We start from the raw sequence: 121,967 nt of genomic DNA on the forward strand, positions 1-121,967 counted from the left end.
GAGGCTGTAGGTCCCATCCTACCAAGTCGGTTACTGCAGAAAGACCAGAAAAAAATGGTGGTCAGAAAAGACAAGGTAGATGTGTTTGGACATACAGAACAAACTGTATCCTAGTAAAAAGAGACATGGGCATAAATTTGGAAAAACATCTTCAAGTTACTAAACTTGAAGGAGAAAGAAGCAATATGAAAATGTCTAACACATAAGCAAAACAGATACACAGGTCACTTACAAAGGGCAAAAAATCAAGCTGGTCTAATTAACCATCACAGTGGTCCATACTAGAAGACAGTGGAGAAATGTCTACTAAACCCACAGGAACAGAAGTAAGACCAAAGATTTTTACTGCTAGAGAAAGCATTGTCCAGGTACAAATGTGAAAGACACATGTTTCCAAGCTTTCAAGGACCCAGAGAAGACAGCTCCCATTAGAGCATCTTAAAATATACTCCTGGACAACATGTAGCCAACCAAGACCTCAGGAATGGAGAAGCCAAGATACTGGGACTGGTAGAAATTAGTGACTCGATTTAGATACAGAATTAGCACTAAGCCACTGTGAAACAAACTAAAAAACAGGATTCAAACAGCTTAAATTTTGACATGGTAAAAATAATAATTAGCAAAACCCTTGAGTGAATTATTTTTCCATATCATAGTAGACAATCGTTTCACACTGTCTAGCATTAAGTAATACAGTTTTCTAATGTAGTATTCCAACTTGGTGCTTTTCAGAATCCTGTGTGTCAACATTAGGAATATGCCGAAGTATTAATAATAACTCTATGGAAAGATAATTATCTGAAGCTCATACTTCTTATCATTTTACTTTGCTTTTAAAATTTTCTGTTATATTCATATAAAAGTCAACTTAATTCCATTGTCTGTGTGATGCACAATAAAAAAGACCAACGTTGTAAGTTTGTGAGACTAATGACCTGGCTAGTTTGACACAGTTTAACTCTCTGGGGAAAACGGGTTGTTAACTTACCTCCCACCACTCCCCACGTGGTCTTCTCTGCTAAGGATTCTACTTTCTTGCTGACTTGTACTATCTGTAATCAAGTGGGATTTGAGGAGGATTTGCTGTTCACTAAATAGTTTATGATTTGCTTTGAACCACTTGTTCTGGTTATTCTTGGCAATTTTTCAGCTGTCGTTTGGAGGGAAAAAAAACGTGAATAACCATTTGTAAAGGAGACAGCCCTCATTTTGATTTTTGATCCTATGCTTAAGTGTTTCTCAGAATCTGTGGACACAAATGCGGGGAGGACACTATCCTAGAGGTACACAAGCTTGAAACCTTAATGACAGAAGAAGGAGAAAAGTTGCCCTGTGTAAAGTTGTTGCCAAGGCCAAAAAAAGGGGGAGGGCATTCAACACAGCCAAAAGCTCCCCGATGACAGAAAATCAGCAAGGGGGACAGACCATGCAGCTAGTCACTGTTGTCCTCCTGTGTATGTCCTCATTTCCATGGACACGTCTCGTGATTGAGAGCACTTTGGGGACCACTTCTCTCAACACTCCTTAGTGGTCTCTTCTCTTCCTGGGACCAACTAATATTCCTAAGGACTCTGTCTCAGCCAGGAATGCTGTGGAAGTCTTGTTCTTGAGTGTAGATTGTTGAGCAAAACCACTTTGAAATAAGTGATTTCTATTCATATATAAACATGTGCATGTATAAATCCTTGGGTTTATAGTTCTTTATAGATCTATTTTTAATTCTGTCCATACCTGAAGGTCTCTTCTACAAAATACCCGATATGATGACAGGGGAGGACAAATGTTAAGTGGTCATTTGGGGCTGAAATAATATCTAGAGAGAAACATAAATAACTAATTGATAGACAATATTAATGGTAATGTATTACAGTCTGACTTCTCTGGGCACATCTTGTTGTTTAATTCTGAGTTTCAGAACCATGGCAATACCTTCCAAATAAATAAATAATGAGGTTGACTGGACTGTAGGGGTAAACCCAAAATGTAATACAAAGAATAACAAATGAGCCGCGCTATATAAAAAATGTAGAAAACACTGAAAAAACAATTAGCCTAAGAACTTTGGAAAACAGAATTTGAGTAGATACTATAATAGTTAATGGGGGGAAATGTAGCACATGTTGTATTCTAGATAATAAATTTGTTTTGCACAGGAGTATGGGTTAGAAATTCTGAAAGTACTGTATGTGTTTTCTAGGATTGAGCAAATAGGAAAATATATGGTGGATAATGAGAGCCAGATCTCTCTCTCTGTCAGAGAAAGGAGTTATAAATGAGGAAAGAGCCAGTCTAGAAAAAGGACCCTATGGTATTGGATTAGAATGGGGGTATCAGTATGAACTCAAGGCCTTTAACAGGTGACCAATGATTGACAGGTAATAGAGAAATAAAGACAATTTTAAGTGCTGTTTCTGTGCTCTCGGCAGGTCCAACCTGCAGGTGCCCTGCAGAGTCACCTTCCTGCGCGTACGCTTTCTCTGACCTGAAACAGGTACGCACAACCCTCACTATATATTACCTATTTATTTGTGCACAGCCACTGACTTCCAAAGACCAGCATCAAATATACACAATTTACTTCTTATGTGAATGGGATGAGGATACACTGACTTGAAATTTATTTTTAAAATTTAAAATGCTATCTCATGTTCAGTAACAAAAAAATTAATAAGCAGAGCTGTGGTTTACCTATACAATGACATACTCGGCAATAAAAAGGAACAAACTACTACAACAATATGCAAGAACGTGGATGAATCTTTACAACATGAAGAGCAAAGGAAGACAGGCACAGACAAATATAGTAATACAGCATGACTGAAAACAGCAGGGCCAGTGAGGCTGCCCCAGAGCCAGGAGGCCCTGAGGACAAGCCCCTCTTAGCTAGGCAGCTCCACTCTGTGCCAGTCTGCTCTGCTTTACTCTGCTTCAGAGATATGCCCCACTGTGTCAACGCCAGGCAGTCGTCAGTGTTTGGTGCACAGTGTACTCCAGGAGCCAGAGGGGAGCTGGCTTATATAGACAGAAGTCCTGGCCCCTGGTCCCTGATTGGCCAGAATAGAGCTGCTCCAATTGGTCAGAGCTGTGTAGCTCCAATTGGATGGGGAAAGCCTCAGTCCTATTGGTTGAAATAGGACTCCAGGAACTCCTTTATAAAGGCTGGCTCAGGGGACAGAAGCATACAGTGCAGGCAGGCAGTTCAGTGCAGGGGCTTCAAGGGGAAGTGCAGTTTGTGTAAGAGCTCCCTGTGCAGCTATGGCTTCTAGGATATACTTGAAAGCACACTTCAGAACAACATTAACATATTTTTTTTCTTTCTGTGTAATGGTATCCCACAAGTTTATAAATCCTATCATGGGTAACCAAAATATTTTAAGTGTATTCTTGGAAGTAGAGTTGAATTTACCAGATCAAGTGACTTATCTTTGTGTTCTGAGGGGTGAGGAAAATACCTCCTGCTTTTAGACGCCCTTTCTCACCCTCAAAGTTCCACCAGCAGGTAGTCATTCCAAGTTAATGGCCTGATTCTTAAAACTATGGCTACTTGTTGGAGAAAGAATACTTCAAGCCACTATTGCTGTCTACACCTTTATATAATACGTAGAAATGAGCAGCTAGTATGCAGAAGGTCTCAAGGCAGTTGTGCAGTCAAGCTTTGAATTTGAAGGACACAAGGAAGAAGGCTAAGCTGAGTGCTGGTGATTCAGAGTGAGTATTGGGCAGTGAGATTAAACCTGGCATCTGGGGTTAGGGCGACAGGGCATCAGAGTACATACAATTGCTGGGGACACTGGAGCATGGAGCTGGCCCTATGTTCTGAAAGAGCCATTTTCAAGGTTGAAAGCAAGACTTCTAAACTTGTAGCAAAGGGTTTGAGATTGTCAAACAAAGCTTTTGTTTCCTCTGTAATTACTAAAAATTCTGGGCTCCCCCCAAAATGCTAAATTATCGTTTGTGTTAGGAATTTGGGGGTGCCCAGAGGTTGCAGCCCATCTGACTGAGTATTTCCTGGACTATATGTGTGTCATTTTGATTTTCTATAGAAGGGCTGTGGGGACCCAGAATGGGTGTCCTCGGGCAGTTCAGAGGGACTTTCTGCCAGTCCAATCAACTACAGCTCTGGCTTAGTTAGCTTGTTTTCAAAGTCATAGGCACAGTTGTTCCAAAATTAATATTTTTGAATCTTTAACACATCCCTGAGGGAGAGCCAAAGGCCTCCCCACCTTTATTCCTTTGCAAAACAAGTCAAGATGAAGTCTTCGCTGATGAAACTCTTGGCTTCCTCTTGCTCAGCTGTGCTTTATCCCTGTGGCTTTCCCTCTTGAAAATCCCAAAATAGTCACATGGGCTGGCCTCCAAGGCTCCAGTTGACCTAGCCTGTCTGGCTGCCTGCCAACAAGGATTTTTCTGAAAATATTGCTTTGTTTTTTCTCACCAGAGACTTCGTTTTTAGTATTAGAACCCATGCAATGCTGTGTCCTTCCCCCCCTTATGATAAAATAACTTATCTCACTGGCTTATATCCCACAGCCCTACATGGAAAAGATAAGACTTGATTGAATACAGAATAAATCCAAATCCCTAGTTTTTAACCATAAGAAAAACCACCCAACACCATGACAGATATGGAGGGAAGGTATGGAGAGTAACAGCCTTTTGTTACAAAGGGAGAAAAGTACAAACATTGTTTACATGCTATCAGTATAGCCGCAGTGAAATTATGTACACCTAGGGGGAAAGACCAGAAGAAAATACAAAAATCAGTGTTCATAAGAGACTAAGGGGATTTTCAGTTAGGAGTTTATCAAGGGTTTTGCCTGGTGAATTTCCTTTGAGAGGTACAGGCAAAATCCAGGTTGAAGAAGGTTAGCAGTGAAGGAAAAGACAGGGCGGCCTGCTCGTTCAGAGCTTGGAGGTGTACAGGAGAAACGTGCAGGTATTTTGTATGAAGAGAGGCAGGATCAGGGGATTGGACACAAACCAGGGGAAGAAGCAGGAGAGGGAAGGAAAGGTAGACAATAGAAAGGAAATGAGAGGACAGGGAAGAAGAGGATAGGGAAGGAGGAGGGAGGAAATGGCCGGCAGGATGTTGTAGAGATGAAGGAATCAAGGCTATAGTGCCTTGTATGTAATAGTTACTCAAAACAGGTATTCAATTAAGAGTTAAGGCTATTGGTTGGATAGTGAGGTAATCAGGACATGGTTATTATCTTGATGAGCTCATTTCGTTTTGTTTTACTGTGTGTGTGTTTTGTGTAAACTGAAAGTAGCTTTATTTTAGTTTTCTGAGTATATACAAATGTATTTATGTATACTCCAAAAGCACAATAAATAATTGAGGAAAAAATCATCTGTTTTCTTATCTAAACAAAAACTAGAGTTAGAATTTCAGTATGTAACCTTCTTGATAACGTCTGCATATATAATTCATATATCTTTCTAACAAAGGCAGCAACATTTGTAATCTTTTTGTCACTTAACAATATGCCATGAACATTCTCCATGTTAATAAATATCTTTGTCTTTAATTGTAGTCTTTCATGTGGGTAACTATAACTTATTTAATCAATCCCCTATTGGGGTGGACTCCCGGTTATTTTGAATTTTTAGTTACTATTGAAGAGCCTTGCACATACGTCCCTGTAGAAAAGTCCATAACAATGTGAGAATGCCTGCATCCCCTCACCTTGCCACCTTGAGGTGTCAGCCTTCTTTCTACTTTTTCAGAAGGCCGCTATTGAAATGCACACTCGAAATCACCCCTTTGTTATTATGTGTTGTCTCATGAATACATAATTTGTCTTAGAAAGCATCTAGGAATTCCTCGGCTGGATATTCTTAGTATAAGGAAATAAAACTTGACTTGATTTTAGGTTTTTTCACAGATAGCAGAGAAAGCTGACAACCATCAAGGCCATGCTTCATGGCTCAGGCCCTGATAGCCAGCCTTGACTGGAAGAGAGCGACTAAGCCTCTGGAGATGCTTCACAAAGACGCAAAAGTAGGTCTGGAGCAGCCAGGGAGTCATGGATTTTTGACTATGTGAGTCTAAAATTATGTCAAAGGCTTTTCTCCTTTACTTAAAAAAAATGATTATAAAAGCATTGTTGTCGCTCAACCATTTAAAAATAAGCATGGAAATCACAAAAGTTCCACTCTGAACTCCAATCTGAGGTTTGGGCAAACATGTAGGTCTTCATTTAATTTCAGACAAATAAACTACAGAATTCTAGCAATTTGTTATAGGTCTAATTTGCAATAAGGGATAGCAGTGATATTTCTACCAGTATTTTAGTAGAAATTTAAAATGTACATGTTTAACATTTAGTCACTTCCCTTTAAAAGTAATACATTTTCAGACTGCGTGGAAAGTGGCCAGGTGCCTAATTAGTTTACTGAGACTCAGCTGTACTGAGTTAGTAAATATCTGTGGCAAGTATTAGTTGAAATATTAGATTAAGAGATCCCATCCCTCAACTATTAGGAAAAAAATACTTGTAAGTTCAGAAAATGAGCTAAGTGGTTTGATAAATTTCTATATAAGACCATTATATAGAAGATCATTTCATTGTTTGAATCCAAATGAAAACTTATTAAATGACTGACGTCAATTATAATAAAAAAAATGGTGGCAGGGCCCTAAAAAAAAAAAGACCATTAAATTTACATGTTCTTGCTAACCTACACTGTGATAAGAAATCAAACCATGCCCAAATTTATCTCCCCCTCCCCTTTTTTTCTATTTTTCCTCAATCTCTACTCCCTGTTCCCTGGAAATATATCTATTTTTTTGATCTGAAAGAAAAGTTACTGATTATTGAAGTTTATGTGGTTTTTGGTTGTTTCTTGAAGGACTCAAAAATTAGCTAGTTTTGAGAGGGCTATGTAGTAAAAGACTGAATCAAAATGGATAAAATTTCAGTAATTCTAATTAGATATTTGGCCACTCTTCCCATAGCTTAAAAGTAGTTATTTTTAAAGAGAAAACAATAAAGAGTTAAAATATATATTTTGAATTTCTACTAAAATGCTAAATGCTGTACTTTACGGGAAAAGATGCATGCTCTCACTATACTGAGTAAATTACTAGCGTCTGGAGATCTGTCATGTTTGAAGTTAAAGCAATAAAACCATGTTCGCAAAAATCTCTATGCTTATTTTCAAGAAGTCAAGAGGGAAATGCATTTACATTTTGTTAAGAAAGGGAATGAAACTATTATAGGAAATAAAAGCAACATAAAGGAATGGTTAATACTGAATTCAAATCGTTGGCATGAAAATGAACTACACAATGCCTGCAAAGGGCACATACACACTTGGCGCGCTTGGGCACTCAGTGTCAGCTGCTCTTGTACATGGAGTCAGTTGCCTGCCACAACCTGGCTACTTACATCCTCCAGATTTGTTTCCTCATCAATAAAGTGAGGACAATATAGTACCTACTCCCCAGGATTGCTGTGAGGATTAAAAAAATGCTTAAAACAGTGTCTAGCCAGCAGGAAATTCTAGACAAATATTACTTTTTATTTTCAACTGTTAGTACCCAACATAAATCATCTTGCCTGAATTTTTTACTAGTAGGATGTGTGTGTGTGTGTACATATCCTTCTACTAATTAGATTGCCAAAATCTTGGCCAATACAGATAGGGTCTCATTTTCATTTTGTAGCTCCCTTCTTTTCAGCTTTGCACAATAAGCATGCAACCCACAGTCTGTAAGTGCCACTGTTTCCATTCGTGTTTTAGTGAGTTAATACGGAAATTCAAGAGCTATGAGTTCTGGTTAAACTGGACAGTAACAGAAATAGAGAAAACAATTCCTTCTCAGCTCATCCAGAGATGAATAGAAGGAGAAAGTTAGGTATGTCTTGCTTTTACTAACTCTAGTGCTTGAAACTCCTGTCACAGATGTCTCCTCAAACACAAAGGGCTTCCGGAAGGAGGAGTGTGGGTGCTCCTAGGGCTGCATCGTTCTATGAACAATAGGTGCAGTTAAAACAAAAACAAAACCTTCAACGCTGCAGTTCTGAGGCCATTTGTGGAACAATAATGCCCCCTGTGGGATAGAAGCAAGCCTGACACAATTTTCACTGCACAAGTGTTCATTTCCGCCTCCTCTAGGCAGTGCGAGCTGTTGGGATCCAGCAGGAGAAAGGAAGAAAAATGGAAAACGACGAAAGGTTGTTTCCACTCACAGCTCATGGCTGAGTCTCCATTTTAAAACCCGATCTTTTTTCTTCCCAAATACCCCCCAAGGATCACATCCTCAGTCTTGGCATTTGTGCCACGGTTCCACCCAATGTTCACTCCCCTTTGATGCGACCACTGGACTCTGACACCTGTCACTCAACTAAGAGGAGACATTACTTTCCATAACTCAGATCATTGTTTAACGAGACAACAAATATGGTTCTGTTCATGGGGCTTTAGTCACAAGTCTCTGCGGTGTCAAGAAAGAAAAAGTCCAAGTTTGATACTCTGATGGCAAGAGGACATGAGGATCTTAGTCCCTGGCCTGGAAAATCAAAACTGTTTCTTTGTTTGGGACAGTTTTAGAGTGTTCAGAGTTGGAAGTCTATTACTATCCCTCAGGATGGCACCCTGCAACTACTGGGCATCAGCCTAGCACAAACCCCTTGATGCCACTGCTTTTCCGTTATCAGCGAGCACATGACGACGTTAACTCTAGGCTGGGCTACAGGTGGCAGAGAAAATCTGGAATTACTTGCTGTCACTGCCACTTGCTGTCACTTGCTGTGAATGATAATGGCAGGTGGAAAACAACAGTCATATTATCAAAGAATAGAAGGTGTCTAAAAAAATAGGCCCCTTCTGTTTTTTATCTTTGGGTGAGGATACTGTCTGTGACACCTCTTTGGATTGATTTTCTGGCTACAGAGACCAACCCAGTAGGGTGAAGAAAAAGGTGTGTATTTAGAATAGCAGCTACCAATTGTGTGTATGCACAAGAATGGCAGATATAAGGCAGCATGCAATGTCTTCTGAGTGGCATGAGTGATCAGGGAGCTGGTAGGTCCTAAATATTCTAATCAAGATAAACAGGGAAGACCTACATGGAAAAGCTCAAATTGGAAAGGTGAAAGCCGGCCAATCTGGGACCCAAGCCAGGCTGTGGGAGTCATGAGGACTAGCCATGTTTTCCACTTCTTATTCTCCCAGGTACATAGCACAGTTGCATTGTCCCGCCTCACTGGTCAGGCACGGTATGTAACTTACATGGAAGAGTGATGGAAAATTGTGTGTGTCACTTCTGGGCTTTAAAAGCCAGCAGAGAATTTTCCAAGCATCCTTTTCCTGTCTCAGCAACTGTGTGGACTAAATGTTGAAAGCATCTCCCAGGCTGGTGTCTGGGTAGCCTGCTGATCCCCAATGAATAGATATATACACACACTTTTATGGTATTAAATCATCAAGATTTCAAGGTTGGTTTGTTACTGCAAAATTATCTAGTCCCTTCTGACAAATACACAGGGTTCCCATGGAATACATAAAATAATTAGCTAATGAAAGTAAAACTAAGGAGGAGAATCTCAAAGGACCTCAAATTAGAAAGCATTAGTATTGAGGGAACTAGTGGACGTTTTTGTTTAGTAAGCTGCTGAGAATGTGTAATGTACAAAGTACATTCATGTGTAATGTACAAAGTAAGTAAATACATGTTTTATATAATCTATACTAAATACAACATATATAATCTACAGTGTATACAGATTATAGATACGTATCTATATAAATTGGCAGATAATTTGGAAAACACTGGGTTAGAAAAGTGTTTCCAAATCTGAGCCATCCTCTCAATGAATGGCATGTTGTTTCTCTTGTTTCTCCAATTTCAAAAACACCCCCAATAACAACAGCAACAACAACAACAACAACAAAAAACAATGTAATTTCTCTATTATCACCTTCGTCTGTCATAAACATTCTTTTTCAATCCCATACTGAAAATTATAGCATCAACTGATCTCTGCTTCTACCTTTTCCGACTGTCTCCTCATAGAGTAAGCAGAGCGATATTTAAATATTCTAGGATTAGCTATTTTACAAGGTAGGGATGGAAGCCAAGAGAGATGCCCTGCCTCCTGCAGGTTCACAGACCCAGGTCTGCATTCTCTACACAAACTCCTCCCTCTGAGACCTCCAAGGATAAGGCCCTCCCTGACCTGGAGTGTCCTGATATTTGCTCTTTTGATTATTAAGCACCTTGGGGCTTTAGTAGAAAATCAAGGCCCCTCTTTCTCATTTTTCTTTCTTTGTTCCTTCCTGAGGGGAAAAAGTTTATGATCAATATTGAATACTTTCATTTCTTGCCAAGAAATAAGGACTACTGCCATGAGTCAGAATAAAAGAATGGGTACTTTTTTCTTGATAACTGCACAGGGAGTAGAGATTTTATTTTCTCCTTTTTAAAATTTTAGTAATTTACCTAAATATGACTTTGTTGTTCAAAACAACAGCAACAACATAAAAGTTCATAGAATAAAATAAAAATCCCAACACCCAGAGAAAAACTACAGTTAACAATTTTGTATACTATATTCTTCCAGATATCTTTCTATGCATTTACATAATAAGTTGTATTCTAGGAACAGCATGTGAAAATCTTGTAAATTTGTGTACTACCCACAATATAATCCACTCACCTTCCTAGCTTTCAACCTGACACTCTCTTCCCCCTATTAGAACTGACTTTCTTAAACTCTGAGTTGTGGGAAGTACACTCCTGAATGTCCTATTGTCTGGGCACCTCCTTGGCTGTCTTAGATGTTGTTTTGTATACTTCTCAAGTTCTGTGTGTGTGTGTGTGTGTGTGTGTGCACATGCATGCATGTGCACACGTCTGTGTTTTACAAATATCCAACTAAGCTCTAAACTTTACTGTAGGCCAGACTTGTCTCAATGTATTTATTATTCCCCAGCCAGAGGGTCGGCACAGTGCCCAATGCCAGTTAAGCACCGAATGTCTCCCGTGTTGACTTCTGCTTTTGTTTATTCCCTTTCTCAAAAATCAATGAAGCTAAGATTGCACAAGCTGTTAATACCCATCCTGGGTATTATACGGGCTCACGAGATCCATTATGTTTTTGGTTGTCTTGGCATCTGGTCTATACCCAAACAGAGAATGCCAAGTCTGTCCCAGACCATAGTCACCAAGGATGCTTTCCACAGCTGGCACAGAGAATGCGATGTGCTCCCTTGGTAACAATCATGGCCCTGGAAAGAAGGTTTCAATTTTCATGAGCCAAACAGTTGATTCGAGCACCTTCCCACCACTATTAGGTCCTCATTTCTATATTCACACCATCTGGGCCACCAGCATAGACTATACATTGTGACCACCATCAGTAAACTCAGAAAATCAGTGAGCTCCGTCAGATCAAAGAGACCTTAAAGGTATCTTAACCCAGTATCCATCTTCTTTATAGTCAATATATTGATGACTGCTAGTCATTTATGTAATACATTTATTGTTAGGAAGTTTTCACACATATGAGGAATTAAAATCTCCCTTCCTCAAACTCTGATCCATTGTTTGCTTCTTAATTAAGATTTGAAAATTGAGCTCCTTATCATATGTCAGGTTCTGTGCTATGTGTTGAGGCTAAAACAATGAGTGAGGCTTAGCTCCTGCCTTCAACCGCCTCATGGTTTGGTTGGAAGGTAGTTATATAAATATGTAATTAATAGACAGTAGGTGTGTGAAATGATACAGTTTTATATCAAAACAGGATAGAGGAACACCTACCCCAATCTGGGCTGGCTAGGGAAAATAAGGGAAGATTCTTGGACTATGTAATAAGTCTCTCTCTCTCTTTCTCTAGACTAACCTCTCTATAGTTCGTTAAGCATGCAACTATTTAATCAGCTACTAATCAATCCAACTATATTATCTACCAGTGGTTGTCAACCTTTTTACACTAGGGACTGGTAAAAATAGAAGAATTATTTCTGGGACTGCTAAGGCAGAAATCACCCTAAGCATAAGTGAAATTGACTAAGATCATAGGTCTATAATCTTCATACAACATCAAGGTAGTTCACTCTTTCATGGACCAGCAGGAAATTTCTGGCGGTCCGTCCACAGTGCAGCAGTCGAGAAACACAGATACAGACCAAACTTCTACAACTGTTTCCATTTTCTACGAATATAATAATCTCTGCTGGGGACATGGTACCAGAATCCTTTCCCCACTGCACTCCCACCTCTGTGAAGAAGCAATGTTTGAGGACCCTCTCTCCTGTCGTAATACCACATGCCCTGTCAGAATCCCCAATCAAAGGCAATCTGTGCCTCACATTCCACCAAGGACAGTCTCTATTTAAGGAGTGGAAACATTACAAAGAGAAAATGTCTGCTCAGTGCTTGGGAATGGCATGCTTTCATTTCTTTTCTTCCCAGAAGTGACTGAGGGAAAGTCACATATTTTCTACCACAACATCCGCTCATGACGAAGCCAATACTGTTATCAGAACATAGAGCCAGAAAGAACCTGGATCCTTGATCACTTTACTGAACTACCGGACCAACTAATTCTGATACACACTCCCAGGCATGTAAGTCAACATACTCAACATCCTTACTCTTGAAGTCAGTTTGATTTGGGTTTTTTGTCACTTACATCTAAAAGCATTGTGTTTAACTCACATAAAGCCTTTATTAAAATGAAGAGATATGATGTCTACATCCCCCCTCCTCAAACAACCAGTCTAACAGTAATAAGAAGGGATGGACAGTTTCTTTGGTATTCCTTATTTGGGGAAATTAATTATGGTTCCTTGTGTCTAAAGTCACATTTTCCTGGAGAAATGTTCTTGTTTCATGTACAGTACAGCTAACAGTTGGAAGCAATTCAGATCCCCATGTACTGATTACAGACAGCCCTGTGCCCTGCGCGTGCCAGGCAATAAGGTGTGTGCAGACTGGTCCTGAATAAGATACGGCTTCTTTCTTCAAGGAGCTTAAAATCCTGTGGAAATTAAATGTAATATAAGGAGCCTGAGCTTTGGTGTCATATACTCAGTTTCAAATCTCAGCCTGCCTATTACCCGTCTGGCACTATACATATGCTGTCTCATTTAATCTTCACATCAACCGTTAAGGTCATTATTTATGAATGAGGAAATTAAGTTCAAAGAGGTAACTAACTTTCCTAAAGTGACTTGTCAGACACGATGGCGCTGGGAAATGAATACAGGATGGAGTCCAAAACCAGAGGTATAACCAATGTCTAGGTGGGATCTGAATGTACCATTCATCGGCACGCACCCCAGACAGCAATTTATGTCTATTGTAGTTCTCTGTCTTGAAGATCTGCTCTGAAGTTCAAGGTGGTACTCAGTTGGTTTGTGAGGAAGGGAGAGAAAACCCTCTTAAATCAGGTAAAAGCTCCATCTGATGACGATTAGTGCAGAAGGCAAGAGCACTGAACAAGCTTTTCGGTTATCCATCCCCTCAATGAAGATTTACTATACCTAATATACGACAGGCATTGTGCTGAGCAGAACGAAGAACACCAAGGTTTGTGGGGTTCGGGGTGTGCTCTGAAGGAGCCGTGGCCTTTAAGTGATGAAGCTGCATGTACTAGGTGTCTACTAGCTCTGAGGCACTTTTCATAAACCACCTGTCTTCCTTAAGTGGCACTGTGTACAAATATTTTTGCTCCTGTTCTACAGATGTGGAATCTGAGGCTTAGAAAGGCTACACCCACATCACACACACAAAGTCAAAGTTGGAAAGACAGTCTGAGCCCAAAGCTGGTGCCCTGTGCATGGTGTCCCTCAGTCACACGCATCAGACACCTGGAGTTGATCGAGAGAAGCAGTGTCTAACAGAAGTTCTCTTATTCTCTACTCCAATCACTTAATTCCCGTTCACCTGGGCACCGAGCATCTGCCGCAGTGCTGTGTTCACTTAGGCACTCCGTGCATTTGCATAACATATTATTTTCAGCTCTGTGGAAGAGCTGGTACCATGCTTTCCAAGTAACTGACCTTGAGAAATATGAGCACTGGGCTTCGAGTTCTGTTAGCCATAACGGGGAGGCACTCTTGCCTCTCGTGAAGAACTACTGCAGTTATAGGACACAGATTCAACACAAACGTTTTCAACACTGGCTATACAAGCTAGGCACTTCCACATAGGTTATTTTATGACTGTCCTTCTGCAAATTATGAATTTGAAGTTGTAGTAAATTGGCCAGGGTCACTCCCATTATAAGTGTAGGTCCAAAACTCAAATTCCAGTTCTCTCTGTCCAGCACAGTTTAAATGTATAACCAAATTTTCAGTGTCTTTGCAAGGGTATGCCCAAGTTTGGTATACTTTCTGTTCTCCCAGATGTGAATGCTGTTGGGTGTTGTACGGTGAGAGCTACTTTTATTTAAAGCATACACTCCCTTTCTTCCTCTCCGTCCACTTCCGTAATGGCTTCTGGAATATTTTACGTCCTTGTTGTCCTGTAATCACTGGTCCTGGCTCCAAGCTCTATCACATAACTATCCCCAGAGGCCATCCCTCACCATGCCTGTCTCTCCGTTAAATTTTCATGAGAAGAGTCTCCTTTGTGGCATTTACCAAAGGGGGGGGGGAACTTCCAAGTATCTCTAAATAGCATAAAGTCATGCTTTTCTCATAGGGTTTTTTTTCTTTTTTTTTTTTTAACTTGTATGACTTGACTCATCAGTAGGACCCAGACAGTTTGCCAAATGAAAACTATTTAGCAGACTTTCTTCAAGGCTTTGGTATGACTGAGACTGATTTACTCTCCTTAGCCCCAGGTGATTTCCTGGGGCTACATTATTATTTTCAGAGAAAAGATCCAGTGAGATTTATTTTTAAAGTTAATGTTTCTGATAAAACTCAATAGAGGTAAGGACCTCATTTGGATAAGGCCACAGTAGTTTTAATGCCTGTCACCTTATGAAGTGCTCAACAACAAATTAGAGATTTCTGTATTTCTTGCATACACCTATTCTGCTTGAAGGCTTCAGCGTGGTGACCGTTCATCTGGAAAAGGAGAGTGTCAATAGGAAAGGAACAGGGGTTGCTCATTGCTACACTCAGAGGCTAAGTGGTTCTGGAGTTCTATCATGGGAAAGTTGGAAGAAAGTAAGACCAAGACTACCCTCCACTGTGAAAAAGACAAGTAAACAGAAAAGACGTCTTAGGCTTTTGAGACCAATGCTTTTAACCAACACCTCTCTGCAAAGGAGTGAAAGCAACGAGCAAGGCGTCTGAAAGGCCAGAATTCAAATCCCACATCAGCTACTTAACTGCAAGAAGCTTACCATCTCTGGGGTTAATATTCATTACTACCTCACAGAGTGTGGGGGTTCAAGTGGAATAATGCAAGTAAAACACTCAGTGCAGTGCCTGCTAACCCTGAGTTCAATAAACATTCTCACGCTATTATTATTATTATTACTTTATTTTCTAGACGTAAATCTTCAGTGACGTCTATGTGTTGTGACAGGAGGATAGTTCTACTTGGGGATCCTGTCACCACCTCAGGTTTGAATCCTGTACAGCAGAAGTAGAGTTCTCTGAGGTCAAGATGAGAGGACTGATCAGACAAATAGTATCACCCTAGAAACAGACTGAAACTCCTCATTGACATCAACCAACTGGGCATTCTCAGTGTGTGCACGTCTAGGCAATTAGTCTTTGGTCCCTACAGGTGAAGGAGGATAGATTTCCAAAATGCAGAGAAATTGTATCATTCAGAGTTCCAGCATTCACAATCTCAGCATCTATCTTTAGAAAGAACATGATATAAATCCAGTATTTTGAGAGGAAGACAGTTGGCAAGAAGAATTTGGAAGCCATTGGGTGACACTGGGAGTGGTTTGGAGAAGAGTTGTAAATTGAACATTTGACTAATTATCTAGATTCTGAAACACAGACCTTGCATCCAGAAATCTTTCATTTTAGTCTTTTAGTAAAATTTATTAAAGTCCTGTATTTATCTAGCATGGAATTAGGCAAAAGGATGATTGGAAATATCCTTTACAAAGGAGCTTATATGATATTTTAGAATATGAAAAGCATAGACAATCCTAAATTAATCTATAATCCCAGACTATTTTTAGTTCATTTATCAGGTTTTGAAGATTTTCAAACCAGAAATAATAGCCACCATACCCCCTCAAACTGTGTCAACTTGTTCTTAATTTTGAAAAGTGGAGTTTCTGGTCCAACGAGCAGGAAATAAACTCCAAGCTGAGGAAGGCAGCTGGAAGCTCCTGTGCAGACACCACGGGGACAGGGAGGGGGCTGGGAGCTCCTGTGCTGAGACCACGGGGACAGGGAGGGGGCCGGGAGCTCCTGTGCAGAGATCACAGGGACAGGGAGGGGGCCAGGAGCTCCTGTGCAGAGATCACGGGACAGGGAGGCAGCCGGGAGCTCCTGTGCAGACACCACGGGGACAGAGAGGGGGCCGGGAGCTCCTGTGCAGACACCACGGGGACAGGGAGGGGGCCGGAAGCTCCTGTGCAGACACCACGGGGACAGGGAGGGGGCCGGGAGCTCCTGTGCTGAGACCACGGGGACAGAGAGGGGGCCGGGAGCTCCTGTGCAGACACCACGGGGACAGAGAGGGGGCCGGGAGCTCCTGTGCAGACACCACGGGGACAGGGAGGGGGCCGGGAGCTCCTGTGCTGAGACCACGGGGACAGAGAGGGGGCCGGGAGCTCCTGTGCTGAGACCACGGGGACAGAGAGGCAGCCGGGAAGGCCATCTCCTGCTCCACCCTCTTCTGCCCTCTAGACACCACCACTTCTTTTACAATGTCTTAGCTTTTGTACTATATTTCTAAAGGACAGACAACCCCTAAATGCAGTGGCTTCAAGGCACAGTCACTGATATTCATGGGCCTTTGGTGTGGCAGAGCTGGTACGGATGGAGGGAAAGGTGAAGAACTGGGATCAATCTACCAACCTGAATCACCCTCAATCCCCAAAAAAGTCCTTTCACTTGAAGAATTCAAAGTATCTCTATTAAAAGGATTTTTCTTCAACTTTTTATACCATCATTCAAGGTTCTAAATACCTATACTTCTCCCTTAGCCAGAGTCCAGTATTCTCTCTTCTCTCCACTTCTTGCCTCAAACTGGAAACTTTCTCCCTTCCCTCTTGCCTCTGCTCCTGCCATTGATCACTTTTTGAGCCAAAATTTTTAAGCTTCTTTGGGAATTGATCTGTATAGTGTTTTCTAAACAAATCGCATTAACATTTGTGGTACTGCCTAAGTTCACTCCCCATAAGTAACAAAGGACATCACACACACAGAGAGAGATCGATCTGAAATGAGGAAAATTAAATATTGGGCAAGGTTAATCTGAACATCTACATGGAAAATTTGAATACTGACTATAAACTTAAAGGAAATTATTAAGCTTTCGAAGGTCTTAATTACTCCAAAAACTTCTTAAAAAAAAAAAAAAAACAGTTCAAAAGTTCAACTGCAACATTCCACTCACCACCCGTATGATAAGGAAAGAGGTGTGTGGACTGGTCAGTGTTTTGTGTCTTACTTGTACGGGACCCTTTGTCCAGCCTTCTCAGGAACGCAGACCATTAGTGCGTTCCTAGAGGCAGATGAGTGATTCCGGCACAGCTCACCCTCATCCACCACTGGACAGAACCCAGAGCCCAGGCAACCATGCTGTCAGTCATATAGCCCAGGTGTGTTCTCCATGTCTCTGCCCCTCTGTGTGCACATACGCATGAGTACAGAAAGTCAAAAGTAAATTTCTGCTGTACTTACTCATCATTAATGCCCAATAATGCTCATTAAATTGTACTAGATCAGCCTGATTGCTGCTATTATCATTCAGAACCATGAATCCATCAAGTTTATTTGAGTTGCTATGGTGATACATTGTGCAGCTGCTTTTCTCTTCTGTGTCTAAAACCAAGTTTTAGATAATAGGGGAGAAGCCACTTCTTGGGTCAAGTACCCCCACGCAGTGCTTTTGTGACACTACAGCATTCACCATCCTGTACTGTATTTGTTGACTTGTCTCTACTGGCCACTGGATCATAAGCTCTAGGGGGCTAGCAGGCAGTTTTCTTTGCTCTAATTTTTTTTCTCTTGGTACGGTGTCTCCCATGCATTAGCTGCTCAATAAGTATTTACTGCCCTGGCCAGTTGGCTCAGCGCTAGAGCGTCGGCCCAGCGTGTAGAAGTCTCAGGTTTGATTCCCAGTCAGGGCACACAGGAGAAGCACCCATCTGCTCTCCACCTTTCCCCCTCTCCTTTCTCTCTATCTCTCTCTTCCTCTCCTGCAGCCAAAGCTCCACTGGAGCAAAGTTGGCCCAGGCACTGAGGATGGCTCCATGGCCTTCTCCTCAGGCACTAGAATGGCTCTGGTTGTAACGGAGCAATGCCCCAGATGGGCAGAGCATCACCCCCTGGTGGGCATGCCGGGTGGATCCCAGTCAGGTGCATGCGGGAGTCTGCCTGACTGCCTCCCCCCTTCTAACTTCGGAAAAATACAAAAAAAAAGTAAGTATTTACTGAGAGAAATAAACATCATTCTGATATGTTATATAAGACAACACAAGTGAAGCATTCTGTAACTTGTCAATGTTATACAACTATCATTAATTATTATAATCTCCATTAAAAAGATCTACTGACAAAAAGTACAATAAGCCGACCACCGATTACAAATGAGCCAGCCCAGGCAACCTGCCAACTTTGCACATTATCTAATTTGGGGGGTTTATGTTTATATCTCTGCATGAACGTGTACAACGTGGGCTACAGGGCATACATGCATGGTTCATGGTGGGGGGTGGGCCAGTACTCATGCCTACACACACCCACAATGACAGCCATGTCAGTGACAAACGACCTCTGACTTAACATTGAAATGGTTTCACCGTGAAAGCTCCTCAAGGTTTTGAAATCTAACTAAAATTCAAGTGCAAAATACAGTTTTCCTTCTCTGCATTAAAAATATATATATATATATATACATATATATGTATGTATGTATGTGCAATGTAGGACCATAATGATTCCATTTCTCTTGCGCCAATCAGGATCTGCCTGTAAGATCCAGACCTGGCACATGGAAATTTCAGCCTTAAGTCAAATATTATTTCAAAGTTAATGACAAAATCTATTTTTGCAGTGGTCTTGTTTAAAATATTTCCCCTTAATACTCTTGAAATGCTGTAATTGAAAGCAGTTATTTGAGATGCCAGTGCATACTTCTTTAATTATGTCCTGGCCCATCTGTTTCCAATGAAAGGGCAGTGTCTGTTTGCAGTTACCAGTCTTATGAAAAACAGGCTTGTCCCGAAATAGATTGGAACTAAAACCAGAAAGCATTTCTTTCAGAGGCATCCTTTCAAGCCAATTAACTTTAATCATTATAGAAATGTTTATTTCCCATCTTAGTCTCTCTTCACATGTAAATTCCTTCAGGGGAAAAGATCTCTTTTTGTGACTGCTTGACTAGTTCCAATTTGGATTAATCAGAACCTGCTGGCCTGTTTATGTTCCAATCGTGAATGCTGGCAGCCCCGTGGTACAGGAGGTGCACGGCTCCGAGCAGAGAGGGCCAGACCGAGAAATGTGGCGTGCACCTACTGGTCAGAGCAAGTTACCTCCGCCTCCCAGTCCCACGCTCGCTCCTGTGCTGTCTTCTAGGGTGAGCACTGGCAAAGCCATGTGATGGGTGGGGGAACAGGAATTCTAAGCCACGGTGTCACTTTGTGACCTGTCTGCTCCAAGGAACCAGACTCTCTCTTGGACCACACATTCCCATGTCACTCTCATAAAAGCTGTCAAAAGCTTGGTGACCTTGCAAAACACAGCATCTGTGGTGGTGGCTTACAGTGACATTACACTATCTAGGGAAGAATTAATTCTAAATTTCTTCCGTTGTTCAGGAAAATTTTCAACCCACAGGTTTAAAAATAAATGGTTTATGGCAAATTTTTAGCTAGTGCTATCAAGACACATCATTCCTACCAAATGTAAGTCCCTCAAGGGCAGAGATTTGGGGCTGACTTGTACACTGATACATCCCCAAGGCCTAGAACAAATACCTGGTACAAATAGACTCACACTGAATATTTGCTGAACTTTTCATTCTTCTAGATAATGTTGAGGTTAACATACAGCAAAATCTCTGCTCTTATGGTGTCTTTGAGATGAAAACAAAATGGTCAAAAGACAAAACATGTCAACCGTAAGTGTCATGAGGATAGAAAACAAGATTATCTCTGTGCCTAGACAGTGTTTGATGCAGTGTCTGGGTCTAAGTTAGTGTTTAATAAATATTTGATTAATTCAGCTCAGCAAGCATGCATGTCTTGACTTCCACCTCAGAAAGCTACCATTTACTGAGACTTTAATAAGTTTCAGTCACTGTGATGAATGTTTCACACTTATGAACACCGCTAATTCTCAGAACAAACAAATACCCTGTGAAGTAGATTTTAAATATCTCCAATGTTGGCCCTGGCTGGTTGGCTCAGCGGTAGAGTGTCGGCCTGGAGTGCGGGGGACCCGGGTTCGATTCCCGGCCAGGGCACATAGGAGAAGCGCCCATTTGCTTCTCCACCCCCCCCCTTCCTCTCTGTCTCTCTCTTCCCCTCCCGCAGCCAAGGCTCCATTGGAGCAAAGATGGCCTGGGCGCTGGGGATGGCTTCTTGGCCTCTGCCCCAGGCGCTAGAGTGGCTCTGGTCGCAGCAGAGCAACACCCTGGAGGGGCAGAGCATCGCCCCCTGGTGGGCAGAGCCTCGCCCCTGGTGGGCGTGCCGGGTGGATCCCAGTCGGGCGCATGTGGGAGTCTGTCTGACTGTCTCTCCCCGTTTCCAGCTTCAGAAAAATACAAAAATATATATATATATATATATATCTCCAATGTTTAGATACAAAGCTGAAGCTTATGTATGGAAAATAACTTACTGGGGATAATCACTTAGTAAATGCCAACACAGGATGAGGAATTCAGGCCCGTCTTAGCTGCTAAGTCGATGTTCACGCATGCTCTCTACTGTCCCTTACACACTGTTCACACTCTTCTCTAGGGCATGCCTCTAACACAGCAAAGTGCAGGGATTTCATGGTCACATATTTAAAAATCTGAAACCACATTATCATCATCTGGAAAATAAGTTTTATTCCCATTTCTCCCTGCCTGGTGTTACACTGATCAGACCTCCTAGTACCAATGCTTCAACTCTGGCTTCCCAAGGCTAGAGCGTCTGTAGCTTTTGGATCCCATGGGATCCATCCAAGAAGCAGATATTCTCCTGTTTCCCAGGAATCATGAGGGTGAGTGATTTTTTTTTCCCTTTGTAGTTGAAATGTTATCCTGTCATCCTGTCAGGGTGGATGGACTTGGCAGGCCTGAATTAAAGAAAACCACCCATCCATCCCCCATGTTCTCTTCCTCTGATGATTTAAACAGAAGTGTAACAAAATCCCTTAAACCTTCATAATTGAGTCCCATCCCCAACTTTCCAGAAATCAGACAGCAATTCCTTTGGGAACATCAAGTGAGAGGCAGTATGGGGTGACTCAATAATGGGAAACATGGAAAGGAAAGATGGAAATTTGGGACAGGGAACCGAGACACAGATTATGCAGTGACCAGGCATCTGAACACGCTCATGTTAACAAGTGGCTTCTGAAATTCTGTGGTCAAGGAGGAAGCTGGTCTCTGTGCCCTGGAGCCTGGCATTCAGGGGCTATGACTCATAGGCTGGGTCTGGAGCAGACTAATGAGCTATAAACAAACTACAAGCTCTAATTCTGCATTCATGTGTCTAAGATCTATTTGTCAACTGTCCATTTATCACTTCATAACATCAGCCACCACTTCCCAGTTTTCATGCTACCCTAGCAGCAAGGGAAATGGCTCTCTACCCAAAGAATGTTCCATTTAAATTCACTGAGGCCCTGGCCAGTTGGCTCAGTGGTAGAGCATCAGCCCAATATATGGACATCCTGGGTTCAATTCCCAGTCAGGGCACACAGGAGAAGCAACCATCTGCTTCACTACCCCTCCCTTCCTCCTTCTCCCCCCCCCCACAGCCAGTGGTTCGATGATGGTTCAAGTGTGGCCCCAGGCACTGAGGATAGCTCTGTTGGTCTGAGCACATCAGGCTAAAGCACTAAAAATAGCTCAGTTGATTCAAGCATCAGCCCAAGACAGGGGTTGCCAGGTGGATCCTGGTTGGGGCGCATGCGGAAGTTGATCTATCTCCCCTCCCCTCACTTAAAAAAATAAAATACCTATAAAATAAAATCATTGAACACACACATATACAAATATGGGATAAAGGTAAGAGCTCCCTCAAAGAAAATAGGAGTGTCAGGTTGGGAAAATGTCAGTGAGTTAAAGTGAAAGACACTAATAACAACAAAAATAGTAATACCATTTACTTAGTTTCAACTATCTGCTGGAAACAGTGCTAAGAGCTCCAAGTGACTTTATAAGGACCCTTTGCAATGAATGTTCTTATCTCGATTTTACAGATGAGAAAATCGAGGCTCACAGAGATGAACATTTTAAGTGCACGAGCTGATAAATGAAAGGAGCAAATTTAGACCCAGCTCTTTCTGACTCCCAAACCTCTGCTCTTACGATATTAATGCAGCATATCTAAGGATATTAGGAAAAAATGTGGGACAGAGAACTCTGTTCGTTGAAGGTAGCACTGAGAAAATAAAGAAGTTAAAAACTCAACATAGGATCCTGGAAATATTCCTGAACTAGAAATTAGATTTAAGTTCTATTTTCTGCTACTCCACTAATTACTTTATACCTTGGGTAAGACACTACCCCTCTCTGGGCTTAAATTGTATCATCTCTTCTATCAAATTAAGGAGATGAATTTAATGCTGTTAAGGATTTTAGTGGGACATTCTGGTGTACAAATCCCACCCCAGCCTTACCTCAGGGCTCTCTGTTGAAGGCGAGATTTGAGCAAAATTAATAGCCTGGCACTGGCTGTTTGGCTCAGTGGCAGAGCATCGGTCTAGATGTTCCAGGTCCAATTCCCCATCAGGGCACACAGGAGAAGCATCCACCTGCTTCTCCACCCCTCTCCCTCCCACCTTTCTCTCTCTTCCCCTCCTACCCATGGCTTGGTTGGAGAGAGGTGACCCTGGGCACTGAGGATGGCTCCATGGCCTCCACCTAGGCGCTAAGAAGCTTGGTTGCTGAGCAATGGAGCAACATCCCAGATGGGCAGAGCATTGCCCTCTAGGGGGTTGCGGGCTGGATCCCAGTCACGGGACTCTGTCTCTCTGCCTCTCCTCCTCTCACTGAATAAAAAAATAATAATAATAAAGATAATTAAAGTATGCCATGTATATATGGAATTTTTTAAAAGTTTGAAAAAACTGATGGGTTACAAGAGAAATCATAAAAAAAAACAAATCTATTAACAGCTAAATAATGATGACAATACTGAATTTTGGAATTTGTTGGGCTATAGCAAATGTGCTACTTATGTAGAAGCAAGTATGAGAAAGATTAACCTCCAAATACAACAGAAATGAAGAAAATTTGAGAACAAGACAATGAAAAGTATCAGACAGGAGGATAGAGAAAATTAATTTTTAAAGAACAAGATGATACACTCTTTATGCCATTTTAAATAAAATACCCAACATTTCCTTTTACTTTAAGAAGAAAAAGAAACAGAAATCGCTGTATGGGAGATAAAAAAATTTTTTTTGAGATCTCATTTTTTAAAAAGTCCTCTAACTGTAAAAGAAATATATGAAGAATATTATTGGTGTCATTGTCATTAAAAAAAAACCCATACAATTACAATTTTAGTCCATTGAAGCAACTGGCATTACTACACTTCCTTTGTCCTTGACCTTCCTATTTTTGTTGCTTTTATTATTTTTACTTGATTTAGGGTTATAATACTTACATTGTAATTCCTGCAATTGTTAAATTTTTTTCCATTTTTAAATGGATTCAATACCCACTGGTGCTTGTTTTTGTTTAATTTTACCACAATTATCCGTTCTTCTTAGTTTCTTTAAAAATCACTTAGTTGGCTGGTTTTTTATTATTGAACATTTTAGTCAAGCAATCTTCACTGAGTGGCCCTGGCTGGTTGGCTCAGAGGTAAAGCGTCGGTCTGGCATGTGGAAGTCCTGGGTTCAATTCCCAGCCAGGGCACACAGGAGAAGCACCCATCTGCTTCTCCACCCTTCCCCCTCTCCTTCCTCTCTGTTTCTCTCTTCCCCTCCCGCAGCCAAGGCTCTATGGGAGCAAAATTGGCCCAGGCGCTGAGGACAGCTCCATAGCCTCCACCTCAGGCTCTAGAATGGCTCCAGTTGTAATGGAGCAACGCCCCAGATGGGCAGAGCATCGCCCCCTAGTGAGTATGCCGGGTTGCTCCTGGTTGGGCGCATGCGGCCATCTGTCAGTCTGCCTCCCCCCACTTCTCACTTTGGAAAAATACAAAAAAAAAGAAATCTTCATTGATCCCTTTACTTTTTTTTTTTTCCACATAAGAGGTGCCTGCCTTTTCTCCTCTTTCATCTGAATTGGCAATTTGATGGGTTAAATATTCCAGGGTTGACATGTGTTCCTATAGAACTTTGTAGATATTGCTTCATTACCTTCTGGATTTTTCCCCCTCCTTTGATGACTTGCTTTTTCTGCCAGTATCTAAAGCAATTCCTTAAAAATAATTTTTTTTTAGTTCAGTAATTTAACCAGGATTCTAGACAGCACTGATTTTGTACCATTTTTTCTCATGTATGCCAAGGGCAATGTCAAGCCATAAGTCCAACCCATTCTCCACATCAGGAAGCTTTTTGTTACGTGGTACACCTTCAGTGAAGGTCTTTATCTCAAGGATGGCAAGGGCCTCCAGTGGAGACTCCATGTGTCCTTCCTGACTGTCAGCCTTGCTCTACTTGCTCAAATCTCTTGTCTGTGATTACTGCGATGTCTCCCCCATGGCACTGATCTGGTTTGTAGCCATGCCTATTCCTTTCCTTGGCCTTCCTAATCTATCGATGAATTCTGCCAGGCTGTTATTTTACTTTACAGGTTGTATCATGATCCCTACGATGTCCCTTTTCATCCCCTTCTTTGCCCCCCTCCATGGGCTCCCATGGTCACAGAGTGGCTTTCTCCAGTCAAGCACTCTACAGCACGATACCAGGTTCTGACAGCAGAGAGAAGCCAGGCTGCAGGCTTCCCCTCCCATGACACCTAAAACTGAACGAAAGTTATTTCTGAAAAGCAGAAACTCTACATAAAACATATATTGTGTGTGTGGTTAATAAAGATGAATTGTTACATCAATGAGATGGTGTTAGCCTTGGTCCTAGAGGTGAAGGGGAAACACTCAGAAAATTGTCATGTCTATTCCAAGCAGAAGTACTTAAAAATTAATTTAGATAAAGTATTATATTATCTGAATTTCATAGTTGCACGTGGGTCTAAATAGCAAGTTACCTGTTTCTAAAGAGAAATTATGTAATCCAATAGAATTTCTTTTAACTCAGTTAGATTAGTCCATATCCATCTAGCTCAGGTCAGATCCCCTCAGTTGAATTTCCGTGAATGCTACGCTTGCTCTCCTCTCGGTCCACTCTCACTGAGGAAGTAGAAACCTCGCCCCAGGTCACAGCTCTGCTGCAGTGTGGGCTCCAGCCACCCCCGGCCCCGCCCCACCTACACACTTGACCAGCTGTGTCCAGCCCTCATCTCTTCAGCCTCTGATCCTTTGGCTTTGCAGCCCAGCTCCTATTACCTGCTTTATATCCCTCTTTGTTTTGACAACTTATTTGGACCAGTTTCTGTGTCCCACCAATTTCAGTCTGTTTCACTCAGTTGTTGACTTCTTATAATCCATTCTATTTTGGCAACTGCAACTTAAAATAAAAGACACTTTGGTAAAAGACTAGTCCTGAAAAGTTCACCAGACTGGGAGACTATACCTTGACCTCCTTACCAGTATATAATGCACTGTGTTGCAGGGAGACATAAAATGGCAGAGAAAGACCATGTATACTGTGGACTAAACACGCAGCGAGGCCTCTTAGTCCTTAACTGTTTATGCCCTCGAGCTTCCCCTAACTGGAATGAGCTAGAAAGGCTGCCCGACCCAGAACCCTTCTATAAAGTTCTTACAGAACATACCAGGAGAGGCCAGCACATAACTGAGTACCAGCATCAGTCCACAGTTCTCAGAATGGATTACTTTCCAAACAGTTCAAAGAGATTTTTTTAAACAGGCAGACAGACCTGCACAACTGGTAAAAAGTTGGCATCAAAGGCAGATGATGGATTTGAACAGCAGTTTGCTATATTTCTATGCTTTGAGTGACAGCATAAGTGTCCTCCTGTTATTCTTGGCAAAGCAAAAAACTCACATTTTGCCTTTGGTTGTTTTTTTTTTTCTTTATTATTTTTTTGGTAATGCAGTATTTTCCTAAACTGAGAAAAAGCATTAAATCACCTTCTCAACTGCTCTGGCCAAGGAAGAATTCGCTATGATAAGTACTCTAGGACTTCTATGAATGAAGGTGACAACCTTAAACTACAGTAATGCTCTCACTACTCTCTCTGGGACATGTCTCCCAAATCCAATGATTCTTATTGTTAGGTATTTCTTTCTGGTTCTGATTTTCCTTTCTTAATTTCCAAAATTTCTACCCATATTTTCCTGAATTACATCTGCCTATATCATGCTATAATCCTGATACAAGGTTATGGCCTTCATATTAAGAATGGCACTCAAACATTTCCCTCAGTTAATGTACTGGGTGTGGGGCTAATTGTGTACAAGGGCCTGGGATGTTATAGAGCAGTGATGGGCAATCTTTTGAGCTTGGTGTGTTAAAATTCGCCAAAAAAAAATGAGCATAACTCAGGTGGTGTGTCACTTCGAGAAAAAAACATAACTTTGCAATATTTATAGTTTAAATAACAAAAATGTGTAATTGTAATATATAACTGTATTTAATAAACCAAAAACTAATTATTTAACTTACCTGCTTAATGACTTCTTTGTTCATCTGTCAGGCGGTTTCTTTTGTTGGTCTTGGTATCATTTACCTTGAACTAAGATAAGTGAAGGGGAGGGGGAATTCTTTAACTAACCTATTAGTGACTTTTTTGTTGCTGAATTTCATTGGCTAAATCTTCAATTGAAGGTTGGTATTTTGTACACTTCAAGCCCAAGCAAGCGCTATTAACTTCATCTGTCAATCTGTTCCTTTTGTTGGTTTTGATATTATTTAACACTGAGAATAAGGTCTCACAAAAGTATGTAGAGAGAAAAATTGTGAGTAAAGCCATTGCTGTATTTTTCAGGGTGCTAAAAGTGTCTGGTAATCGGTTCCAGGCACTCCAAATTTCCTGTTCATAGTGGCACTCCTCTTGATTCTCCAAGCAGCACCTTTCCAGATTCTCAAGCTTTGACCTCAAGTCGACAAACACCTGAGCCCAGATGCTGTCTTGAAATTCTGCAAGTTGCATCTTATGTAAATTAAGATGGCTGCCACTATTTCTAATGGCAGGAAACGGCACCCATAGCACAGGCCCTCGCCTCTCCCAGCCTCCTCCTCATTTATCTCAGTAATGATGGTCAATTAGAAATCCACGATACCCCAGAACAGTAAATTGGATGATGGTTGCTGTGGTTATGTGGTTGCTGGTAATGGCAATCACAGGGCCCCCAGAGATGTGTCCCCCGCGGCATTCCACTGCTCCCTGCTCCACAGGCCAGAAGTGAAGTCAAAGATACCCTAACAGCCTAACCGGAAGTCCCAGAACTAGACGCTCTGTGCCGTAGTTCTGTTGTTTTGGCCTACAGACCTCCGGCACAGAGTGTCTACACTACAGCAAATGGTTTGTTCTCGGCTACTAAACCTGGCTGTGCAGGAGCCAAGGATGAAATGTCCTTCTCGGCATGTGGCCCCATACTTCTCTGGTATGCAGCCACATGTGGCCGCGTGTCATCGAAAATGGCTACGTGTGTCAGTGCTGACACGCATGGCATAGGTTCGCCATCACGGTTATAGAGTCTGACTTAGGACTTCCTAACCTCCAAGATGTGACATCTGTTCAAAGTAACATTAGATGACACCTTGAAAGGAAAATAAAACATCAAAAGGCAGCATGGTGGATGTGTGTATGAGAACAGTTCCAACTCTTTATTGTGGTGGGGCAGGTCACCAACTAATTAGCCTAGCATTTATTGGGTCTCTATTGGATTCTCAGGCTGTTCTAGAAGGACTTTCCATACTTTCCATCAAACCTGGCATATTTTCCGCCCCTGTGTGAACTCTGGTAGGTGCTTAGCTCATAGCTTCTCAGTAGCTATTCTTCCTTCAGGAGCTGTCCTTTCTCCAACCTTGTAAAACCCTGCCCTGAGCATGTGTGGCTTAGGATCTGGCCAAAATTTCAATACGGATTTCTGGCGCTGACAAAGAATGATATCCACCTTACCACTCCTATTCAAAATTGTACGGGAGAGCCCAGCTAGTTGAATAAGGCAAGAAATGTAAATAAAACACATATATCTTCAACAGGAAGATATAAAACAGTCTTTTTTCACAGGTGAGATAAACATGTGCATAGAAAATCCTAAGCAATCATCAAACAATCTATTATAACTAGTATGTAAATTTAGCAAGGTCACAGGACATAATTAAAATGCAATTCTAACTCTAGATACTAACAATAAAATTTGGGAAATAAAACTAAGAAAACAATCATACTTACAATAGCTTTCCAATCATATAATAGACTTATAGTCAAATATATATAGACATACATACATATTGCTAACAAAACTATAAATATTTTTATCCAAAAAAAGACAAAACAATAATTTTAAAAGATATATGCACCTCTATGTTCACTGCAGAATTCTTTAGAATAGCTAAGATATGGAAATATGGAAGTACCCTAAGTGCCCATCAATAGACAAGTGGATAAAGAAAAAGTGGTATATATGTACAGTAAAATATTATTCAGCCATAAAAAAGTACAGAATCTTGCCCCCTTGTGACAACATGGATGGAGCTAAAGGATATTAAACTAAGAAATGAAATAAGTCTTACAGAGAAAGACAAATGCCCTATGATTTCACTTATATGTGGAATCTAAAAAGCAAAATAAAAGAAAACTAGAAACAAACTCATAGATACAGAAAAAAACGATGATTGCCAGATGGGAGGGGAGTTTGGAAAAGGAGTAGAAAAGGTGAAGGAATTAAGAAGTAAAAATTGCCAGTAATAAAAAAAGTCACAGGAATATAAAGTACAATATAATGAATATAATCAATAATTTATAATAACTTAACTATTATAACCAAATGTGGGCACAGCAAAACATAACTTGGCTTAGGTCTATAAGGGTAAGGAAAGTGGGTTTGTGTGGTGATACTGGTCACCATTTTCTGTGAAGCCCAAGGACCAATGATAGGACAGTTTTCATAAAATTGCAAAACTTGGGAACTAGTATCACCGGCTTTTATTCCTTTCTTTTACTGGAGAGAAAGCCGGGGCCCAAAGAGGCCAAGTAATTTGCTAAGAACCACATAGCTGGCAATCAATCAGTCCATAGAATCTAGATCTCAAGATTCCAGTAGGACAATTTAGGTGTTTCTTATATCCCAGAGTTGTATTTATGGGGAAAGTTCATTCATCCATGAAGCTAAGTATGAATAGAGCTATAGGTATCTTGAAATTTTCCTAAAAATTGGGAAGCAGAGAAAGGAATCATTGCAGTGGGCTGAAGAGGTCTAGAGCAGACAACCAAGCCTGGTGAGCAGGAAACAGACTCATTCCCACCACCCATCTCTTCGCTTCGCAGGGTCACATTTCCAAAGGATTTTGTAGGCCAAACCCTAAGCAGTAGTACCTATAATCCTCAAGTCTCTGCTTTCCTTCCTTAGTGAACTTTATGGCTAATGAGACACCCCCTCTGAATGGTCACTCTGGGAACTCAATAATGACAGTTGGATTGGGGTCTGGATGGAGGCATCACAAAATATCATCTATTTGCCTTAAAATAAGGAAAACATTTATTTGAGAGTGTCCTAACTGTTCATGAATAACATCCAAAGTAAGCACTATCGTTCCCAAAAACAGTTCTCAAGAAGGGTGTATATTTCTTGTGCTGCCAAGAACAAAGCTTTAATCTGTGACGCACTTGAGAACTAACGTGGATTTCAAATACATATTCAACTTATCTCTTAATGGGTCAGTTACTCTTGGGAAATGTCAGTGGCCAAACTGAAGGAATGTTCACAAGAAAATTAAAAACTGAAGTCATGATTGAAAAATATTGTCTTTGAAATGACCCGATAATCAAAATGAGCCTTTACAAAAGTCAGTCAACCCTTTTTATGTCTCCTCACCATGTAAATTGTTAATAGAAAGAAAACTCTGAAGCAGTTACTCCTCTTAGAGCCCATGTGCATACAGGGAAGCATTTTGTAAACTAAGCAGTAATTTCAACAAAGTAGTTTGGTGTCTTAAAAACATTTTGCAATAGCAAATACGTTTGCCAAAGAACCACTGTTCTAGTAACAACTGAATTCCTATTGTCATCCCCTTGACATCATATTTTGCCTTATGCCTTTTCACATATTTGTGGCTATTCTTTGCTACTATACTAAAATTTGATAAGAGGTGATGAATTAAAGGTTAATTGCAACGTGAAATCTGAAACTGAATCAGCCAACTTTTCACACTGAATTACACTGAAATGCACGCGTCTGTCTTGCACCTTGAGATCTTTTACTCATGCCGGACTTCGGGACATCATACATTGGTAATTTGGAACCTACTGGCTTACTGAGTTATGCAAGTCTTCCAAAAGCTGACACAAAATCACATGTATTAATAGCACCACCAATTTCATCAGAAAAGTCTTTAAGTTTTAAGAAGCTATTTAAACTCATGGTGGTGGATAAAATTTTCCAAGATTCTAATTTTCTCCTGAAAACTTTGGTTTTTTTCATTGGCAACAGGTACCTGTGTTCCCGGAAGTGACAAACTTACTTCATTTGTTCTTGAGAAAATGCCAAACACCCAAGTCTGAATAACCATAGTGTGTAATTCCTTCTTGCAAGAAAATACATTTCACAAATAAAGTGGTGAGTTTCTAACTAATAGAAATACACAATTAAATGAATAGGTAGAGAAGATGCGGTATATTTGCAATATACACACACAATGGAATATTATACAGTAATAAAAAGAACGGAATCTTGCCATCTGTGACAAGATGGATGGGCCAAGTGGTGGGTATTAGATATAGTGAGGTAAGTCAGACAGAGAAAGACAAATACTGTATGTCACATCCTCTTTGTGTGTGTACTATCTGAGTAGGCAGAATTCAGAACTCATTCTCCCAGAAAATGAACTCATGTTTTAAAGGCCCATTGGAAATAGTTCGTGAGAAACACTGTGATGAGTTAAGTGTAAGTGAGTAAGAAGTAGAAGGATTGGGTTTCCCTGGAAATACACGTGAGCTGAAAACTGAAGGGAGGAAAAAATTTCCACCCAAGGTCCATAAGAAAGAATTGGAATGTGTTACCAAGAAATGACAACCTGTTTTTCCAACACTCATTTGAATTCCCTGCCTTTCCTTTTCAGGCACTTGACAAAAAATATTTGATACCCACATGCTTTCTTCCACCCTGAAGTGAGACTTTATTTCAATGAACTAAGGGTCCAGGCTTTCTCCCCATTACACAAATTAAGGGGGCAACTACAGTCATGCAAGTACAGCCCATGGAGCAGGAGGGACAGGCAGCATTTGAGGCTCTAATGAGCCTGTGATCACCAGCTTCTCACGGGCCCAGTGGGTTAGGTTACCATTCAGAGTTCACAGGCAGAAGTTTCCATCTGCAATAAAGTCTGCTTTCCTGCAGGTAAAAATGGGGGTTATGGGGGCATGGTGCATGAGATGAACCATTCGCCTGCTGGTTCTCTTGAACCATTCTTCATTGAAAGTTGGCTCCTTCCTTTCACAAATGTTATGATAATGGAGAGAAGAACAATGGCTCCCTGGGTTTCAGTAACTAAATGATGCATCAGTTAGCTTTTGTGATGTTACAAATTGCAACAAAATTTAGTAGCTTAAAATAACAGTGATTTAGCCTGGACTGTGGTGGCGCAGTGGATACAGCATCAACCTGGAATGCTGGAATGTCACAGGTTTAAAACTGTGGGCTTGTCCGGTCAAGGCACACAGGACAAGTTATCAATGAACAACCCAAGTGAAGCAAGTATGAGTAGATACTTCTCATTCCTCCCTGACCTCTCTCCTCTCGCTATAAAATCAATGAATAAGGTCTTTAAAAAATCCCAATGATGTATTTTTTTTTTTCAGTATCTTTCTTTGGGTGCTTGGGTCTTGGCAGACTCTACTGGGGCTTGGTGGTCCCTGGGCTGTGAGTTATCTCTCCTGTCTTATCCTTTCATTTCTCTATGTTCTAAATTATGTATAATAATCAATTGTTAATTATTTTGTATAAAGGGAGCTATTTTGTCTCATTTTTTTCTTTAATGTTTACGTAATTAAATTCATGATGCATGTAGCTTTGCATTCTGATTTGATATAGTGAAAATTACACTGTTAGAGTTTCTCCATCTTTGAAAATTCTCCCAAACATAATTCTAGTAACTGCATAATATTATTTAATTTGGGGGTATACCTCATAACTGAGGTCATCATTTTTCTTTTATTGATACTGGCATTATTCCTGTTTCACAGTATAAATGTGAAATTTATATACCGTGATGAATGTCTTTGTAAACATTTTGAAGGAATCTCTCTCTGTAGATCTCTTAAAGTGTGACTGTGGTGTTGCAGGCTGTGAACTCTTCCTTCAGACTCTTGAAGTTTCTGAATTACCTGGCAAGAGGGTCTAAATACGTGGTCCCTGCAGCAGCGAGTGCGGCCCCACACAGTGCCCTCCTGTGGTGCCTGTGGCAACTGCATTTTGATAAGCAAAGGACAGAGGAGTGTTCTCAGAGAACAGAGAAGCAGCAGCTCTGAACTGCTGGAGGAGAAATCAGCCCCAGGAAGAAGAAGAAGAACAGGATGACAGTGACCTCTTGCAGCAAGCCCTCCCTAATTTCACCTCTGTACCCCCCTCTTCTTCCAGAACCTCATACAGTGTCACACAGGTACGTGGTGAAAATCAATTTGCATGAGTAAAGACTACTTTTCCAACCTTGACTTTATTAGTAACAGCTTCCTTACAATTAAATTTCACTGAGTTCTGTGTTTCTATCAGTTTGGATTGTGTATGTCTGAAAGCGATAAAAACTTAACAGTCGATCATAAGTTCATTTATCTGTGTTTACAAATAAAGACCAAGGTTGCCAGGTCAGTTCCATGACCATTGAAGCCCTCAGCCCAGGGCTTCCACCTCATTGTCCAGTCCAGTCTGTAGTGATCCTGTCCTGGCTGCAGCCAATAGGGAGGGGAGAAGGGAAGACAAAGCCAGCCTCACCATTCAAGGATCATTCCAAGAATTTGCACATGGACCCTGATGAGGAATACTAGGAAATGTAGTTCTTATTCCAAGTGGCCATGTCCTCTAACAAATGGGAATTCTATTATTATTGAAGGAGAAAATGGCACAGTATTTATTAATTTTTTAAAAGTTATGAAAGAATATTCTAAGAATACATTAAAGAAAATAAAAGGATATGAAAAACTTGAAGAAGAATGGCCAGCCAGAAGAAAATGCATAGCTTGCATCTTGGGATGTGCAGTGAGATATTTCTAGCAAGGACTTCTGAACATGGAGTTGAGTAAGAAAAAGGGAATAAGTATTCTCTACCTCCTCTGGAGGCTGCCAGGTCTCCGACAGCTCCAGCTTGGAAAAGAAGGCTCTGTGATTTGAAGTGAAATATGTTGTGCTACTACATGAAATTGGACAATTTAAGTTACTAAATTGTGATAGCTCTTCTACTTTAAGTATAGACCTTTTTTATTATTGATTTTAGAGAGAAAGGGAGAGGGAGAGAGAAAAAGAAACATCAATTTATTTATGCATTCATTGGTTGGTTCTTGTATGTGCCCTGACCAGAGGTCAAACTCACAACCTAGTTATATCAGGATGACATTCTAACTAACTGAGCTACCCAGTCAGGGCCTAATGTGATTATAGAACTTTTTAGGACCAACAAGAGATCAGAAATGTCATAGATGTGTCTGAGGGTTTTATTCAGGGGCAGGTAAGAGCTTTCCTACTGAGCAAAGTTAACAGGACAATGAGAAATAAAAGTAAAGATCATTTGTGATTATATTCCATGAGTGCTGTTTATATAAAGCAATGGGTCCAATAACTATCTCTCTGGGGTTGTTTTCATGTTTGTCTTTTGTTTGTTTTTATTTTTTTTTTTGTGAAGATTATATTTTAAAAAGGAATGTAAGAAGGCAGACAAAACAGGTATAAAGAGGCATTAAATGAATGTTGGTTTTCTTCCCTTGATTCATACTGGTCATTCAACAAGTATGCATTGAGTTCACACTATTTTCTAGTTACAGCTTTCAGAATAATAAAGACAGAAGGGGTAGGGGTGAGGAGCAAACAGTAGAGATGGATTTGGAAAAAAAAAATCTTAAGTGTCCTTCTTTAATGAGAAGTCAGTTTATCTGACTTACTTTTCACCTGGGGGCAGCTGTTGACATTTCAATCACAATTTTCAGGAGTAACTCCAGCACTCAAGACTTGGAATCGTAAGCACATTTCATTAAGAGAGTCATCTTACACTATATGCCTTGAGTTTTCTGAGCTTATTTAGTTATTTTTCTGTTAAAAGTGATGTCAACCCAAATGGGTCCACACACAGATATGACAGGGTCTGAAACCATTTCCTGGGGGTAATGGGTTGGAACTTCCGTTTTCCCCAGTAATATGGCGGACTTCACTTGCCTTTTCCGTTTTCCTGGTTATACTCTCTAATGCCTACAAATGTTACCTTTAGTGACACCTAGTGGCTCTTTGTTGTAATGAGTACACTGTTGGGCTTAGAAGCTTCTCCTGCCAGGAGGGGCTGTTGAGGTTTGCTTTTCATCTTCACCCTCGTCAAAAAGTCATGTGAGAGAAATGACTTTGTACCACAGCAATTCAGATTCTCCCACTCCTACCTGTCAAAGAGAACTTGATGTCTGTGCTACCACATTATTGAGAGGATGTCAAAATTCTCTGGAAGAGGTACTATGTTCTTACAATTGGTTATAATTATAAAGCAGCTCCCTCCTCCTCCTTTGGAAGCTATGGAGATATTACAAACCAACAGTGTCAGGGGAAAGAAGAGAAACAATGTCAAAAGTTTCCTTTCTTTGGCTGGAGCACAGAAATACTACTAAGAATTTTAGAGAGGAAGAAGCCAATGAATCGTATTTTTTGGTCTGGTTTGAACTTGTGATTATTTAAAAGTAAAATGAAAACCAGAATTTGACATTCCACATTTGAAAGCCATTTCAAGATCATTTTATAACATATCCAGTTGTGGTTCAGCACTTATTTATCTCACCCTTGTCTTTTGTTTTCACTCCACCCATAGATTATTTTAAAAAAATGGACAGAGTCCAGTGAATTCCCAAAGAATAGAAGAATTCAATCCAGTAAGATGTTCTTTCTTGCTAAGAAAAGAAAAAGCATAAAATTTATATAGCCAATACTCATGTGTCCACATTTTTTTAAATAAAATATTATAGAAAACATTACTTTTTTCCCATTCCTATCATTTATCCTCCCAGACCATGTTTTGTAATAATAATTTACGTTTTATATATGCCCATATCAGAAATACTTTCTGTGTGTTTTCATTACATAAATATTATTATACTGTGGGTATCATTCTACTATTTGTTTTTTATTGCTATTCATGTATAGATATATAACCTTAGTCCATTATTTTAACTGCTGAGTTCCACTGTATGAAGAGATTACAATTTTTGTGTTCATTATCCTACTATAAAAATGTTTTCCAATACCTTTTTCCTATTAAAAACAATGTTGTGTAAGTACTTTGGTAATGGTGAAGCAAGAACTCTTAAAAAATTTGTTCCTCCATAAAAGCAATGAGAATACTGGAAAAATTGTCAAAATCAACATTTTCAGAACTCAGGGGAATTAATCAAAAGTTTACAAACATCTAAGAAATGTTTACTTTTAAAAATGGCTGAAAACCAACAGTTGCTATGAAAATCAGCAGCCTACCCCCTGTTAGAGAGGGCAGAATAGATTTATAGCTCCCCCAAATCCTCCAGGGAAGCATCACTATTTGACTTGTTGTCTCCTTGAAAAAGCACCATTCCCAGGACTCGTTTTTATTTCATATTACTCAAAACTCTTCCAGGGAAAATGGGCCTATTCCCAGAACATTTGTCAAAACCAACCAGTGGCAATTGTTTAAAACTGCAGCTGTCTGAGGTAGCAAGACCAGTTTGGGCAAATAAAAAGCTGGCCAAAAAACTTAAAAGGAAAAGTTAGGGAATGTGATGGCAACAGGCTTTGAAAACTCACATATCCCTGGAAATCTAGAAGTTATACACATGTGCAGGGCTCTATTCATGACAAGAAAAGACCTGAGAAGGTTCTAATCTCTTATCTCTGGTTAACTTTGAGGTTCTTTACAATTAGGAAGCAAAGGCTAGGTCAGTGTTATCAGTTGCTGGAAGTGTAAAAAGCATTCTACAACACAAACACAGTGCCCCTTGGCAAAGGCTGGAATACTTAGAGGTTCAAAACCTTCAAGGAAATCTGCCATATTAGTAGCTAACTGAACAGAAAATTCAGTGGACACCTGTGACAAAGGTTATAAACTTTACAAAATTAGTTCAGTTAAGTCACTACATCCACAAAATAAAACCAACAACAACAAAGAAGATCTACAAATGGCTAATTAGGAGATGACGTCAGAGTAATGGCGTGGTAGGAAGTGATACCGATAAATCTCCCCCAAAACTCAACAAGATCTTCAACCAGAAACAGAAAAACCTATCTTTGGAGCCTCCAGATGTTTCCCAATACACCTGAAGGTATGGTAGAACGAAAAATTGGCTAAATATATAATCAAACCCCGAAGGAAATAGGGAGTAAGAAATGCTCCGCCTTCCTCACTAACCTAAATAGGACTGCTTTCACTGGGAACTGAGAATATAGAAACTGAGGCGGGCAAAGGGGGTGAATAGATCCAGGCCGCGGCACAAACGGCCAAACCAGGCTGTGGCACGGAGATCCAAGCCGAGGAAAAACTGTGCCTGTGGTAACCCAGTCAATACAAGCTAACACTCGCACCAAACCCAGACAAAGAAAGACAAGTGGGGCAGCCATTTTCCCCAATCTCCTGGTCGGCGCGCGCAGATAGTGGGCGAGAGATTCCTCTCAGTGCCTCAGCAGTGGGCGCCCGTGTTATCCCACAGAGAGACAGAGTCAGGGGCCTTTGTGTGGGCCGAAGGCAGAATCTCAGGCAACCCCAGCGCCCTGAAAGGGCCGCGCACAGGGAGGGAGCGAGAGCCAATTCCAATGCTGGAACTTTTCCGTGCGGGAGGGGTTTCACTCAGAGGGTGAGGCGGCTGGCCTGATATCCTGGTCAGCGCGCACGGAGAGTGGGCAAGAGATTCCTCCCAGCACCTCAGGAGTGGGAGCCCGTGTTATCCCACAGGGGCAGAGTCAGAGGCCTCTGTGTGGGCCAAAAGTGGAATCTCAGGCCGCCCCAGCACCCTGAAAAAGCCGCGCATGGGGAGGGAGCGAGAGCCAATTCCAATGCTGGAACTTTTCCATGTGGGTGGGGGTTTCACTCAGAGGGTGAGGCAGCTGGACTGATATCCTGGTCTGTGCGCGCAGATAGTGAGCAAGAGATTCCTCCGAGTGCCTCGGCAGTGCGCGCCCGTGTTATCCCACAGAGGGGCAGAGGCAGAGGCCTTTGTGTGGGCCAAAAGCGGAATCTCCAGGCCGCCCCAGCGCCCTGAAAAAGCCGCGCACGGGGAGGGAGCGAGAGCCAATTCCAACGCTAGAACTTTTCCATGCGGGTGGAGGTTTCACTCAGAGTGTGAGACTTCCGGCCTGATATCCTGGTCTGCGCACAGATAGTGAGTGAGAGTTTCCTCCAAGCGCCCCAGGAGTGGGCGCCCGCCCGTGTTACCAGACAGAGTGGCAGAGCCAGAGGTCTTTGAGTGGGCGGAAGCCCCGCCTGATTATGCTAGCAGCTCTGACTGACTGAGCCTTACCCAGAGCCCTGTGCTGAGTGGAAATAGAGTAGGGAGTTGCCAGCTCTTTGAGCCTCTTACTATCCAGGCAGAGGCAGCAGCAACCCCATAGCTGGATTATCAGGCTACTAATTGAGGAAGGAAAGACTAGGAGAGAGGCTCCAGGAACACAGACTCTCTCACTGTTGGAGCCTATAAATGCTAATGAGCCTCGACTGCCAACGAGACTGAAGCCCAATACTTGACATCGCCATAGAGACTTATCAACTGCAAACCTCTACCTGAGCGTGCCAAAGGGGCAGAACCCGGGGTACAGAGTCACCGACCAGGAAGAGGGAGAGAAAAGAAAAAGCACGAAGATAACCTCTCAAAATCAAGAATAATCTGCAGACTTTATAACCTATCCCATTTTATTATATTTGTTCGTTTGTTTCTCTTATCTTCATTCTTGATTTTTTTTTTCCTCCTCCAATTTGGTCGATTAACTCTCTGCCGGTCTTACTCTCTCCTCTCCTTCAACTACACTACCCATAAGTGTTACATCTCCCATTATCTTTTCTTTCCTCTTCCTTTCTCTCTATGAGGGTTGCACTCCAAAACCCTTAACTCTCTCTTTCTCCTTTTTTCTTTTTTCTTCTTTTAGTGGTTCCCTCTTTTTTTTCTCTCTCTCTCTCTTTCTTTTCTCCCTCTATATTAGTTTCTTCCTTTCTCCTTTACGTCTCCTCTCATTCAAACCTCAATAACGAACAAATTATCTTATCTGGGACTCAAACTTATGTTTGTGGCATTTTGGGGGGGTTTTACTTCACCTTTTTAACTCACTAGCAGTGCTCCCATCCCTGGCTCTCCATTTTATCTAGTTCTTGTTCCACTAAATACAATAGTAATTTTTTAATTTGTCCCCCCATTTTCCTGTTTCCCTCTTATTCCTCTCATCATAACTCTTAGTCAACCAACACCTAAAAGCAAATCATTTTATCCTTGACCCAAATTTTTTCCTTATTTGCTTTTTGTGGGTCCACACCCCCTTTTTTTCTGGGTGTTTTTTTTTTGCCCCTTTATTACTTCTCCCCAATTCAGGCCCTCCATTACAGGCATTGTTTGTTCTATTTAGTACAATATAATTCACAGTTCACCACAAGATTTTCTCAAGAAAGAGGGGAGAGGAGAGGAGAGAAAAAAAGAAGGGGGGAGAATAATTTCCTTTTTTTATTTTTATTTTATTTTATTTTTCTTTATTTATTAATTTTTTAAAAAATAAACAACTCTTTGATTTTTTTTTTTTTTTTTTTGTATTTTTCTGAAGCTGGAAACGGGGAGAGAGTCAGACAGACTCCCGCATGCGCCCGACCGGGATCCACCCGGCACGCCCACCAGGGGCGACGCTCTGCCCACCAGGGGGTGATGCTCTGCCCCTCCGGGGCGTCGCTCTGTCGCGACCAGAGCCACTCTAGCGCCTGGGGCAGAGGCCAAGGAGCCATCCCCAGTGCCCGGGCCATCTTTGCTCCAATGGAGCCTTGGCTGCGGGAGGGGAAGAGAGAGACAGAGAGGAAGGAGGGGAGGGGTGGAGAAGCAAATGGGCGCTTCTCCTATGTGCCCTGGCCGAGAATCGAACCCGGGTCCCCTGCACGCCAGGCCGATGCTCTACCGCTGAGCCAACCGGCCAGGGCCGATTTTTTATTTTTTTAACTTTTTATTCTTTATTAAATCTCATTAATACTATCAACAAAACCACCCTCAGATGCCATTAAGGAAGAGAAAATCGAATATCATAGATACAAAAGAAAGAGAGGTAACACAGCTAGATGAGGAAAAAATCTATGGAGAAAAAATTTAATATATTGGAAACCTTGGAGTTAAACAACAGAGAATTTAAAATAGAAATCCTAAAAATACTCAGAGATATACAAGAAAACACAGAAAGGCAATTTAGGGAGCTCAGAAAACAACTCAATGAACACAAAGAATATATTTCCAAGGTAATTGAAACTATAAAAACAAATCAAACAGAGATGAAAAACTCAATTCACGAGCTGAAAAACGAGGTAACAAGCTTAGCTAATAGAACAGGCCAGATAGAAGGTAGGATTAGTGAAATAGAAGACAAGCAACTTGAGGCACAACAGAGAGAAGAAGAAAGAGACTCAAAAATCAAAAAAAATGAGATAGCCCTACAAGAATTATCTGACTCCATCAAAAAGAATAACATAAGAATAATAGGTATATCAGAGGGAAAAGAGAGAGAAAATGGAATGGAGAACATACTCAAACAAATAATAGATGAGAACTTCCCAAGCCTGTGGAAAGAACTAAAGCCTCAAATTCAAGAAGCAAACAGAACTCTTGAGTTTTCTTAACCCCTACAAATGGCTAATTAATAAATAAAAACATGCTCAACATAATTAGTCATTAGGAAAATACAAATCAAAATTACCATGAGATACCACTTCACATCCACTAGGTATGCAGGTAGCTATAATAATAACTTTTTTAAACTATCAAGTGTGGCAAGCGGGGGTGGGGGGGACTGGGATCCTCATACATTGCCAATGAGATTATGAAATGGTGAGGCCACTTTGGAAAGAAGTTTGGTAGCTCCTCATAAATTTAAAAATAAAGTTATTATATGAAGCAACAATTCTACTTCCAGGTATCTACCCAAAGAAACAAAAGCATACATCCACACAAAACCTTGTACATGGATGTTTATAGACGTATTATTCATAACAGCCAAAAGTAGGAAACAGCCAAATCTACATTAACTAATGAATGTACAAACAAAATGTGGCATATTGATACAATGGGATATTATTCAGCCATAGGAAGGAAGTATACTGATCTAAGCCACAACATGGATACATTTTGAAAACATTATATTAAGTGACTGAAGCCAGTCACAAAAGACCATATATCGTGTGATTCCATTTATATGAAATGTCCAGAACAGGAAAACCCTTGGGGACAGAAAGTAGATTAGTGGCAACCGGGTGCTAGGGCAGAGAGAGCCAGAGAGTGATTGCCAATGGGAACAGGATTTCTTTGGGGGCTGATGAAAATATTCTAAAATCAGACAGTGTTGATGATTGTACAGCTCTGTAAATATATTGAAAACTACTCAATTGTACACTTTAAAAGGATGCATTTTATGGGGTGTGAATTGTACCTTGTAAAAAGAATGCTACAATGAATAACCTTACAATATGTCTCGAGCACAAATTGTACAAATTTTTCAAGTCTATGGACCTGCAATTGGAAATTCTGGGGTGTAGATTTTCAATTTTATTAGAATTTGACAAATTGCTCTACAAAGTACCTATATCGATTTATACTTCTTTCAATGGTATGAGAAAGTTTCTTTCTACCTTTCCCCTCATTTAATAGATTTTCAAATTTTTATTTATATTTAGCTATTATTTATTATTTCTACTTATTTGTTGTGAAATGGTATATTTCATTGGTTTGCATTTCCATAATTCCAAAGGCAATTAAGCACCTTTTAATATTTACTGACCATTCAGTTTTCCTCTCCTGTGAATTTTCTATTCACATTCTTTGCCCACCTTTTACCAGGCTACTGGTTTGCAGAGCTACCTGTCAGACCTGGTAACATATGAACCAAAAGCTTTTCTCCTCAGTAGTCTCAGGTCAGCATTAGTAGCCACCTGAGCATGTTAGAACCTTCTAGGCAGGAGCCACATCCATTCGAGAATGGAATCTTTGTAATATGTGGTTGCCATGACAGGAGACAACATATCAAAGGATTCTTGTAGTTGACCGAGGATTTTACCTTTGGCCAAGAGGTAAAGATTCTCGGCACAACACGCCTCGCCAATAGGCACAGAAAAATCACACACAAGTAAGTGATTTTCCTCCTATTACTCCTTCAGTCAGTCAAAAGTCCATCTCGGTTAAAAGAAATAAGTATGGATATACTAGAACTTACCTCACCATGGACACTCTTCTAAAGTTCTTACCAGATTTACTGATTGGAAGAGTTTATCTTTGTTAACCAATCTCCTAACTTCGTGTCTATTTTCTACCATCTGACCACATCCCTCTGTCATGCAGACACTTTTAGTACATGTGTTAACTTATGGAAACCACTCATAAGTTGACACCTACCAATGTTTGGTCTTACCCCAAGCACTCAAGTTCTAAAATTGAACTCCCTCCAGAAAATATTTCATTTTCCTCAATGAAGCTGAATTTCAAGAAGTCTGGAAATAGAAATTTTCATCAGGAGGTAAAGAGCTTGTGAGACTGAACAGGTTGAATCTCAATTAAAAAAAAAAAGTTGGTCATAATTTATTTATTACAATAAATCATACACATGTAAAAAAATAGTATAAAAAAATTGTGTCGTGGGGAAAATTCTAGATCGGTTCTAAAATTTCTTCATGTATATATTTAATTCTGTAAGATTTTTAACTGAATTCTGTCAACAACCTAAATAACCTTAGGAGAGGTTGGTGGGTGTCAAATGAGATAGCAGGCCATGACAGCCACTTGATTCCAGCCATGTGAATTAATACTGCATCCTACTTGTTTAAAATCCTAAACAGAGCCCGACCTTCTGAACCATAGAAACTATCAAATAAAAATAATTTTTAAGCCATTAGAAGTTTGTGACAATTTGTTACACAGCAACAGAAAATTAACATGATCTATGTACCATGCAACATAGTAGCATCAAAATTGATATAGCAAAACAACACTATAGGGAAGTTGCTGATTTATGTGCTAACACAAAATACTCTCTTGCAGAATTAATAGTAGAAGACTAATTTACTTCTATCAGCATGTCATCAAGGACTCATAAAACAAATTCAGGACATGGTAGAGACAAAGGTAAGTGTCCTGTATGGTATATATGTACATGTGTGAAAGAGACCCATATATCAATCTCTAGTCACAAAAACAAAGAATATATCTTGTTTCTAATGTCCACAAAAAGGAATATTTATAAAGGATAATCATATATGTTAGGCTAGAAGTTTCTGTATAAATCCCAAAATGCAGAAAGAGCAGAAATCTTCTCTAATCACAATGCAAAAAAAAAAAAAAAAAAAAAAATCAGAACTTATGAAACAAGCACAAATAAAAAACCTACTACTTGTCGTCTAAACTATTCTATTTTAAGGAATTCTTGGGTCAAAGAGAAAAAGAATGAGCCAGAAGAAATGAAAATAAATGAATCAAATATCCAAAACAAGAAGTGAGAAATAGGAAAACAGAATAAATTCAAGAAAGGCAGAAGGAAAGAAAGCCGACATTAAAAATGAAGCCAAATTCTTAAATTTGCTAAGAAAAAATTGTAGGACTAATGAATTAATTTTCAAATCTGATACTTTCTCATGATGAGGACATATTATGTCTGTGATATTTATTCCAAAACTCTGTATTCCAGTCTAATCATGAGGAAAACAGCAGCTAAATTGAGAGATATTCTACAAAATCCCTGACTAACTGTCAAGGTCATGAACAAGGGAAGATTGTAAAACAGCTACTGATCAGATCAAAGGGAATGAAGAAGACATGAGAACTAGAGGCAAGGAGGGATCCTGACTGGATCCTGGAACAGAAAAAAGACATAAGTGGAAAAAACAAAAGGAATCCAAATAAAGCCTAGGGTTAATAAAACTGTACCAACATTAATTTCTTAGTTTTGACAAATGTGCCATGGTTAACTAAGATGTTAACATTAGGGGAAACTGGCAGTGAGGGGTGTTGAGAACTCTGTTCTATCTGTGTAACTTTTCTGTAAATCTAAAACTATTCCAATTTTTTTTTTTAATTATTAAAAAAATATATTACAGCCTGACCAGGCGGTGGGACAGTGGAGAGAGCATCAGACTGGGATGCAGAGGACCCAGGTTCGAGACCCCGAGGTCGCCAGCTTGAGCACGGGCTCATCTGGTTTGAGCAAAGCTCACCAGCTTGGACCCAAGGTCGCTGGCTCAAGCAAGGGGTTACTCGGTCTGCTGAAGGCCCACGGTCAAGGCACACATGAGAAAGCAATCAATGAACAACTAAGGTGTTGCAATGAAAAACTAATAATTGATGCTTCTCATCTCTCTCCATTCCTGTCTGTCTGTCCCTGTCTATCCCTCTCTCTGACTCTCTCTGTCTCTGAAAAAAAAAAAGATTACAGACTCTGGTCTGTTGGCTCAGTGGTAGAGCGTCAGGCCGGAGTGTGGATGTCCCAGGTTTGATGTTGTACCACTGAGCCAACCAGCCAGGGCCTCTTTCTATTTTCTAATAATACTGGATGGAATGTCCAGAAATAGCAAATGATAATAGTAATAATGATCATCTTTGTCTTTTTCTTTAATAAGAATGTTTATAATTATTTCCTTATTACATCTGGCTCAAGCCCTGGTTGGTTGACTCCGTGGTAGAGCATTGGCCTGGCATGTGAATGCCTCAGGTTCGATTCCTGGTCAGGGCACACAGGAGAAGTGCCCATCTGCTGCTTCTCCACCCCTTCCCCCTCTCACTTCTCTCTCTCTCTCTCTCCCTCTGTCTCTACCTCCCTCTCTCTCTCCCTCTCTCTCTCTCTTCTCCTCCTGCAGCCATGGCTCAATTGAAGCAAGTTGGCCCCAGGAGCAGAGGATGGCTCCATGGCCTCTCCCTCATATGCCAAGAGCTTGTTGCTGAGCAATGGAACAATGCCCCAGATGGGCAGAGCATTGCCCCCTAGTGGGCTTGCCGGGTGCATCCAGGTCGGGGCACACATGGCTGTCTGTCTCTGCCTCCCCTCCTCTCACTGAATTAGAAAAAAAAAAAGAATTACAGTAAAAAAAATAGATTTAAAACTTTACCAGAATTTTTTACCTCAGTAAAAATTATTATGTGAATAATCCCCCCCTTTTTTTTGGAATTAATGTTGAGAACTGTGTTCTAGGTTTTCTTTTATTGAACCATCCTTGTATGTTTGGAATAACTACAACTTGGTGATAGTGCAGTGTTCTTTAATGTGTTTCTATATCCTGTTTGGTAACCCTTTTGTTAAATGCTGTGCCGTCATATTCATAAGGACACTGCCTGAAGTTTAAGTGTATGTGTGGGTGTGCACTGGACTTTGCCATCAAAGTCATACCAGCTTCAGATTTGGGGATATGCCCAACTCAATGATAAGAAATTAAGTGTATTTCCTTTTAACGGGTCTCTTTCTTCTCCCTGACTAGCAGCGAACATTAATTTCCAGCTTCTGCAGTCCACTGTGAAGTGGCAGCAACTGGTAAGCTATATTCTGTAAGGAAATTAATATAACTGGAATCTCTTGGGGGGGGAAGATTACTTGTTCACTCCATCACAAGGCTGTCATAATTAAAGTTTAAAATACGTGTGTGGGGGTGAAAGTGAAAAAAATGGCAGTTTGGTTAAACACTGCTTTTAGCTTTTTTTTCCCCCCTACAAAGGCATGTTCTTGATTACCCTCATGTGCCCCTAGAAATGACCTTCAGCACTAACTCAAAAGGATGAAAGTTTGCCCCATCCCACTGTTTGCCCCACTCTCTCCTGACTTGTCTGCTGCAATGTTTCATACCCTTCCATCACCATGGTGGAAATGCTTCCCACCAAACTGTGTCAGAGTAATGACCAACAGGAAGAGGACAGGAAGTCATGCTGTGGGCAGATAAAATATATGTACTTCCCAATTCACAGCCACAATCCCACAGAAGTAAAGGTGAGTAGAGCTGTGAGAGAGGAAACAGTCCAATAATAGCAAGAACAGCTAACCCTTATATAGCATTTACAGAACATGCTAGACATGCTCTGAGTGCTTTAAACGACTAAACCCACTTAATCCTTACAACAGCCCTAACAGGATAAGAAATTCCATTTACTCCACTTGGCAAGTGAGGAAACTGAGATAGGCAGTGGCCTGCCTGTGGTCACCTAACTGCCAAGTGCCAGAAACAGGGTACAAACTCATGGACTCTGGTTCCACACTCTCCTATGTCAGCCCTGAAACCAAGCCTCTCGCCTGCCCTGGGAATGGAGGGTGACCTGTGAATAAATTTTGAAGTTGAACATTTAATAAACAGAATTCAGTATTAAAAGATAAGGGTGATGCTGTATTACTAATGAAAAGAGATGGAGAATTCATGGAATCAGAGGTTAGTAAGGAAGACAGTTACTTAGGAGGGACTCCAGGGTAGGAGGTTGGCAGAGAAGGGAGAGACAGGGCTTAGAGGCAGCATTATACAAAAAATATAAAATGATTTTTTTCTAGTCTTTTCAGCCAACAGAGTGTCATTATTAACTTTCCTATATAGCACACTCTATCTCTGGAAGGATGCTCAGGAAACCACTTACAATTGTACACTCCAGGATGGAAACTAGGGTATGGGAGCTGGCGAGGTGGAGGGACCTGGAGACTTTGTTCACTGTTTTCCCATTTGTACATGTCTGTGCACTGTTTGTTTTTTGGGGGTTTTTTTCTGAAGTTGGAAATGGGGAGGCAGTAAGACAGACTCCCACATGTGCCCGACCGGGATCCACCTGGCATGCCCACCAGGGGGCGATGCTCTGCCTATCTGGGGCGTTGCTTTGTTGCGCCCAGAGCCATTCTAGCGCCTGAGGCAGAGGCCATAGAGCCATCCTCAGCGCCCGGGCCATCTTTGCTCCAATGGAGCCTTGGCTGCGGGAGGGGAAGAGAGAGACAGAGAGGAAGGAGAGGGGGAGGGGTGGAGAAGCAAATGGGCACTTCTCCTGTGTGCCCTGGCCGGGAATTGAACCTGGGACTCCTGCACGCCAGGCCGATGCTCTACCACTGAGCCAACCGGCCAGGGCCTGTGCACTGTTTTTTTTTTAATGTTTACATAAAGAGGCCATAATGTTTTAAAAGTGTATTGAAAGAGATTCTTCTATAGACAATCTAAGTTTCATCGCTGGGTTAAACTATGAATTGGTGGCCGTGGCTGGTGGCTCAGTGGATAGAGCGTTGCCCCAGCATATGGATGTCCCGGTTCAATTCCTGGTCAGGGCACACAGGAGAAGTGACCCATCTGCTTCTCCCCCCACTTCCCTCTTTCTTCTCTCCTTCTTCCCCTCCCACAGCCAGTGGCTCAACTGGTTCAAGCATGGCCCCTGATGCTAAGGATAGCTTCACTGGCATGCATCAGCCTCAGACACTAAAAATAGCTCGGTACTCAAACACTGGCCCCTAGATGGGGTTGCTGGTTGACTCCTGGTCGGGGCACATGCAGGAGTCTGCCTCACTCTCTCCCCTCCTCTCACCTTAAAATAATCACACATTTGTATCTAAATTTACAATAGAAGAACAAGTAAAAACGTTCAGAACTACAGTACGAGAGTGCACTACCTACTTACACTGGTTCAGGTGGTTTCTGCAGTAGTGGCAAATGGTTTATCTAGCTTTGGGAGTGGCGGGTGAATTTATTCTGAGTGCAGCCTTCAGCTCTCAATATCTAGCCTTGGCATGACACCATCCGCAACAGCATCACTATGTTCAGTAAAACCCCAGTACAGACAGCAAGCCTAGCAGGAAAGGGCGTGGGATATTCACCCCAACTCAGATACCCCACCTCACGGCACTTGTTGATATTTTGCTGTTGTCTAGATTCTAGTGATCTAGAGAGGAAGGGAAAAGGTGCAGGCTTGCATAATATGCTAGAGGGCCAAGCTCGTGGCTCCCTTTGAGCACTTACCAGGATTGTTTGGGAATTATTAGAAGGAAGTCTAAATTCCCCCAAAATAATGATTATGATGATAATCCCATTTTGGCCCAGGCTAAGGTGGCATCAGACACACACATGATATGCATGTGCTTTGAAACATCGGAGATTTTAAGGAATGAGTGAAATTGGTATGACTCCAGTTTTTCTAGCCAAGAATGACAACAGATATTGAATAAAAATATCAATGATATAAGCTATATATAAAAAGCAGATGATCAGCTTAGAAAAGAAAGCCCAAATCATAAATTTAAAAGCTTAAGGCCCACCAGACTGGTCCTAGAACCTAGCATTATTGGACTATATTACCAAGGACAGGTTTCCAGGATTATGGCCATTTTATCATTTATTGTACTATGAGTTTCTCATAAAGACCCATAATGACAAGGGAGTAACTAAAAATAAGATAAAAGAGAAACTCAGCCACAGAATAGAAGTTAAAGCCAGAATGATCAGACCTCCCCAGACACCAAAGAATTCCTGGGAATACTGGAGAGCGTGTTCTATGTCCCAGACAGTAACAAAAAGCGCAATTGGGGAAAGCAGGGGAAATTTCTGGCTAATGCCTACAACTTCATAGAATGACACCCCTGGAGAACCAGTCTATACAAGGTCGCCATCTCTTACTGCTGACCAGTGTACATAGGCTTTTGGCACTAACAAAACGAGAAATAATATGGCATGAGGGAAAGCCTGGGGACAAGGAAGGGACGCTCTGTGAATCAGTGACTCAACAGAAGGTGCGATGGGGAAGTAAAAGGGACAGAATCATAACCCTGTGGTGCAGCTGTAGTGACAGATTTGGCCCCCTGTAAAAAGACAAGCTGGCTAACAGATGGGAAGCAGAGGTCCATGTTATTATAGAAAACTGAGTGATACTAGAGCGCTGTGCAGAAGTGACCCTGGTGAAGAGCATTCCTCATAAAATCGTGTCTGCAAATGCTACTTCTATAAGTGCAGGGGTAAGCTATAAAAAGCCAGCACTTAGTATCATGGGTTTAAATTGCACTTTGCCTTGTCTCAACACTTCTACAAACTCTTGGGCTTTTATTCCAGTCCAATATGGTCCCATTAGTACAGTCCCATGATGCCCTGAATCTTCCAGGTCTGTTACCATGGATTCTTCTCTTTCTCCTGACACAGGAGCACAAGGCTGCCAGTCTATGTGATGCATATGCAGGCATGTTAAGTTATCAAGCCATCATTCTGTCCATAAACTCCAGGTAAAAAATACTATAATATATAATTCTCTCTTGCTTCACTCACTGTCTTTAAAATGTAATAGAGGAAAATCACAATTGTGAAAAATAAAGAAAAGGTATTCCAAATTCCCCCATCCTAACTCAGCAAGCATTTCTTTCTTGTGCTCTCTCCCAAACTTTCTGTGTTGCATGGAGAGGCAGGCACTTAATCCACTGCACAATCATAAGCAGATCGCACACTCAGTTTTCTCTAACACCTTTGGATTTGGGCATTAGTTCTTAAGTTTTTCTTCTTCTTTGTAATTATATTGATATTTTCATTTTAATGATGGTACATAGACTATTTCCCAAGTTTTAAATTTTTCTAAATTATGTTTTACTACAATTATGAGAATTACTTCGTACCTAAAAGGTTTCATCTTCTCTGAAATATTTCTTCAAAACACCCTGCTACGTGCAGTTATTGATTTAGATGACAGGCAACCAGAAAGTACCCTGCTGCTGGCTGACCCTAACTGTCAACAGTGTGGTCCTCCAGGACCACTGCTGAGACCTCCCTTCTGATGACCCAGCATGGTGGGACAGACCATTCTGGTGGGTGACTTGACTTAAGGGATCCCCATCAGCCTGACCACACCCTCCTTGGAACTTGCTGTCCAAGATTCTTCCTACCCAAACCCTCCTGTCTTCCTCCTCCCCTTCTCCTGGAGACTGCCTGCACCTCCAAATCTTTTTTTTTGTTTTTCATCTGCTTCCTCTGAAACACAACTAATACAGATGGGATGAAACTTGTTGGGGCTTTTCATAAAAACTGTCAATTTGCTGCCCAGAAGAATTTCACTTAATACTAATTGCTTGTTCAAAGCCTAGTTACCTAAATTTACATACTTACCTACTTTTTCCTATTTTACTTAGCTAAAAATTTGAATAGGTTCTAATTTTTACCTCATTGTTTTTTTAATTTATATTACTTTCAACATAAGCAAGATTCAGTATTTTTTATACATTCATGTATTTATGAATTATCTCATGTGGGAATTTTTCCACATTCTTTGGATTTTATTAGTAGTAGTATATACTTAATTAGCTTCTCATGATGTTTTTATGGTTTTTAAAGTTGCCCTCTTTTATCTTATTAGAATTGATTTTTATAGTCATGGCTATATTTTTTTCTTTTATTTTTGTATGATAGCTGATTAAAAATTAATTCTACATTGTACTTTAATATCATGTTCAATATTTCCTACTTATTTTGTTACTTGATTTTTGTTACTCTTGAGTCTAGAAGTTACTTTTATTTATGAACTAATTTAAGTTGAGCTTCACAATTCCGTCCTGCAGACCAGAAGCTGACAAACTATAGCCCATGTGCTAAGTCCTGCTCTGTTTGCAGCTTCCTAGTTTTGTACATCCTGAGAGATAAGAATGTTTTTCACATTTTTAAATAGTTGGGAGAAAAATAAAAAGTAGACTATTTCAGGCCTTGTAACTATTATATGAAAGTCATAAACAAAGTTTTGTTGGAAAACAGCAATTCCTGTATTGTCGACAGCTGCTTTTGTGTTACAGCAGTGGAGCTGGAGTAGACGGAGGCCAGCAAGGCCTCTTGTCATTCCCTGGGTCATCACAGAAAGTGTCTGCTGACTCCTGATACAGACAATACTCATGTAAAATCCTTCATTTCCAATAGCATGTTTAACCCTTTGAATGTTTTTCTGTAGTTGTCTGTCCAATGGAATCACTATGGGTTTAAAGGGTTCTGAGTTGTGCAGTATCTTGATGGGAGTGCTAGACTTATGAGCCTCCCTGTGCAATAAAATCGTGAACTATTGATAAATACACACACACATCCACGAGAACGTGAGCAAGTAAAACTGGAGAATTTGCAGCAAGATCAGTGGATTGAATAAGGGTCGAGATTCTGGTGGTGGTATTACACTACAGCTTTTGGAGAATGCTACCACTGGGGGCCACTAGGGACAGTGCACACACAATAAGTCTTCCTGTATTATTTCTTACAACAGCATGTGAATCCACAAATATCTCAATAGAATATTCAAGTAAAAAAAAGAACAGGTGGTGATAAGATTACAGTTTAACCCAATATAAAATACTGTCACAATAAATTTATGCCACATTTGGCCTGGAAAGGGAAATAAAGTGTTTATCCATGCGTTTGCTCTTCCTATATTGGGGCATTTTCTCCTCTATTCCATTAGAGTTTGATTTCGGTCTCACCACTGCACAGTCTTGACTTAGTGCTGTTTTGTGATAGATTCCAGTATCTGATTGAGCTAGATCTTCCCTATCTTCGTTATTGATCTTTTTTCAGCAAAGTAGTCTATGATAGTCCTCTCCCAACTCATTTTTCCAAATTAAGTGTAAATGTATTTTATTAATTTCTAATGAAAATATTCTCCAAATTGTAGCTGCAGTTTCAGAGTTTGTAAAATAATTTGAGAATTGACATTTATAAGTAACCTTCTTATTTATAAAGATATATTTTTATTTATTCCAGCTTTGTGTTATGTCTCCCTTGAAAGTTTAAAGCATTTTTAATATAGATTCTGGACATTTATTAGTTACATTGAATTTTGGTTTCTGTTTCATTTTATTGTTTGAAAAGCAATTACTGATATTTTGATATGTCAGGTGGGGGGGATGTTTATCCTGTATTTGACTGAACTTACCAAACATTTTTTTTAGATTATGTCTTATCAGAAATACAAGAAACTCTAACACAATATTTTAAAATAAGAAACTAAACCATTATGCTGTTCCTGTTGTTAATAAAAACATACTACTTCTCATTTAGCAATATGTTTGTTCTCGGTTTAAATAAAATCTTTCAAGGAATTTTTTTTCTTAGAAAATTATGTTGAGATTTATTAAATACGTTTTCAGATTTGATTAAAGGACTATTTCATTATTTAATCTATAATAAATATGTATTAATAGTTTTTAGAATATGGGGCCATTCTTACTTACATTCCAATGATAAACCATGATTGGTGGTTTTATATTACTTTCACTATTTTTACAAATCATTGTTTTAAACACTTAAACTTTACACTCTTAAATAAGTTAATATTTTTAAATTGTCTTTATTAAAACTCAATTTGAATAACCCACTATAACCAGATCTCTGATTTTCATTCATTGGTAACTTTTCTGGATTTATAAACTCATTTAAGATAGGGTGTGTGTGTGTGTGTGTGTGTGTGTGTGTGTGTGTGTGTGTGTGTGTGTGCGCGCGCACCCCTTACCTAGTTGAATTAACTAGAACTTAGAAAATAATACTAAACAAATAAAAATAGTGATTAAGTGTGAAGATTTTGGAATAATACAGACTAAGCTTCTGGTATCAGCTCCACCATTCACAGGTGTTGAGATTTTGAAGAAGTTATTCAACTTCCCTAAGTCCTAGGTCACTTATCGGTAAGATGAGGGTAACAATGGTATTTATCTCCTCAGTATTGCTGAGAAGATGTACTGAGAAAATAAGTATGCAAAACAGGTAAAATACATAGCACCTGGTGGTCAAGTCCTCAATATCAGTGCTTCGTAACCCAGTCTAATATTCTTTTAAGAATCTAATGAAACTTTTGGACTCTTTCCCCTCAAAATACACATAAACACTTATTTAAAAATTGCATCTTATTTCGGAAGGTTCATGGGAAAGGCAGACCCTAGACTAGGATGCCCATGCCGTATTTTAATTTTTGTTTTGTCTACATGTGTTAAAAATCTCCCACATAATAGTTTTCCTGTATTTTTTTTATTTATTACAGATTTTGCTCTTCATAGTTTGGCCAAGTAGTGTTTGGTTCATAAAGCTTCACACATATTATATTTTCATATATGGCTGTATAATCATATAAATCAATCTTGTTTCTTTTAAACCCATATAATAGTTTACTTCTTTTTTTGACTAATGTAGTCTTTCTTATTATTCAATTCTTGATTCCTAATTTGTTTAATCTTTATTTGAACTTGCCACAGAGAGTCATTATACTTATGATCTCCCCTTTTTCTCATTTTGTAATGTATTCCTTTTGTTTATGTCCTTCATTTCTTAGGTTTTATTTTTAGACCTTTTAAAATATTTATGCTTAGCTCCTGGCCGGTTGGCTCAGTGATAGAGCGTCAGCCAGCATGTGGAAGTCCCAGGTTCGATTCCCAGCCAGGGCACACAGGATAAGCGCCAATCTGCTTCTCCACCCTTCCCCCTCTCTTTCCTATATCTCTCTTCCCCTCCCACAGCCAGGGCTCCATCGAACCAAAGTTGGCTCAGGCACTGAAGATGGCTCTGTGGCCTCCGCCTTAGGTGCTAGAGTGGCTCTGGTTGGAATGCAGCAATGCCCCAGATGGGCAGAGCGTCACCCCCTAGTGGACATGCCGGGTGGATCCAGGTCAGGCGCATGTGGGAGTCTATCCATCTGCCTCCCCGTTTCTCACTTCGGAAAAATACAAAAATATATATATTTATGCTTAGTTTATTTCTTTCATTTTAACTTTTTTGTGTGTGTGCGACAGAGACAGAGACAGAGACAGAGACAGAGGGACAGATAGGGACAGAGACGAAGCATCAATTCTTTATTGTGGCACTTTAGTTGTTCATTAATTGCTTTCTCATATGTGCTTTGACCAGGGGGCTACAGCAGACCGAGTGACCCCTTGCTTAAGCCAGCAACCTTGGGTTCAAGCTGGTGAGCTGTGCTCAAACCAGATGAGCCCGTACTCAAGCCAGCAACCTCGGGGTTTCAAACCTGGGTCCTATGCGTCCCAGTCTGACACTCCATCCACTGTGCCACCACCTGGTCAGGCAGTAAGAAAAACTTTTGATAGTATTTAAGTATTTTTAAGTACTTTGAATCTTCTAATTTTAAAACTAGATTTCTCACTGTAATTATAGAATGAAGCATATAAACTTTTCATATTTTAAAACTTTCTATGGCTAAGTGTATGATAAATATTTGTCAGCATTCCATTGTCTCAAAAAAAATCCTTGTTATTTCACTTAATACAATTTGTTATATGTATTATACATATAATAAGTATACTTCCATATTAAAATTACATATCTCATCTTTTTTTTTTTTTTACTTTTTTTTTTTTTTTTTTTTTTTGTATTTTTCTGAAGCTGGAAACGGGGAGAGACAGTCAGACAGACTCCCGCATGCACCCGACCGGGATCCACCCGGCACGCCCACCAGGGGCAATGCTCGGCCCACCAGGGGGCGATGCTCTGCCCTGACCAGAGCCACTCTAGCGCCTGGGGCAGAGGCCAAGGAGCCATCCCCAGCGCCCAGGCCATCTTTGCTCCAATGGAGCCTTGGCTGCGGGAGGGGAAGAGAGAGACAGAGAGGAAGGAGGGGGGGGTGGAGAAGCAAATGGGCGCTTCTCCTATGTGCCCTGGCCGGGAATCGAACCCGGGTCCCCCGCACGCCAGGCCGACGCTCTACCACTGAGCCAACCGGCCAGGGCCCATATCTCATCTTTTGCAGAATTATTTTTACCTACTACATGCTAATACTTGAGTGTTTAATCTTTCCTATAACTGTGTTCCCATTTCTCCTTGTATCTTTAATAATATAATATACATTTTAATAATCATATTTAATAATTTCTAAATTCCAGTTCTATGTGATTTTGGATATTTCATATTAATAACAATGCCTTTTATTATTTTATAACAATTGTATCTATCTCTCTTAATACTCTCCAATTTGAATTAAACATTGTGTCCTATTAATATGGCCCCTGATTTTTTCTGACCACGTTTAATATAATGTCCCCAAGCTTTTATTAGGAGGCATCTACTTTCTTGTATTCAATTGCAATTCTGGAAATTATACTTACAAATATATATATATTGCCTTTTGTGTACTGTTCTTATCTAAGACTTACTGCTTCATTAAAAAAACTCCCAAGTAACATTTTTCTTACTGTTTTTGCTGTACTTGTTACTTCACTTCAATCTTTGAAACAAATATTTAGCTCAGAAAATTTAACAAAAGCTAACTCATACAGAAATTTAGTGAGAAAGGTTTATTATTCTTTCTTCTCAAGTGCCTTCCTATTCCACCTGGTCATACATTCTAGAATATAAGAATGAACTTACACTAAGATGTCACTTGTTGTCATACACATTAGTAGTTTAATAACTGCTCTTTTGGAAACAAACTATATGCAAACCAAAACAAACAAAATACTTGCTAACAATTGCCCAGGCTGATACACAGACTTGCGTGTGACTTCCATCTTTAGTATGGCCAACGTCTGACTTTCAGCCTTCTCTTCACACTTAACATTCAAAGATGTTTGTCCATCAGCAGTTATGCATGGCATCAGAGTATCACGCTATTTCCACAATCCTTGTTCATGATCTGGACCACTTTAGCATTTTTTTGAGGACTGGAGATATGTTTTCCAAATACACTGAAAGACACTGTTTTCTATTTCATCGAAATCTTCATTTTGCATTTTCTTAAACCAGATCGTATATCCCTAGACAGTAAATACCTTCCACTGAAAATTCAACTGGAAACTTTTGACAGGTAGCTCTTCAGAGTCTGATAATCCATTAGAACCCATGAATCTTCCAGGATTTGAAAATTACCTAATATATTCCCAGAGATTCCATTTCAAACAGTGAATTTCAGATATTTAGAGTATCTTGTCAAGTAGAGAAAGGAGATTCTGAGTCCAGCACAAAATTTCATACCTTACCATCTAATATCACCATCTTTTCAAAAATAATTATTTTTATCTCAAAAAACAAAATCAGAAAGGACTGTTATCTGGGTCACATACACCAAAGGAATAACAACTGTATCACAACTTATTCTTCTAGCTGTTGATGGGCGGGTCTCTTTTGCCATCAATTGGAAGATCCATTCCAATATCAGAAATATTAAAATGTGAGAAACACAGTATCATGGGTTACAGAAAAATGTGGGCATAATATACTGCCACTGCCTAAAGCTCACATGACTTTGTACGGCTGGCTGAGAATGGAACCACATTACCTGATTATGTCTACGGAGAAAAATAGTCTGATTTCCAAATAACTGATTAAAGATGATTTTTTGCAAAAAAAAAAATTCATCCCTATATATTTAAAGCACCATCGACTATTTAAAACCAATGTGTCATGTATTTAAAACCAATGTGTCACATAAAGGCAAAAGCTATTCTCTCTTATCACTACAATTAGGTTACATTTGTTTTCTCTTCAATCTAAAAACGACATCTTTTGCTTGCCAGCTTCCTGGATCCCTTACTGCAATATGAAACTCAGTTACAGTTACTTAAGTCATCCTTTAAAATGGTATTTTCTATACCAAGTCTGGACAAAGTGGAAGCAATGGGGGACGAAGATGACAAGGAGGACCTGGAGGTGAGAGTGTGCTCCCTTCGATCGCGATGAGACATCATCCCACGCACGGCAGTCCCGCGCACAGCAGTCTTGTGCAGTACCCCTACACAGGTCATGATCTTGCCGGTTTTCTCCTTCACTCTTTTTAGATACAATAGATACATAGCATTTCCCAGCCCTGATCTATACCCCTAGACTCACGAATTTTCCAACCTGCGGGATTTAATGGATTTTATAGGTCTCATAGGGACCAAATGAGTGAACAGATTTTTGGTTAATTGGTTGAGCAAGGACAGAAAGTTTCCTGGCAAGTTCTGGAAAGAACAAAATGTGAGCAGAAAAAGGTGGAGGTGGGGAGAGTCCCATAGTAAGACCAGCAATGCCTGTGGTCTGTTTCCTCAGCATAGCTGCACAGTGCACCGAAATGCGCGGCTTATGGCACTGGGCGCTCTCCTCACCAGAGCTAATGCCCTCCCTCCTTACCTCTGGTTTCTGGGAAGAACTCAGGACACCAGAATACAAAACTATGAACAACGGGGTAAAATTTTATGTAAGGTTAGCTGGCTGGTCATACAACTTTTTTTGTTTCTTAGGAATTATACCACAGTATTATAAAAATATATGAGAACACTCTTCTGATCTTAGTGTCTAAAGACCTCTACAAACTTCAACTTTTAAAGGTAAAGTAAAGGGGAAATTAGCAATTTGGGTTTTGTGTCATCGATCTGAGTACACTGTACTTAATTTACTAGTTCCTATTTGCCATACTTAACATCTCCTTCAAATATCTGACGGCTGAAAAAAAAAAGTTTTTTCTTCCTAAGGTGTACAAATATCCCCTGAATTAAATCATTTCCCTTTATCTGAATTAATTCTTTTAAGAATTAATTTTGGGAGGACAGGGCATCAACAGACACCTGAGAAGCCAAGTGCTATGTGGCCACAGAGAACAGGATGACCGGCCTAAACTACATTTGGGTCCTTATAACGGTGAACCACGCTTTGATAGATCTATATGCACACTCCTCCCTAATCACTCCAGGGCTAGGGAATTTGTGAGCAGCCTATCTTCACAGATACTGTGGTATCACAAGGAAACTCTAACAATCATCCAAAACACACATTCACAACCAAGACCTCACTGTGTCTCTGAGGTCCCAGCCAGAGACAAGACTTCTCAGGACATCGTATGGTCTTTAATTTTGCATTCCTTACATGACGGCACCAGGGGGCAGCAGTCTGGAAATGAGAAACCAGACTCACTTACCCTACCAGGAGCACCTGTGAGTTGTCCAAACCACAAAGCATATTCAACCAAAGAAGCAGAATTGATATCTATGAGGACAAGAAGGACTGTCAAGGAAAAGGAAATCTACTGAACTAATCGGTGCCTAATTTGACCCAAATGTTTCCAGTGCATTTTAAAATTGTTAACTTCACAATTTTTAAGTCTCCTTCTTGCTCCATGACTACAACCCTCGCCCCATGCTGCTTACTAAGCAGTACTCTACATCAGACACTAAGATGAATACTTACTACATGGGTTATCTTGTTTAATACTTAAAATAACCCTGTGAGGAAGTAACTAGTATTTCTCCCACTTTACAGCTATGGAAATAGAAGCAAAGAGAGGAGCAATAATGCATGCAATGCTAATGAGGGAAGGAGCTACTCTAACTTGGGAGCCTGTTACTTAACTACACTGCCCACAAAAATGAGGGGATATTTTATATAAATGTGAGCCAATAAAATATCCCCTCATTTTTGTGAGCAGTCTATCTCAGTCTTATGCCTTCCTTGTCTAAAAATACTCCTGGTTCTCAGAAAATGCAAAACCTGACCCCTGGAAAAGGTAGAGGCTGCTGACCCCCTGAAACTTAGAGACTCTTCTGTCCTAGGAAATAGACTAGAGGACAGGTTTCTACAACGGGGGCTAGTGGAAGGGAAGAGATTTGGCCAACCACTGGTGTAAACACTACAGACTCAACAGACTGCAAGTCTGCTGATGGTACTGAGCCTGTGAAACGCACAGGCTTCCTTCCCATCCCCGGGTTGTCAATGGGCCACTGCACCTAACAGTTTAGGACCGACAGGTAGAAGTTATAGCAAGATAGACTAGAATCAAAATCTGCAACAACTTGTTAACTGAGCAACCTCCAGAAATGTACTCCAGAACAGTGAGCCAGGAAACACCTGGGTGGTAAATTTGGAAAGAAAATTCTGAGATGAAATGACATTTCAGGATTATAAAACATTTTAGCCCTGGCCGGTTGGCTCAGCAGTAGAGCGTCGGCCTGGCATGCGGGGGACCCGGGTTCGATTCCCGGCCAGGGCACATAGGAGAAGCACCCATTTGCTTCTCCACCCCCGCCCCCCCTCCTTCCTCTCTGTCTCTCTCTTCCCCTCCCGCAGCGAGGCTCCACTGGAGCAAAGATGGCCCGGGCGCTGGGGATGGCTCCTTGGCCTCTGCCCCAGGCACTAGAGTGGCTCTGGTCACGGCAGAGCGACGCCCCGGAGGGGCAGAGCATCGCCCCCTGGTGGGCAGAGCGTCGCCCCTGGTGGGCGTGCCGGGTGGATCCCGGTCGGGCGCATGCGGGAGTCTGTCTGACTGTCTCTCCCCGTTTCCAGCTTCAGAAAGAAAAAGAAAAAAAAATAAAAAATAAAAAAAAATTAAAAAAAACATTTTAATTTTTTGAAACTGAAAATCAGATCCTGTGATTTAAAAAATATGTAAGAGAGAATATGTATTTTAGAGGAAAAAGAAGAGGAGAAGCTCATGATGATCCCTTCATCGCCTCATGGTGATCTTCTCATAATGCCTGGCAACATGACTATTAGAGTGGACATTAGTAAATACTTGTTGGGTAGAATTAAATAAAATAAAACCCATTTGTAGTTATTATAGTAGAAGAAGGAGTAAAAAAGTAGATAGTAGCATCCTGGCCAGGCATTGTTTGTTCTTTTAATAAATATAGGTTAGGTGTGAAATAATCACAGACCGTGGCTGACCCCTTGACATGGCCAAGTTCCCTCTGCTTTGGAAATGAAAACACCATGATTCTAGGATGGCTCTTGTGTTTTCAACAGGAAATGATTGTGTGGATGCATGAAGACAGTTTCTACCTGCAGAAGAGAATTATGGTGACCATCAACAGGGTGCTAAACTATGCATCCAGGAAAGCCACGGGATATGTAAGTCACAGCACACTTTCTGGCCACTTGCTTCTGAAGAAGGTGTTTCTCTAGTGCTCTTTTCCAAGACGTGGGTTTTGAGAGCATTAGATGCCTCCTGGGTATGATTGTGCTGGTAGGTTGGGATCTTAGGAAAGAATTTTTGTCAATCAGTGGAATTACTCAATCAACTGATTAAGATGCCTCATGCTTTACACCAGGGGTAGTCAACCTTTTTATACCTACCGCCTGCTTTTGTATCTCTGTTAGTAGTAAAATTTTCTACACGCCCACTGGTTCCACAGTAATGGTGATTTATAAAGTAGGGAAGTAATTTTACTTTATAAAATTTATTAAGCAGAGTTGCAGCAAGTTAAAGCATATAATAATAATCACTTACTAAGTGCTTTATGTCGGATTTTCACTAAGTTTGGCAGAATAAATCTTTATAAAACAACTTACTATAGTTAAATCTATCTTTTTATTTATACTTTGGTTGCTCCACTACCGCCCACCATGAAAGCTGAAACGCCCACTAGTGGGCAGTAGGGACCAGGTTGATTACCACTGCTTTACACCAACAGTATGAGTATGGTAAAACCAGGGTTTTGCCCACTGTCTCGATACTTCTCTGTAGACCACAATCAATGTTAGTTGTAACCTTATAAAGTCTTCCATCCCTACTTGGCTTCTTATTTCTCCTTCTTATATCATATTTTTAAACCATCATTTATGTTAAATTTATACAAGTGATTCTTGAGTACTTTCATTAACACATGCTAGAGATATAGCCAAAGTCTTTATTCACTACCCTCCCTACCCTGATTCCTCCATAGCCAAGTCGAGTGATGGGTGGTCTGCCCAGCAGCTTTCAAACAGACTCCCACATACACACATGGAGACATATAACTTTGTCCCTTACTGCTTCTTTACTGAGGTTACTTCATATTTACCTATAGTTCTGCAATTTTCTTTTTTCATACACAATATGTCCTACAGGTATTTTTATAGATTTGTTTCATCCTTTTAACCACAGCATATACTCCATAACTCTAATATATTATAACCTCCTTAACTATTCTTTAGTTGATGGATTTTTCAACTGAATAGTTTAGTATATTCAGGGGTTTTTTTCCCCCTCCACTTCAAACAGTACTAAAATGGTCATCTTTGTGTAGGTATGTATGTACTTATATGTACTTAGAAAGGAAACAGATCAGAAAGAATGAGGAGGTGAGAGTTGAGTGATGCCCAGCTGGCCTCCAGTCTGCATTCCTTGAATATTGGAGTGCCCATTTCCTCCCACCTTCACACACACTGGGGTGTTCTCAGACTTTTCCATAGCTTCCTCTCAGGTGGAGAAGAAATAGGTATCTCAAAATTTCCAATATTTCTAGGGTTTTCTATGTCCTGAGTGAAATCCTTGCCTGCCTTTTAAATTATCTATGAATATGTCTCTCTCTTGTGGATACCCAGCCTCTCTCGGTTACAGTTGTAAAGTCCATTGTCCCCCACACACAGCCCAACCCTCCACTGTGAAAGTGCAGATGTGTAAATTCACACGTGCAGCAGAAGGCTCTCACACATCAGTGTTCCGATCTATCATTGAGATTTGTCTGAGAAGCCAAGTGGGCATAGTGATCACTCTGTTCTGCAATGTTTGCTAAATGCCACCAGGTGGAAGCAGACCAGCATTTTCCAGAACATGGAAACTAGTAAGAGCTCATAGTAGTAGAAGCATCAAGCTTTACCATTAACTTTCTCTTTAAATAATATCTTCTAAAGAGGGCTAGGTTGGTGAAATTAATGGGTGTGAGGAAATAAGCATATAAAACAAAAAAATCAAAAATATTAGTAATAAATAAAATATTTAAAATATTTTAATATATTAAAAGCTGAGCTTCTCACAGGCTTGATCTCTGTATCTCTATGATGCAAATCAATGAAGAATTATTCTGTTCTTCTCTATTCTCAGAGTTACATTCTTAGAATATATTTCTCTACTTTGTTTCACACTAGATAAATGTGCATGTTCCATGTCTGGGGGTCCTGGCAGCAGAACTGTCTCTTTTGTGTTCCCACAATGATCTGTCCATCCAACAGCTAGCGTCCAAGGGAATGTACTACCTCCTCTGCATTGCACAGTATCAGAAGGGTAAGAAAGAATCATCACCTTCTCTAAAGGATACTAAGAGTCTGCTACTATGATCAGAGAAAAATCCAACAAAAATAGAAAGCAGAAAAACAGTAAGAGAATAGGAATGAAGCTAAAAGCAGACTCTTTGAGAAGATCAGAGTGGTAAGTCAGAGAGAAGACACAAAGTACTAATATTAAGAATGAGAGAGATGATGTCACTAGAAATTTTATAGGCATTAAAAGAATAATAAGGGATATTATGAACAACTTTATGCCAGTGAATTTGACAACTTAGACACACTGAAAACACAAATTATTAAAGCTCAGTCAAAAAACAATAGATAACCTGAATACTCTATATCTCACAAAGAAAATGAATTTGTAGTTAAAAGCCTCCTTACAAAGAAAACTCCAGATGCACAAAGAAAACTCAGCAAACATTCAGGAAGAAATTATACAAATTCATGCAGAAATGTAAAGATAAGAGAATACTTGCCAACTCATGATTCTGATACCAAAACCAAGTAAAGACATTACAAGAAAAATAAAAATCTACAAGTCAATGTTTCTCAAGAGCACAGATGCAAAAATTCTTAACAAGATTAGCAAATCAAATACTACAATACACAAAAATAACAATATACCATGATATAACAATATGTCATATGGAATTTAAGGAGTGAACCTATAGCTGCCATTACACTTAATAGTGAAATAGTGAATAATTTTCAAAAAACAAAAAAAAACAGAAAAAAGACAAGGACAGGCCCTGTCATTGCTTCTATTCAACACTGTGCTCAATAGAGTCCAGAAATAGAACCACATATATATGGTCAAATGAATTTTGACCAAGTTTCAAAGGCAATTCAGTGGAGAAAGGATAAATTACAATCAAGGATGTCTAAGAATTTGGTTATTTCATATGGTACAGGAGAAAAACAAGACATCTGTGAGGGGTGAGCACACAATGCAGTATAAACATGGTGTATTACAGAACTGTACACTTGACACTTATTTAATGTTATTAACCAATATCAGCCCAATAAACTTAACTTTAAAAACTGGTTACTTACAGATAAAAAAAAAAGAACTTTAAGCTATATCTCATACATGTACAAAAGCTAATTAAAAATGGATCATGGGGCCTGACCTGTGGTGGCTCAGTGGATAAAGTGTTGACCTGGAACACTGAGGTCACCAGTTCGAAACTCCAGGCTTGCCTGGTCAAGGCTTATATGGGAGTTGATGCTTTCTGCTCCTCCCCCTTCTCTCTCTCTCTAAAATGAATAGAGTATTTTTTAAAAATGGATCATGGGGAGTGACGTCCGAGAAATGGCACCGTGAGGAGTGATACCGATAAATCTCCCCAAAATTTCAACAAGTTCTTCAACCAGAGACAGAAAAATCTATCCTTGGAGCGTCTAGAAGTCCCACACACTGAACATGAAGTACTATCAACAAAACCACCCTCAGATGCCATTAAGGAAAAGGAAATCGAATATCATGGATACAAAAGACAGAGATGTAGCACAAATAGATGAGGAAAAATCTATGGAGAAAAAATTTAATATATTGGAAAACTTGGAGCTAAATGACAGAGAATTTAAAATAGAAATCCTAAAAATACTCAGAGATATATTATACAAGAAAACACAGAAAGGCAATTTAAGGAGCTTAGAAAACAACTCAAGAGGCCCTGGCTGTTTGGCTCAGTGGTAGAGCGTCAGCCTGGCGTGCGGGATTCCCGGGTTCGATTCCCGGCCAGGGCACACAGAAGAAGCACCCATCTGCTTCTCCACCCCTCCCCCTCTCCTTCCTCTCTGTCTCTCTCTTCCCCTCCTGCAGCCAAGGCTCCATTGGAGCAAAGTTTGCCCGGGCACTGAGGATGGCTCTGTGGCCTCTGCCTCAGGCACTAGAATGGCTCTGATTGTGGCAGAGCGATGCCCCAAGATGGGCAGAGCATCGCCCCCTGGTGGGCATGCTGGGTGGATCCCAGTCGGGCACATGCGGGAGTCTATCTGACTGCCTCCCCATTTCCAACTTCAGAAAAATACAAAAAAAAAAAAAAAAAAAGAAAACAACTCAACAAATACAAAGAATATATTACCAAGGAAATTAAAACTGTAAAAATAAATCAAACAGAGATGAAAAACTCAATTCACAAACTGAAAAACAAGGTAGCAAGCTTAGCTAATAGAACAGGCCAGATAGAAGGTAGGATTAGTGAAATAGAAGACAAGCAACTTGAGGCACAACAGAGAGAAGAAGAAAGAGACTCAAAAATTAAAAAATAATGAGAAAGCCATACAGGAATTGTCTGACTCCATCAAAAAGACTAACATAAGAATAATAGGTATATCAGAGGGAGAAGAGAGAGAAAATGGAATGGAGAACATATTCAAACAAATAATAGCTGAGAACTTCCCAAGCCTGTGGAAAGAACTAAAGCCTCAATTCAAGAAGCAAACAGAACACCGAGTTTTCTTAACCCCAACAAACCTACCTCAAGGCACATCATAATGAAATTGGCACAAACCAAAGACAAAGAAAAAATTCTCAAGGCGGCCAGGGAAAAGAAGAGCACAACATATAAAGGAAGGCCCATTAGATTATCATCGGATTTCTCAGCAGAAACTCTACAAGCTAGAAGAGAGTGGACCCCAATATTTAAAGTCCTGAAAAAGAGGAACTTTCAGCCAAGAATACTATACCCATCAAAGCTATCCTTCAAATACGAAGGAGAAATAAAAACATTCACAGATACAGAAAAGATGAAGGAATTAATTTATCATCAGAAAACCCCCACTCCAGGAATTACTAAAGGGGGTTCTCAAATCACATACAAAGAACAAAAAAAAAAACAAAGCCACAAGTAAAAGCTCCAAGAAGAACACAATAAAACCAAATTTAAACTGTGACAACAAAAACAAAGAAAAGGGGGGGGAGAGGAGAGAGATTAACAGTAGTAAAGGACAATAGAGTGCAGAAGTACTCATAAGATAGTGTACTACAATGAACATGGTAGGAACCCTTTTCATTACTTAATGGTAACCACCCTTGAAAAAATCACCACAGAAGCACATGACTTAAAAAAGATAGCAACAGAGGAACGAAGTATGGAATACAACCAAACAAAAACAAAGGATAGAAAAACAAAAGAGAAGAATCAAACAAGACACAAAACTAACAGAAAGCAATTTATAAAATGGCAATAGGGAACCCACAAGTGTCAATAATTACACTAAATGTAAACGGATTAAACTCACCAATAAAAAGACACAGAGAAGCAGAATAGATTAAAAAAGAAAATCCAACTGTATGCTGCCTACAAGAAACACATCTAAGCAACAAGGATAAAAACAAATTCAAAGTGAAAGGCTGGAAAACAATACTACAAGCAAATAACATCCAAAAAAAAGCAGGTGTAGCAATACTCATATCTAATAATGCTGACTACAAGACAGCAAAAGTACTCAGAGACAAAAATGGTCATTTCATAATGATTAAGGGGTCCCTGAATCAAGAAGACATAACAATTCTTAATATATATGCACCAAACCTAGGAGCACCAAAATATATAAGACAACTACTTATTGACCTTAAAACAAAAACTGACAAAAATACAATCATCCTTGGAGACCTCAATACACCGCTGACGGCTCTAGATCGGTCATCCAAACAGAAAATCAATAAAGATATATTGGCCTTAAACAAAACACTAGAGTACCTGGATATGATAGACATCTACAGGACATTTCATCCCAAAGTGACAGAGTATACATTTTTCTCTAGTGCACATGGAACATTCTCAGGAATTGATCATATGTTGGGCCACAAAAATAACATGAGCAAATTCAGAAAAATCGAAATTGTACCAAGCATATTTTCTGATCATAAAGCCTTGAAACTAGAATTCAACTACAAAAAAAAGAGGGAAAAAACCCACAAAAATGTGGAAAGTAAACAACATACTTTTAAAAAATGAATGGGTCAAAGAATAAATAAGTTCAGAGATCAAAAGATATATACAGACAAATGAAAATGACAATACGACATATCAGAATCTCTGGGATGCAGCAGAAGCAGTGATAAGAGGGAAGTTCATAGCACTTTAGGCCTATATGAACAAACAAGAGAGAGCCCAAGTGAATCACTTAACTTCACACCTTAAGAAACTAGAAAAAGAAGAACAAAGACAACCCAAAACCAGCTGAAGAAAGGAGATAATAAAAATCAGAGCAGAAATAAATGAAATAGAGAACAGAAAAACTATAGAAAAAATTAATAGAACAAGGAGCTGGTTCTTTGAAAAGATCAACAAAATTGACAAACCCTTGGCAAGACTCACCAAGGAAAAAAGAGAAAGAACTCATATAAACAAAATCCAAAATGAAAGAGGAGAAATCACCACAGATATCATAGATATACAAAGAATTATTATAGAATACTACGAAAAACTATATGCCACTAAATTCAACAATCTAGAAGAAATGGATAAATTCCTAGAACAATACAACCTTCCTAGACTGAGTCAAGAAGAAGCAGAAAGCCTAAACAGACCTTTTAGTAGGGAAGAAATAGAAAAAACTATTAAAAACCTCCCCAAAAATAAAAGTCCAGGTCCAGACGGTTATACTAGTGAATTCTATCAAACATTCAAAGAAGACTTGGTTCCTATTCTACTCAAAGTCTTCCAAAAAATTGAAGAAGAACCAATACTTCCAAACACATTTTATGAGGCCAACATAACCCTCATACCAAAACCTGGCAAGGACGGCACAAAAAAAGAATACTACAGACCAATATCTCTAATGAATACAGATGCTAAAATACTAAACAAAATACTAGCAAATTGAATACAACAACATATTAAAAAAATAATACATCATGATCAAGTGGGATTCATCCCAGAATCTCAAGGATGGTTCAACAGTTAACATAATACACCATATCAACAAAACAAAGAACAGAAACCACATGATCTTATCAATAGATGCAGAAAAGGCTTTCAGTCCTCCTGCGACACCACCCACAGCCCTTGTGAACTGCCACTCAGCCTGCTGTCCCCACCCACAGCCCTTGTGAACTGCCACTCAGCCTGCTGTCCCCCACACCACCTCCCCAGTGGCTTTCCAAGTGCCCCCAACACTGCATGTGAGGACTGAATGTACTGATATCTGGCCAACCTATTAAAATAATCTCTGTTCTTCACTCATGTCACAGAAGCCTCTCCTAAACACTCGATAAACTTTAGGTCAGTGCAGTCACATAGTTTATCTGACCAAACTATATCTAGGGCGTTCAATATGCAGAAAACTTTCTATCGCCAGAACTGGGACAAAGAGAAAACTGGAAACACTGGTAGTGATATCATAGAAGGAACGAGGGATAAGGCAAAAAGAAAACAAACTTTTCTTTCTTACAGAGGATATTGTACAAAATAAAATCATAAAGCATAGGAGTGACTTCATCCTGTCTTCTGATTCTGATGCAGAATTACAACCCATCATCTTGAAAAAAAACAGCACTGAAATTACTCAGGTAACACAGACTGTTTTATCCTATGGCTTTTGCTTCATTTGTATTATTATTTTTGTGATAATTCATTTCAACAAAATTTATATGTTAATGATTTTTGTTTTACATATGTGTATACACACAATGTAACAGCATTCAGTATATATATATATATATATACACACACATATATATATGGAATAAAGACAAGAAATACACACACACACAAAAGAAGATATGGCTCATCCATCTTTCTTAATTGAGAAATGCATAATCATGTAGTTCCTGCTCACAGCTTATAGTCTACAGTCCGTGGATAGTCCCCTAACTCTAAAAAGGGATTGTTTGAATTGTATGTTTTGTAACCCACTCACAGACATGTGGTTTTTTTCTCTTCCTCCTTCTTAATCCTTCTTTGGGAAAGAGAAAAAGGCCACACCCTTTCCTACCCTATCCTCCTTTTCTTTGACTAATCACACTTGTTTCTGACCTGAGCAAAACCATTTCCAAAGCTGAAGGGAGCTTACAATGACTCACACATGGAAGTAGCCGAGTTGGGGTAAAATCAGTACTTTGCAGTTCCTCTGAAATTGAATGCTATGGTTTTCTACCTCTACCTGACCTGCCCTCAGAGCTGACTCACCCAGATGAAAATGTTTTCATTGCTTTAAAAAGAAGAAGAAAATAATAATTTAGCTTGAATTTATAGCCATCTTAATACCAACATAATTGTAAATTATAATTTCTAACATTTTTTTTAATGGAGGAAGAGGCCTACAGCAGCACAAGTGCCTAGAGCCCACAAAAAGCACATGGCCCTGCTTAGTCCTGCAGCTTCTCCATGACAAAGGAGGGTAGGCTGATGTAGGTAAGGCCCCGGGTCATGGCTCTCTTTTGGTTTCAGAGTATAGGACATATCTTACTGCCATCCCTCCTGACTGACTTTGTGTGGAGTCTCCTGTTGAAGCTCTTTGTACCTGATCACATAATTGCAGAGAAGGCGGCCACCACGCTGATCCAGACTCTGGAATACCACTCCCACAAGGTCACCAAGGTAAGACACTTGATGATATGCAGGGGGCCCACAGTGTGCCCTCTAAAGTGCTCCTGTTGTTACATATAGCTACTTCTTTTCACATGTAGCCCTTGCCATTGCATCATTATGTCACTAATTCAAGGAGGCATTTTTGTGAAATGTTTCAAGCATACAGAAAAGTTTAGAAAATAACATAATGAACATTTCACCCACCACTTATACCATACATACGTTGCCATATTTGCTTTAGATTTTAAAAAGAAACACATTAACAACAATAAAATAGTACAGCTATAATTGAAATCATCCTCATAACCATTAAGCAACGTTTTCAAGGCCCCACAGCTTGCTGTAGGGCTGGCCACCTGCTCTGCGGGACCAATGCAGAACTAAATGTGGGGCATCTTGTTCAAAACGTAAGGAAAAAGTACCATTAACTGTACAAAGACACGAAGTTCTCTTCCTTCCTCCACAGTCTCTCTCTCCCTCCCCCAATTTATCATGGTGATTTTTTTTTCTATGTAGTCTTTCTAAGTAAAAAAACAACTAAAATTTTAAATTACTAGTGTGAATTTTACCGTCCATAGTCATATTCTGCAATGCCAATTACAGACGTCAATAGAAGAGCATTTAACTCAACAAAATACCGCAATGCATACCTCTTACATGCAGGTTTTTCATTCTTACTGGAGGAGTGGCAATACTACACGCAACTCGATTGCTTTTATTTCACTTCTTATCATTCACACTTTCCATTAACGTTCACTGTCTTCAGCTTATTGATGAGAATGAAAAGATGGAAAAGGATTCATGGGTTCCCCATCCTTCTCTTGCCTTCTGTGTTATCACTTTCACCCAAGTGCTTATCTTCTCCTCATTCTGATTTCCCATGGAACTACTACACACCACAGTTTACAGAGAATAATGGTTTACCATCTCCCGTTTCATGTTCACTGTGACACATACATGGTGGGAAGAATGTGCTACTTAACATTTCACTTTTTTTCTTTCATTTGGAATAAAGGATTGTGCACAGATAATTGAATTGTATATGAGGCAATTACAACAAATTATTAATGTACTTCAACTTTTCAGCTTACGATTTCTAAGGAGTATTTTTAAATAAAAAGTAAGGTGATCTGGGTGCATTAAATCTGATGTTGACTATATAAGCATTGATTTGAGACAGATTCCCAGGTCTAGCTAGTACTCCTATTATTCAGGATTGAATAAAAAGGGGTAAAAATAAAACTAAAATGAAGCCCATAAATAGAAATTTCAAGATTATGATTCAGTGTGTACTATTCTGGGCCTCCAACACACAGTTCACCTGTTCAGTATGTAGATTCAAGTCTTCAATTGTAAAAAAAAAAAAAAAAAAAAAAAGTATATAGCTGCATTGTGATTCTGTTCCATTATTCTGACTTTCTTTTTAAAAGATTGAATTAGCCCTGGCCGATTGAATTAGAGCGTCGGCCTGGCGTGCAGGAGTCCCGGGTTAGATTCCCGGCCAGGGCACACAGGAGAAGCACCCATCTGCTTCTCCACCCCTCCCCCTCTCCTTCCTCTCTGTCTCTCTCTTCCCCTCCCACAGCCAAGGCTCCATTGGAGCAGAGATGGCCCGGGCGCTGGGGATGGCTCCATGGCCTCTGCCTCAGGCGCTAGAGTGGCTCTGGTTGAACAGAGCAACGCCCCTGATGAGCAGAGCGTTGCCCCCTGGTGGGCATGCCGGGTAGATCCCGGTCGGGCGCATGCGGGAGTCTGACTGCCTCCTCGTTTCCAACTTCAGGAAAATAAATAAATAAATAAATAAAATTTAAAAAGAATTAAAAAATTTAAAAAATTTTTGAATTACATGTTTTCTATATTTACCTTATATGTCTTACATAATAAAGTCATCTACATTCCCAAAATAAACCTTTTCTAAAAATGGGTATTTTTCATCAAATGCACAGATAGGTTTATTCCCCATACAAATAAACATTTTGCATTGAGTGGTCACATGTATAAATAAGCTCTCCACTGTTTATTTTTGTGTTCATTGCTGCCTTGGTTACTCTGAGAAGGGCTGAATTCTTAAGTCCACAAAAGGCCTTGGGTTAGCAGGGGACTATGGAGCAGGAAACCCCTGTTGACCTGTGAATTCTTTTGCCAGGTGTCTAAGATTCTGGATGCTATTTACAAGGAACTGAGTGGGAACTCGACTCACATTATGAAGCATTCTATGTTGCGGATCATCACGTTGTTGACATGTACTTCACCAAAGAAGGTCATCTATCAGCTTATGGACTACCCAGTCCCAGCAGACAAGTAAGGCCCCCGCACCCTTCCACAAGGGTTTGTTCACAGTGTCCAGAGTCAAACAGACCTGGACATGTCAGGTCTGAAGGCACATTAGAAGAGATCAGTGAGTGACATCACTCCATTTCTATAGTTTGTGCAATGGAAAGGAAGGTATTACTTCTCTAGCATTAATGGTGTAAAAGGCAGGAAGTGGTATTATGGCATGGATCCAGGCTTTGGAAACAAAGGAATCTGAATTCTGTTCCAGCTATGCAAGTTTCATCAACTCCTTGATCCTCAGTTTCTTCTTCTGTGAAATGAAGTTCTTCTCACGTATAAAGCTGCCACACGGGTTCAATGAGTTAATGTCTGTGAAAGGGCATCGAGATCAGCAAAATGCTCAACTAATTCTATGACTGACTTTCTCTTTCCAACAGTAGGACTGCATTTATTTAGGAAGCTTAAAACTCAGTAAGAAAATTGAGAAAAATCCCTGAAAACTAAACATCTTCCTAAGTCTCAGTGTTCTTCATTCAAGAACTAAGCACCCACCATATGTAAATATTACCAACCTTCCAGCATTTTGCTGAGGAGAGGAAACATGCCCACGTGGGTGGAAGGTCACAGTCCAGTGAATCCAGCTCAAACAACATGCATTGAGGAGGTACAGAAAGCAAGATGATTAGAGTTGGATGACCTTAATTAAAATATTCCCCAGCAGGTCTTGTGCAACAGTAAGTAAGACAGAAATGGTGAGGCTTAGGAGGTAAGCTACATCAGAAAAACAGAAGGAAGACCTGATCAGTCACCGGTACGACCAGGAGGTAAGGGAATGGCGTGGGCTGGGAGATTTTGTGTCCGTGCGGTGTTAAGCATGGTTCTAAGAGGCAGGGGCAGTTGAGAAATGGGTTCTAGGGAACGGGGTCTGGCCATGTGCCGGGAGACCAGGCCCGCATTTAGGAACCCAAATGCAAAGAGGCTGAGCAACAGGGTTCAGAACCCAGGGTGAACTGACGAGACAGCAGGAGCGCACCAGCACAGAGGTACGTGGCAGTTTTGTAAGACGAGCAGTAGTAAGAATAATCTTGAAGAGGGGCCAGGTATATAGGGAAAGAAGCCATGGGCCAGGAGGTTGAGAAGCCAGGGTTCTTCTGGTCACACCCATGTCACTAACTAAATGTGGGACATTTGGCAAAATGACTCACTTCTCTGAGCCATTCATTTCAATATTTTAACTTTTTTTTTCTTTTTTTTTACAGAGACAAAGAGAGAGATAGACAGGGACAGACAGACAGGAACGGAGAGATGAGAAGCTCCAATCATTAATTTTTCGTTGCGCGTTGCGACATCTTAGTTGTTTATTGATTGCTTTCTCATATGTGCCTTGACCACGGGCCTTCAGTAGACCCAGTAACCCCTTGCCCGAGCCAGTGACCTTGGGTCCAAGCTGGTGAGCTTTGCTCAAACCAGATGAGCCCACACTCAAGCTGGAGACCTTAGGGTCTCAAACCTGGGTCCTCGGCATCCCAGTCCGACGCTCTATCCACTGCACCACCGCCTGGTCAGGCTCAATTTTTTAACTTTACATTTAATTTTCTAATCTTTTAATTTATATAATGAGTTTTTAATTTAGTTTTTACCTGGGTTTTTTTTTTCAACCGGTGTATTTATTTACATGTTAATTAGTATTTCCATACCAGTTTCTAAATATTCTATGATCCCTAGACAAACCAGATCACAAAGTGGGGGGGGGGGGTGACAGAATATGGGGGGCGGGAAGCAGAAAGCTGAGCGGTTCCTGACATTGAGCTGAACAGACATCTAAATGGGAAACCAACCTGCAGGCTATGCAGACTTTTTATTACTGCAAAGTTTCCTCTGTTTTCAAAGACAAAGGACTCAACAGGATCACTTGAAAATGGGATTAGCTTGTTCCAGATTTTTCTACAGTGTCTCTTTTGCTATGGAAAAATGTAAAACCAAGACGGTTCTGATTCCTGTCCCACGGTTAAGTAGGACACGAGGAACGCACGATTCTCATCGTTCGGTGGGTTGTGTTTGCAGCACTTTGAAACTGATGTATGATGCAGCCGGTTCCGAGTCCAGAGTGGCCCCCCACGTGCTGGAGACAATCCTGTTGATACTGAAAGGAAAGCCTGGGGAGAACAGCACGGACAGAAGGCGCTTCTCCTTCGATGATACCAACATGATGCCCGTGGCGGTAAATGACACGTGATGTTGTCTTTCTGGTCGGGAAACTTCCTGTCTGCCCTTGGGCTCCGCATGCTTCCTTTAACAGTCTGGCTCTCCTTCATGCATCCAACACATGTTTATTACTCCCTGTTCATGACGCTTATGTTCTGGTGAGGCACACAGACGAACCAAAAACTGTCATTTGTGAGATGATAGAAAGCTTAGAAGAGAGGCAAAGTGCTGTGGCAGAAAGAAAGTGATAGGGAGGGTTCAGGTGAGTTGGTCCAGGAAGGCCTCTCTGCAGAGGTGACATCTAATCAGAGACCTGAATGAGGTGAGGGAGTGATCCTTACAGGTATCTGGGCGACAGGGTTCTAGACAAGGAAAAGGGCAAAAGCCCTGCAGTGATGGGAGCTCATCTGGTATGTCAGCGAATGCAAGGACAAACAGTAGGGATGGAATTGAGCAAGGGTGACAGTGTAGGAGACAGCAATCCCCAGCTAATCGTACACACTTTTATAGGCACTGAAGGCCTAATGTCATTTGTGTCCATCATCACATACCTAAAGACCAAAACCACCATTCCTGGGAGTAAATTCAAGTCTTACAGAGATAGAGAAAAAAATGGACAGTGCTCCACCAACATGAGGCTGTGAGATGTGCTTCTCTGGTGTGGCCAGTCAGGGTGGCGAAAGCTGTGTTAGTGAGCTGGCCCGCCTCCGTGAATATCCTACTGCCCCGGATGGTTTGAGCGCAGGCAGGACCTGGTTATAGGTAGGACTAGTCTTCAGGGCCACAGACAGGGGCCTCAGGATTGGTGTCCCCCTAGGGACCAGCTTGCTTCCTGCCCGTTTGGCAGTGGGGATGGGGGAGACAGAGGGGCAGGGAGTGTTGCCCCTAGTGCTCTGGGAGCTCACTGCCATGGAATGCTTGGCCCATTCCTGGCTCAAAGCAGCCACTATCAGGTGAAGGAATATACACGCCTGCTTCAGGCTTCCTTCACGGAAGTGGGGGTAGGGGGGCTCTGCCACCCACCCTGGCTGGCTCCAGAAAGAGATGGTGACATTCCTGACTCTCCTTCCCCCGCAGGCGTGCCAGGTCCTGTGCACGTTGCTGCCCATGGATTCCTACAAGAAAGCAGTGAGCCAGTTCTTCCCACAGCTCCTGATGGCCCTCATGTTCCATGCCTCCTACAGCAGCAGCATGCGGCTGGTGATGGAGAAGTGCCTGTTGTAAGCTGGCAGGGGTTCGTTCAGACTGAATGAGGGGTAGCTTCCTGCCGTCCCTGTTCGACTCCCTCAGGGTCACGCGGAGTCTTCACAGTCCCAAGCGCGGTGCACTGGTTTATTCGAGTTTTCCTTCCTCTGAAGGGTGGAATGCCTTCAGCAAAGTCCCTGCCCTGAGTACCTAGAAGTTGGCTGGGACCTTCACTGAGTGTGGGTGCAGTGTGTAACACACCACTTCCATGGGACACGGCTTCTCCTTGACTGACAGGTGGCCACTGGAAGGCGGGGTTGGGGGGAGCGCAGGCAGCAGCATGAGACCCACACCAGACACAGACACAGTCAGGCTCAGCCCTGAGCTCTCTGACGGGCCCCAAGGCTCTGTGGTCTGGGGCTCATAAGAGCAAGTGCTTAGTCGGTCTATATTGGGTGAGAGGCAGCACCTCCCTCTGCCCCAGAGAAGACAGTCAGCCCTGCTGCTGCCTGGGAAAATCTGGACCCAGCTGTCTGCTCTTTGCACTCATCTAGCATGGACTTCTAGGCCACGCAGAACAGGACAACACAGTCAGTCCTCCTCAGATATTTAATCCACTCTGTCTTCCAAGCATACCCAAGTAAGTGAGAATATGTGCTCTTTATTTAAAGCATCCAAGGAAGAACATCAACAGACAGCTTGAGCAAGTGGTTACATCATTTAACATCTTTTGCTACTAAACTGTTAAGAAGCTGCTCTGGAATCAATCCTAGGCTGTACATGCTACAATTTCAGCTGAGGCCCACATCCCGTGTCCCGTTAATCAAGAGAGAGGAAGATCCCTTAGCGGTCTCCTTCCTTTTAAATATCTCCTTTCCCCAACCCAGCATAAAAAGGTGGACCCCATGTACTTGGTTCTGTGAAGGCCATGGTCAGGTGATGACTCAGCTCTCCCCTGGGGCCCTAGCTATGCCCAGGACGCCCTGAGAGTTCTGCTGAACTGCTCCGGACTGCAGCAGGTGGATACTGCTCTAAAGAGAATGCATTTCTGGAACCAGGACTCCCAGGAGCTGTTTGACCATCACCAAAGGATCTGCCTCATTGCCAAGTAAGGCTGGGCTCTGTCTGTGCCAGGCCCTGGGGCTCTGTCCCACCCTCTCCATCTTTCTTTGGGGAGGCCACGTGGGAACACGATCAGTATCCACTCCAACTTCCAAATCTCTCCTCATGATGTCAATTGTCATGTGATTCCTACTTCTCCACTTATGTGGAGGGGCTTGCACTTTGGGATAAATTTTCCTTTCCTTGTCCTTGTATCTGATTTCCCTCTCTCCAGATGACAGCTTTCCCTTTCTGACACAGACAACTAAAGCAGAATCTGAGTTCTCTTTCCTCTGTTGCTCGTGTCTCCTGCTCAGTAGGCAACAGACAGCGACTGCTGTGCTCCCTCTTGACAGAGGTTTGATAAAAGCCAGTGCTCAAGGAGACAAATTTGGGAAAGAACAATGGAAGAGACATTTTGGTTTTCTTGTCCTACAAAGATTTTTCTTTCTCTAGGCAACCTGTTAGTAAATAGCAAGCTTGTGATCACAGGGATCAGATCTGCTGGTCAAGAACCTGGATATATGGTCTTGACAAGACAGGCCATGGAAATTGTGGCAGACCCAGAAGGTTCATTCCCATTGGTCTCTGGGCTCCTGGTGCTTTTAAAACGGCACCTTATATGCACGTAGATTGCAGGAATATATATTGTTTTGTGAAAGTGTAATGTGTCTGCACCCTGCAAAGGGCCTCCAGTTAAGAGCCACTCTATCCTTAGTAATTTTGAATCTTCATACTCAAAGTGTGGTCCACAGACCACTGGCCACAGTAACACCTGGAAGTTAAAAATACAAAGTCTTATGGCCCACACCAGACTGACAGAACTAGAGTCTGCATTTTAGCAAGATTCCCCTGGTGATCTGTACGCACGTTCAAGCTCCAGAGGGACTCATTTAGACCAGTGGTCCCCAACCTTTTTTGGGCCACAGACCAGTTTAATGTCAGAAAATATTTTCACGGACTGGCCTTTAGGGTGGGACGGATAAATGTATCACGTGACCGAGACAAGCATCAAGAGTAAGTCTTAGACGGATGTAACAGAGGGAATCTGGTCATTTTTAAAAAATAAAACATCGTTCAGACTTAAATATAAATAAAACGGAAATAATGTAAGTTATTTACTTTTTTCTCTGCGGACCGGTACCAAATGGCCCATGGACCTGTACCAGTCCGCGGCCCAGGGGTTGGGGACCACTGATTTAGAGAACCAACCTGGAGTCTTTAAATGGCACCTGTCTCACGTATCGTTGCCAGCCCTGCCACTCCTGATCTGATCCAGGCCAGTATGCCAGATCAGCTGGGGGCCAGTGCCCAGGTGTGTGAAGGAGAATGGCTCAGTGAATCGGGGATCGCCACCTCTTCTCCAAGGCAACCCAGAATAGCACCAGACTCTCTTCCTTTTATCATTTAAAGGAAAGACTTGGTCTATGACCACAAAGGTGACCAGTGTGGCCATCTGGATTTGACAAGATACTTATTTTCTCTCCCTCTGGTCTGGACCTGATGGGAGGCTGTGGTTACCTAGGGTATTCTGTTCCATGGCACTGGACGGCAGACAGAATGGTGACCCATGTATATCTACTTCCCCATGGTCTTTGTAGAGTTTATACTGAGGCTGCTGTCTACTGTGGATTAGGGAATACTAGAGACTATCTTTCTTGTCATCTGGATGGTAGAAAAGATAAAAAGAAAAACTCCCTCTTTACTATGATTAGCATTTGCTGAGACAGAAAGTGTTATCGTCTCTGCTAACTTGGTGCCTCCTGTCCTTTCCAGAATACTCATGGATAATAAATTTCCACAGTTTCCAGAAACTCTGCAGTATCTCTACGTGATCTCAGTGCAAGGTCTTAAAAAGTCAGAGGACAATGTGGTGACAGTGATTTTCCTCACTGAGGTGAGTTTTACTAGGACACTGAACAACTGAGTTCTAAGTCCCTTTCCTAACCCAAACTTACCCAACACGCTGACCTTCTATCTCCATCTTTACAGAATTATCATACCACGAGTTAAGACAGTGATTATTTGAGGTTGAGGGAGAAAGGTGGAGGTAGACCTGAGTTATGGGACGGTTGAACCCTCAGCCCATTCCAGGAGCTGGCTTTTGTCACTTCCTAGAAGGTGTGGTTGTGTACAAGCACTCTAATTATTTTTGCAATACCAGTTCATATATCTCTGCATGCTTGTTAACATACATCAAGGGGTAATTGAGTTCACTAAAGGAAGTAGGTAACAGCTGTAATGCCAGACTAAAGCAAATTGAGGAAATAGTTTTGGCTCTAACTTTAGTTTTTGCTAAATAATTCACTACCTAAGCAGCCATCATTTAGTTAATAAGCATTAAATTCACTACTCACTGGTGATACTACCTTTACTAATTTTATTAATTTCAGATAGATACACACATATTAGGTTCTGTCTCAGGCTACTCTGTTAGGTTCCACTTATTTTTCATTCTTGTGGAAGCCTTACACTGTTGAATTATGGCTGTTTGCAAGTAAATTTTAATATTTAGCAAAGCAACTTCTCCACAACTCTCCTTTTCAAAATTTCTTTTGTCCTTCCTATATATTTGTTCTTCTATTTAAATTTTAAAATAAGTTTGCCAAGTTTAAAGAAAAAAACTTTCACTGAAATGATTGTTGTAATTGCATTAATGCTATGAGCTTCTCAGTAATATCTGATATTTTTATATTTTCACTTTTCTATATTTTCTCATTTTCATATAAATTGCACATATCAATTTTGGAACTAAGGAGTTTATATTATCTTAAATTGTTACTGTAAATGCATCATTTTTATTTAGATTTTCAAGCTCATTGTTGCTAAAGTTCAGGAAAATTAAACTATTATCTTGAGTTCAGCTACTTTCCTATGCTCTTATATGATAGTAATGCTAGTAGTATTTTAGTTGACCCTCTTGGTTTTTCTAGCGACATGATCCTAATGTATGAAAAATAAGGATAATGTTGTTACCTCTGCTAAATCATTACTTGTATTTTCCTGAATCATGTGTTTTTGCCTTGGCCATTAAAGTTCCATTTTTTGAATATTCTGATGTCTCCTTTGCCCACTTATCTATTATGACCTTCATGTTTTTCTCAACACATTATGTAATTCTCTCTCCCCTCTCACACACAAATTTGTAAAGGATAGCAAGTAACTTAGGAACATAGTGCTTTGACTATATATCCTTAGTGAGATAGATATATTTTAAGGACAAAAATCTTTTTTAAAATATTCACTTTTACTCAGGAGGTTTATTGATAGTGTATGTGAGAGCATGATTTTAAAACTATGCCGGGCATTATAAAGCAGAAAGCAAATAAGTAAACACATTGGTGCTATTTGGCAGCAAGGTTTCCCGGGAAAGAAAAGATGAGGCAAATATAAAACTATAAAGTTAACATAAACTGTTACATTATATTGTTATATTTGAATTAAATATAAAAAGATTGTCAAAATGAACTTATGACTAAAAATAAAGTATTTCCTAGCTCAAGTGAAGGCTCAGAAGACATGATATGCCAACAGTGAGTACACTCTGATACCCACTTAGCAAGGTGTCTCAACACCATTACTCACAAAAGGAGCCTCATCTCTTTAAAAAGAAACAAATGAATGATTTCAAGGGGCAAGGAAAAATAAGATGAGCCTGGGACATCCAATTTTTCCACAAAGAAGGGCTCAAAGGTAGATGGGCCATGTCAAAAGGACATAAGAGTTAACTTGTAGGGGCTCCAGTGGCCAAATTTGAGCATCAAAAGAAATGATAACAAATAATTATAATGTTAAAAAAATTTAATGCATAAATCCTAGGTAATACTCAATATTGGAAAAACAGAGAGAGAGAGGGAGAGAGGGAGAGAGAGAGAGAGAAAGAGAGAGAGAGAGAGAGAGAGAGATCAGCTAGTAAATGTAGAAAGAATGCTAGAAGTAAAAAAAAAAATCACCATTTTGCAAGTCCCAATGTAATAAATAAATGAAGAAAAAAATCATTAATAATTTTAAAACCATTAAGTGAAAGATTGTTGGAGAACACAATACTCACATGGTACCGAATTATCACCCCACAAATTAGTTACTAATTATGAAAGAAAAATGTGGCCTTCCCATGTGCGGGTGGTGATATGAGCACAGAAGAAGTACATGTGGGAACATGTAAATGTGTCTAGAGTTTTTGTGTGACTTGTGTTCCAGTTTCACTGACAATGTCTTGATGTTTATGCCTGAAGCAGAAATTGAACACTGGCCTTGACTCTGCTCAGCAACGCACTGGCTGTTTTCTTTCAGCTTCTGAGTAAATTCTTCAAGGACCCATTCCCAAATGAGTTCTTGGCTCTCTTTCGGAAGTGGGTCAATGACACCAATCCTGAAGTCAGCAAACTGAGCCTGCAGAAAATCGCCGGCATGGCACCAGTTATAAACAAGGTGTGCGTGTGTGTGTTTTGTGTCTGCCGGCCACCATCCAAGTCACCATCTGAGATGTGATATTGCTCAGTACCCTTATGATATCAATGAGGAATCTGGGTTGACTGGAAGGAATGTGTTGAGTCAGTGGCTTTATCACCTAAGTTATATTTTTCCAGGAAGTCATTCATTGCACTCAGAATTTATCAGCATTGCCCTACATGAATACCTTCTTATACTCTTAACCACACACATAAGCTAATTTCCCCTCCAATATACACACAGTGCATGCAAACTATGTAATTACCATCTCTGAGCTTTTCCTTCATGTTCCGTTTCTCCTTTTTCAATGACCACTTCAAGTCAAATCCGACTGACCATTCTGATCTCCAGTGGCCTCTTCCCTGAGATGCACACCAGCTACGAGCACTTTGCTTCCACATTTTACATCAGTGCTGCTCCACCTATAATTCTGTACCAGCAGCATCAGCATCTCCTGAGCCTTGTAAGAAATGCGGACTGCCAGGCCCTGGTCCAGGCCTATGGCATCAGAAATCCTGGGAGTGGAGCCCAACCATCTGCGCTTTCAAAAGTCCTCCAGGTGGTTCTGATACAAGGTTAAACTTGAGAACCACTGTCTTACATTGATTCCCGCTGAGTCATGTGACTGTATCTTACCTTCCAAAAAGATTGAACCTAGGTGTACCTATGGTATGTTTTCTAATTCCCTCATAAATTTCAAAGTACTCTGCTCAGTGCTGAGAGTCTCACTGTTCTACAAATCATTATTGATTTAATCTAATAACAAATCCTTGTTTATTTATTAAGCATAATCTCTGAAAATTTAAAGCCAGTCAGAGGGCACTCATTTTGCATTTAGAATGAAATGAGCCATGGTCTATTTGCTATAAATAAATCATACCTGTTGATGTATGTTCTTTTAGTAAACAGAAAGTCATCACCTTGTCTAGTGCTCTTCCCAATGTTATTAACACCTGAAGGGAGATTCTGTGTCAAGGTTACCTAGGAGAGTAAAAGAGAATTACTGTACTGAGGTTTCACATACTACCTATTGGTCAAGACTCAACCTTCCTGCCAGACACCAGCAGCCTCTGCCTATTATTTTGGCAAAGAGTGTTTATTTCTTTTACTTTTCTTTTCAGCCTGTCTTTTTCTCCTTTGGTGTCTACTGTTCATGCTTATCTTTGCCTTAAATTCTGTTTGTCTCTGATCTGCAACTGACTCCCATGACCTGGGTCCGTACCTCAGTGGCTCTTATGTCCAAACAGGTCACCATCACCTAGTTTAGAGGGCATGCTGGCAGGGGCGTGTTGGTAAATACAGTATTTAACAATCGGTTCAATGGAAATAAGACCAATTTCCCTGGTGTAAATATTCCTGCCATGGCTGACTTCAAGCTATCAAAGGGACATCATTAAACATGGAGTTAGGAAGTGATCTACCATAGCACATACAGATATAATACATGTAAATGATTTCAAGGGCAGATAAGAGTAAAACATAACACAATAAATGAGAAGTGATAAGTTTTGAGTATTTACTTCTATTGTTTTTATTTATTTCTAAATTTATGAAATCTAATATTTTAGTAGTGACTTTTACCTAATGCTCGGCTTACACAATTTTTTACAATTAACTCTTGTGAGCCAGCTCCAGCACACCACTGTATGCTGCCCAGACGCAGGGGTATGCATACCAAATGCTAGCTCAAGTCTCCTTCTCATCCCAAAACCCCATCACTTTTCTCCTTTTCTATGTAGATAAAAAATGTTGACAGCTTATTATTAGCCATTCTGGATGCCTTCCTTTCCAAAGACAGGACTGTTGTAATTGTGGCCATGCTAACCTTTCGAAGACTTTTAAACAAACTGGACAAAATGATCTACTCCACCTTGTGCACCAGAATCATTTCCAGCTACTTTCCTCTGATGAATCACGTGAGTTACACCATTAGATGTGTGAGAGCATTAGGTTTTACAGCTCAGCTGAAGCCCCAGCTGAGGCAATGACACTGCATCCCAGAACAAGTCAGCGGAAGACAGTCATTCTGTGCAAAACCACCATTTCTTTTTGAAATGGCAGTAATAGCCAGGTTAATACTGTCTTTTATTTTTATACTATGAGAATCTGGAAAAGTCTACCCATAAGAAAGACTCAAAGAACAGCTAGTGTCCTTGGAAAAAGAAAAATTATAGCTTAGTGGTTATATGTTGGTTAACCCTGGAGTTGGATTTCCTGGGTTCAAATCCTGTTCTGCTTCTTACTAGCTGCGATATCTTGAGCATCGTCCAGCCCCTCTGACATAGGGTTAGTGATTACTGCTTTAGGATTAGACTTTGATAACCATTTCATTCATTACCCCTGGGGAGGAACATATGAAACCACACTAGTCATTTGTATTTTGTTGGGAATATGTCTGAGAAAGGAAAGGAAGAGATAAAAATGAAATAAATCATAAACATTTCTTGAAAACTGGATCGTGATATATTTTCAAAAATTGACCTCTGACTTACAGTTTTTCTCTTCTAGAATCTTTGTACCCCAATCACCTTTCTATATGATTCAGCCCCTCAGTGTGTCAGTCTCCTACCTGTAAAACCAAGAGTGCAGCAAGTGTCTTGTGGGGAGTGGAGATGATATGTACTGCCCCAATGAGTTTGTTATTATCTTTTACCTTTCAATTAAAAAATATCTCATGAGAAAGTTGTGTGTTTTATTTATTTATTTATTTATTTTCATTTTTATTTTTTTTACAGAGACAGAGAGAGAGTCAGAGACAGGGATAGCTAGGGACAGGCAGACAGGAATGGAGAGAGATGAGAAGCATCAATCATCAGTTTTTTGTTGTAGTACTTTAGTTGTTCATTGACTGCTTTCTCATATGTGCCTTGACCGTGGGCCTTCAGCAGACTGAGTAACCCCTTGCTCAAGCCAGCGACCTTGGGTCCAAGCTGGTGAGCTTTGCTCAAACCAGATGAGCCACGGCTCAAGCTGGCGACCTCGGGGTCTCCAACCTGGGTCCTTCGCATCCCAGTCCAATGCTCTATCCACTGCGCCACCTCCTGGTCAGAAAAAATGTGCACTTTTAAAATCCTCATTTTGTATGCTAAATGTGTTTCAGACAAGTTGAATGACAGTAATTTGTTTTAATAAGCAAAAACACTTTGGTATGCCATAGGGAACCTATTTTTAAAGATTTTTGTAATGAGTTATTTGTGAATAAGAGAATTATTTCATACTGAATTATCTTGCCAAAATTTGTAAGTTCTTAATTATTCAGATTTCATTGAAGAAGAGCACAATATTATTAAATTGTAGAAAGAAGAAATTTAGTGGCAAAAATTATTTTTATAAGGACATAATGATAATTGTAATAATAATAATAATAATGATTAAAATTTATTGAGCATTTACTATATACCAGGTATAATTCTAAGGAATTTACATGCATTATCACATATAATTCTCTAAGCAATTCTGTTATTATTATTCAGGCTACCTATAAGAAAACTGAGGCAAAGAAAAGTGAATTTTAGCCAAGTTCACATAGCTAATAAGTAGTTAGAATACCTATATAAAAAATAGTATTTTCAAAGTAAAATCATTTGGGGAAAAAAATAAACTAAATAAATTATCAAACCAAAAAAAAAAGGAAGGAAAATTAAAGAGAATAGAAGGGCACCATCAGCCCACAGATGAATGCAACTTGCAGGTATGTTAAGGTTAGCTCTCAAACAAAACAGTTTGATATTTTTAAACTGGGAGATTGCTCACAACAATCTGAGTTGTGAATGAAATGTCGGAAGACCTAGGAAAGCAGACCCCACAAACCCACTTGGCAACAGTCTGCAGGGGCTGGGAGCCCTCTTCAAGAGAGACCAGGGCTCTCTTCTGTCCCCATCTCCATAATCTCCCTGCTCTCCATAAATGTCAACCACCTTGTTCATTTACATCATCATCTAGCCCCTCTGACATAGGGTTAACAATTACTGCTTTAGGATTAGACTTTGATAACCATTTCATTCATTACCCCTGGGGAGGAACATATGAAACCACACTAGTCATTTGTATTTTGTTGGGAATATGTCTGAGAAAGGAAGAGATAAAAATGAAATAAATCATAAACATTTCTTGAAAACTGGATCGTGATATATTTTCAAAAATTTACCTCTTCCTCTGACTTACAGTTTTTCTCTTCTAGAATCTTTGTACCCCAATCACCTTTCTATATGACATAAGCAAGCCCTGGGAAACCTGGTTTTGTGTCAGTATGCGGAGAATATTCACAGGCCACTCTCTCTACAAAGGCCTTGAATATAGCATGCTTGTTACGCCAAGCATCTTTATAGAAATTATCTCCAAGTTAAACAGATCATTGCAATTTCTATTTTTAAGACGTTATTAAATACTGTCTCCCTAAATTTAAGAAGTTTACTGTTCACAGGGGAATTTTTTAATGTAATCTGAATTTTGGTAAGCAAATCTTATTTAAAATCAAGCCAAGAACTGACTACTTAGATAGATCCAAGGTGAGGCTCTTCTAAAAATAACGTAATTCATATATATGTATATACACCTACACATATAGAATACATATATTCCGGTAGTATATATACATATACATGTATGAATATATAAGCATACATCACACTGTTTTAAAAAAATAAGAAGATACCCTAGAAACATCCTCAAATGAGGCTTTTCCGTGCACAAATTCCAGACTGATGGAGACATTCAGAGTATGGCCATCCAACACTTTGGTGAATTACTGAGTGACATGAGTCAGTACCGATGGATGCTGGCTGACATCATGCTCAAAGCCCTGGTGCCTCTAATGCTGTTTCTGGAGGACACGGAGATGAAAGTCGTCACAGTAAGTCCTGCCATCTTGTTTTTCTTAGGTTTGCAGAGACACACAGTGTCCTATGTAACATGAATGAAGAGACCCTCACTGACTGTATTCTACTTCACAGGCATGTAAATATACACTGAAAATCTGTATCACCCAATTAAATTGGCCAGTATCACATCTGCTCTTGGACCAGTATTACAATTTTGAGCTGGTGGTGCGCAGCCTCTGCAACAATATTGTAAGTGGCCCTTTGATGTTTCCTACATAAATTATAGAAAGAACAGTAAAGGATCTCCAAAACAGTGGGAAGTAGAGTAGAGACAAGGGTGAATCTAGAAGAAGGAATACAAAGAAAAAAATAATAAATGTGTGGTAACAGCTGGGCTTGAGACCAGAGAAAATTAACATTTTCCACTTCCTCTTCCTCAACATTGATCCCTTCTCCCTCCAATCCACCCACATGGAGCTTTGGGTGGGTACAGAGGTAGGAACAGCATTTCAGATCACCAAAAGAACTGGGATTAGATGGTCACTGCCTAATCAGCTGGTCCTCCGAACACCAGCATGCATTGTAGTGACAGATGGCAGAATGCAAACTGAAGGTTGGAAACACAAGGTTGGGTTTGGGAATCATGCAGTAAACTGAATAACACCTGCAAGCACAAGAATAAAATTCATACATAGAAATATCAGGTTTTAATCTGGACCTTATCTGCTATAAGCAACCAAGTTCCTTTTTTCTGGAAGCCTCTCTGAAAGAGGCAAATGTGCTTTTTCAACAACTGAGTGTTTTTCCCCATTTTTATTCTCAGTTTATTTCTCATGGGAAATACATGACAGATTTGACATCTGATACCTTAGGATTCCTGAAGAGCTCGAGACTGTATCAGAGGAGAGCATCTATTATTTTATTAGGTAAATAAAATTCAGTTCTTATTTCCTAATTTGTCTTAAAAGGTACAGCTGAACTTCTTCCTTGAAAAAAAAATTATAAATATTTTTTATGATGGACAGCACCTGTCCTGGTGATACCTATGATGAACAGAAGGTAATATGTGTGATTAGAATAAAGTTCTATTTTATAACACACAGTAAGTATAGCTGTGTGATTAAATTGTTAGACAATATGTATTCAACAAGGATGATTTCAGAATTTAAGAAGATTGTATATCATTGCTCATTATTCCCCTTAACTGCTTAAAAATCACTACCCAAGCAATAAGAATAACACCTCAAAATACAAACACCAGCTTAGGCATCTGTAACCACAACTATAACAGATGAGGAAGAGCTATCAAACCCAGTCAAGTCAAAAAAAAAAAAAAATTATAGGTTTAGGGGCAGGGCAGGAAGATTCTAAGAGAAGACAACTAACGTATCAATCTTAGACAAACCTGACCAGCTTTTTTCCCCCACTAGATTCTCACCATAAAGATCAAAATTAATAACCCTTTATTTAGAATGACTGGAAGTGGGTCCTCAACTTAGTAATGAGATTTTCACTCGACCCTGTTTGGCACCAAGGAGCAGCAGGGACAACAAGGAATAGAGAAATGTACCGTCTCATCATACTTGTACAGAAGAGATCGTCAGTCAGAGTAAACATGGACTGAATTGTGACCAGCACTAAAGCTCATGGTCTGTGATCAGAGAAAAGGAACACACACAGAAAATCCTGTGTCATGAGAACTTTATTTAAAACCAGAAAGAGGCCCTGGCCGGTTGGCTCAGCGGTAGAGCATCGGCCTGGCGTGCGGGGGACCCGGGTTCGATTCCCGGCCAGGGCACGTAGAAGCGCCCATTTGCTTCTCCACCCCCCAATCCCCCTCCTTCCTCTCTGTCTCTCTCTTCCCCTCCCGCAGCCAAGGCTCCATTGGAGCAAAGATGGCCCGGGCACTGGGGATGGCTCCTTGGCCTCTGCCCCAGGCGCTAGAGTGGCTCTGGTCACGGCTGAGCGACGCCCCGGAGGGGCAGAACATCGCCCCCTGGTGGGCAGAGCGTCGCCCCTGGTGGGCGTGCCAGGTGGATCCCGGTCGGGCGCATGCGGGAGTCTGTCTGGCTGTCTCTCCCCGTTTCCAGCTTCGGAAAAATACAAAAAAAAAAAAAAAACATAAAGAATTCCTGCTACTCTGAATTCTACCCTATACTTTCCACAAAACATCCTCCATACATAACTATTGCAAGATCTAAACATAAGTCATTTTTTTAAAAGCAAATGGTATGATCTTTCTACAGAAGAATTTCCAAGGGTAAAGGAGAGGAAGGAAAAAAGAAAAACAAATCTTATACAATATTTCGAAAGAGCAGATGAAAATCATAATCTCCATGACTCTAAAACTTTTTGAAATAAAGAGCTAAAGTATAAATACAAACACACAGTCAATATATGATGGGATAGTGGGAGCACACGAAAAAGGCGCATTCCAAGTATAGGGGCCACATATATGAAGAAATATACAGCCATCACATAGAAAACTGCATTGCCACTACCAGAACAGAAAATATACAATATATTGTTGAGGAACCTGCAAGGGACAAGGAGTGCAGGATTGCAAAATGTTAACAAAATGAAATAAAAACTAGCAACCGTTTGAAAAAGTAAGGAGCAATGATAGATATGGAAGACAGATGAGAGAGATGCAAATATACACAAATGAAGAAAAGAAATAATGAGAACAGAAAAAAGGAATCAAAGACATGAGGCAAAAAGACTTGTTAAATGTAGTGAAATAAGTAATTTTTCAAGAAATATTTTATACAAAAGGCAACCTTAAGACATTCACTAACAAAGTATGGAACTTCAGAGTTCAAGAAGTCTTTGAGAATTAAAAAAAAAAGTCACTTGTAATTTAAAATGTAAATAAATCTGGCATTTGATTTCTCCACTTCAGTATTCAACTCTAAAATATAGTAGAATGCCTACAAAATCCTAAGTGAAATAAAAGCATGACTGGAAAATTATATCCAACTATACAGATAACAGGAAAACATTTTCAAAATCACAAGAACTCAGGATAAAGCACTGCAATGAGTCCTTCTTGAAGACATCGTTAAAGGATAGACTTCAGCCAACTCAAGAATGAATGGCTCAACTATTGCAAATGAAACACAGTACTTACCTAATTGGGGGACTCCCACCTTCCCATCCAGTCACCACTGGTTTTTGCTTTTCTCCAGTCCTCGATAAACTGACCTCATTGGTCTAAATCCACACTCAAGCTCCCTTAACAGTTTGCCTCCAGGCTGGTACAGTATTTAATGTCCATTAATGCATTTAATGGGCAAGAGTATGCTTAATATTCAGTAATAATTGTGACAATGTTACAAATTGTCCCATCAAGAATCACCACTGAACACCTATAGAGAAATACTGACCAAGAGGTTCAATGTCACTGTAAATAAAAATGCCAACAGATAATTTCACAGATCCTAGCAAGTGTATTCTAAATGTGTGCAGAAAAGAGAAAGACCAAGATACTTCTGAAGAAAAAATGTGGGCTACGAGTCCCACCAGATATGAAGATCAATTATAAAGTCATAAAATGTGGAGAGTCTGCTACTCACTCAAGCAAAGATAGGCAGACGTGTGAAACAGAATAGAAAACCTAGCAACAGACCCACACATGCACACTGGCCTTGCAAAGCAGCAAGAAAAGGAGAACTTTTTCTCGTAATGGTGCTGGGTCAATTACACATGTTCATGAAAAACATCTTGAACCTATGGCTGCATGCCATACAATTCCAGTTGGAGCTACAATCCAAAAGTGTGAAAGGTAAAACCATAAACTTCCAGAAGTGAATAGAAAAGAATGAATCTTTATGATATTTTTATGGCAGGCAAAGATTTCCTATCAGGACCCCCAAAATTTACTAACCATAAATAAAAAGACAATAAACTGGACTATGTTAAAATTAAAGACTTATGTTCATCAAAAAATATATAAATGGGCCCTGGCCGGTTGGCTCAGTGGTAGAGCGTCGGCCTGGAGTGCAGAAGTCCCGGGTTCGATTCCCGGCCAGGGCACACAGGAGAAGCACCCATCTGCTTCTCCACCCCTCCTCCTCTCCTTCCTCTCTGTCTCTCTCTTCCCCTCCCGCAGCGAGGCTCCATTAGAGCAAAGATGGCCTGGGCACTGGGGATGGCTCCTTGGCCTCTGCCCCAGGTGCTAGAGTGGCTCTGGTGGCGACAGAGCGACGCCCCGGATGGGCAGAGCATCGCCCCCTGGTGGGCAGAACGTCGCCCCCTGGTGGGCGTGCCGGGTGGATCCCGGTCGGGCGCATGCGGGAGTCTGTCTGACTGTCTCTCCCCGTTTCCAGCTTCAGAAAAATACAAAAAAATAATAATAATAAAAAAATAAATAAATACATATATATATATATATATATATATATATATATATATATTTGGAGAAGATATTTGTAAGGGTGTGTAACAATAAAAAAGATGATTATCCAGAATTTGTTTTAAATGCCTCCAAATAAATAAGATAAAGACAGGTAACTATATATGAAAACAAGAACGAGACTTATTTGAATAGGCATTTCACAAAAGAAATATCCACATGGCCAATAAACATAAAAATCTCTTATGAATCATCACCCAAAAAAAGCAAATTAAGAGATCACAATGTGATACTACCACCAAGGCCATGGGAATGACTAAAGGAAAAAGACTAACAATAACAAGTGGTAGAGAGGGTGTGGAGCATCGGAAATTTTCATACACGAATGGGGGGAGTAAAAGTGGGTACAACCACTTTGCACTGTTTGGCAATAACAACTGAAGGTGAATGTAAGCATATCCATTCGTCAGTAAACTCACTCCCAGTTATCTTTCCAACATCAACGCATACAAATGCATACCAAAATTCATATACAAGAATGCCCATAACCTTATTCATAATGGCCCCAAATTGAGAACAACACATTGACTCTCATCAGCAGATGGATAAAAAATGCTGAGTTCATAGGATGAAATCTCACATAGCAGGGATCAGCAAACTCTGCAAAAGGTCCAATAGTACATATTTGAGGCTTGGAATACCATATGGTCTATGTCAGCGATTTTCAACCCGTGTGCCACAAGAATTTTTAAAACATGCAATATATAACTATGTAGTCAGGAGCACTGACCTCTTTTTCCTTAGAATGTCAAATTAAAAAAATGACAACAGCCAACCCCACAATAGCCATCTGGTGTAAATGAATCAAAATTATACCTATTTTTTTTGTCAGATTGGCAAAAAATATATTTTGGTGTGCCACAGAATTTTAGTAATTAGGTTTGTGTGTGTCAGAGATGAAAAGGTTGAGAATGGCTGGTCTGTGTCACACCTGCTCCCCCCCGACTGACATGAGTGAAAGCTGCCAGAGCGGATGTGGACACATACGTGCCCAGGAGCGTGGCGATGTTTCAAGAACACTTCATGGCCACCCTCTGCCCTGTAGCAATGAACTACTGCTCCAGTCGGGCACACGGAGGAATCTCAGATAATATCGAGTTAGAGGAGGCAGACACAAAAGAATGCATTCTGAAGAACGGAGGAGCAGACTGGGAAAGAGCATGAGGAAAGTCTGGGGTGCTGGTCATGTTCTGTTTAGTGACCCAGGTGGTAGCTGGAAGTGTCCACTCTGTGGTCACTCATTGACCTGTGCAATAAGGACATGTGCGTGTTTCTACACATATATCTTTTCAATAAAGAGTTTTATTAATAAGTGAGAGCACTAAAAGAGAACCCAAGGATAATTCAGGGGTGCTCTGCTTTGAAAAAAGCAATGAAAGGAACTAGGTAATCAGGAAATGTATTTTCATAACGTATTTTGGGGTTTTATTTTGTACCTAGGGTACTTGGCAACACTGGGTAGCCATTTACTGCACAGAGATGACACTGAAGTCATGCTTGAGGGTGAGTGTTGATGGTATAATGAAAACTTCTTGCATAGGTCTAAATAAACCCACTATGTGTGATTCAATTTACATGAGTTCTGTAACAGTGCCAGGGACGGAAGAAGGGTGGTGGAATTAAATAAAGAGCTGGGTTAAGGGGCATCCTTTTTTCCTTTTTATTTATTTTCCCTCTCTCCTCTCCCTCCCTCCCTTCCTGAGACTTACCATCCTAGAACCCTCAGGAACAGACAGTTGAAAACTGATTCACTCATTCATCCAACGGATATTTTTTTTCCAACTGTATTCTAGCTGCTGGAGATACAGCAGCAAACAAAATAACATCCCGGCCCTCATAGAATTCAAGTTTTAGGAGGTAGCAATGTACATCTGCACCAGAAGGATTTAAAAGAAGGGTACTGTTTATTCTATCAAGATGTTTGGATCTCAGCCCCCCTTTCCCCACTGGGGTCAGAATTACAAACAGGTAAGGTAGAACAGCTTTAGATTTCCAGCAACACTGAGTGGAACGTATGGAGATTTCCCACAAACCTCCTGCCCCCACACATGTGCAGTCTCCTCGTTATCAGCACCCCGCCCCCGCTCAAGACGGTACATTTGTTACAACTGATGAACCTGCACTGACACAATTATCTTCCTCCCTTTTCATTCACTTATTTATTCTCTCATGTACTCAATTCCTATTTATTGACTGCCTGCTGAATTCTGTCTCTCAAAACCTTTTTCTTTTTTCTCTTCTCCTCCTGCTCCTTTCCTCTCTTTTTTTCTAAATCTGTCCTTTTCCTAATATTTCTTTTTAAGAGAGATAGAATTTCCCACAAGCCCAGGATCTGGAAATAATATTAGCATAGTGTGTGTGTGTTTGTGTGTGTGTGTGTGTGTGTGTGTGTGTATGTAAAATCCCAGACATCTTTAAAGAATACGTTATTTACATAGCTATTTTTCAAGACAATCATAACCTTTTATATCTTTGCTTTTCATATATCATAAAAATCTTTCATGCCAAGAATTATGGATCTAGATCATTATATTCATGTGTTTTGTTTCACTTTTTATTATATTCCCAACTTTTAAGTAGTTGCCTACTGATGAACATTTAGACTGAATCCAACTTCTTTCCTTATTATGAGCAGTACTGACCCTCTTCATGAATATATGTTTATGCTGTCTAGAAGAATGCTCAGCACATAACAGACACTCAATAAATGTTTAGTGAATATTTCCATGTTTCTTTTTATGATGTTTGGATAAAGCTTCTTGGATGCTATTAGGAAAAGTAATGAAAATGGGGGGCAGAGAGGATAAGATGGGGTTGCTCAGAGTTAGAGCTTCTCAGGCTCTGAGAGAGATGTCTTGAACTAAGAGCCCTTCTGCCGTTACAGCTGTCGAGCGAGTGCTTCGGGATTCTGAAGACCCTGTGATCACGGACTTGGCAGAAACAACCTGCAAACTTCTTAAGGAAGTACCGCATAAACTGATCTCCTCAAACATTAAACAAAGCTTCCGAAGATTGTTTAAATGTATGTACATCAAAGAATTGAAGCTTCTTTATAATTATAACTCATCCAATGACCTCGTTCCTACGGAGATGGCAAACAGGAAGAAGGATGAGGAAAGCCTCACTAAGGAGAGTGATCAGGACACTCTGCGTAAGAATGAGGGGCCCACGAGTGCCTGGGAGCACGGCTCAGGAGACTGGTGAACCCATACTCCCTCTTGATAACTCGCAGATGCTTTTCTACAGGATGCTGGGAGCCCTCGTGTTCCTTAACTGTCTTCAAATATAGAAATCTGTTGCCTCTCCAGATCTGACAGTGGTCGGAAGCTGTATTCATCAAACCCATTAATAAAATCAAAACATCATAAAAGCAATGTGTCTGATGAGATGCTCTTGGAACTTAATGCAATATATAAGCATCTATGGAACACCTTCTAAGGACCAGACACTGTGCTAGACAGTGGGCACACTTGGAGAACAGACAAGGTTCCACTCCACAGGAAGGTCACAGTCTGGTGACACTCAATGTGGCTGTTTCCGTCCTACTGAGATGAACGTTGCCAAGGCAGTGTTCACAAAGGAGGGACTGGGACTGGCAGGGCAGGCAGGTGGGGAACAGGGAGATGTGTGCCAGGTAGAGCCACTGAGGTGTGCAGAGTGGGGGGTAGCTGGAGAATTTGTTGTGGACACAAGTGGGTAAGATGGGTACTCAATTTATCAGAGTAATCAGTTCATAAGTTATATAAATGTCTAATCAGGATTGTACATCTGAAACATATTATATAACAACTATAATAAAAATTATTAAAAATAAAAAGAGTGGGGAGACCCAAAGGGAACATTATGCTGTGCTTTAAACTTCTTGAAATGACAACTGGATAGTCAATCATAGTGGATTTCCATTGCCATCATAATCCAGTGTAAAACATGGTTCGGGTTCGTAAGAAAGCAAATATAGGCCCTGGCCGGTTGGCTCAGTGGTAGAGCATCGGCCTGGCGTGCAGGAGTCCCGGGTTCGATTCCCGGCCAGGGCAAACAGGAGAAGTGCCCATCTGCTTCTCCACCCCTCCCTCTCTCCTTCTGTCTCTCTCTTCCCCTCCCGCAGCCAGGGCTCCATTGGAGCAAAGTTGGCCCAGGCACTGAGGATGGCTCTGTGGCCTCTGCCTCAGGTGCTGGAGTGGCTCTGGTTGCAACAGAGTGACGCCCTGATGGGCAGAGCATCGCCTCCTGGTGGGCGTACCAGGTGGATCCCCGTCAGGCGCATGCGGGAGTCTGTCTGACTGCCTCCTCGTTTCCAACTTCGGAAAAATACAAAAAAAAAAAAAAAAAAAAAAAGAAAGCAAATATAAAAACGTTGATCTTTAGCGGCCTCGCTTCACTTAAGGGTCCAGATCATTTTACCCACACCCCCCACCGCTGTTTCCCCATCCCAGCATAACCCACAGCAACTGCAGCCACAGGAAATGACTCTGAGTGAGATGGAAGCCCCCTCCTCTGCAAATTCGAGTGTAGTAGCTTCTCAATGTGTCAACGTGGAGTTCATGCACAGTCTCACTGCTCCGTGGGCTCCCTTGCTGGTGTGGGGCTCCATCAGCTTCTCTGACTTCTGGGCAGGTGGGTTTATTTCTGCTAACAAAGGACACACTGGTGGCTCCTGTTTAACACCCACAGCATCAAAATCATCCATGTTGGAGACAGTAAGAGACTGATGCAGCCCCACGCTTGTGAGGTTCACTTTGCCCTCACTCTCCCACTTGACACCACGGTCCTGTCCCGACCACCTGCCCTATGGAATTCGAGCTCCAGCACCAGGTGCAAAGATCGCAGCTTTGCAGAGGCCACTTAACATGCTCCCGCAATCGCTTATGGTCAGACCCCTGGTCCGCTTCTCCCAGAACTCCAACGGGTGTATGTGAGATGCACTTTCCAGGCCCGTTTGACCAAGTAGGTGAGTATGGCTCTTGAGGGTTGTTTTGTTTCATTTTTACTTAACACTCTGTGTCCTTTGCACTTCATTTACCAGACATTAGTAAAATTACTTCATTCTCTTCCTGCCCCACAAAATTGAAGTTTCTGGAAAGCGAAGGTTGTATCTTACACTTGGTTGTGTCCTCTGGGACTCACAGTGCCTGGCACCTAATATGTGCTCAGTGAACGTTGCCAAACAAACCAAATACTACTAACAGGATATAATGTCCTCATCCTTTAGTAAGTTTTCAGATATCTATGAGTGATACTATGAAAAAGAAGGAATGGATGATTTGAACATACCTCTTAATCCATATGGTTTCATACTGCCCTGATCGCCCAAACACCACTTTTCAAAATCAGGACAAATTTCCTTCCTCCTTTCTAAATTAGCAGAATGCCTAGTGTGCTAGGCTGAGTAATAACCTCCCCAAAACTATCCAATTCCTAATCCCCAGGATCTGCACATCTGCTACCTTACTTGGCAAAAGGAATACTACACATGTGATTAAATTAAGACTCTTGGGATGGGGAGATTCTCCTGCATTGTCTGGGTGGGACCAAGGCCTTTCTAAGAGGGAAGCGGGAAGTCAGGGAGGAAAAAGATTTTTGAAGACATTACAATGCTGGTTTTGAAGATGGAAGCAGGGGTCATGAGCCAAGGAATGCAACTCTAGAAGCTGAAAAAGATAAGAAAATGGATTCTGTGCTAGAGCTTCAGGCGAGAGCATGGACCTGCCAGCGCCTTGATTTCAGCCCTTCGAGGACGACTCTGGACGTCTCTCCAGAACTGTGAAATCATACTGCTGTGCTGTTTCAAGCCACTGCATTTGTGGTGATTTGTCAGAGCTGCAATAGGAAACTAATACACCTACATTTCTACAAAACAACGATCCCCTTGCAAAAAAAAAAAAAAAAAGGACATAGCACCAAATATAGTGGACCTTATACAAATAGTAGGTTTCTATAGAAGGTATGATATTCTGAAGAAATCAGTCTCAGAGACATTGGGTAAATCGTCACACAGCTGAGGCAGAGGAGGATGGTACACGTAAGCCTGCGCCGGAGGGAGCATGCCCCCGACAGAGATGAGAGTACAGTGTGTGTGATGAGCACTAGGCTGGGCACTAGGCAGCAGACACCCTGCAGACAGGGCACATGCAGAGAAATGGCAAGGTCAGGAAGAGGAGGCCGAGTGTGAGTGTCCGCGGGAAGCCACATGAAGGAAGGGTCTAACATGATGGGTGGTTTAGGAAGAATAATTCATTTCCCGAAGCATCTGAGAAACACAGCCCCTGAGAAAAAGAGAAGTACTGCTACAAGCAAAAGAGCTCCTCGAAGACTCGAGCCTAAGTTCGCTTGACAGGGCAGGAGAGAGCAGGAGGCGGTCACTGGAGAAAGGAAAGGGCTCCAGTCTGACCCTTCTGCCTTCCCTCCTCCAGGCTACCAGAGAGGTCACCACAAGGTGATGTGCCTTAGTACCCTATGACAGGAAAGGGAAGGCTAAGTGTCCTCCTCCCTGGGACAGGACAGAACCAGGCAGGCCTGGGCCCAGGCACAGGACTGAGGGCCATCTCTGTGATGACAGCGGCCCCGAGAGGTTACAGAATGAAGTCTGGGGAGCTAGAAATCACAATAAATCTACAGATGTTTACAACACATTGTGCAACCACCTCATGTGGTCATCTGGAATAAGGTAACAAGGCACTGCTGTAGGCTGTTCTTGGAACGGTGCCAGAAGTAAGTTTTAAGGTAGTTGGGTTCGAGAAATGGAGATAAAATAGTCCACTTATTGCCCTTAACCGTTTTTGTTTGTTTTGTAAAACTGAATGATATATGCTTGAAAACAAAACTAATTCTTACCATAGAGACGCTCTGGCTTAAACCTCAGAGGCTCCCCAGACCATGGTGGCCTCTCCCCAGTAGATCCCTTGACCCAGAGGAACAGGCCTGACTCTGGCAGATGCCACCTCAGCAGTGGCTCCTCGCACTGGGGAACCCTCATGCCCCTAGGCAGCCCTGGGGGACAGGACCTGATAGAACCCCATGTCAGCTCTCTCGGGGGTTCACATCTGGCCCACTGGAGGCCCTTACATGTGCTTGGGCTCAATACACTTGCAGTTCAGGCCATACCCAACACAGAAGCAGCTCTTCTCACAGCTGGCTGTCCACATCTCACCGTCCAGATGTCCAGCAGTCACGTAGGTAGAGTCGAAGGCCCCCAAAACCCCCTAACGTCTCTCCAAGGGGTCGGATTGAGCTCCCCCTCACACACACTTTGATGGGAAGGGAACAACAGCACACCAATGGCTCTTTCCAAAGAGACCCACTTCCAAGACTCTCCAGCTCTCCATCCTGACTCGCTCCGACTCTCAGTTGTAGCAGCTGAGACTTCCAATTTAACACGAGGCTCTCAGCAGCCAAATTGAGTCAACTTCTTGAAGGTGGGGGCACACAGGGCAAGGAAGATCCCCCTGAGCTGTTAAAATGTGTTTGTGTTGCCTCTGGCTTATACTGTCTATCTCTGAAAAGGTTTACTCAGTCAAGTCAGAGATTCACAGAATGTTGAAAGAACTTTAGTAATTATCCACTTCAATTCATTTATTTTACGGAGTGGAGAGCTCATGTCTGGCAAGAGTTGTCACAAAATATACAACCAAGGGGATAATCTCCTGAGAATTTACTGTATTGAAGGAGAATATGAATATGTTGAGGTATCCTAAGGATGCAGGACTGGCTTCCATTTAATTCTGCATGACCCGGGTGCTGGACACTGCCCAGCGACACTCCTCCCAGGGCTCCCTCCTGCATCGCAAGAACTGGAAGGCTAAAAACTACGTTTCTAGGACCTGCTTGCAGTTAGGACTTGGCTGATATTTAAGCATTTCCAGTAAGATAGACATCTTGGTCTTGGGACAGCAAAGGGAAGCAGAGGCCAGATTGCTGTGACTATTGATCGGCAAACATGTTGGAACAAGTCCACGTTTACAACAGTCAAACTCCATGGTCCATCCTTTTGGAAGTGTCCCTGGTGATGTGATCTTACATGGCCTGTGGCAGCATCCTGGTTTCTGCTCCCTGGCCCTTCCATCTATGCAGGCAGCTAATTCCCTGTACAGTGCCACTTTCTTTGTGAAATTGAGTGGTTTTTGCTTCTTGTACTAAATCATTAATGACATGCATATCAATCATAATTCAAACTCAAAGATGGAAGGACCGTCTCTGAAGCATCAAGTCTTATCATCAGTCAACAGGTGCCCAAACACCTATAATCAGTCCCCAAATATCTACCTCCTAAATATCTCTCATGTCCAGTCTCCGTCTTCGACTGCCTGCACGGCTCTCATGTAAATCTTTGGCATCTCTGGCCTAGACTATTGAAATAAGCCCCTGGGTTTGGGCATCCCTGATTCTAGTTTCTGTTCACTCTCACTTCCATCAGAATCTGATGTCTTCTGCCTGACCAGGTGGTGGCGCAGTGGATAGAGCATCAGACTGGGATGTGGAAGGACCCAGGTTCGAGACCCCAGGATAGCCAGCTTGAGCGTGGGTTCATCTGGTTTGAGCAAAAAAGCTCACTAGCATGGACCCAAGGTCACTGGCTCGAGCGAGGGGTTACTCAGTCTGCTGAAGGCCGTCGGTCATGGCACATATGAGAAAGCAATCAATGAACAACTAAGGTGTCGCAACGAAAAACTGATGATTGATGCTTCTCATCTCTCTCCGTTCCTGTCTGTCTGTCCCTGTCTATCCCTCTCTCTGACTCACTCTCTGTCCCTGTAAAAAAATTAAAAAAAAAAAAAAAAAAAAAGAATCTGATGTCTTCCTTGTCATGTTCTTGTTCAAAATTCTCAAAAGGACCACCACGACCTAGAGGACAGCATCCTCTTGAGGGTGGTGCTTCGATACCCTTTACCATCTAGAACCTGCGTGTTTAATTCCACCGCTCCTTCCTGCAGAGGAGAGACCGCTCTATGACATGACTGACCCCTGCAGGACCCTCGAGCTTGACTCAGGCCAGAACAGAGGCTGCTTCCTGCAAACCCTCCCCAAAGCTGTCTGATCATAATCAATACTTTCCTTATGATATAAACCAAGTTCCTTTCCCCTGTATCGCATGGTATGCAGGTTCCTGGACAGGGCATGGTCCTGATCAGGCCAAGCAGGTAAGGCACATCCTGCACCTGGGTCTTGTCACATTTGTCCCATCCACCCTACTCTGCTCTATATGATTCTTTGGTGCCTGCCCAACAGTGCAGAGAACACACACTTCATTTTGCAGCTTCCCAGGAAGTGCCTCCTCTGTAAATGCCCCTTAATAAGCTCTGCTCATTGCTGGTCTGGAGTAGCTGCTTCTCTCTTCAGATCCTCCCTGCCCTCAGCCCACATAGGTAGAATCTCCATCTCAGGGCTTTTCCCTGGGTCTGTGTGCATGAACATTGAACAAGTTGCAACTCGCTCTCTTGTGTGACTTCTCAGTGCACTTATACACATATTTCTCTTTGGCTGTTGTGTGTTCCTCGCCTGTTGTCTACCCAGGCAGGCATCTGGTCTTCCTCCAAGGTTCAGCAATCTTCCTCTGGAAGCCTCTCTTATTTCTAGATGTTTCTTCCTGACTGCCGGCCCTGCACTGATCCATCCTTCCATGGTGACACTGATCATCTCTCCCTCTGTGGGCTGTATGTTTCCACATGGAAAGTACTGTCTGCTCCTTGCTGAACTGCCAAGAGACGACTGCAGTGTGTGACCTATGGTAGGCACTCGGGGGAGTGTGGGGAACGGAGGGCAAGAGGGAAGGGTACATAAGTAGGGTGAGCAGGAGGGGTAGGACTGGGCGGGAGCCAGACAACTGACTTCACGACTCTGTCCCTTGTGTTCACTGGGTTCACAAATTCATCATCTCCAAGAGTCAGCTCAGCTCCTCAAATCAGGTGCTCTTAAGTTTCCAGAAAATTGAGGGTTTTTTAACTGTTGGCACAATAAAACCTTTCCTTGTAATCCAGGTGCATAGCCTTTGTTTATGTATTCTACAGCTCCAAAACAAAAATCAATGAAAGAACTGTTTCTCCTTTAATCTCCCAGGGGTTCAACTTACAGCACCAGCAATCAGCACTGTGACTGCTTTGATTTCTGAAGCCAGGACCAGGGACCCATTCTTGCCCTTCCCCCACTCCTTTCTCCCTCTACTCCCTGTCACCTCCCCTCCTCACCCATCCCTACCACACTCAGTCCTTCTCTTCCAGGTTTCCCCAGGGTGCTTCACCATATAAAACATAAAGAAAAAGGAATTTTTACTTAATAACTCCTCCCCTTCCCCCAATTATTACATCAAAAGACAGTCTCTTCAACATTTAGAAAAAAGTTGGTTCTCTGGGGAGAAGGAGGCAGTGGAGTAAGAGTGAGGCCCCCTTGAGTCAAGCATTCCAGGTCAATAGTGATTGGGTCCCATGGACTATATGCTGAAGGCCTGAGTTCTAGTTCTCATGCCTTTCCCTGTTCGCTCTGAGACTGTGGAGAAGTCATTTCTAACCTTCTTGGAGTGACAACTGCTTCAACTATCATTGAGAACCCTGGACTGAAGCCCGTCCGGGTCCTTCCAAAGCTAGCATTCACTGACTCTGCTATGGTTGGCATCTTGAATAATCAGGAGCAGAAACCAGATTTCGATGCTATAGTAAAAGTGGCCCAAAATAATGAGTTCAAACTGATAGTGTGCCTGTTTTCTTCTGTTAAGGTGAGCATCCTGACACTTAAACCTCAGCTGGTTATTTTTACTGGAAAACTGAAGTATTCAGGGCCAGTCCTCTAAAGAAGCTCTCTCCAGACCCTCTGACAGGAGAGCAGGGGAAGAGTGTGGCATCATTGGAACACCACGAAAGGTGAGGATAACTGCTGGGGGAGGAAGCTGACTAGGAAAAGCTCAGCTTTGAACTCTAAAGCTCCAGTGAACAAAACTGGCAATTTGGCTATGCATTTCTGTCATTGAATCACTTGGCTTTGTTCAGTGGGTTGCTTTTAAATGTTGAACCAACACTTTGTAAACAAGGCTTGCAGTAAAGTCCATGAGACTTTGCAACTTGACTCGTGGGGCATTTTATTTCATTCCAGCTGGTTATTAAATTACCACTGCTCTAGCGCTCAAATAAAGACTCTCTTATCTTTTGCCCCATTGAAGCTGCACTGACTGATCAACTCTGGGACAGGAGACCATGGGGAAGAGAGTAGCCATCGTTGGAGCTGGCGTCAGTGGCCTGGCCTCCATACGGTGCTGTCTGGAGGAGGGGCTGGAGCCCACCTGCTTTGAAAGGAGCAATGATATTGGAGGCCTGTGGAGATTCTCGGTGAGTAGTCCACTACAGGGACACCATAGAAGGGACATTGGTTCGACAGCAAACCAAACCTGATCAGTTCTAATTCAGATTTGGAGGTAGATCACAAAAATTCCAGATCCGGAAAGTAAAATCTCATCTCTCCCATCTCACCTGCTGATGTGAAATATCCTAAAAAGGAAGTCTCCAGCTTGTTAAATATTGTGGCTAGCCTGACAGAGCCCAGACCTCCAGGCTGTAAAGAGTGCTAATGTCAGTAATTAGCCCAAGACCACACCACAGCCTCCTCATGTGACTGACAAGGTTCTGTGCCTACTGCTCTTAAATCCAAGAGGCATGGGGGAAAAGAAAAATAAAGACCTAAACGAAATCAGAAGGCCTGAGTTCTAGTTTCAACTCTTAGGCTTTCTGGGCAAATAATTTTAGGCAAGTCACTTTTCTTTCTGAGCCTAAAGTGCTCATCTGTAAAATTCAGAGGCTGGAAATCAACTTACCTCTAATAAGTCTTCCAATTCTAACAGGCTATGATTCTATAACTCACTCATGTCTGTTGGGCAAACATTATAAGCCGTTATAAGTAATGATGCTGTGTGCTGGACATGTGGTTACTGAATGCTCTGTGAGCTCCAAATCCAGAGGAGGAAGTGATAGTCTCTGCCATTCAGACTCATTGTTGTAGAAATAATATAATCAGGAAATGTTCATCATAAACACAATTTTTAAATTCCAAAATCCAAGTCTGGAGAAACTTCTAGCCTTTCTGTCGTGAATTTCCCAACCATTCTTATTGGATGGAGATGATACATGTTTGGCTTGAAGGCATTAATTCTATCCACCTCATTCACCTTGTATTGTATATTCTATCCTGGTCTCAGTTATAACCCAACCTGCAACAACAGGTCGCTATAACACAGAGTATCAGCACTAATTTAGAACACATTTGTATTCATCTTAAAAGCTTTTAATGGGATCCAATACCTCTGAACATATTACATAAGTTTTAAGATAATTAATTTTTAGTTTTCACTAGGGAATACGCAAAAGGTTGTTGGGGCATTTTTGTTCTTGTCTTTGTTTTTTTATGAATTAAGTTTTTGCCTGACCTACGGTGGCGCAGTGGATAAAGCTTCAACCTGGAATGCCGAAGTCACTGGTCTGAAGCCCCGGGCTTGCCAGGTCAAGGCACATATGAGAAGCAACAACTACAAGTTGATGCTTCCTGCTCCCCACCCTCTTTTTCTCTCTTAAAAAAAATCAGTTTTCTTTATTTACATCTGCTCAGGGTGATATGGTCAGCTTTGCCTACATCATGAAATGGTTCTCTGTTATCTCATTAGGAACAATTAAAGGCTGCTTGAGCATCCATTTTGGCAGAGCTATGTACTAGGTACTAGGATAACTACCACAGGTGGCATAATCACTCTTCACAAATGGTTTCTGCTCCTTTGCTGAAGTAAGCCATCACATAGGTCCAGAACCCTTTGCTAGAAAATGGGCAAAAGCTCCTGTGATGGCAAAACCTGTCCTGAAGTCACATGGTCAGAAAACATGAGTCGAAACCACAAGGTTATTTATAGTCTTTATTTGTCCCACTTTGTGTTTCACTATAGGGAAGTCTGTTGCATGTATTAAATAGGGTACTACCTCATATCTCACAAGGAGTATTAAGGAAAATAGTTCCCAATTCTACAAATTCCAAAATATATCTGGCCTGAAGAATTTCAAATAAGACATTATGGGACCTTACAACAAGAAAGTTGTCAACTCAGTGACTGTCAACTTAATGAACCAGTGCCCTGAGATTTAGAAGAGGGTGAACAACTGAAAGCCCAGCAGGCCAGGGAAAACGTCCTGCAGGGATGGCTCCTGGCCGAGACCTGAAGGAAAGTAGAGGACCTCTATGTAACACACTACAGAGTGTCGTTCCCACCGCAGTGTATCAACGGCACTCTGCAGACGCACAGGTGGGAGAGGCTTCTAGGTAGGAGTGACCAGCAATCCATCAAAGGCACAGAGAAGGAACTGAACATGGTATATATCCAGGCGTCTAAGTTCACCAGAGCAGCCTGAGCTGAGACTTTATTTACAGAAGCAACTGATGATAGGTCGATGAGATGCAAAGTCAGACTCTGGGTTATCCACAAGAGGGGACAATGTCTCTTTCCCATGAGGTCGCTGAGTATAAGCAGAATTATATCACAGTCGCTGTAGGGCTGTAAATACATACAAATAACGTGAACATGGCACCCTCGGCATACCACAACCCTTCCCTTTTTTTCAAGGAAAAGTAGCTTGGTATGATGTATGATCAGAGGGGGATTTGGGGAAAATATGTTACATAAGCTTTCACCTAGCAAGTCCTGTTAGCAGAAGGGTTCTGGAAAAGAGAAACCTGATCATCCTGAACTTTTCTGTGTACTTTTCCTGTAAAATGAAAACCCAGTCGGGTTCATACCCCAGCAGGTTGAGTAAGAGCATGGTTTAAGTTTCATATGCTCTCACAGGGCCTCCCAGCCTCAAACAATTTTAATCTGCTGTGATAAGAGGTTGCTCAACGAGCTGTGGACAATAGGTCAGGATATTTTAACTGCAAAGGGGAAAAACAGAACTATCTGGACTTTTGTTCTGCTTATTCATTCTTTCATTCACTCAACAAAGTCATATTTGTAGAGCTATAGGTAAGAGGAGGGGCAGGCAGCCAGTGTCTTAAAAGGAGAGCAAAAACAAGTGCTAGGATAGCTACTGTACAAGGGACCATGCGATGAGGGCAGTGAAGACCGGCAGAGCATGGTGGGCAAGATGGTCTCCAGGTGGTGAGGGCACAGGCAAGGAAAGGCAAAAGGGGGAGGCGGGGTCTGAGCTGGACCTCAAGGGTATATTTAGACCAACAGCTATGAGACAGGTGAGCAGAGATGAAAAATGAAAGAAGATCAAGGGGATGACTAAAATGCAGGCACAGCAGTCTTGAATTAGACTCTGACCTTGCCCTCAAGTTGTTTATGTTCTAGCAGCAAAGATGAAAGATGGAACGCAGTGATAACTCTACCAGGGGTCCCCAAACTTTTTACACAGGGGACCAATTCACTGTCCCTCAGACTGTTGGAGGGCCAAAACATACAGTGCTCCTCTCACTGACCACCAATGAAAGAGGTGCCCCTTCCGGAAGTGCAGCAGGGGCCAGATAAATGGCCTCAGGGGGCCACATGCAGCCCGCAGGCCTGTATTTTGGGGACGCCTGCTTAGCAGACAGTGAGAATCTGCTGGTGGCTGCTTGGAACTCCGAGTTCTGAGCAACGCCTCTCCACCAGAGGCAGAGTCTGAGCTTCTTTTCCTCCTTTCTGACTCAAACCACCCGACATACTGAAATAATGAAAGCGCCAACTCTCTGGAGCAACTATCTGTTGTTATGCAACACATCTATTTTCTTTAGCCTCTTAGGGAAAAAATCCAAGAAGCTGTTGGACACATATTCTTCTTTCCTCATGTTCTAATTGGCTGGGGTCCATGAAACAAAGGGCGGAGATTCATTAACGTGGAAATAATCCAAGAGCAGAATGTTACATCTTTTAACCAGTCCCAGCCTGCAGCTCGGCCCTTCTAGCTTCCCTGGGCAGCTGAGAACCCTCCTTCACCCCGTCCCCCTCTCCGTCATCAACAAAAGGCCCTGGCTGTGGGTGAACAGGACAGACACTCCTGAGAACCTGCCTGGCATGAGCCTCACCCTCTTTCTGACCTTAGCAGAAACTTCCAACTGAGGTTTAAAAGGTTAAAATCTGAGCTTAGTGCTTTTTGAGAAAAACAGCAACCATGAGTAGGGGATATGTTATTTCCAACTTCAGGCAAAACATGAGGCCTCAGGCAGCCCCCAGGAGACACAGTCCTCCCAACTCTATCCAGTCCTTCTGTCCTCCAGGGGTCAGGTGGGGCCGGAGGAAGGTGGATATGGAGCAACATGACATCCCAGGCTTTTCCTTCATTTCCTGGGAGTTCCCTCGGGGTTTGAGGGCACAGAGGCTGCCACCTTCCAAACATACCTGTAAGGCAGCACACAATGTGAACTTCTGCCCACCCCTTGTGACACAGAGGAAATAATGACTTTCTGTGAAGCCTTCAGCCACTTCTCAAAAGAAGCCTGCTTTTCAGTGACACAGTGACTTTCCAATGAAGTGGCTAGGGGGGAGCACAAGTTCTGCACCTTCGGTGTCCTGTGTTGCCTTGTGAGGAGAGAGTGCCCCTGACTGCTGAGTGGAAGGCCTCAAGCACAGAACTCACTGCCAGCAGAGCAGGGATTCTTTAGGTGCGGCCTCCGCACCAGCGCATCAGCAGCACAGCTGTTGGAGACGTGCATTCTCAGGCCCCTCCCCAGACCCACCAAGTCAGAAATTCTGGGGGCGGGCCCAGGAATCTATGGGCCAAAGAGTCCTTCAGGTGATTCCAATTTCAACAAAGTTGGGGACCACTTCAGTAGAGGGTTTTAGTGCTGCTGAAGAGCTTACTGTTCACCACAGAGCCAACCAAACAGGCTAAAAGCTGCAGCCTCCTTTGGGCCATTTAGTTGTGTGGGTTTTTTTGTTTTGTCGTTTTGTTTTGTTTTGTTTTGACCTGAGCATGAGATCAGCAGCACTGCTGGGACTGATAAAAGAAAGAACCCTCTATGAGACTGAAAACCCAGCGCTGATCCTGAGGTCAAGGAGAATAAGAGGACTAAGGTGGACAGCGGCCACCTCTGAGCCAGGAGCTTTGCTTTTCTTTGTGAATCTTAGAGACCTGTTCATTTTTCTCATGGGTCTTTGGTTTTTGTTTTTCTCTTTTACGTGTTAGAAAGCTTTCAGACAACCACGGATTGCATAACCACTGCCAGCACACCATTTCTGTCTTCCTTCCTAAGCTCTGTTGTGCTCCCTAGGACTACTCAGAAGAAGGCAGAGCCAGCATCTACCCGTCAGTCTTCACCAACTCTTCCAAGGAGATGATGTGCTTCCCGGACTTCCCGTACCCTGAGGACTACCCCAACTTCATGCACCACAGCAAGCTCCAGGAATACATAAGGGCATTTGCTCATAAGAAGAACCTTTTAAAACATATACAGTTTGAGGTAAGGGCCTTGTAACTTGTGCTGTTGATGTCAATATGTGTGTGGGTCGGGGACAGAGCAAGGACACAGCACTCAACTGTAGAAATCCAAGACAAAGGGTTGGACACCTCCCCCACCGGAAGGGAGCTGTTGGTACAGATTGTAAAGTATTCATGCACTGGGTTTTGCTTTGTTCTGTTTTGCTTTTGTCCCTACACATGTTCCTACGAGTCTCAGAGAGCTGTGATAATGCCACAGAAAAGGCTGGGGGCAGCTCTGCTGTCACCATGTGCTGTCACCCTCCTACTCTCATATTTCAGCAATAATCTCATATCCTCACGTCAGTGTGCTGTGGGTCAAGAAGGCATGGCCATCATTAGAAATTCTTCCATTACGAAGATAGTGGCAACCTAAATGAATGATTAACACAGTCTCTCCCCTCATCCTCCACCCACTTAGCTCCTCAGATTAGGAGCCTTAGGAATTACAGCACCAGAAGCACTGTCTGTAAACAACAATGCTTTACATTTGTTTAGTATGCTTAACCTCAATTCATTACTTTTAAATAGCACATAGACCTAGAAAATAATCAGCAAAATTATTTATTGGGATTATATACAGTACAGCTTTATTTGTAATATTAAAATAATAAAATTACATTATATATTATCCCAATTGGTTAAGTATAATAATTCAATAAACAATTATGATAAAATAATGATTTAATTAAATTATAATAAACATAATTATAATTATGTTTAATATAATTTAACTTGATTTTTATATATACTTACATAATAGTCATACTATGAAAGCAGCTAATATTTCCAAAGGAGAGTGTCTACCCAGAGCAAAGGAGAGACTAAGGATTAAACCTCAAGACATTCCGTGTACACGGAATGGGAGTTGAGCTCCAAGAGGAAGGAGTCACAAAGGTCAGCGGAGCATGGCAGCATGCAAATGACATGACATCTTTTGCTAGAATAGTGTTACATAGCCCGAATCTACTAACTTTATGTCAGAGTACTATGCCCCAGTAAGTAATTTCCCCTGTGAGATCAGAATATTTATTGTGACTCCTACTTTAATGTCTTCCCATTTATTTCTTAATGACCAGGAGAGCTCATAACAATTATTTCTTCCACAGAAACACTGCTAAGTGAATAAATAAATAAACATGGAATTATAAATTGAAGAAATTTTTTCTGATTTTCTTTAAGACCCTGGTTTCTAGTGTAAAGAAATGCCCCAGCTTCTTAAGAACTGGCCAATGGGAAGTTGTTTCAGAAAAGGATGGGAAGCAGAAATCTACTATTTTTGATGCTGTAATGATTTGTTCAGGACATCATGTGTACCCCAATCTACCAAATGGTTCTATTCCTGGTAAGTCTGGGAAATTCATAATGATCTCGGGACTTATACCCAAACATCAAGGTTGAAGTGGATCTTTCCATAGGTTGTACATAATGATTACTTTTAAGGTTGCAAAGATTTCAAAAAATAGTTTCAAATTTGATGATATGTGAAAACCTAGTAATAACTGGCCACCTGGACCTCTCAGCTAAAAGAATAAAGGATCTGTAAGTGAGAGATAAAATGAAGACACAGGTCTTATCTTAGACACAACTCAAATGTAAGTCCTACTGCACATGTGATCTCTGGGTGAAGGTACGTTCATAAAAGTAGAGTCCAATTACCAAACTATTGGAAACAGTCACATTTTCTTATGTTATGAATAATATAAACATATTTGTTACTTATAGAGGAAATCTGGGTTTTCTAATTTCATATATGTCCACATTTTGCAAAAACTTTAGAAATTTCAGTGTGTGTGTGTACGTAGTGGCACACTCCATTCCTATGAAAAGTAGCAAACATCAAATAAATACAATATACAGGCTTCCTTCCCTTCTTTCTCCCATTCTCACTTCCTCCCTTCCTAAAAGAACCACATGTCCACCCAAAAGTACTAGAGTTCCCATCTCAAGGCATGGTGTTCACAGGCCAACAGCAATTAAAAGAGGAGAGTTTCTAGGAGACCAGATCAAAACCATTAATGTGGAGAGGTAGTGTGTTTTGTATAGGCTTACAATAAATAGTGTAGGCTTAGAATTCCTGGGCCCAGCTCCTTACTCCATTGGTTCCTTACCATGTGACCTTAGTCAAGTCACTTACTTATTTGTCTTGATTGCTTTGTCTTTTAAAATAGAGATAATACCAGCGCCTGACCAGGCGGTAGCGCAGTGGATAGAGAGTTGGACTGGGATGCGGAAGGACCCAGGTTCGAGACCCCGAGGTCGCCAGCTTGAGCGCGGACTCATCTCGTTCGAGCAAAAGCTCACCAGCTTGGACCCAAGGTCGCTGGCTCGAGCAAGGGGTTACTTGGTCTGCTGAAGACCCGCAGTCAAGACACATATGAGAGAGCAATAAATGAACAACTAAGGTGTTGCAACGAAAAACTAATGATTGATGCTTCTCATCTCTCTCCGTTCCTATCTGTCTGTCCCTATCTATCCCTCTCTCTGACTCTGTCTCTGTAGAAAAATAAATAAATAAATAAAACTTTAAAAAATTAAAATAAATAAAAGAGATAATACCAGTACCTACAATTCAGAGATGTTATCAAGAGTAAATGGTTAAAATATATAAAGCCTTAAGCAGATGACCTAGCCCACAGTAAGTACTTAATAAATATTAGCTATTATTATTATCAAAACAGAAGTTCTCGTATTTCAAGGGCTTTTTAAAGGCACTAAAAGTAATTATTTAAGGGTTTCTTGTCAAAAGCCACCAAAAGGATAAATGAATTTCAACTAGGGAACTTTTTTAAAATTAAGACTGCTAATAGGAGGTTTAAAAATACCAAAATATATGCGTCTTTATCATTTCTTCTTAAAAACAAATGAAACCATTTTCCCATTCTACTTAGGCCTAGACCACTTTCAAGGCCACTGCCTCCACAGCCGGGACTATAAGGGCTCAGAAGCCTTCAAGGGGAAGAGGGTCCTCGTGATTGGCCTGGGAAACTCAGGGTGTGACATCGCTGTTGAGCTCAGCCATCTGGCTGCACAGGTAATGAACTGAAAGGTTTGGGGAAACATACTTGGAGAACAGCCCTGTTACTAAACCAACAGCCTGGACAGGGAGGACAGTGTTTGCCATGTCTTACCACACGGGATTCCCCTGCCGTATCCACCCATAAAATCAGGGGAGGCTGCAGACAGCCTCGCAGTGAGGCAAAGCAATATGGCCGATGTTCGTAAGGAATTGCACTCTGCTGGAACCAGAGGTAAGTCTGTGTGTGTGTGCAAGTGTGCATTCTTGTTTTAATTTTATGTTCTAATCACCTCCAAGCAAACTGGTGGACAGTCAGATTCTACCTTTACTTATTTAACAGTATTTCTTACCACTCTGACGGTAAGATTTAGTTCTTACTACTGTTTACCCATCAAACAGCCATGGCTCAATAATTATTGGGTACTTTTTATTTGTCAGAAATAAGTCAGACTACATCCTGAAGTCATGGAGCAGGCAAGGGGGAGGGGACAGGTATGCACACCTTTGCAAATGGAGGTAACGAGACATCAGTGACATTAGCCGTGGCAGTGGCAGCACCATGAAAGGAGAGGCTAACTTAGCCTGAGTGGAGTCAGGGAGGCTTCTGAGCAACATCACACATGCCCAGCAAACACTAAAGACACAGCATATCCTAAAGGAAACAGGTGCTCGAGAAATAAATTCTTAAATGGGTGTAACTAAAAGCTAGGGATTTTGTTTTAAGTCAGGTTCCCTTTGGTTATCACACGAGTGGTATAACAGACAAGCAGGCAGGCTTGACCCTGGGCGGAGGCAGCTGCCATGGTTTGGGATGCCAGCAGGGTGCTTTGAGGGTGTGGAGAGAGAACAGAGTGAAATCCCTGGCATCTCCTCACCTCATTTGAGCTAGAAATTTAGCTACATTTCCAGCACTGAACCCAGCCACTCCCAGCATTCGGGTTCACTGGACTGACTGCTCTCCACCAGACCAACCCTCTAGTCTAAGAGCGATGGAGATGAAACCCACCATGGTTGAATCCAGAGTCCCCTTGTTCCAAATCCCAACATGTCTGGTTCTCATTCTTTTAACAACTACATGTTGGTCCTCTGAGGTGGAGGGAGGGTGCACGTCAGCCTCTATCTGGTTTCCGTCACAAACCTGCCTCTTTAAACGTGGTCCTGCCTGCACAGTGAAGGAAATAAACACCTGAAGATGTCCAGAGAATTGTCTTGTATCTGTTAAGTTCTTACAGAATGATCTTAAACATAATGTTGCCTTTCCCACCAGATCATGATCAGCACCAGAAGTGGTTCCTGGGTCATGAGCCGGGTTTGGGATGACGGCTATCCTTGGGACATGGTCTATATTACCCGTTTTGAATCCTTTCTCCGGAATTTCCTGCCTTCATTCATCTCTGACTGGTTATATGTCAAGAGGATGAACACATGGTTTAAACATGAGAACTACGGCCTGATGCCTTTAAATGGGTACTGCAAATAATCCACATTTATCGTTCAAAGAGTGGGGCACTAGTTTAAGTGGAATTCGTTCTCCCTAGGTCTTACTTCACTTGTCTCACTGAGACAGGTGGGATTAAACTAACACTGCATAGGTGACTCAGAGACCATCAACGGGATGAAAATCTTACTGAAATTGGTCCGGTGGGGAAAGGCATAGGGAAGAATACAAAATGGGAATGGAGCAGGCAGTTAGATCATGCGATATGCAGAATTCAGCTGTGGTCGCAGCACTCCAGACAGAGGTTTAAGGGCTGAGCAAATTCATCAATTGTGGGTTTTGTTTGTGTGTTTGTTTTGTTTTGTTTAGAAATATCTTGTCCAATGGGGATAGAAATAATAATAATACCTACTCCCCAAGCCTGTTGCAGTATTCAGATCTTCTAATATGCTTCTAATATGTTCTAAGGAACAATTAACAAAATAGTGTTAACCAACATGTCTCAGCAAGTAGGATGTCTCTTACCAAAAGTGCAGACCTCCTCCACTACAGGAGAGTTGGCATTCTCACAGAATGGAGAGGAGGCATGGGATACGTCAGGCTTGGAGATCCACAGAACCAATGGAGTCAATAAAATAAACAAGATTTTTTTCTTCTTTTCCAAGTTGAGAGGAAGGGAGATAGAAAGACAGACTCCCACATGTGCCCCAACTGGGGTCCACCCAGCAACCCTCATCTGGGGCCAATGCTCTGTCTATTTGGGGCCATGCTTGCAACCTAGCTATTTTTAGCACCTGAGGCAGAGACCCACAGAGCCATCCTCAGCACCCAGGGACTGATGCATTCCAACCAATCAAGCCATGTCTGCAGGAGAAGAAAAGAGAGATAGAAAGAGAAGGGGGGAGAGTAGGAATGGAGAAGCAGATGGTCGCTTCTCCTATGTGCCCTGACTGGGAATCAAACCCAGGACACCCACATGCCCAGCCAATACTCTACCACTGAGCCAACCAGCCAGGGCCAACAAAATTCTTTTTTTTTGTATTAATATTAATGGGGTCACATTAATCAATCAGAGAATAAGATTCTTTTTTTTTTTTTTTTGTATTTTTCTGAAGCTGGAAAGGGGGAGAGACAGTCAGACAGACTCCCACATGCGCCCGACCGGGATCCACCCGGCACACCCACCAGGGGCGACGCTCTGCCCACCAGGGGGCGATGCTCTGCCCCTCTGGGGCATCGCTCTGCCGCAACCAGAGCCACTCTAGCGCCTGGGGCAGAGGCCAAGGAGCCATCCCCAGCGCCCGGGACATCTTTGCTCCAATGGAGCCTTGGTTGCAGGAGGGGAAGAGAGAGACAGAGAGGAAGGAGGGCAGGGTGGAGAAGCAAATGGGCGCTTCTCCTGTGTGCCCTGGCCGGGAATCAAACCCAGGTCCCCCGCACGCCAGGCCGACGCTCTACCACTGAGTCAATTGGCCAGGGCAAGAATAAGATTCTTTTATGCAGTTCTCTATAGCAGGGGTCCCAAACTTTTTACACAGGGGGCCAGTTCACTGTCCCTCAGACTATAAAAAAAAAAAAAACTATGAACAAATCCCTGTGCACACTGCACATATCTTATTTTAAAGTAAACAAAACGGGAACAAATACAGTATTTAAAATAAAGAACAAGTAAATTTAAATCAACAAACTGACCAGTATTTCTTTTTTTATTTATTTTTTTCTTTTTTCCATTTTTCTGAAGCTGGAAACAGGGAAAGACAGTCAGACAGACTCCCGTATGCGCCCGACCGGGATCCACCCGGCATGCCCACCATGGGGCGACGCTCTGCCCACCAGGGGGCGATGCTCTGCCCATCCTGGGCGTCGCCATGTTGCGACCAGAGCCACTCTAGTGCCTGAGGCAGAGGCCACAGAGCCATCCCCAGCGCCCGGGCCATCTTTGCTCCAATGGAGCCTTGGCTGTGGGAGGGAAAGAGAGAGACAGAGAGGAAAGCGCGGCGGAGAGGTGGAGAAGCAAATGGGCGCTTCTCCTGTGTGCCCTGGCCGGGAATCGAACCCGGGTCCTCCGCACGCTAGGCCGACGCTCTACCGCTGAGCCAACCGGCCAGGGCCTGACCAGTATTTCAGTGGGAACTATGGGCCTGCTTTTGGCTAATGAGATGGTCAATGTCCGGTTCCGTATTTGTCACTGCTAGCCGTAACAAGTGATATGACGCGCTTCCGGAGCTGTGACGCATGCATCCTGCGTCACCGGAAGTAGTACTGTACGTGAGCAACGCTGCACTTAGTGGCACTCTCACTGACCACCAATGAAAGAGGTGCCCCTTCTGGAAGTGGAAGTGCAGCGGGGGCCAGATAAATGGCCTCAGGGGGCCGCAGTTTGGGGACCCCTGCTCTATAGAGACAGAGCCCGACACCTACTAATGAAAAAAAGTGTTCTAGGTAGAAAAATCACTGTATAGACAGAAAAAAGATTTAAGTGGGTAAAAAAAGGATTCAGAAATTTTATCTTTCGCCAATGCTAGCAAAAGTGTTTTACTGTGTTAGAGAAATGGGTTATAGAAAAATAAAGAGGAAACTGAAAGCTGACACAGCTAGTATCAGGCTTGGGTGTCTATCTCACAGGTCACATCATTTATCTTACCTAGTCTGGCAGACAGCTCAATTCCTAAAGGGAAAAAAATGGTTATTTCATGCATTTAAAATTATGTTTAATGTAACAGAAGTTCCAAAGCTTGAGCTGGTTAAGTTTTTTTTTTGTGGGTTTTCTTATCTTGTAATAGTAACTGGAAATTGTATTTTGGCTTTGTCCTTTAGTTTAGACAAATTAAAACATAGTTTTGGAAATCTACTCCTAGGAACTAAGTTCTTTCCCAGAAAGGGTTCCAAGTACCCTAAGGGACAGATACATTCTCGCTCCTGCGGGGGGGGGGGGGGAGCAGGTTTCACTGTGACCTACGTTTTCTCACCTTACATGGTAAAAGAAAAGACGGCAGGGCTGTAGAGGTGGAGAACTTTATAAAACTTATAAAGTTCCATAGGGTTTGAGAGAGTTAGGGGAGGTTCCCAAATCCCTGAAGGAACCTTAACTCAAAATAAAAAAAGTCACTAAAAAAAAATTCTTAGAATTTTAGCAACAGAGGTATAGTAGCAAAGTTGTGATACTTTCTTTTATATGTTAGACATCCCGCCACAGTACCTCTTTCGCCTCCTCCTGTACGATGAGACCTCAGTTGCAATAAGCCTGCACATATAATAACGATGCTCTCATGCCTGGCACTCTCTTACCGCTTCACAAATAATGTGTTTCATCCTCACAACAGCCCTATGAGGCAGATTCTATATTGTCCCCATTTCACACTGAAGGGAGCAAACAGACAAGCAGCAGCTAGTAAGAGATGGGACCAGGTTGTACATTTGGTCATCTGGCCCCAGAGCCAGCACTCTTAAACATTCTATCATGTCTAGGAATTAGCTTTATTCCAATCCATTTGGTGAGTCTCCAAATAGCATAAGTAGCCATAAGAAAATCTTCAAGTTTCCAGGGGCCAAAAGAGGCAGCTCAGATAGAAATTTTTAAGGACCATTTCAGGCAATAAGAAGGAATTACCCAAAAGGAGAGAGTTCAGTTGTTCTCATGCTGATGTTCACCTGCTCAGACTTGGTTTCAGTGCTATAGGCTGTTGCAGACAGCTCTTGGAAATCAGGTACCTGACAGCAAAGGACTTTGTCTCTTGTTTCTGCACAGTACCCTGAGGAAAGAGCCAGTGTTCAATGACGAGCTGCCATCACGCATCCTGTGTGGCACCCTGTCCATCAAGCCTGCTGTGAAGAAGCTCACAGAGACCTCAGCCGTGTTTGAGGACGGGACTGTGTTTGAGGCCATTGACGTTATCATCTTTGCAACAGGCTATGCTTATGCCTACCCCTTCCTTGATAACTCCATCATCAAGAGCAGAAACAACGAGGTCACTTTGTTTAAGGGAATCTTCCCCCCAATGATGGAGAAGCCAACCTTGGCCGTGATTGGCTTTGTCCAGTCCCTTGGGGCCGCCATTCCCACAGCTGATCTGCAAGCACGCTGGGCTGCTAAAGTGTTTACAAGTATGTGGACCATTCTGTATCTGAATCAGTCAGTCAATGAATATTCCTGAGCACCTACTGGATACTAAGCACTATGCTAGGTGCAAGAGATACAAAGGAAACAAGACAGACATGTTCCCAGACCTCAGATGAGGGGAATGCCACAATAGGTGGAAAGTTCGAGTGTTCTGGTGAGGGGAGCTGGACAGTGAGTTATTCCATAAAGAGGGGACAGCATGAGGAAAGGTATAACGAAGGGGAAACAGCACACAATGTGTGAGAATCCAGGAACACTTTGGTGTGAGGGAACAGAAGGCTGAGGCAGGGAGAAGGATAGCAGTGCGTCACTAAAATGTCACAGCACATTGCAAAGGCGGGAAGGCCATGTCAAGGACACGCTGGAAGCCTTCTTGCTGTCCACCTGTGTCAGAATAACAATTTCAGGTCACACCTATTCTATGGACAATCTTTACCCCCTCCCTCTTTCAGCTCCATGGTTTCCAGGGGCTACAAGTCTGTTCATGTGAGAAAACCAAGAATACAAGAATTACATGGAGCAAGGCAATGTCTCAACTATACTGATTATCACTGTTATTGAAAGTGTCCTTTTATTCAAGGGCTCAAGAATCTTGATCAATATAGGTATACCTTACCTAACATACTGTTCATAAAAACTTAAGACTATAGGTAATGAACAAAATGTTACAATCACAGAGTATATGTATGTTTTCTAAAAAATGTCATAGATAAATAAGCTTTTCTTTCAAGTGTACCACAAAGGAAAATTACTGTTAAAAGCAATGTCACGTAATCTTTTGTAAGGGTGCTCCTCTATAAAATACCCTTATTGTCTTTTCTCTTCATAGGCACAACAGTGCCTTGTGCCTTGAGGTATTGGGGGATGACTGAGTTTACAAAATCCAAAAAATTTTACATTAAAAATGGGTATCACCTGACCAGGCGGTGGCACAGTGGATAGAGCATCGGACTAGGATGTGGAAGGACCCAGGTTCGAGACCCCGAGGTCACCAGCTTGAGCATGGGCTCTTCTGGTTTGAGCAAACCTCACTAGCCTGGACCCAAGGTCACTAGCTTGAGCAAGGAGTTACTTAGTCTGCTGTAGCCCCCAGTCAAGGCACATATGAGAAAGCAATCAATGAACAACTAAGGTGTCGCAACGAATAACTGATGATTGATGCTTCTCATCTCTCTCTGTTCCTGTCTGTCTGTCCCTATCTATCCCTCTCTCTGACTCTCTCTTTCTCTGTCTCTGTAAAAAAAAAAAAAAAAAGGTATCATTTATTCAGTCACCAAATATTAACTGAGCACCAACTATGTGCCAAGCTCCGTCTTGGCCCTTAGGACACAACATCAAACAAAATGATGAAAATTCTAGTAGACGCACAATAAACATGGGACTACAGGGCACTGCTAAGCTGAGATAAAATACTAACAATGACTGGGATGTGTTCAGACACTGTGAATGTCACAATAACTTCTTGTTATTGTTACAAAGGCAAATAACCTACCATCAGCAATCAGAAAAAGCATCCACTAGTGAAATTTATTAAAAAAAAAAAAAAAAAAGAAAAGAAACTTAAAAATTTTGCTGCCCCTTTCTAAAAAAAAAATTCTTTTTCAATTACAGATGAAAAACAATATTGACTTTGGATGTACAACCTAGTAATAATTTATTTATATACTTTGCAATATCCTCTTTGGCTGCAGGTTGATTCTGAAAGAAACCATGCTTTTCTCCACTATCCCATTTTAACTGTCCTGAACCTTAAAAGTGAATTATTTCACCAGATTATCTCTTGAGAGAATCTTTAATGAGAGGCGGCAGATAAGAAATCTGAAGATTGGGTGATGGGAATGTAGCATAATCAAATGTCAAAATAACCTGGAGATGTTTTCTCTGAACATATGTACCCTGATTTATCAATGTCACCCCATTAAAATTAATAATAAAAAAAGAAATCTGAAGAAACTGTTAAGCTATTATGTGCATGAAGTGTTCCTGAGTATGTTGAAGACCAGGCCCTCTGTGATGTTGCAGGAATATGAGGCTGGGTGATTTAAAGCTACAGACCCTTTTTTTTTTTTTTTTTTTTTTACAGAGACAGAGAGAGAGTCAGAGAGAGGAATAGATAGGGACAGACAGACAGAAATGGAGAGAGATGAGAAGCATCAATCATTAGTTCTTCATTGCGCATTGCGACACCTTAGTTGTTCATTGATTGCTTTCTCATATGTGCCTTGACTGTGGGCCTTTAGCAGACCGAGTAACCCCTTGCTCGAGCCAGCGACCTTGGGTCCAAGCTGGTGAGCTTTTGCTCAAACCAGATGAGCCCACGCTCAAGCTGGCAACATCCAGGTCTCGAACCTGGGTCCTTCCGCATCCCAGTCTGACTCTCTATCCACTGCGCCACTGCCTGGTCAGGCTAAAGCTACAGACTCTTCTACTGTCACTATCCCATTGCAGACTAGCTTTGCCATTCCCAGAACAGACTCACTGGTTTCTCACATCTTTGTTTCTGTGGATATTCTACTTAGGATAACAAAGATAATTCCCCTTGATACAAAATCTTTAAGGACAGAGTCATAAATACAGAATACAATTCATCATATGTCATTATACATTTCTGATTTCTTTGTCTTTTTCAATATGTCTCTTTTCACTTCTTTTCTAGACTCATGTGCCCTGCCAACTACAAAGGAAATAATGGATGATATTGATAAGAAAATAAAGAAGAAACTTAAGTGGTAAGAGATTGTACTTGCTAATAAAACAAATAGAATACTAGCTATAATCAAACAATATTAGATTGGCAAATAATAGTCAATACATTTCTCCTGTGTAATGCCTGGTTCTCAAATGGGTGGTTTTTAACCCCCAGGTGACATTTGGCAAAGCCTGGAGACATTTTTGGTCATCACAAGTGACATAGACATACCACTGGCACCTAATTGGTAGGAAGCAGGGATGCTGCTTAACGTCCTACAGGGCATAGGGCAGTCCACCCAAACAAAAAACTATACAGTCCAAATGCCAGTGGTGTTGCAGTTGAGAAATGACTGTAACATTTTCTCCAAGAGCTCCTTTCCCATCAGCCACAAGCTGGTCCTAGCCACAGCAATCAGACAAGAAAAAGAAACAAAAGGTACTCAAGTCAGAAAGGAAGAAGAAAAATTATCACTATTGACAGATAATGTAATAATCTGCATAGAAAACCCTAAAGATTTCACCAAAAAACTATTTGAATAAGTGAATTCAGTAAAGTTGTAGGATATAAATTAGTATTCAGAAATCTGTTGCATTTCTATATGCAAATAACTATCAGAAAGAGAAATTAAGAAAACAATCCCATGTACACCTGCATCAAAAAGAATACAATATCTAGGAATAAACTTAACCAAGAAAGTGAAAGACCTATACTCAGAAAGCTATAAGACATTGATGAAAGAAACTGAAGACACAAATAAATGGAATGCTATACAGTACTCATAAATTGGAATAATTAATTTCATTAAATTTTTCATACTACACAAAGCAATCTACAGATTCAACACAATCTCTACCAAATACCAATGGCATTTTTCACAGCACTAGAACAAATAGTGTTAAAATGTATATGGAACCACAGAAGACCCTTTATAGCCAAAGAAATCTTGAGGAATTACAACAAAGTTGGAAGTATTATACTCTGTAATTTCAAACTATACTACAAAGCTACAGTAATCAAATCAGTATGGTATTAACACAAAACAGAAGCATAGATCAATGAAACAGAATACAGAGCCCAGAAAGAAACCCATGTTTTTACAGTCAATTAACCTACAACAAAGGAAGCAAAAATATACAGTGGAAAAAAAGTCTCTTTAATAATCGGTGTTGGGAAAACAACAGATACATGCAAAAAATAAACAAAATAAAAATCCTAAAACTAGACCATTTTCTTACACCATACACAAAAATAAATTCAAAATGGATTAAAGACTTAAATGTAAGACCTAAAACCATAAAATTCCTAGAAGAAAACAAAGGCAGTAAATGCTTTGATATCAGTTTTTCCTTGGGCAATAAAAGGAAAAATATGTAAAATGGGACTACCTCAAAGTAAAAAGCTTTTGTAACAAACAAACAAGAAGCTCATAGATACAGAGAACAGAATGTTGGCTACCAGAGGGGTTGGGGTTGGTGAGAGGATGAAAAAGGTAAATAGAGTTAAATACAAGGTATCAGAAGGAGACTAGACTTTGGGTAGTAAGCTCATAATAAAGTATACAGATGTTGTATTATAAAGTTATACACCTGAAATTTATATAATGTTATAACCAATGTTACCCCAATACATTTTTTTTCTTTTTTTTTTTTTGTATTTTTCTGAAGCTGGAAACGGGGAGAGACAGTCAGACAGACTCCCGTATGCGCCCAACCGGGATCCACCCGGCACGCCCCATGAGCGACGCTCTGCCCACCCAGGGGCGATGCTCTGCCCCTCTGGGGCGTCGCTCTGTTGTGACCAGAGCCACTCCAGCGCCTGGGGCAGAGGCCAAGGAGCCATCCCCAGTGCCCGGGCCATCTTTGCTCCAATGGAGCCTCAGCTGCGGGAGGGGAAGAGAAAGACAGAGAGGAAGGAGAGGGGGAGGGGTGGAGAAGCAAATGGGAGCTTCTCCTGTGTGCCCTGGCCGGGAATCGAACCCGGGACTTCTGCACGCTAGGCTGATGCTCTACCACTGAGCCAACCAGCCAGGGCTGTTACCCCAATACATTTAATTTAAAAGATAAAGCTTCGGCCCTGGCCGGTTGGCTCAGCGGTAGAGCGTCGGCCTAGCGTGCGGAGGACCCGGGTTCGATTCCCGGCCAGGGCACACAGGAGAAGCGCCCATTTGCTTCTCCACCCCTCCGCCGCGCTTTCCTCTCTGTCTCTCTCTTCCCCTCCCACAGCCAAGGCTCCATTGGAGCAAAGATGGCCCGGGCGCTGGGGATGGCTCTGTGGCCTCTGCCTCAGGCACTAGAGTGGCTCTGGTCGCAACATGGTGACGCCCAGGATGGGCAGAGCATCGCCCCCTGGTGGGCAGAGCGTCGCCCCTGGTGGGCATGCCGGGTGGATCCCGGTCGGGCGCATGCGGGAGTCTGTCTGACTGTCTCTCCCTGTTTCCAGCTTCAGAAAAATGAAAGGAAAAAAAAAAAAAAAAGATAAAGCTTCTACATAGTATAAGAAACTATCAATAAAACAAAAATGCAACCGGCCCTGGCTGGTTGGCTCAATGGTGGAGCGTTGGCCTGACATGTGGAAGTCCTGGGTTTGATTCCTGGCCAGGGCACACAGGAGAAGTGCCTATCTGCTTCTCCACCCTTCCCCCTCTCCTTTGTCTCTCTCTCTCTCTTCTTCTCCCTCAGTCAAGGCTCCACTGGAGCAAGTTGGCCTGGGTGCTGAGGATGGCTCCGTGACCTCCACCTCAGGCACTAGAATGGCTCCAGTTGGAACAGAGCAACAGCCCAGATGGGCAGAGCATCGCCTCCTAGTGGGCATGTTGGGTGGATCCCAGTTGGGCACATGTAGGAGTCTATCTCTCTGCCTCCCTGCTTCTCACTTCAGAAAAATATAAAAAATAAATAAATAAATACACAACCTACCGAATGGGAGAAGATACTTGCAAATGATATATCTGATAAGGAGTTAATACCCAAAATACAATTCAACATCAAAAACAAACAATATGATTAAATAATGGGCAGAGGACCTGAATAGACATTTCTCCAAAGACATACAATACAGATGGCCAAAAAACACATTAAAAGATGCTCAACATCACTAATCATCAGGGAAATAGAAATCAAAACCACAACAAGATATCACCTCACATCTGTCAAAATGGCTACTGCAAAAAAGACAACGAATGAATAGTGCAGGGGAGGATGCGCACTGTCGGTAGGAATATAAATTAGTGTAGCCACTGTGAAAATCAATAGAGTCCTCAAAAAATTAAAAATGAAACTATAGTATGACCCAGCAATTCCACTTTTGGGTACTTATCTGAAGAGCATGAAACCAATGATTTTGAAAGATATATACGCCCCTATGTTCATTACAGCATGGTTAGCCAAGATATAGAATCAACACAGGTGTCTATCAACAGATGAATGGATAGATATGATGTGATATATTTCTACACTGAATACTACTCAGCCATAAAAAAAGAATAAAATCTTGCCATTTGCAACATGGATGGACCTAGAGATTATTAAATTGTCTACCAATTCTAGTCAAAAAAAAATTTTTTAAAAGAATAGTCATGTACTAAAGAGAAGTCTACGTTAATCAGTCAAAGTGAGACCCTAGGGTCAGTTCACTTCAGGCCACATGGCCAGAGGCAAAAGCCCAAGACAACATCAAAATTAGATAGAGATTAGGAAGGAAAGAAATAAAAGCTCATTTATAGGCAAAGAACAAATGATAAGTTTAATGTTGTGGCAAAAGAGAAAAGTGGGATTACTAATGGAGGTGCTAACTAAAATGCTACATTTCCAAGATAGAAAATAAGAAATTGGTGCTCCCTATTTACAACTCATTCCAATATATGATCTTTTCTTTCCTCAGGTTTGGCCAGAGCGAGACTTTGCAGACAGATTACATCACATATATGGACGAGCTGAGCTCCTTCATAGGGGCCAAGCCTAACATTCCATGGCTCTTCCTGACTGACCCCCAGCTGGCCCTGCAGGTGTACTTTGGCCCTTGTAGCCCATATCAGTTTCGACTTATGGGACCAGGGAAGTGGGATGGGGCCAGAAAGGCCATCTTGACCCAATGGGACCGGACAATAAAGCCAATTAGGACAAGAGCTGTCAGCAAAGCTCACACACCCCAACCGTTTTACAACTTGCTTAGACTGCTTTTATTCCCACTGCTTCTTCTGCCTGTTTTGTTTGAGTTTTATTAATGAGACAGCTCTTTGGAAATCAGAGTTCAGCCTGCAGGTCTAATTACAAATATACCTATACCTGTACGCATATGAAATCTCATAGCTGCTCTTTCTCTTTCAGCAGATGTAAAAGTGAATTCTGGCCCATTTGACTCAAAGTCCAAATAAAATGAAAAATATTCAGCACCTCCTTTCTCATGAGAATCTATGCTCTTAAAGGCTTTCCACATGCTGAATTGGCAAGTCTGGAGATGCCTGAGATTTAAAAAAAAAAAAAAAAAAATGGGAGAATGAACGGGAGCGAGCACAGCTTTGCAGGCTGCACAAGGTTTAATAAACTTTTTAAAGGATATTCGTCATGGGGAGAGGAGAATTGACATCACAATCGTGTTGAGTCTTCCAACCTACGATATGCTCTATTTTTCCATTTGTTTAGATCTTCTTTAATTGCTCTCAGTAGTGTTTTATAGTTTGTGATGGACAAGTCTTTCTTTTTTTCTTTTTTTTTTTTTACAGGGACAGAGAGAGAGAATCAGAGAGAGGGATAGATAAGAACAGACAAACAGGAACAAAGAGAGATGAGAAGCATCAATCATCAGTTTCTCATTGCGACACCTTAGTTCAGGGGTTGGGAACCTTTTTGGCTGAGAGAGCCATGAACACCACATATTTTAAAATGTAATTCTGTGAGAGCCATACAACGACCAGTGTACCTTACACATTATCCAATAAAAATTTGGTGTTGTCCCGGAGGACAGCTGTGATTGGCTCCAGCCACCCACAACCATGAACATGAGTGGTAGGAAATGAATGGATTGTAATACATGAGAATGTTTTATATTTTTAACGTTATTTTTTTTATTAAAGATTTGTCTGTAAGCCAGATGCAGCCATCAAAAGAGCCACATCTGGCTCGTGGAGCTATTGGTTCCCAACTCCTGCCTTAGTTGCTCATTGATTGTTTTCTCATATGTGCCTTGACTGTGGGCCTTCAGCAGACCGAGTGACCCCTTGCTCGAGCCAGCAACCTTGGGTCCAAGCTGGTGAGCTTTTTGCTCAAGCCAGATGAGCCCGCGCTCAAGCTGGAGACCTCGGGATCTCGAAGCTGGGTCCTCCACATCCCAGTCCAATGCTCTATCCACAGCGCCACCACCTGATCAGGCTGATGTATAAGTCTTACTCATCCTATTTCAGATTTATCTGAAGTATTTCATATGTGGATGTTATAATAAAGAGTAGTTTGGTGTTTT

At 41.4% G+C, this 121,967-nt stretch overlaps 2 protein-coding genes and 1 non-coding gene across 3 annotated transcripts; all 3 read left to right on the forward strand.

Annotated features, from left to right (window-relative positions):
• Positions 1–43,026: 43,026 nt before the first annotated feature.
• On the forward strand, positions 43,027–92,039 carry MROH9 (maestro heat like repeat family member 9). Its single transcript, XM_066363827.1, has 21 exons — positions 43,027–43,075; positions 45,415–45,467; positions 49,075–49,154; positions 56,403–56,535; positions 57,108–57,194; positions 59,602–59,706; positions 61,705–61,840; positions 67,317–67,363; positions 68,244–68,393; positions 70,531–70,685; positions 72,723–72,879; positions 73,941–74,080; positions 75,016–75,156; positions 76,926–77,046; positions 79,443–79,580; positions 81,341–81,517; positions 84,301–84,453; positions 84,554–84,670; positions 85,245–85,347; positions 90,276–90,338; positions 91,720–92,039. The coding sequence occupies exons 1-21, from the start codon at positions 43,027–43,029 to the stop codon at positions 92,037–92,039; spliced, it is 2,625 nt and encodes an 874-aa protein (XP_066219924.1).
• On the forward strand, positions 88,381–88,456 carry TRNAS-GGA (transfer RNA serine (anticodon GGA)). The gene has a single exon. It is a non-coding gene; the product is annotated as a tRNA-Ser (tRNA).
• A 7,912-nt stretch (positions 92,040–99,951) lies between the features above and the next one.
• On the forward strand, positions 99,952–121,602 carry LOC136395931 (putative dimethylaniline monooxygenase [N-oxide-forming] 6). The gene is made up of 8 exons (XM_066371480.1): positions 99,952–100,144; positions 105,039–105,227; positions 106,427–106,589; positions 108,136–108,278; positions 109,531–109,730; positions 113,450–113,805; positions 116,478–116,550; positions 120,393–121,602. The coding sequence occupies exons 1-8, from the start codon at positions 100,013–100,015 to the stop codon at positions 120,733–120,735; spliced, it is 1,599 nt and encodes a 532-aa protein (XP_066227577.1). The 5' UTR covers positions 99,952–100,012; the 3' UTR covers positions 120,736–121,602.
• Positions 121,603–121,967: the final 365 nt, after the last annotated feature.

This window comes from Saccopteryx leptura, chromosome 2 (genome assembly GCF_036850995.1).
Source record: "Saccopteryx leptura isolate mSacLep1 chromosome 2, mSacLep1_pri_phased_curated, whole genome shotgun sequence".
Classification (NCBI taxonomy): domain Eukaryota; kingdom Metazoa; phylum Chordata; class Mammalia; order Chiroptera; family Emballonuridae; genus Saccopteryx; species Saccopteryx leptura.

Coding starts and splice junctions, on each gene's coding strand:
- MROH9 (XM_066363827.1), top strand. CDS start 43,027: ATGTCATCAAGGACTCATAAAACAAATTCAGGACATGGTAGAGACAAA. Junction 67,364..68,243: donor ACAGCACTGAAATTACTCAG/GTAACACAGACT, acceptor TTTTGGTTTCAG/AGTATAGGACATATCTTACT. Junction 74,081..75,015: donor CTGGTGATGGAGAAGTGCCT/GTTGTAAGCTGG, acceptor CTGGGGCCCTAG/CTATGCCCAGGACGCCCTGA.
- LOC136395931 (XM_066371480.1), top strand. CDS start 100,013: ATGGGGAAGAGAGTAGCCATCGTTGGAGCTGGCGTCAGTGGCCTGGCC. Junction 108,279..109,530: donor TCAGCCATCTGGCTGCACAG/GTAATGAACTGA, acceptor CTTTCCCACCAG/ATCATGATCAGCACCAGAAG. Junction 113,806..116,477: donor GGCTGCTAAAGTGTTTACAA/GTATGTGGACCA, acceptor CTTCTTTTCTAG/ACTCATGTGCCCTGCCAACT.